This window comes from Peromyscus maniculatus, chromosome 19 (genome assembly GCF_049852395.1).
Source record: "Peromyscus maniculatus bairdii isolate BWxNUB_F1_BW_parent chromosome 19, HU_Pman_BW_mat_3.1, whole genome shotgun sequence".
Lineage (NCBI taxonomy): Eukaryota > Metazoa > Chordata > Mammalia > Rodentia > Cricetidae > Peromyscus > Peromyscus maniculatus.
In genome coordinates this window covers 51,113,400-51,241,714 of record NC_134870.1, presented here as the reverse complement: position 1 = coordinate 51,241,714, position 128,315 = coordinate 51,113,400, and the positions used below count along the sequence as shown (strand labels likewise).

Here is a 128,315-nt window from a genome sequence, read left to right as displayed (position 1 = left end):
CAATTCTGAGGTGACTAGCTGAGATAATCCAGTCTCAAAGACTACTTGAATAAGGACTTGAGATAAACTCTGAACTTTGGCATTATACACAGACTGGATAATAATGAAGGATATAGTTACCTTTCCTAGAATTTGACAATTAACCTAAAATTTTTCTTTCAGAATAAAGATAACTTGCCCATACCCAGCAGGAAGCAATTTTAAGAATACAACACCCACATTCCCAAAGAGGTGGTGTGGGGCGGGTGGTTTTTTGGTCTTTTTAATGGATTTTGGATCTGGGATAATTTTCATTGATTAGGGGCGTTGGTTAAAAGTTGTTGCCAAGGGTTAGGAAAAAGGCTAAGCAAAGGAGATTAGATGTAAGGTTCTTGTTTAAAAAAAAAGAGAAAGAAAGAAAGAAAAGAAAAAGACAATTACTAGTTTTAAATACTATAGATGTAACCAACAGTCTTATTAAATAAGAAACACAGAAACAATGCAAAAGAGAAAGCCGAGAGGTCAGAGCTCAGAGCTAAAATCTCACCCTTCCGCCTGCGGTGTCCCAGCTTCCCGAAAGAGAGCTACTTCCTGTCTGTTCGTTTTTTTTTTTTTCAGTATGTTGTTCTGCCTTCTCATTGGTTGTAAACCTAAACACGTGACTGCCTCGTCACTGTCTGAATGTACAGCCCCCTAGGTCTTAAAGGTATATGTCTCTAATGCTGGCTGTATCCCTGAACACACAGAGATCTATGGGATTAAAGGCATGTGCCACCACCGCCACACTCTTGCTATGGCTCTAATAGCTCTGACCCCCGGACAACTTTATTTATTAACATACAATCAAAATCACATTTCAGTACAATTAGATTACCACTACATTTCCCCTTTTCTATTTTAATAAAAAGAAAAAAGCAAAAGGTTATAATTAACAAAAGAAAAACTATATACAAAAGTACAATAACTATATACAATATATTAATTTTTTGTAGCTCTATTTTATATCCTAAATAATTAATAGAATCTCCTCTTTGTATCTTTTCAGGAGCAATTTGTAATCCCCAGCAAGGCAAAATTTTCTTTACTTCTTCAAATATTATTTCTAAAGTATCTGCATTTGAGTCAGCTAGTAAAATATCGTCCATATAATGATAAATTATAGATTTAGGAAATTTTTTACATATCACTTCCAATGGCTGTTGTACAAAATATTGGCACAGAGTTGGGCTATTCAACATTCCCTGAGGGAGGACCCTCCATTGAAATCTTTTAACCGGTTGAGAATTATTATAAGTAGGCACTGTAAAAGCAAATCTTTCTTTGTCTTTTTCTTGTAAGGGTATTGAAAAGAAACAGTCTTTTAAATCAATAACTATGAGAGGCCATCCTTTTGGTAACAGAGTAGGCAAAGGCATCCCAGATTGTAGAGAGCCCATTGGCTGAATTACTTTGTTAATTGCTCTAAGGTCTGTCACCATTCTCCATTTACCAGATTTATTTTTAACAACAAATACAGGAGAATTCCAAGGGCTACTTGATTCTTCAATATGCTGAGCATTTAACTGTTCTTCTACCAGGTCTTCTAAAGTCTGGAGTTTCTCTGTTGTTAAAGGCCATTGTTGGACCCATACAGGCTTGTCTGTTAACCATTTTAAAGGTAGAGCTATTGGTGTCTTTGGAAGATCATCAGTTATTGTGCCCTGTTCTTGTATAATATGGATGGCTGGTGACCACTCATTAGAATAATATCTTCTAATATTTCTCTCAGTAACATGTGTTAGGTTATGATTTGTTTCTGAGATTGGAGGGATGTTAATCTGAGTATCCCATTGTTGCAACAAGTCTCGACCCCACAGGTTCATAGTTATGTTAGCCACATATGGTTTTAATTTTCCTCTCTGTCCTTCTGGACCTATACATTCGAGCCATCTTGCACTCTGTTTCACCTGAGATAATGTCCCATTTCCTAACAGTTGAACGTTTACCTCCTGAAGAGGCCAAGTTGGATGCCAAAATTCTGGTGCAATTATGGTAACGTCCGCACCTGTGTCTACCAGACCAGACAACAAAACACCATTTATTTTTATCGTTAATTTTGGTCTTTGTTCATTAATAGAAGTTTGCCAAAAATTTTTCTTTATGTTTTCTCCTGAATTTTCTATTCTCTCTGTTTCATCAACCTGACCAGCATGATTTATTCCAATAGGCATTTGGTTATTTAATCGCTCTCCAGAGCAGGGATTTCCTCTATGGCTGCAGGAAAGGTTTGAACTGGATTTGTACTGGGGGCCTGCGCGAGGCCCCTCTGGGAGTTTCCAGAAGACTGAGGCAAAGGATTACCCTGTCTGTCCTTTGTTGATCTACATTCATTGGTCCAGTGTTTTCCCTTACCACACCTTCTGCATACTCCAGAAGGAAGGGGCATTCTGTTGCCATTGTTCCTTGAAGAAACATTGTTTCTGGGAATGACCTGTCTACAGTCCCTTTTCAAATGTCCTTGCTTTCCACATCCAAAACATCTAACACTCCTCAAACCTTTTGAAATTACTTCTCCTACCCATGTATCATCATGCTCATCAGCTTCAACATTGTTTCTCTAATCCAATCTTCCATAGGTGCAGATCTTGCCCTTAATGGCCTGATTATTCTTTTGCATGCTGCATTCGCATTCTCAAAGGCCAAAGATTCAATTATTGCCTTACTAGCTTCTGAATCCGAGACCATTCTCTTTACTGCTGAAGCCAGTCTTTGTAAAAAATCTGTAAAAGACTCTTTTGGGCCTTGCCTCACCTTTGTAAATGACTCAGATTTTTTTCCTGGTTCCTCAACTCTGTCCCATGCATTCAAGGCTGCCGTTCGACATAAAATTAGGGTTTGGACATCATATAAACATTGTGTTTGTGCTGAAGCATATTGGCCTTCTCCAATAAGCTGATCCTGGCAAACTTGTATTCCTTCATCCCTCCATTGTTTTTCTATGTTTTTAGCCTCCTCCTTAAACCAAGTCAGAAATTGAAGTCTCTGGCTGGGTTCCAGAACACCTTGTGCAAGGTCCCGCCAGTCCTGTGGTACTATCCTATTATATGTTGACCAAGAGTTTAACATTTGCTTTACATATGGGGAATGCATGCCATAAGATACTATTGCCTCCTTAAACCTTTTTAAATCCAACATTTCAATTGGAGCCCAAATATTTTGTGTAGCCATTTGATCAGGCATCTGCTGTACAGTTACAGGATAAAATAAGGGTGACTGTGTGAAAACAGGCTTTCTTTCTACAACCTTATGATCCCGACTTGAAACAACTTCACTGTTAATTTCTTCTGTCTGAATTTTTACAGGTTTAACAAGTTCTTCTAAAGCTGTTATCCTGGCACTTAAATTGACTATCTTTTTAAATATTAAAATGTGGATTAGCATAATGATAAGGTGCATAATTCCACCAATACTAATATTATATAGTTGTTCCATTGTCAGACTGCCTAAAATTTCGAACAAAAACCAATTTTCTTCCAATGTACACATAAAACCCATTTGTTTTTAAATGTGGAAAAAATTCTCTTTTAGATAGTTTCCTTTAAAATATCTGATATGTTATGACTTACCAAATCTGCATAGAACAGTAGAAATCCGAGGGGATTTTCAAAACAGCCACCTAGTGTCCCAGGTGTAAATCCAAAGAGAAAAGAGAGAGAGAGAGAGAGAGAGAGAGAGAGAGAGAGAGAGAGAGAGAGAACAAGAAAGCGTAGCTGGCTAAAGTTTAAATGCAGCCACGTGTTCCCTCTTGTGCCGAGTCAAGGCTTGGGTCTGGCTTCCTTAAGCTCTGACCACATGCGTTGGCTTTACAGGCAGGGCCCTGTTCGGCAGGGCAGGTCTGAGTTGTTTGTAGCACCGGCTTTAAGCAAGCTGCTCACAGACCTAGGCCTGGGCTAGAAGCTGCCGCTCGGACTAGGAAGCCGGCAGCTTGGACTAGGAAGCCGGCCCCTTCCTGCCACCGCCTGCCGCCGCCTGCCGCCCTTGCGGGAAAGCGGACCTGCTGTCAAGCCAAGCGGTTTTTAATGGATTCTTGTCACGTTGGGCACCAGATATAGATGTAACCAACCATCTTATTAAATAAGAAACATAGAAACAATGCAAAAGAGAAAGCCGAGAGGTCAGAGCTCAGAGCTAAAATCTCACCCTTCCGCCTGCGGTGTCCCAGCTTCCCGAAAGAGAGCTACTTCCTGTCTGTTCATTGTTTTTTTTTTTAGTATGTTGTTCTGCCTTCTCATTGGTTGTAAACCTAAACACGTGACTGCCTCGTCACTGTCTGAATGTACAGCCCCCTAGGTCTTAAAGGTATATGTCTCCAATGCTGGCTGTATCCCTGAACACACAGAGATCTATGGGATTAAAGGCGTGTGCCACCACCGCCACACTCTTGCTATGGCTCTAATAGCTCTGACCCCCGGACAACTTTATTTATTAACATACAATCAAAATCACATTTCAGTACAATTAGATTACCACTACAAAATACTTTACATTGGATTGGATTGTTTTATATTGTATACAAATTTGAAATTTGATATTGTTAGAAAATGCTATATGTATATTTCTAATTGTATTTATACCATTCATTTAACAATGTAATGCAATTTTCTGATCCTTGAATGTTATTATTACCAACTATTAGGATATAAAGAAATGAAAGTTAGTAGTTAGACATTACAATAGAACTTGTAGTCATATTAGATATGTTTTAAAAATTGAGCAGATATATTTTAGATAGACAAGTCATCTTCAAACCCTTCAGAGATCTACAGAATATGTCATTTAAAATGTTTTAATAACTTAGAAATTTTTTCTTTTTTGAGACATGTCGGCTCCTGGAAGTACCAATCTACTTCAGAGAAAATATGGGCATTGAAGAAACTGCATATGGAGTTAACTTTCATTGTGGCAAAAGTTAGCCACTGGACAACAAAGTATCCTCAAATCAACAGGACAAAATGGACAGACAGAACATGAAACAAAGGACTACTGATTTTTGCCAAACAAGTGTGGATATGGCTTTATCAAAAGGCATCTTCTGAGGCCAGGACAATATGGCACCATCCCTGAAGTGGCCTTCGAAATCTGGAAAAGGAACAGTGCCCTTTTCTTTGTAGGCAGCTGAACAGGCAGTGGGCTGATGGCTTCTGACAGGCAATGGAACAGCAGCTGAAACAGATATTCTTGAAGAGTAACTAAGCTCACTCCTCTCAATAGTAGACTGGCATTTAATAGAGGGATGTAGAGAAGAAAAGGATGCTGAGATGAAGCCATATATACACAGCCAAGAAGAATGGACAGCTGAATTAAAAAAAAAAATCAACAATTTCCAGAATTTAAAATCCTAAATCATGACATGACACTAGTGGAATTCAGGTGTTTCTGGTACATAGACTGCTCTCACCCAATGTGAGGTTGAACTGTTGACCTTGTGTACATCCTACTTCACAAATGAGTCTGTCAGATACGCTAAGCCTATAGGCTGAAGATGATTCCCCAACACTGCGGAGAAACCTCAGGTGACTGTCCAGGCAGCTGGCTGTTTCTTTCAACTCACAAATTTTTTGGAAGTTGCATGCATGCACTTCCTGTTTTTATTTTTGTTAGCTAATATTATTTCCTTCTTGGGTCTTTGGGGGAGTTGAAGATTAGTTAGTTATAGTTGAAGGTTAGTTAGTTATAGTTGAAGATTAATTAGGATAGAAAGGGAATTAGATACATTTTGGACTTACCAAAATAGGGTAGATAATGAAATTATTTTCTCTGAATTTGTCAAATACAAATGGACTAGACATTGTTTAGGTATTTATTACTTGTATATATTGTATATAGTTATTGTACTTTTGTATATAGTTTTTCTTTTGTTAGTTATTACCTTTTGCTTTTTTTCTTTTTACTAAAATAGAAAAGGGGAAATATGGTGGTATTTTATTTGTACTGAAATGTGATTTTAATTGTATGTTAATAAATAAAGTTGCCCGGGGGTCAGCGCTATTAGAGCCATAGCAAGAGTGTGGCGGTGGTGGTGTTTGCTTATAATCCCAGCACTTGGTAGGCAGAGCTAGGTAATCTCTGTGTGTTCAGGGATACAACCAGCATTGGAGACATATGCCTTTAAGACATGGAGGGCTGTACTTACAGGCAGTGATGAGGTAGTCACATGTTTGGGTTAACAACCAATGAGAAGGCAGAACAGAAAGACTATCTAAAGACAAACACACAGGAAGTAGGTCTTTTTCGGAGAGGTAGGACCACCGCAGGAGGAAGGGTAAGGTTTTTGCTCTGAGCTCTGACCTCTTGGCTTTCTCTTTTACATTGGTTCTGTGTTTCTTATTTAATAAGACAGTTGGTTACATCTACACCAGTGTCTTACCAATTGGGCAGGAGAATTAATCCAGAAAATAATTTCCCCAAAATATATTGGGTATTATGTTAGAGGCAACATAGGCTTTGATTTTGTTTGGATACCTATGGTGTCTCCACAAATTACAACTGATGACTCTGAGGACTTAATGAGTGTAGTAACAAAGTCAGATACCCTAATCTGAACAAAGTCACACAGATGATAGCATTCTAATAGCCAAAGAGGTACATATAATTTGGGGTACAATGATTGAGACATTCAAGCAGCATTTGAGTGTGTGCCATACATGGAAGTTGGGGTGAAGTGTGGATAGATTTGGTCTAAAAATGGCACCATGCACCGACAGCTGACATAGGGGAGGGAGCTATGTAAATAGAGGTACCCATGTGGGAGTGTGTGTACTCATTATAACTCCTTATGGAGCTCATAACCATTGATGGCTACAGTATTTCCTTACAGAAAAATCCATGCCTCTGTGGTGCTGATATGGACAACTCAGGCTCTACTCTGTTCATTTTTTGAACTGTAGGAAGATTTATCACATGCAAATAAGCCCAGGCTGGGAATCAAGAACACTCTATGCAAGGTGTGCTGTTATCTTCTTGACCTGACTATCTGAAGCCTCCATTCTTCATAACTCTCTTTCATGTTACAGCATGCTCCAAACATTCTCAGCAAACATCATCTGCTTGTTCTTTAATTTTATTTCTTCAGTGGAGAAGGGGTTGTCTGGTGTCTCCAGTTATCTTTTTGGTAAGTCTGCATCTCAATTTATGGTAAAAAAAAATACTTTGGAGTAGTTTCCATTAAGAAAGCAACCCAAGTTTATGCATAACTTGCATAACCTTTTATAGACTGATTATTCTTCCCTCCTGAAATCTTATGTTAATAGCCCAACACCTCAGTGGGATCATGTGAGGAGGAAAGGCTCTGGGAGGCATCTATGGTTAGACTAGGTCATGGAAATGGAGTCCAAATGATAGGATTGTGAGAAAAAGGGACAAGAGAAACATCCTCTGCACACAGAGAGCATGGAAGGCCATGTGAGGCATTACCAGGAAGAGTGCTTTCACTGAATGTCTGCCCACACTGGCATCTGAATGTCAGACATCAGTCACTAGAAGTGTAAGAACAAAATTCTATTGTTAACCCACATAGTCTATAGGATTATAGCAGCCCAAACTTTAAGAATCCACTCCTCACCATGAATAACATTTCCCTTTCCTCTGTGTCTCTCTTTCAGTCTTAGTAACAAATGTACTGTTTATTTGTATTTTATTTCATGGAAGATAAAGTGTCAGCCAGGGAATGGGCAATGAGATAATCATCCAAAAATAGTAATACTAGGACAGTCGTTGTGGAGCTATTATGGGTTCGTGGGAATATCAAGTAACAACAAATGTCTATATTTTTACAAAAGAATTTATTAAATGGTTTTTATTGATATGGAGTAAATCAGTATTTTAGTAATCACAGCATTTAAAATCTATAAAGTAGATGAATCTATTCATCTTCACTGGTTCTGGCACATAATTAGAGAGCCTCTTTAACATTTTCTCAAGCATTCTGATTAAATAGAATATTTAGTAATCTTAGGTATTATTAAGACTATTGAAATGTCTATGGTTATTGTTTCTCTTGTGCACATGTTAGCTCTTTATTTAAACATATATATTTAAATATTTTTCTTTAATTACTTTTATTTTATGAATGTTTTCCTTGCATGTATATATTTTAACACATCTGTGACTGGTCCCTGTTTGGGTTAGGAGAAGGTATCAGATCCCCTGGAACAGGAGATATAGTCTACTGTAGCTACTATGTGGGTCCTATTATGTGGGAATTGAACCTGGGTCCTCTGCAGGAACAGCCAATGTTCTTAACCTCGGAGCTATCTCTCTACCTTCCTTTTACCCATTTTCAGGAGGGCTAGGGATTGAACCTGAGGTCTCATGCATGTGAGAAAATTACTATACCATTGAGCAACTGCCCCAAAACTTCCTTCTTCTTCTTCTTCTAAAGAGTAAACATTTTGTTTGTGTGCATTTGCACGTGTGATTGCAGGCATGAACATGACATGGCATGTGTGCAGAGGTCAAAGGACAACCTTGGTCTTTGCATTTACCTTCCACTTCCTTGTGTCAGGGTCTCTTATTCACTGCTGCATGTGGAAGTTTTGCTAGCCTCAGGGCTTCCAGGATCCTCTGTCTCTGCCTCCTATCTCACCACAGAACTGTGTGGATTACAGATGTTTAGCTGACTCTATCTGGGCTCTAGGGTTCTGAACAGAGGTCTTCAGACTTGCAAGGTAAGTTCTTTATCTACTGAACCATGTCTTCAGCCCAGTTATGTTTTCTCTTTGGGTATCTCTATCAAGAGAGGACACAAGTATCAAATGCAAGGTTACAGAGGCCATCATTACCAAGAAGTCACAGGAGCAGCTGAAGGCGGCTAGTGCCACTCCACCCACAGGGAAAAAATAGAGAACAACGAATGAATGTAAGCATGTTACTGATTAGCACCTCTCTCCACATAAACATTCAGAGATACACACTAGGTAGGGAATGATGCTGCCCACAGCAGGCAGGGCTTCCCACCTCAATTAACATAAGCAAAATCGTTCCCCAAATCAAGCCCAGAGGTTCATCTCCCATGTGATCTACAGTCTGTCCAAAACTATAACCATCACAATATAAAACTTAAAAATGGATACTGCTTTATAGTAAACTAATTCAAATAAATGTGCAATTACTACATCTGAGGGTTTATTCAAAGTGAGTAGATAGTTTTTAGTTTTCAGCTTATTTACATACATCTGATTGATCCCCTTGCTACAGCTAATGTGGATATATGATCACTAAGTATGGATAAAACCTGGATAACATGAATAAACTCATTATGCTGTTTTGCAACATCAGTGTCCTATGTTTCTGTCATTGATTCTGATTTTTGACAGCTACAGGATTTCAACCTACTCAGAAATCAAGTTGTTTCTTGAACATATCTCTTTGAGAAGAGCATTAGCATCATCTGTCACCATGTCAACAAAATATAATTTTAGGTAATATAATTCCTTAACATAAACATTCTTATTAAACAAATGCCCATTAGCCAAACAGTACTCCTCATAATATCTTGAAAGCCTTTCTTGTAATGTTTCTTTCTTTGTAGTTTCAAACACATTAGGAGATTTCATCTTTGCCTTGAGCTGATCCACTGACATTCCCCAGTCCTTAGCCAAACTCTGCAAGGATGCATCATCCACTCCAAACACAGTTCGATAGAATTTCAGGCTTTTCTCAAGATTCTCCACATCACTGTCCATGAAGTGGGTCAGTGAAGGGATGATACTCAGGAGGTCACTTGCAAAGGCTTCTAGCCAAATCCACTGCTTCAGGGATTGTTGCTTCCTTTCAATGACTGCATCTGTAATATTAGGCAAGGAGAGCATGAAATTGTATCGTTTGTATACAGGGAGAACACTCATAACCTTGTCCATCAGGATTGGGAAATCATAATCAGACAAATTTCTGTTAGAGATCAAGAAGATTGGTGGTTCTTTAATGTTATTCTCCTGAAATGTTTCCACACAGCTGTTGAGGATATGCTGCAGGACCTCTTCTCTGTTAAAGGTGCGTGGTTTGAATTCCTTTTCATTGTTTAAGTCAGAGTCCACCTTGGTTCTCACAAAGTAGAAATCCTTCTTCATCATGGTGATTGCTTTGGCGAGGTCTATATCATTTTTCTTAAAGCGTGTGGCAGAAACAATAATAAAGAAGTCATACTTATGGAATTTCATTCTCTCCAGATAATCTTTTGGTGGGAAATTTGTGGTTCCAATCCCAGGCAGGTCCCAAAAACTCACATTGGGAATATTGGGGTGTTTGTATTCATGTCTCTTCTTGGTGGTTTCCACCACTCCAATTTTAGCTGCATCTTCCTCTTCATGCCCAACCCCTCTCAGGGCATTGATGAGGGTAGATTTCCCTGCTCCAGACTCCCCGGTCACAGCAACATTAAGTGGGGTACTGTCAATTTTTTTTAATGCATCAGTGATTGAAGAGTTTGCCCCCTGAATGTTTCCTTGTGTTAGGCTTTGTAGCAGTAGCGCCTGCGTTACCACCAACCGTTCACCATGTCTGAGCGAAGGGCTGCGGATTAAAAAATAGAGACAAGAGACAGCGAGTCATTCGTACGTTTGGATGTCGAATGCCGTTTATTGAAAGAGGGAGGAAACCTTAAATACAGGCTTACAACACAAATGGAGGATCCCCTGAGGGCAGAAGTTCGCTACCAATGGTCTACATTCTAGACCCAAAGTTCTGCATTCTTGCATCTAAGTTGTTTACACCAAATACAGGATGCACCTAAGTTGTTTACATCACAAGCAGGATGTAGGAACAAAGAACCTCCGGTAAGCTCTCCGATGATCCTAAGCCGAGAAGGACACCGGCAGGGAATCTGAATAGGAAGGACACCTGGTCAGGCAAGCAAGGCAGCAGCCACTCACAGTCGGGGGTCAGGGCCCATGGCGCCCACAGGTCCCCCCTTTTTATTAAATGAGCTTCTGACTTAGGTTGCGTGGGACCAGCAGACCACCTTACCCGTCATAGAGACACTTGCCCAGGCCACACAAGTGCTCTGTCTTAGGTTGGAGGCAGCGGCCCAAGCATTACCCGTCTCTGAATACTCATTATCATACAGACTCAACCATGTGAGCTGTAGAGTGACTGCCGCCAAAGATCTCAAAGTGGCACTGGGCTTGCAATCTGTGCGACACAGAAAAGACCAGCAGGAGTCCTAACCCACCCATAGCCAGAGGGCTACAGGCAATTGAACCATTCCCTATTTAAACGAGCCTTACCGCAAATAGGAGTCCTGTAAGGTGGTATCCTGAGCAAATGGAACTTGAGTTTTAAATAATTTACAACTTACAAAGCCAATTATAATGTATAAAAGTGGAATTAAATTTATCATGCCCAATAAGAAGAAAGATTAACTAACTGTGGTAGCTACTTTTGCTGCCAGGGTCTCCATTGTGCTAGCTGTAGTAACCAATTATGAAATAGCAATCCCAGAAACAATAGCAGCAGTGGCAACAGCGATGTCAGTGTCTCTTCTGGAGCGTGTGAGCATCATCTGTGTCTAGCTGCCACGGTCCACTGGCATGGACACGGCTCCAGGAACACGAACCACCAAGGCCCATTTTTCTTGATCCCAGCACTACTTAGGCTGGCAGGTCTGCAAGAGAACAACTGAGAGACATAAAGAAAACAGAAAACAAAAACAGCAAACAAGGAGCAGAACTAATGGCCTCAGTAATGGCTACATTCAGGCTCACAAATTTTGAGGTATCTTCAGAAAGGCTAGATGAATTTCAGGAGGCAAATAAATGTTGCACAGAGCCATTCCTGAAAAGTAGGTACTACACCAGCTTGAGGGGGGTTGCAAAATGCGAAAAGCTTAGCTGGCATGCTACTGTTAGCAAATGAAGTTCATTGACCTTCAGAGTTATCCTTGATCTCCAAGGTGTGATACATTCTCAATGTTTTTTGAAAAAAGTTACCATACATTACCTTCTGAAGAATCCAACCACATGGCTACAGTTCCTAGGCTTACAATAATGTTTGCCAAGGCTGGCCATATTGGGCTCTCAATCCCCATTGGCATCAGAAGGGGAGAGTTTTTTACGAAGGCCCAATAGGTCTCTGCCATGTTGGGATTCAGCAGCAGCCACAGAGCGTACACAGCGTTCAGGAACCCACAGAGGAATTTCATTGTCCTGCGGAAAGACACAAACAGATCCCCGGGCCCACACCAACACTGGATCGGGTCCCCTCCAAGTGCCAGTAGAAAGATCTTTCCATCGCACCAGAGGATGATTTGCAACAGGAGCCCTCCAGTGCTTATCTGCAGCAGATACTCCAGCAGAATCCACCGATAAAAAATTTAAAATATATAAAACAAGGGAAAGAATAGAATGTGGAGAGGAGAGATGAGCCCCTAACTCCCCCCTTTTTACTTTAGCAATATAAGTTTTTAAGGTACGATGGCAGCGTTCTACTATAGCCTGCCCTTGAGGATTATAAGGAATACCAGTCTTATTAACAATAGAAAAATCTTGGCAGAATTTTGAAAATCCCGTACTACTGTAGGCAGGACCATTATCAGTCTTTATGCATTTTGGCACTCCCATGTAAGCAAAAGCATGAAGACAATGATTCTTTACATCCTTAACCTTTTCCCCTGAATGGACAGAAGCAAAAATTAGAGAAGAATATGTATCAATAGACACATGGACATGTTGTAATTTTCCAAAGGAAGGCACGTGTGTGACGTCCATCTGCCACACATGATTAGGTAAAAGTCCTCGAGGATTAACTCCCAAATGAGGAACAGGTAAAAATTCCACACAAGTAGGGCATGATTTAACTATCTGGATGGCTTGTTCCCGGGTTATGCCTGTATGATAACGGAGAGATCCAGCATTAAGATGATAACGCTGATGCAACTGAGTAGCCTTATCAAAGGCAGAACAGACTAATGTGACAGCCATACGAGTAATGGCGTCAGCCCTCTGATTACCTTCACTTAGAGGTCCAGGCAATTGAGTATGAGCTCTGATGTGGCCCACATAAAGGTTATGAGAGCGAGACCATATAAGTCCTTGCACTTGCAATAAGTATTCATGAATGGAAGAAATGGATGGTATGTAGGCTGTTGTTTCCAAAGGCATAATGGCATGTGCCACATATTGACTATCGGTATAAATATTTACACTCTCATTAGAAAACATCTGTAAAGCAAGCAACAGCGCCTGTACCTCTGCCACCTGGGCAGAAGTGCCCTGGACTTTTATTCTCTTTACTATGTTACCAGAAACCACCACAGCAAAACCACGTGAAGTGCCATCAGTAAATACCACACGGGCCTGAGGAATAGGAGTCATTTGTACTATCTTGGGAAATATAACAGGATGCAATTTAAAAAATTGACACACATCATTGGAGGGGTAGTGAGTATCAAACTGACCCTGCATGGAGCATGTCAATATGGCCCAATCATTATCATTAGCTTGCAACCATGCTACTTGAGACTGGGTGTATGGGGTCACCACAATATCTGGCTCCTTACCAAAAGTTTGAACACTGATCTTGATTCCCTTAAATATAATCTGAGCAACAGCTTGTGGATAAGGAGTGATGATTTTTGCTGGAGAAGCTGGGGAATGTACCCATAAAATAGGACCTGTTTGCCAAAACACTCCAGTAGGTGAATGAGTAAAACAAAATATCAAATACAATAAGGGAGAATTAAGATCTATATACTGTACGTGAGCCTGTTCCAGGGCCTCTTGCACACGTTGTAGGGCTACACGTCCTTCAGCTGTTAATTTACGGGGAGATGAAGGGTCAGGGTCGCCCTTTAAGACATCATACAAGGGGCGAAGCTGACCTGTTGGAATTTTTAAAGTGGGCCGAAGCCATTGAATATCTCCCAGAAAGGTTTGGAAATCATTAAGTGTGCGTAGCTGATCCATACGCAGAGTAATCTTTTGTGGGCGTATGCCCGTGCGTAACAATTCATGACCTAAATAATGATAGGGAAAAGATACCTGTACCTTTTCTGGGGCTATCTGTAAATTAGCCAAGCTAAGAACCTCTTGTAAATAAGAAAAGGCATCAAAAACAAGTTTTTTATCTTTAGCAGCCATTAATATATCATCCATATAGTGAATTATATAAACACCTGGAAAAGCTTTTCGAACTGGAGCTAGGGCCAAAGACACATAAATTTGACATATAGTAGGACTATTGGCCATTCCTTGAGGCAATACCACCCACTGATATCTCTGATAAGGTTCCTTAAGATTCTCTGAAGGAACACTGAAAGCAAAGCGAGGACTGTCCTCGGGATGCAAAGGAATGGTGAAGAAACAATCCCTCAAGTCAACCACAATTAACTGCCAATGCTTAGGAATTGCCACAGGGGCAGGCAGGCCAGGCTGTGTTGCCCCCATGAGAAGCATGGTTTTATTTACAGCTCTAAGATCCTGTAACAGCCTCCATTTTCCTGATTTCTTTTTAATAACAAATATAGGTGAGTTCCAAGGTGAAGTGGAAGGAATGATATGTCCAGCATCTAACTGCTCCTTAACCAATGCATACGCAGCCTCCAATTTTTCCTTAGCAAGGGGCCACTGCTCCACCCATACAGGGTCATCACTCTTCCAAGTGATTTTTATCGGTTGTATTATTGAAGGCTGCTGTGCAGTGACCCCTACGGAAAAGATCCTAATCCTCTAGTATCGCCAGGACCCCTAGTGACACAGTTTTTGTCTGCCGCAGGGAGCGGGTCTCCTTGCAACATTTTCCCTAAGCCTTTGCCCGGGCAGTAGCCCTGACTCTTCAGCATCTGTTGTACAGGCTGTGTAGTAAGCACCGCTCCCATGCCATCCAACACATCCCGTCCCCACAAGTTCACTGGAATGTCAGGTAGCACAAAGGGTTGAAAAGTTCCTGCATGACCTTCCTCATCCTTCCAATTTAAAAGTAGCTTGCTCTGTAATGGCGACTGAGCTGTGCCGATACCTTGTAGGTGAGAGGTAGAATCTTTAAGGGGCCAAGCTTCGGGCCAATGTTTTAAAGAAATAACTGAAGTGTCAGCGCCAGTATCTAAAAGACCCTGAAAATTGTGATCATTAACTTTTAAATTTAGCATGGGTCTTTGTTCTAAGGTGGAAACCCAGCACGCTAGAGGGCCCGTAGAGCCAAATCCGCCCTCACCTCTGTGTGGTTTAAGAAAAGGATTATTAGTATGAAAGCGGGGCATCAAAAGCAGTTGTGCTATGCGAGCACCCTGGGGAATAATAGTCACCCCTTTACCAGCCTCAACCATGATTCTAATTTCCCCTTCAGAGTCTTCATCTATCACTCCTGGAATTACTCTAATACCTTGCATAAGAGCGCTACTCCTGCCCAGAATCAGTCCTAAAGACCCTGCAGGTAGTGGACCCATAACTCCAGTACCGAGAGCCTGGGGACCCATCTGAGGTGTTAATACTGTTCTGGTGGAGGAGCAGAGGTCCAATCCTGCGCTTCCAGGGGTGCCTCTGATAAGGTCTTGGACAAAAAGGGGTTCCTTCGAGGAACAAACTGGATGGGATGGTGGGAAACTGGGGATGGGACAGGTGTATCCAGGGCTCCGTACACCTGGCTTTGGGGGGTCCGGAGCGGACCCCGCTGCCCGTTTCCCGACGGCGGTAACCTATTTCCCTGAGCATCAGCCTTAGATCGGCACTCATTACTCCAGTGATGCCCCTTTTTACATCGCGGGCAAAGTCCCGGTGTCTTTGCCGTTGCTTGGGCTCCAGGACAATTTTTCTTAACATGACCTTGCTGGCCGCATCCAAAACAGGTTTTTGGGCGGTTTCCTCCAGAATTAATCCCCCTCATGGCTGAGGCCATTACCTGTCCCATGATGTGATGCCCATCTATATCTCTACATAGTTTAAGATAATCATTTAAGCTCTTATTTTTATGAGGCCTAATGGCCTCCTTGCAATATTTATTGGCATTTTCAAAGGCCAGTTGCTTTACTATGGGCATGGCTTGATCAACATCCCCAAACACTCTCCCTGCTAGTTGAAGCAGGCGATCTACAAATTCTGCAAATGGTTCTGACGGCCCTTGAATGACTTTAGATAGTTGTTCACCAGCAGCTTTATTAGGTAGCCCTTTCCACGCTCTGGTAGCGGCCACACTAATCTGTGCATAAACTGCAGGATCATACAAAATCTGTGCTTGTAAAGTGGCATACTGCCCTGAACCCGTGAGCATCTCAAGATTACGAGCCGGGAAGCCTGCAGCAGCATTTCTATTAGCTGTAGTTTGACAATGTTCTTGAAACTCACTCCTCCAAATTAAATAATCCCCCCCAGAGAGAGCGGCGCGACACAGCTGCATCCAATCGCTAGGGGTGCAATTTGAGGCAGAAAAAGATTCAAGTATAGCGATGGTAAAAGGAGCATGGGGCCCATATGACATCACAGCTTCCTTGAGCTGTTTGATGCTTTTAAAATCTAGAGGATTGTGCTCCCTTTGTCTCTGCCCTTGAGCATTTTGAGTCTCTATAACCGGGTAAGCAACTCCCCCCGTCAATCCCTCCATGGGTGCGGAAGGAAGGACCTCCGTGTTGCAAAAGTCAGGATTATAGGTTGGAGGTCTATCCTTGCGAGAAATCTGTGATTTCCCTCTTAGGCATCTAGCATCCTTTTCTGATCTGACTTCTACATCATCACCCTCTAAAGATGACTCTGCAGAATCGGAAGACGACTCTGCCGAATCAGAAACATCAGAAGTTTGAAGGGTTCTGAGAGCCTCCTCTATCTGAGACTCCTCCAACACAGTTTTAGCTTCATTTAAATGTTCTTGGACTTCAATATCATCACTAAGCAATGCATCCTTAACCAAGCGCCACAAAGAAAAAGTAGCTAAGGATACGGAATCCGGTCCTTCTTTATGCAAATATTTCTGTAAGTCAACCTTGACCTGTTCCCAATCTGGTATATTAAATCCTCCGGAGACCAGAAACCAAGGACTAGCATTCTGGAGGATTTGAACAAAATCTTTAGCCGTCTTGCTCTTAATGATAGTGCCTTGCCGCCTCAACAGTCCAATTAATTGTTCCTCGAGGAGCGACTGTGAGCTAGTAGCACCCATTCCAATCCACTCTTACCGTAAAATGCCGGCCGGCCTTCCAAGAGTGTCCGTCAGCTGGTCCTTTCTTTCTCAGATCTCGGTAGGAACCTCCATTTGTAGCAGTAGCGCCTGCGTTACCACCAACCGTTCACCATGTCTGAGCGAAGGGCTGCGGATTAAAAAATAGAGACAAGAGACAGCGAGTCATTCGTACGTTTGGATGTCGAATGCCGTTTATTGAAAGAGGGAGGAAACCTTAAATACAGGCTTACAACACAAATGGAGGATCCCCTGAGGGCAGAAGTTCGCTACCAATGGTCTACATTCTAGACCCAAAGTTCTGCATTCTTGCATCTAAGTTGTTTACACCAAATACAGGATGCACCTAAGTTGTTTACATCACAAGCAGGATGTAGGAACAAAGAACCTCCGGTAAGCTCTCCGATGATCCTAAGCCGAGAAGGACACCGGCAGGGAATCTGAATAGGAAGGACACCTGGTCAGGCAAGCAAGGCAGCAGCCACTCACAGTCGGGGGTCAGGGCCCATGGCGCCCACAAGGCTTAACTTAATTGAATCTATGGTTTCCTGAGGAATGATTTTGATTTCTGCCTTAAACTTCTTAAAATAATTGGTAAAGGTGGAGGCCAAATCTTTGTGGCGTTCATCATTAGACGAAGAGAACAGCTGACCCATGACTGTGAGCAAATAAAGACCCTGAAAGAAAGAAGGAAAAGTCAGGAGGATGTGTATCAAATTGAAAATTTACATTTTAGTAAATTTCAAGTATATTGCTACCTACCCTCCTTAATAGTTGTAATTATACATTACATCTCCCACTATGTTCCATTTACATAATTGGGATTTTGTGTCCTTTGACTAACATCATTCTATTTCCCCCTCCCCACAGCTCTTCTCAGCACCCTGTTTTCTACCTCTTTGAATCTGGCTACTCTAGATTTCACCTGTAAGTGACACAATAGGGCCATTCTTTCTGCAGGTAGCTGAGACCTTTGCTCAAGTTTTTAATGGTTTAATCTGCATTGTCTCTTCACAGATCATCTCATCTTTTCAGCCTGCTCTGTGCCTCCCTGCTATGTAGACTACATGAGCAGAGGTCCCTCACCTTCTAGCTTCTAGTATTGTTCAGCTCTATGTGATCATGGCCTCAGTTTTGCCCTGCTTGGGCTGCATGTCTGACTGTGCCTGCACCCATCATTCTTTGTAATCAATACTGTTTGGCCTCTCTGAACTGTTTAGTACTCCAGGTATTTTGAAGGAAAGTATTTTCTTCTTATTATTCTATCTGCTTAGATCTGGTAATGGCCCCTTACACTCTCTGGTCTCAGGTTGTCATACAGTCCCCTATTTATCTGCTTGGCATATCCAAATTACTGAATTTGTTCTTTTACTGAAGTTTCTTCATTTGAGTATGTATTGGTGACTCCTTCCTGATGTGTACTATATAACACTTTTGCAATTGAGAGTTGGTTTCAAGGCCAATGTCCAAGCCTCTTTCTAAGGTGAAAAGGAACCAAACTTTGCAAAGTATAATGCATATTTATATGGGGTATAGTGTCTGCCAGTCCAGTCACCAGTGCCACACAGATATGTCTTAGACGACTTTCCTTTAAAGACACTTAGTGTCCCTGAACAACTAAATCAACAGCCAAGCCAGATAAAGTACTATTAGGACATCACCCATCCCAGTTGATGCTTGCTACATGGATGGTCCAAGCAGGGCACCTGCAGCATTTCCAATGAACACAGACAACATGTGCAGGAGACAGGAGGAAGAGTCGTCAGTAGGCTCAGTTGATATAGATAATAGTAATATGGATTTGACAATCTGTATTGATACTTCTGTTATAAACATGGGCTTTATATAGGTCATAAGTATGCTAATATATGTTTTTAGAAATGTTGAAGGAAAATTATTTGTAAATTAGTTTTGTTTTAAGATAGAGGATGGCTGTAGAGTTAAAAAAAGTAAATGTGTATCTCTTAGTTAGCTATATCTAAAGGTTATTAAAATTTCTAAGGTCAAAGTTCACTACACTGATACAGTTCTAAAATGTGGTGTTATTTATATCAAGGAGGTTCTCTTAAGATACTGATCAGCTTTGGTAACATTTACAAAAGTAGACTTTAAGTGAAATAACATTCATCAGAACCATAAAATGAAGGTTGTGCTAAGTTACAAAAAAAAAAGTACCCAACAGCAATTCATGACTGGTAGACATTACATTTTTATATAATGTTATGAGATTAGCTATTTTAATACCTAAATTGGTATGTACATTTTTTGTAAAATTTTCCAAACCTTATGTTTCCTTCAGTAAGTATTTCTGTTTCCTGCTGACAGCCTGACTGCTGACAGGGACAGGCCCTGGGTCCCAGCACTGCCAGCAACAAAACAGAAAACCAAGAATAGAGGCCACGAAACCCAAACCCTGCTCCCCATCCTCAGGGAAATGCTGACCCCAAAGAGTGTTGGGGGTTGGGCCCAGCTCCTTGCCTCCTGTCTAGGCAATTCCTACTAATGCCAGGGTCTCCTCTGAATTTTGTTATTCGTCTCCCAAGCTTGACAGACATCCAAGTTCAACTCTGTCAGCATCACATGAACCTAATACAGGAAGGGAGGTCAGACCTAAGCTTTTCTGATTGCTACTGAAATTCATTATTTAGTGATAAATTTGGCCAATTGCTAAAGCTTACTGGACCCTGATGAAAATGAAAATAGTGACATCTCTCAGGACAGCCATGAGCCTGGATCCACTGGATTTAGCCTGGTGAAAGTTATCAAGACTAAAGTTGCTGGGGATCTTTTCATAAAGCCTTCCATCCTTTGGTCCCCATCCCTTGTTCTAATTATACACATTGTAAAACTGTCTTCGGCCAGCAAAATACCTGATCAGGTAAGGCCACTTGTCACTCAGCCAGATGATCTGAGTTCTAGTCCCAAGACTCACATAGTGGTGGGAGAGAACTGACTTCCAGAACTTGTCTTTTGACCTCCACATGCATGTGCTAGCGAGTGGGCACCTAGCCCCAGTACATGAGTACAGAGAATGAATAAATAAATGTAATCAAAATACAAATAAAATGTGTTGTACAAATTCCCAAAGAACTACAAAAAACAAGAAAAAGGAAAATAAGGAACAACAAATTTTGTCTTATATGTCTTGCACTGAGTATGAAAAGACAAATGACAGTGATATGAAATACCAATCATTACAATGGGATGCACATCTTCATTAGAACTACAACTTTCCAATAAAAACCATGAAGTTAAAGAGGATTCCTAATTAAAAATGCCCCACAGAATCCACTACTAGTGTTTTGATAAATGGGCCAATTTCCTTCTCAGTACTTCTGATTATACCAGAGATTAGTGATACCTTACTCAGACAAGGGATTTGTTGGTGTTGATGTTGCTTATTTCCCATTTTTCTGTTTCTGCAGTGGGTAGGGTTTGAATGCACAGTCTCATAACTGGTCAAAGTGGTGAGAATATGTGATAGTTGAGTGCTCATTGCTAAAAATAACAGGGACATCTTTATCAACCCCCACCCTACCCAGGTTCAGGAAACATCCTGGAAGAGCCAGAGGAGGGGGGAGGGGCAGTGGCCTGAAATAATGACTTCTGAATATGACATGGCATTTGCATGTGTGAACTCATGGCAACTGGGGTTCCCTGCAGAGACTTCCACAGATCTAGCCTGTCCACATTTCAGCATGAAGGAAATCGAGGGCACATGAGAACCTAGCTGGGGAGATATGAGGATAAGTGACTGGTGGTCAGAGAGAGTCACTGTTCTTTAACGTGCGAGCACTAGAATGTTGCCCATGATCACCCCACAGCAGAACACAAAAGTGATCCTTAGGAAAATTAGTGGAGTATTTAAAAACATTAAGACAAGAAAACATAGGGGCAACCATTGGGAAGAGGAAGGATCCCAGAGAGAATAAGAGTGGGAAAAGAGAGAGGAATAGTGGGTGAAGACAATAAAAGTGCTACATAGATGTATGAAATTGTCATACAGTATATAAAAATATTTTTAAAACAAAACAAACCTATCCTAAAAGTGTTTCCCAGCACGTTATAGCAGAAGCATTCTACAGAGGGCATCTTTCACCATAGTCTAGCTTCCACTGGAGTTTAGAATAAGTATGCTGAGCTGGGTAAAAAGAGGCAAGAAAAGAGTACTAGGAAGTTACAAGACTGAGACACAACAATTTGCATATATTCTATAGTGATATTTCACAACATATATCCTAAAAGGCTCATTTTTCATCAGTTCTAGGGATTAAATGTCCTCTAAACAAACAAACAAACAAAAAATCCCAAACCAGAATAACTGCATAAATTTTAAACAATAATTTGGTCTTTTACTTTAGGTCTATCTAAACTTGAATGACTACCTAAGAACATCGATAAATAAGTCTTGCCTTTCTCTAATCAAATTCCCTAGCTTCCAAACTGAGGATCCCAGCTCTGAGGATATGTCTCTAAATGTCTTTTTATGCACAGGCTCCCTAGGAAAGAGACAGTGAGGGTGAGAAGTCAGGTCTGAATGCCCAGTTACCAGAAAATTCTGTGTCCAGGAGATTCTCTCAATGCTCGGGACAGAGGAATAGCTCTTGGCTGTGCTCGAATTTCTTCACTGGAACTCCACCTCTGCTTCTTCAGCAGAAACTAGAACTTACCTGGTACTTATATACTCTATTGGCATCCCACCTTCAGAATGTGCTAGCCAATCACAAAAGAGAGTGGATCCAGTTCCATTCCAGAATCTCCTGCATTTACAGGAACAAGAAAGTAAAACTAAACTCAATTTTGTTTTTCTTCAGTGATTCCAGGATTCAAGGAAGTGGAAATTGCCTTTTCATAACATTTTAACTTAAGTCTTAGCAAGTGAGAGGAACTCCAAAAGCAACTTACTAACTAGATTAGAATATCATCCTGAGTGAGCTAAACCAGACTCAGAAGGACAAACATTATACGTACCCACTCATAAGTGGAAACTAGATGTAAAGCAAAGGATATTCAGACAACAAAACACAACTCTAGAGAAGCTAACTAATAAGTAAGACCCAAAGAGGGATGCATGGGTTGCCTTGGGAAGGGGAAATAGATGAAATCTCCATGAGTAAACTGGGAATGAGTGGTGGGCAATGGAGGGTAGGTGATAGGAGATGAGGACATAAGTGAATGGGATGGTTGAGCTGGAACAGGGATGGAGAGGGAAAGTAATGAAAGATGCTATGAAAAAGGGACATATCATGGGGATAGAGAGAAACCCAGTGGGAAGTTCCCAGGAATCCCCAAGGATGACCCCAACTTGGACTACTAGAAATAGGGGAGAGGGTGCCTGAACTGAACTGGCTTACCCCAGTGACCAGACAGGTGAATACCCAAACTGTCATCACAGAACTGTTCTCCAATGACTGATGGAAGCAGATGCACAGATCCACAGTCAAACACTAGGCTGAGCTCCAGGAGTCCATTCAGGGAAAGAGAAGAGGAATTCTATGAGTAAGTGCATCAGGATCATGATGGGGAAACCTGCAGAGATGACCAGACCAAACTAGTGGGAACTCATGAAAGTTGGATCAACAGCTGTAGAGCCTACATGGGACTGGACTAGGCCCCCTGCATGGCAACACAGTTGTGTAGCTTGATCTGCGTGGTGGGACCCCTGGTGCTAGGATCAGAATCCATCTCTGGTGCATGAGTGGGCTTGTTGGAGCCCACTACCTATGGTGGGACACTTTATGCAGCCTTGAGGCAAGGGGAAGGGCCTGGACTTGCCTCTACTGCATGTGCCTCCCCATGGGAGGCCTTGCCTTCTTGTGGGTGGCATTGGGGGGGGGGTAGATATGAGAGGAAGGGGGGAGGAGGGTAGGGGGGACATTTGATTGGTGTGTAAAATGAATGAAAAATTTTCTTAATAAAAAAAAGATATTCCATGACACATTAGAGTTCATTTTCTCTTGATTCTTGTGCTGAATAATTTTATGTCAGCTTGACACAAGCTATAATCATTGAGAGGAGGCAACCTCAATTAAGAAAATGCCCTCGCCGGGCGTTGGTGGCGCACGCCTTTAATCCCAGCACTCGGGAGGCAGAGCCAGGCGGATCTCTGTGAGTTCGAGGCCAGCCTGGGCTACCAAGTGAGCTCCAGGAAAGGCGCAAAGCTACACAGAGAAACCCTGTCTCGAAAAACAAAAAACAAACAAACAAAAAAAAAAAAACAAAACAAAAAAAAAAAAAGAAAATGCCCTCATAAGATTGAACTGCAGGCAAACCTGTAGGGCATTTTTTAAATTAGTGATTGATGGGGGAGGGCAAGGCCCCTTGTGGGTGATGCCTTCCTTTGGTTGGTGCTCTTGGGATAAAATGAAGCAGGTCTAGAAAGCCATGTGGCACCCAATCCATGGACACTAACTACATCAACAACTGCTCCAGGTTCCTACTTTATTTGAGTTCCAGTCCTGACTTCCTTTGATAATGAACAGTGATATGGAATTGTAAACCAAATAAACCCTTTCCTCCCCAGCTTCCTTTCTTGGTCATGGTGATTCATCACAGAAATAGAAAGTTAAAGACAATTTAGTAAAAGAATCATAGAGTATTGTGAAAGATCTGAACATGTTGTTTTGAGAAGGATCATAAAAGGACCTTGGAACTTTGGTCTAGAGAGCCATTAAGAGTTTAAAGCTTGATGACCTTTTCTGTGCCAGCTTGAAAGTTAACAATGTTAGCAGTAAAGCAGACAATGGAGGCCTGGCTTGTGAAGTTCCAGAGGGAAGTTTGAGAGTCACTTAAAGAATAAAGGTGAAAATCTGTGGTTATGGTTAGCTAGGGCTGAAGAATTAGCTGTATTTAACAAGAGAACAGAGCTACTGAAGTAAGTCTTTGCTTTACTGGGAAAATAGATGCTGGCCAACTGGAGCTAAGAAATTAGCAGTGATTAAGGAGAGACCAACATCACTGAGGCAAACTCTTTTGGGAAGTGTTTCCTCAGAGTCAGTCCCAGAAGCTGTGTTCCAGAGGCCACCAAGGTTTTATTTCTCCCTGGCAGCCATACTTGGTAATGTGCAAGAGTCTCTATTGTGGTAATGGTCTTGAAGGTGTGAAGGGGACATGGAGAGCAGCTGAGGCTTGGCACTGTGAGAGGCCAGGATAGGCCATTGGAGAAGGTTCAACCTCAGTATTAGTGGAAGCCCCAGGATTGAAGGGTTCATGGAGAGAAGTTGAAGCCTGGTTGGCACCATGAAGGGAGCCCAGGAGTGGCTATTCATTGAAGTCTGATTGCATCAAGGGACCCCATCATTTTTGGAGATTCCAGTATCATGGGATGTCCAGCAAGGACAGCAGCTGTGAGGTGGAACAGTGGTAACCCTTAACGGTAAAATTATTTTCATTGCTACTTCACAACTGTAATTTTGCTACTGTTATGAATTGTAATATATATATATATATCTGTGATTTCTAATGTTCTTAGGTATCCCCTACTAGGGTCACAACCCTCGGGTTGAGAATCACTGCAATAAACATTTCTTTGAGTAGAGCCAGATGCATCCTTTTAGAAGGAAAGGCTTTAGGATGCATCTATGGTTAGAGTAGGTCATGGAAATGGAGTCCAAATGATAGAATCATGAGAAGAAGCAACGGGGAATCATTCTCTGCACACATACACCATGGGAGGCCAATTGAGGCATTACCAGGAAGAATGCTTTCAATGAGGCACCTGGATCTCAGACATCAGTCACTAGAAGTGTGAGAACAAAATTCTATTGTTTACTCCACATAATCTATAGGATTCTAGCAGCCTAAACTTTAAGAAACCACTCCTAACCTTGAAAAAATTTCCCCTTTCCTCTGGGTCTCTCTTTCAGTCTTTCTAACTAACCCATGTACTATTTGTTTTTATTTCAATTCAAGGAAGATAAAATGTAGGCCAGGGAATGAGCAATGAGATAATTATCTAATAATAGCAATACTAAGCACAGTCACTGTGAAGTTATTGTGTGTTCTTGGGCATGTCAAGAAGCAACAAATGTCTTTTTTATTTCAGAAAGAATGTATTAAATGGCTTTTGGTATTAATATTGAGTAAATCAGTCATTTAGCAATCACAACATTCAAAAACCTATAAAGTAGAGAAGTCTGTTTATCTTCACTGGTTCTGGCACAGAATTAGAGGCTTCTTTAGTATTTTCTCAAGGATTCTGACTAGGATTTGCAGGAATTTCTTAGTTATTATTAAGGCTATTGTGATCTCTATGGTTATTGTTTCTCTCTCTCTTGCTCTTGATTAAACATTTATATTTTGAATGTTTGCCTTACATGTATATCTGTTCACCACATGTGTGCCTGGTTCCTGTGGAGGTCAGTAGAGTGTATCAGATCCTCTGGAACAGGAGTTATAGGCTACTGTAGCTATTATGAGGGTTCTATTATGTGGGAATTGAACTGGGGTCCTCTACAAGATCAGACAGTGTTCTTAACCTCAGAGCTATCTCTCCACCCCCCTTTTATCCATTTTCAGGAGTGCTAGGGATTGAACCTGAGGTCTCATGCATGTGAGGCAAGTATTATACCACTGAGCAACTGCCCCGAACCTTCCTTCTTCTTCTAAAGAATAAACGTTTTGTTTGTGTGCATTTGCACGTGTGATTGCAGGCATGAACAGGACATGGCATGTGTGCAGAGGTCAAAGGACAACCTTGGTGTTGGCTTTTACCTTCCACTTCCTTGTGTCAGGGTCTCTTATTCACTGCTGCATGTGGCAGGTGAGCTGACCTCAGGACTTCCAGGATTCTCTATCTCTTATCTCACCACAGGAGTGTGATTACAGATGCTTAGCTGGCTCTACATGAGCTCTAGGGATCTGAATAGAGGTCTTCTGACTTGCAAGGTAAGTTTTTTTTTTAATCTACCGAGCCATGTCTCCAGCCCAGTTATGGTTTCTCCCTGGGTACTGCTATCAAGAGAAGACACAAGTATCAAATTCAAGGTTACAGAGGTCATCATTACCAAGAAATCACAGCAGGAGCTGGAGGTGGCTAGTGCCACTCTACCCACAGTGAAAATGCAGAGAGCAATGGATGAATGAAAGCATGCTGCTGATTAGCCCCTCTCTTCACATAACACTCAAAGATACACACTAGCCAGGGAATGATGCTACCCACAGCAGGCAGGGCTTCCCACCTCAACTCACATAAACAAAATCGTTCCCCAAATCAAGCTCAGAGGTTCACCTCCCATGTGATCTAGGGTCTGTCTAAAACAACAACCATCCCAATGTTAAACCTAAAAATGGATGCTGTTTTAGAGTAAACTAATTCAAATACATGTGCAATTACTCCATCTGAGGTTTTATTCAAAGTGAGTAGATCATTTTTAGATCTCAGCTCATTTACATACATCCGATTGATCCCCTTGCTACAGCTAATGTGGATATCTAAGATCACTAAGTATGGATAAAGCCTGGATGGCATGAATAAACTCAGTATATTGTTTTGCAATATCAGTGTTCTATGTTTCTGTCATTGATTCTGATTTTTGACAGCTACAGGATTTCAGCCTAATCAGAAATCAAGTTGTTTCTTGAACATTTCTCTTTGAGAAGAGCATTAGCATCATCTGTCACCATGTCAACAAAATATAATTTTAGGTAATATAATTCCTTAACATAAATATTCTTCTTAAACAAATGCCCATGAGCCAAACAGAACTCCTCATAATATCTTGAAAGCCTTTCTTGTACTGTTTCTTTCTTTGTAGTTTCGAACACATTTGGAGATTTCATCTTTGCCTTGAGTTGATCCACTGACATTCCCCAGTCCTTAGCCAAACTCTGCAAGGATGCATCATCCACTCCAAACACAGTTCGACAGAAGTTCAGGCTTTTCTCAGGATTCTCCACATCACTGCCCACGAAGAGTCAGAGAATGGATGATACTCCGGAGTTCAGTTGTAAAGGCTTCTAGCAAAATCCTCTGTACCAGGAATTGTTGCTTACTTTCAATGGCTGCACCTTTAATACTAGTCAAGGAGAGCATGAAATTGTATCGTTTGTATACAGGGAGAACACTCATAACCTTGTCCATCAGGATTGGGAAATCATAATCAGACAAATTTCTGTTAGAGATCAAGAAGACTGGTGGTTCATCAATGTTATTCTCCTGAAATGTTTTCACACAGCTGGTGCGGATATGCTGCAGGACCTCTTCTCTGTTAAAGGTGCGTGGTTTGAATTCCTTTTCAATGTTTAAGTCAGAGTCCACTTTGGTTCTCACGAAGTAGAAATCCTTCTTCATCATGCTGATTGCTTTGGCGAGGTCTATATCATTTTTCTTAAAGCATGTGGCAGAAACAATAATGAAGAAGTCATACTCATGGAATTTCATTTTCTCCAGGTAATCTTTTGGTGGGAAATTTGTGGTTCCAATCCCAGGCAGGTCCCAAATAACCACATTGGGAATATTGGGGTGTTTGTATGGATGTCTCTCCATGGTGGTTTCCACCACTCCAATTTCAGCTGCATCTTCCTCTTCATGTCCAACCCCTCTCAGGGCATTGATGAGGGTAGATTTCCCTGCTCCAGACTCCCCAGTCACAGCAACATTATGTGGGGTACTATCAATTTCTTTTAATGCATAAATGATCAAAGACTTTGCCCCCTGAATGTTTCCTTGTGTTAGGCTTAACTCAATTGAAGCTATGGTTTCCTGAGGAATGGTTTTGTTTTCTGTTTTAATCTTCTTAAAATATTCGGTAAAGCTGGTGGCCAAATCTTGGTAGTGTTCATCCTTAGATGAAGAGAACAGCTGACCCATGACTGTGAGCAAATAAAGGCCCTGAAAGAAAGAAGGAAAAGTCAGGAGGGTGTGCATCAAATTGAAAATCTATATTTTAACAACTTTTAAGTGTATTGCCACATTCCATCCTTAAAGGTTGTCATTATGCATGGGATCTCCCATTTTGTTTATTTTACACAATGGGCATTTTGTGTCCTTTAACTAATATCACCCTATTTCCTTCACAACACAGCTTTGCCCACCACCCTGCTTTCTACCTCTATGAATCTGGCAACCTAGATTTCACCTGTAAGTGACACCCTAGGGCCATTCTTTCTGCAGTAGAAACTGAGCACAGCCCCTGGCCAGAATGGCTGCCACAGGTTGGTTTTTGTTTATCAAGGTCAATAAATGCTTTGAGTTAAAACCTTGCTTTCTTCTAATTTAAAAGCACTCATGTTTTGTGTTTTGTTCCTGGGGTATGGTACAAGCTGAGTAGCTTCTGGTTTAAGGTATCTGGGTGTTCTGTGGTCTGTCCCCTTTCAGAGCAGTTACTTCTATAATGGGGGACATAGCCTCATTTTTACGTGTTTTGACAAATTGTTCTGACTGTGCTTATGACTCTATGATAAAGCAATCAGTTCATATCCCTCCCAGTTCATCAGGGCTACAAAAACTTTTTCTACCTAAAAGTTGCTCATTTATATCATGCCTCACAATATCAAAAAATTAAAAAAGGATCCATTAAGTAGGAGAAAAATGTTTAAAAGTTTATAAGAATGCTGATATGTGTTTTTGGAAATGTTGAAGGAAAAAGGACTTTTAAATTGATTTTGTTCTAAGAGGATAGTTATAGAGTAATAAAAAAGTATATGGGTATAACTGAGTTAGCTACAGATAAAGGTTATTGAAATTTCTAATGTCAAAGTTCACTATACTGATATAAATCTAAAATCCAACCTTATTTATACCAAGGTGGTTTTCTTAAAATATTGATCTACTTTTGGGAATATTACAAAAAGTAGATTTTACTTAAAACAACATTCATCAGAACCATAAGATGAAGGTTGTGCTAAGTTACAATAAACCATATCCAACACCAATTCATGGCTAGTAGACATTACATATTTATATAATATTATGGGAATAGATATCTTAATATCTAATTTGGTATGTACATTTTTTTTGGGTAAAATTTTCTAAACGTTATGTTTCCTTCAGATAACTATTTCCATTTCCTGCTGACAGCCTGACTGCTGACAGGGACAGGCCCTGGGTCCCAGCACTGCCAGCAACAAAACAGAGAACCAAGAACAGAGGCCACAAAGCCCAAACCCTGCTCCCCATCCTCAGGAAAATGCTGACCTCACAGGGTGTTGGGGGTGCCGCTCAGCTCCTGGCCTCCTGTCTAGGCAATTCCTACTAAAATACCAGGGTCCCTTTTGAATTTTGTTACTTGTGTCCCAAGCTGGACAGACATCCAGTTTCAATTCTGTCAACCTCACATGAACCTAATACAGGAAGGGAGGCCAGACCTAAGCTTTTCTGATAGTTGCTGAACTTAATTGTTTAATGATAAATTTGGCCTATCACAAAAGCTGATTGGATCTGATGAAAATGAAAGCAGTTATGTCTATCAGGGCAACCATGAGCCTGGATCCACTGGATTTAGCCTGGTGAAAGTTATCAAGACAAAAGTTCATGGAACCTTTTTACAAAGCCTCCCATCCTTTGGTTCCCATCCCTTGTTCTAATTATACACGCTCTAAAACTGTATTGGGCCAGCAAGATGCCTGATCAGGTAAGGCCACTTGTCACTAAGCCAGATGATCTAAGTTCTAGTCCCAATAGTTGGTGAGAGAGAACTGACTTCCAGAACTTTTTTTTTTTTTACCTCCACATGACACTCATGCATGTAGGCACCTAGCCCCAGTACATAAGTACACAGAGAATGAATAAATAAATATAATCAAAAATACAAATAAAACTCATTGTACAAAATTCTCAAAGAACTACTAAAAACAAGAAAAAATAAGCAACAACAAAACTTTGTCTTAAATGTCTTGCACTGAGTATGAACACAATAAACTATAGTGATATAAAATATCAATCATTACAAATAGATACATTTCTTCATTAGAACTACAACTTTCCAATAAAAACCATAAAGCTAAAGAGGATTCCCTAATTTAAAATGCCCACAGTTTCTACTACTGATATTTTGATAAATGGTCATGCTAGGCAATTTCCTTCTTAATACTTCTGATTACACTAGAGATTAGTGATACCTTGCTCAGACAAGGGATTTGTTGGTGGTGTTGCTGCTTAGTTCCCATTTGTTCTGTTTCTGCAGTGGGTAGGGTTTGAATGCACAGTCTCATAACTGGTCAAAGTGGTGAGAATACGTGACGGTTGAATGACATCTTTATCAACCCCCAACCCTATCCAGGTTCAGGAAACATCATGGAAGAGCCAGAGGATGGGCAGGGGCAGTGGCCTGAAATGATGTCTTCTGAATATGACATGGCATTTACATGTGTGAACTCATGGCAACTGGGGTTCCGTGCAGAGACTTCCACAGATCTAGCCTGTCCACATTTCAGCATGAAGGAAATCAGGGGCACATGAGGACCTAGCTGAGGGGATATTAGGATTAGTGACTGTTGGGGGAGAGAGAGTCACTGTTCTTTTAACATGTCTGTCTGCATGCCACCCTGCTTCCTACCATGACAATAATGGACTAAACTCTGAATAGTAAGCCAGCCTCAATTAAAATTTCCTTATAAGAGTTGCCGTCATAGAAATTATAGCTAACACAAGATTAATTTGTGATATTGGAAATGAACAAGAAAGGAAAGGCTATGGCTTAACAGTGATGTGTTCGTGTGTCGAGTTCACAAGGTGTCATTAGTTTTACATCAATTTGACACAAGATAAAGTCATTTGAAAGGAAGGAACCTCAATTAAGAAAATACCTACATAATATTGGGCTTCAAGCAAGCCTGTAGGATATTTTTAAATTAGTGATTGTTGGGGAGGGCCCATACCATTGTGGGTGGTACCATGCTTGAGTTGGTGGTCCTGGTGTGTATAAAAAAGCAGGCTGAGCAAGCCAATAACCAATAATCTCCATGATATCTCCATCAGATTCTGCCTCCTGATAACCTGCCCTGTTTGAGTATCTGTCCTGGCTTCCTTTGATGATGAACAATGATGTGGAAATATAAGCCAAGCAAACCCTTTTTTTCCAAATTACTGTTGGTCATGGTATTTCATCATAACAATAGCAACTTTAACTAAGACAGCCTCTGATTCCACAAAGCACATCTTCAGTTGAAGTCACACAGCATAATTCCTGTGTGACTGCCAGTTCCAGTATGACCTTAACACCTCCCATTTTGATCCTCTGACACTAATCCTGTTTCCTCAACTTTATGGCATAGTCATTTTCTTTAGTCCTTATCCCCACTGTAGCAGACTGATGGGAGAACTGGAAATGGGCTGTAGGTGTTTGGGGTGAGAGGAAAATCAGAGTGGAAAAGTCCATGATAAATCCCATTTATTCAATACAGTGCTTCAGGGTCCTCAAGTCATCTTTGAGAGTCACTGTTTTCTTTTAAGTATTTTATTTTATAAAAGAATTCTAACTGTGCACTGGAGAACGGGGTAGAGAACTTTCCCAGCATGAATAAGGCCTCAGTTCAATCCCCAGCATCTCATCAAATACTGGAGTTTGCAGCTCTCTGATTTTCTGATACTCAGGGAGTAGAGGTAAGAGGATCAGCACTTCCAGGTCATCCTTGGTACATAGTGAGTTAGAGGCTAGCCTGGGCTACTTGACACCCTGTCTCAAAAAAAAAAATGAATATCAAGTTCAGCAAGATGGCTCAGCAGGTAAATACACTTGCTGCCAGACCTAAGGACCTGGGTTTGATTCTTGGGTAATTACCTCAAATCTCATATTGTTGCCCTTTATTCTCCACAAATGTGAACAAGATCTCCTGTGGCAGCACAATGGACGTCACCGTCAGTTAAGGAAACAGTAAACACCCCTTGTCACCCTGGAGCCTCCTCTTCCTGTCTCACTCATGTCAACTCAATTCACAGACTTAATCTCTGTTTCCAAATCCAATCACCCTTGACCATTCCTCCTACAATATCTTCTTCAAGGCTTTCTCAATTCCAGCTTTGATTATGTCATTGACATCACTGTATTTCCTCTGAGTATTCTTGCAACCACATGGATGATAAAATGGCCCAGAGTTATCCTAAGGACACTGAAATCATGTCAAGTCAACTCTGAGATGCACCATAAGGATTCCTTTCCCCTCGGGGAAAGTTCGTTAGGTATGCAGTGCACATGCGATGTACAACATAACTGTGAATATAATTATTACTTCTGGGGGCTCTGGGGTCTGAATCCCAGTCACCCTGCTATCTTAGGCTGTCTTCTCATCTCAGGATTTTGTATTTAGTGACTGAATCCTGGTAGCAATAATCTGAAAATGTCTTATTAATAAAAACACAGGAGCCTGATATTTGGGTAAATGCTGAAAGCTCAGAGAGACAGAACAGGCTACAGCGAATCTAACTCACCAGTTCCTCAGCCGATACTATTACCTCAGACTGGAAGCCTCTGAGTCCTCATCTGGAATGAATCTCAGCTGAACTGCTGCTCAAAAGCCTAAAAGCTTAACCAGGCTCTAGTTCCTGGTCCTCACATCTTATATATCTTTCTGCTTCCTGCCATCACTTCCTGGGATTAAAGGCGTAAGTCACCATGCCTGGCTGTTTCCAGTGTGGCTTTGAACTCACAGAGATCCAGATCAAACTCTGCTTTTGGAAAGCTAAGATGAAAGGTGTGAGTGCCACCATTTTCTGGCCTCTATATCTAGTGGCTGTTCTGTTCTCTGCCCCCAGATAAGTGTATTAGAATGTACAATATATTGGGGAACACATTATCACCACAGAATCCTTTCCTTGTTGCTCTCCCCCAGCAGCCACACAGATTTTAACTTAATTGCCTTTCTCTAGGTTGTGCTTCAACTAGGCAGGCTTTAGCACTGATACCCAAAATGGGAGATAAGAATGTACCCGACTTTATCATTCACCATGTTTTCATTATGTTTCAGTTTCTTCACAGCACTTGCCTCCACATAACGTGTATCTGTCTGGGTTCATTCGCTGTCAGCCTCCCATAGTATAATGAAACTCAGGTAGCATAATGTGCCTTTGTCTTGCTCAGTTCTTCTTCATGAACACATTAGAATATGGTGGTTTATTATCAGGGAGTGAACAGGAAATATGAGGAATGCACCTGGACTTTATTACGAACATTTGTGACGATTCTGTAGTTCTAACTGGTGTGTATGAAGTTGAAGTCCTACTAAATTGATAGGCAGTTGGGGTCAAGAGTCTGAAGAGAGCACAAAAACAGTCTAATACAAACCAGATATCTTAGAATCATATTGTGTATGAACACAAACATACATACATGGACTCACTGCACAGGCAGCCCCTGTCCAATCCACAGGAAACATGGGGAATGCTGTGCAGGAAACCAGAGCTGCAGAACTTTGTTCAAACCGACTGCACTCATGATCTTGGAAGAGATGAGTAAAGAGGATGTCCAAAGGGGCATGCTAAGCCTGGTTAAATAAACACCACAGCCAGATTTCCTGTTGAAGGGGACAGTCACCCACAGAGCACAGAAAGAATGTCCCTGAAGTACCCAGGCTGTTCTGTCTTTTCAGTTTTTCCCTCTCATTCTTTCAGTTCTACCTCCTGGATTTGTGATGCAGACTCCAGTGTGACAGTTTCCTGCAAGGTCTGTCCACTGAATGTGAACACAGGGAATGAGAAGGCTGTGACACAGCAAACATTACAAAAAGAAGCCTGCCTAAGTGGCAGCTGTCACCACATCCTGACACAGCTCATGTACCCTACAAAATAAGAAAACATCCTTACATCTTTACAATAAAGAAAAGCACAGTGAAGAAGATTCTTCAGGCACAGATTTCCACAGCCAGCTATAGCAGAAGCAGCATGCAGAGAGACCTCTTCTCCACAGACCAGAGGCCTTAGGATGAAGTAATTAAATGACTGACCTTGAACTAGACAACAAGATGAGAGTGAGATACAACAACCTCATGCACACTGCAGAGATATTCCATTACCTGAAGCCTCCATTGACAGCCATTATAGGGAGAGTAATAAGAGGCAAGTCACAACAATTGGATACATTTACCAAAAACAATACCCATATAATTTCCTTCAGGTCTATCTCAGCTTGAAGGATTGGCAAAGACCATCCACAGCTTGCCCAATCCAGAAACTATCAAAGCATCCTAGCTTTGAAACTGAGGACCCCCACTCTCAGGCATGGTCCTAAATATCTTGTTATCTATGTGTTCCTTAGAGAAAAGATGATGAGTCTCAGAAGTTAAATATGAATGCTCCTGTCCACTTACCAGAAAATCCCCTGTCCAGTGTATGGACTTACTGTAGGTCAGCTACAGGAACCACTGTCCACTGTGCTCCAGGCTCTTTACATGAACCCACCCCTGGTCCCTCTGTGGAAAGCAGCAGGTTTATGTTAGTTTGGAAGAATTTCTACACTCTTCTGACTCCTGTCTCAGTGTGTGTTGGCCAGTCACAGAGCAGCATTGATCTAGTTGCTTTTCAGAATCCCCTTCATTTCCAAGAAAAGGAAAGTGAATATAAAACAAAGTGCTGTTTTTTCAATCTATAAACACTTCATTTCCTGGCAGAAAAATTTGGACAGTCCCCAAATAAAAAACAAGGCATTCTAGAGCTTGCAAGCTGAGGTAGAATGTGCAGAAGGATTTTAATAAGTAGGCTAGAACAAACTGTTGAAAAATAATATTCATGATTTCTGACTCTACAAATATAGCCTAAACTGAAGTGGTACAGCACATTGTCTGGGATCCTGTGCAGATGCCAATTTTAGTCTTGCCCAAGACATAAACCGTTTGACCCCTTCTGACTTCAACCTTATTTCTTCACAATTGTGGATTCATGTCCTTAATTCTTGTCCTTCTCAACTCTCCTGTCAATACAGAGATTTCCTCTGGTTGTGCTTGACAAGCCTCATACATGATGATACAACCATGGCCAGTTTATCGGTATAACTGCCTTGCAGTGTCCAGAAGACACTCTTTCCTTGTAGTCATCCACAAATCTGACTCCTACAGTCTTTTCATCCTTTTTCCATAACTATTCCTATTCCTTAGGAAGTAAAAATATGTATATCCCATTAACTCTGAATATTTACCAATGTCTTATTCTATACATCTGGGCCAGCTATGGATATCTATATTGATTATAACCTCCTACAAATATGAGCTTCCATGAGAAGGATTAAGCAATGCCTTAATCAATGGCCATAACAGAAAATCATTAGGACATGCTTTAATATTATGTCCCTTTAGCATAACAGTAGTAGTAGGTTCTGACTAGGGTGTATGTCCAGTATAGCCTTAGGTTATTGTCCAAATATGGTACCAAGTATGGGTTTCATATTGTGGAGTAATATTAAATCCAATCAGGATGTAGTTCATTACTACCATGACACTCTACTCACTATAACATTGGTGGTTATATCTTATCTGACCAGTCATTATTGTAGCTCACAGAATTCACACCTGGATATGATCAATGTTTCATTTTCTACTCTCCTGGTGTGGCTAGAACCTTCCAGCACTCTGAAAGATAACCACTATGGATGGATCTTCTGTGACAGTATTGGCTTATTTTCCCCATGTTCTATAAGTCAGGAATGTGGTGTTTTCACTAACAGGATCTTGCCATCAAGTTCTGGAAGGTAACCAGGAGCACTGACAGTGTCCTGTAATGACCAGGGTCATCCCCAGCCAACAAGTCCAAAAAAGCTAAGTAATTCCTTCATCTAGGCTTTTTTTTTTTTTTTTTTTTTTTTTTTTTGGTTTTTCGAGACAGGGTTTCTCTGTGTAGCTTTGCACCTTTCCTGGAGCTCACTTGGTAGCCCAGGCTGGCCTCGAACTCACAGAGATCCGCCTGGCTCTGCCTCCCAAGTGCTGGGATTAAAGGCGTGCGCCACCAACGCCCGGCCTTCATCTAGGCTTTTTATTGTTACCCTGTAGTGGGGCCCAGGGACGTTGTTGCCCAATAGAGGGAAACTCCATCTTCTTCGTTCTTTGTGTATAGATATGTTTTAGGAAGCCTCTACATTTGGAGGTCACATGACACGTTGAAAACCCTTTAGTGTTATTTATGCCTTCTACTTGCACTCCCCTCCCCTATTCTCACCTCCCAGCCCAATTTAACACTTCTTTATCCATATTTCTCTTTTAAATCCCATCTTCCCTCTGTTGCACTTCATGGCACCATAGTGTTTCAAAACCCCTGTTGGTATTCCAAATTGAACACACATATCTTAAGAGTGGAAGATAAGTCTACACATAAGAGGGATTAAATGGTGTTTAATCTTTCTGAGCCTCAATTACCTAACTGAGAATGATTGTATCCATCTCAATCCAATTTCCCATGAATTTCATAGTTTCCATTTTGCTTAACAGATGAACAATATTCCTTTCTGTAAAGTTGCACATTTTCTTTATCCATTCATCAGTAGATGGGCATCCAGATTGTTTCCATTTCTTGGCTATTGTGGATAGAGCAGGAATGAAGTAAAAGGACCAAGCAGATGCCATAACATGCTGCCCAGGCTTCTCTTAGAGATCAGGCCTCAATTTCAGTTTCCTGAGACTGAGCAAGCAGTCTCTGGAGGGCCATGAACAAAAGACATAGTCCTTGCAGTAGCTCCCTTTCTGCATGTACTCTGACTGCTCAAATTCAGCCAGATGTTTACTGTCTGGGACCCCTCACCAACTTAGAATTATGTGCATGATTCAAGGACAGAGCCTAGACCACTGAGCCACCTCCCACAGTCAGTACATGCTAGGCCAGCCAGCCCCCATGGCGGCTCAAGGACAAAGCCTGGGACTTGTGCTGGACTGCCCTCAAAATGATAATTGTAACCCCCAACCAGTAAATTCAAAGGTTACACACCCTCACCCAATTAAAAGAGAACAGAGATAAAAATAAACCAATTTGAGTTGCACTCATGCAAACCCCACTCCCCCCTACTGCCCGGAAGGGCTTGTGGTTTTTGCCTTTAAAAATCTAGCCTTACAAAGAAAGAGTAACTCCTCCTTGCCTCACTGTATCGGGTGTAGGAATGAGTTCCCTATCTAGACTTGTATCTACAGAATAAACCTTGCTGTTGTATTCTGGACATCCAAGGTCTTCAGTGGTCGCTTTGGGGTCACAATCTGGGCATAACATTTGGTTCCCTGACTGGGAACCCTAGAGACCCTACTGGGACCTTCAAGGTTCCAAAGGTTTATTATCTACTGGTAAGAGAGCTCTCTGTCTTGTCTGTCTCCGTCTTGTCTCGTTAGGTTTTGCGCCGGTTTACCGAATTGTACTTTGCAGAATTTGTACTTTGCAGGCTCTCACTGGGACAGACGTATCTGGACAGAGATCCTGGGAGGGAAAGAGAGATGTCTCGTTCCCTGATTTGGGCAAGGGACCCCCTGGTCCCGACCCATTTGGGGCCACCTCAGAGGTGACCATTTGGTTTCAGGAGTCTCCTCCAGGGAGTGCTCAGGAGAAGAGCATCTTTGGGTACCTTCCCCCATCGTGGGAGGAAGTGCCACTTTGTATTTTGTCCTGGGAAATTGTCAGAGCCATTTTGTGTGTGTGTGTGTGTGTGTGTGTGTGTGTGTGTGTGTGTGTGTGTGTGTTTTTAATGTTTTATTGTGATCATTGTTACTTTATGCTCTCCTTCTCTTCCAAGAAAAAAGGTGCATGTCTGACTGACAGGGTTGTGGAAGCCCCCGATGTCTGTTTGATCAAGGACAGAGATCCAGAGTCTGGATTGTTTTTGGTGTGATTGAGCCTGGAGGGTCACTCCCCCCAGAGCACATCAAGCTGTCATTGTTCTTGGAGCTTTGTTGGTTGTCTCATTGGGGCAAAGTTTTTTCGTGTGCCCTTGGTCTTGTGTGTAGTGTGTTAACTGTTCTCATTGTTGACTTGACTGTGACGGACGCTATGGGACAGTCCCCTTCTTCCCCACTAGACCTTTGCCTAGCCCACTGGAAGGATGTGTGAGCCACAATAGAGGGGCTTGCTAGCTGTGAATGAGGCTGTCATTTCAGTGCTGATATGCCGGTACTTGGATTGTCTGTGTAAATGTTATCTGTTTCTGCTACTCACCTCCCTTATTTTCCTGGAAGAGGAGGAGAGAGAGGCACAGTGAGGGCCACCTCCCTCCCTCCCTAGCTCTCTGGCTATCAGGACTGCAGCCAGCTGGCTGCTCACACGAGGGTGGGGGTACGTGCTCTTGGTACAGGCTGGCAAAGATGGGAGCTCTGGACAGGGCAATGGGGACTGTCTGCAACTGACAAAACTGTGTGAACACTGAACAGAGAATCTGACTTTAGTCAGAGGAGTTAACAAACTTTTTTTTCAGGAACACTGGCAGCCAAGGACACACTCTATGCCCACTGCTCCCCCTCCCTTCCTTTACTGTGATAACTTCAAGGTCTCTTCTGCTGGCCAGCAACTTCTATTGTTAACCCTTCTCTGTCCTGATATTGCTTAAAAAAGAAATGTTAAATTACCAGGTCAAGATACTGGGAAAGTTATGCTTTTGTTACCACAGGAAAAATAAAAATCTACATGGGTTTTGGTAACTTGAGTTCAATGGGTTACAAATACTTGCCATCATTTAAGAGAATTGGTTTCAAATTATTGTTGGTTAAGAAAAAAGTTTAAATAAATGATTTTTAGTTTGAGGAAGCAGTTTAAGATGTAAAAATTTAAAGGCTCAAGCATGAGGGTTTAAATATATGATATTTTGGGTCTAAATAAGTAGTTTAAGATATAAAAATATGAAACTTTAAAGTTTAACTTTAAAGTTTAAGTAATATAAGGTTTAAATAAAGTTTATATAGAGACTAAGATGTAAAGGTTTTAGATATGGGAATATAAAAATGTTTTTAAAAATATATAAAATACAAGTTATTAAAATATATAAAAGCAAGTTATAAAGGTCTGAGGATAAAAAGGCTTAAATAATGATTTAAAAAAATGACTTGAGATATATAAAAAAATGAAATATGTTTCAGATTTCTTTCTCTTGCTATTCTGCTGTTACATTGAGACTCCAAAGGGTCATAGTTTTAAAAATGTTTGTCTACTCTGCAGGTATGAGTGAAAATGTGGCCACATGTATGTTTGGTTTTGGATATCTGAGTTTGCATGTATGTCCTTTTATGTTAAGGAACACAAGTTAATACTAGTCATCCAGCTATCCAGATACTAGTTTAAAGCATAAACTATTCTATTTAAATAAAAAAAACCTGAGAGGTATATTTGACTAATATATCTATAGGAGAACAAATTAGCCTGGTTATTGTTACCAAACTTAGAGATATTTTCAAGATTAGGCCTAGATTTGTTTGGCTCAGATACATTTAATAGATAATGGTCCTCAAACCTGTCAAAGATCTGATGAATATGGCATTTAAATTATTTGATTAAAAGCTTACTATAACAAACAGAGACTCCCAGCTCCTAGCAAAGACTCCCAAGATCTCCAAAGAAGATATGGAATGACAAGAAGACACCACCTGAATTGCGGGAGACACCGACCACTGGGCAAGATGCCCCGACTCAACACCTGCTGCCAGGGATCTGGCCCAGAATGGACAAATGAGAAACTGACAAGATAAGGTCAGTCTTTACCAAGTTGCTCCTCCACAGGGAGAATTTCATGTTATGGGCCCAGCAGCCAAGACTGATGCTGTCCTGACACCTGTCCTGCCAACACTATGAAGACTACAGGAGCCTGGGGTGATGGCGGTCTGGGTAATGGATAGTCTCTGTTGTTTTTAAATAGATTTGGAAGTCTGCACTCAGGTAAAATGTATCCTTCTCAGATCTTTGATGACATTGATGACTGGACTAGCTATAGCTCTGTCAGCTTGGTAATTGATTGATCAATGAATGAATTAATTAAAGCTAATATGTCTCTTAAAAAAGATAAACAGGTTCTGAATATAGACTTACAGATGCTTTTCATTGGGCCAAAGACATTTCAGTCCAATCTATAACTGGCTCTCTAGATAGAAAAGACATTATGAATTTCAGGGCAAATTGATAATACTACAATTACTGAAAACTATGGGTCTAAAAGTTCCAAATAAGTTCAAAAGTTTTAACTCCTTTTCCTAGTTTATATCTGTCTCAACAGGTTTCCACTTAGCTGACTTGATACATCCAAGCATCATTTGCTGGTGACAATCTACTACAACTGACTGTGATCCCTGAACTTGCTGAAAGCTGATTTGGACCAATTCAGCCGATATACATACCATCCCTTCAGCTGATCAATAAAACATTCCCTCTTGTCTTTGACTAACATTCTGGCTTTCCAGGGCCCTGACAACAACGTCCCAATGTCAGCAGGAAGTAATTACAGAAAAGAAAACATCGTCCTTGTTTTTCCCCCTGGAATGTTAGATCAAAAGGGAATTTCTTGTCATAGGGAACCTGAGATAAATTAATAACTGTTCTCCATTCTCATTTCCAAGTTCCTTCAGGATAAGGAACTGTCAGCCATCATAGGGCTTTTGGCCCTTGTGCTTCTGCTAATTGCTGTTGGCTCTTATATCACTGATGTCTTAACTAAATGGTGATTCGTGTCTGGGTACCACTAAGCTGAGGATGCTAGAATTCCAATATCCACCTCTGAACCCATGACACACTTGCAGATGGCAAAAACTGAATAAGGGGAAGCACACTTTGCCATTGATAATGGGAAAACTCTTATGTTCTGGTCCAATTAGTCTCTGATACGATCTACTACCCTGGTGATAAAGTCTTTTACCAAAAACAAACATCTCCAAGATTAGAGATGATACACAACTCAAGGGGGTAATGAAAGGACCAAGCAGATGCCATAACAGGCTGCTCAGTCTTCTCTCAGAGATCAGGCCTCAATTTCAGTTTCCTGAGACTGAGCAAGCAGTCTCTGGGAGGGCCGTGAACAAAAGACATAGTCCTTGCAGTAGCTCCCTTTCTGTATGTACTCTGACTGCTCAAAGTTCAGCCAGATGTTTACTGTCTGGGATCCCTCACCAACTTAGAGTTATGTGCATGATTCAAGGACAGAGCCTAGACCACTGAGCCACCCCCCATAGTCAGTACATGCTAGGGCAGCCAGCTCCCATGGAGGCTCAAGGACAAAAGCCTGGGACTTGTGCTGGACTGCCCCCAAAGTGATAATTGTAACCACCAACCAGTAAATTCAAAGGTTACATACCCTCACCTAATTAAAAGAGAACAGAGATAAAAATAAACCAATCCAAGTTGCACCCATGCAAAACCCCCAACTCCCCCCCAACCCCCCTGAAGGGCTTGTGGGTTTTGCCTTTAAAAAGCTAGCCACACAAAGAAAGAGCAACTCCTCCCTGCCTCGCTGTATTGGGTGTAGGAATGAGTTCCCTGTCTAGACTTGTATCTACAGAATAAACTTTGCTGTTGCATTCTGGACATCCAAGGTCTTCAGTGGTCTCTTTGGGGTCACAATCTGGGCATAACATGAAGGATGCACAAGTAGATGAACAATAGGAGATGAAGCCATTTGGGAATATTTTCAGGAATAATGCAGCTGGATCATGTAGTAAAGCTATGTTCCTTTTTTGTGGAGCTCCCACAAAATTACCCTAGTTCCCACAAAATTACCCCAGTAACTGAAGGGTCCAGGGATGTAGGAATAAGATAGAAATATGGGAATAAGATAGGAATATAGGAATAAATATTTTTAAGATGAAGAGATGGAAGCTGACAGCCATCAGCTTTGCCAGGAAATGGGTATTAACCTTTCACTCGGCCCTTCTTTATTTTACGATAGGCAGCTCTGTCAGCAGCCTAAATGTTAGTGTTTTACTAAAGATTGCTCTCTGCAAACCCCTGCCACTCACTATCAAAAGCCAAAATTAACTTTTAATGAGTTCTATGTGACAACCTGCTTTGCATTGTTTCATATTCCTCCTTCTATGGGAACTCAGCTATGTCAGAAAGAGTTGCAGATTTGGGGCAAACATCAATTTTTTGGAATAGACAATAGGAAAGACTTCGGGGAAATACAAAAATCAATCAGCTGAAACTCTCAAAACCTTGTAAATGGAAAACGGTAAATCCTTAAAAAGCAATTTGTCTTTAAAAGTTTAAATTAGGAATTGTAAAATTTTTTTTCTTTTATTTATTTTATTTTACAATACTATTCAGTTCTACATAACAGCCACAGATTCCCTTGTTTTCCCCCTTCCTGCCCCCCTCCCCTTCCCCCCAGGACACCGCCCATTCCCACCACCTCCAGATCAAGGCCACCCCCGAGGACTGAGATCGATCTGATAGACTCAGTCCAGGCAGGTCCGGTCCCCTCCTCCCAGATTGAGCCAAGTGTCCCTGTATAAGTCCCAGGTTTCAAACAGCTATCTCATGCAGCGAGCCCAGGACCTGGTACCACTGCCTAGATGCCTCCCAAACAGATCAAGCCTATTCAGAGGGTCTGATCCAGTTGGGGGCCCTTCAGCCTTTGGAATTGTAAAAATTTTTTTGTCCATGCCTGATGCTTTCTCCTTGCTATAAGAAGGGGATCATAACCCGCCCCCAACTGCCATAGTTACAGAATTCCAAACCCTGGCTGTGGTATCAGCTAGCTCATTAGCTTTTTTTTGCCCCACGGTGATTTTTTTGGAATAAAGTTTTTTCTTCTGGTTTTAGACTGTGTTTGACCCCATTGTTTTGTGCATAATTGAGCAAGTTGGCACTAACATGAGTGGGGAGTGAGTGTTCTCCTTTCCCCACATCTACAGCAGCATTTGCTGCTATTTGTATTTTTGTTTCTAGCTATGCTGACTGAGGTGAGGTGAAATATCAAAGTAGTTTTGACTTGTGTTTCCCTAATGGACAAGAATGTTGAGCATTAAAAAACATATATATTTCTCAGACATTTGCACAACATTTTTAAAAAACTCTCTGTTTAGTTTATACTCCGTTTTTAGATTGGTTACTTGTTTTCTTGATGTTTGAGATTTCTTTACAGATTCTAGATGCTAACCCCCTATGTACATGGTAAAGAGATTTCCCATTCTGTCAGAATTATTTTGAGACAACGTCTTCCTTTGTCCAGTGTAGATCTAGAATCCCTCTAGGACTATCAAGTCCAGACTGACCTTAAGCTCCTGGTGATTCTCCTGCCTCAGCCTCCTGACTGCTGAGATCACAGCTGTGAATCACTGTGCCTTGATTGACTCAGGAATATACTTCTTGATTTTGTGAGCCAAATCCACAGATTATGGCCTTTGTGTGTACATTAAACAGCCCTCTGTGGGTGAGATTGAAAGGGTATAGTGTCCAGCCTAACTAATTTCAATTTCTTTGAGTTCTCATGAGAAATAATACAGAGCTCCGCTATAGCAGCTATTATTGGGAACTCAAGTTCATTCTAAGCATCTCTGCTTGGTGAACATTCAGTAGTGCAATGGGCTGAAAGAATATATTATAGAGATTTACTGTATATAATAAGCTATACCTTGACTGACCAAGGTGTCCTCCAGAGGAAGTCATTTATCAAGGAATACTTGGTGTTATTTAACTTATTAATATATATCAGCTGTCTTCTGCTTTGAAATTCTTGTGTGCTCATATACTACTAGGCCATATGGCAGTTAAGCTTCTTAGATCTACTGCTTGCTGATCCCCTAGGTGACACCCCTGCAGGGCCTAGGAGACAGGTGTGCTATAGACCTGTAGATGCATAGCTTTGTTTCTTGTGCAAATAAAGCTCTGACCTCCTTTCCCCCGACAGGGAAAACAGCATTGCAAAGCAATTGACTCAGAACAAAGGACATTTTTGCATACCCAGGTGAAGTAAAGGATGAGGTAGGATTCCTGGCCATAGTAGAATCATGTGGCCAGGAAAGAAAGGATAAGGCAGTTTCTGTAGATGGTAGACAGAGCTACATAGATGGAGAGAAGAGAAGAAAGCAGAGTTTCTCAGAGTCAGGGGTAAGGAGCAAGGAAGGAAAGATGGAAGATGAAGGAACAGAGGATGAAGATGAGGTCAAGAGCATAGGAGCTTTGGTTAGTACTATGAGAGGACAGGATGAGTAGGTACAGGGAGGAGCTGAATGTGAGGACTGAGCTGTATTTTATCATAGAGACATAAACAGATGAAATAGCAAGATGTACATAGATTCTTTTCCCTCAGATAACCCCATGCCAGATATAGCATCTTCCCCAGGACCCTGGGAGGGATTTTCTCAGGGCAGTTCCTTGGGAAAATCCATTAGAGCAGCATCTGGTCACAAGTGGCAGAGATCAGCCAACACCAATGAGGACACCTGGCATGGTCAATGTCATCTGAGGCAGGGGGGCTCATTTCCAGAATTGTAATTTAGTTAGGTGTTGATGATGTTGTTTTCCCTCAGGCTGGGTCAGGCCCTGGAGCATTGTCTGCTCACAGTTCTTAGAGAAAAGTGAGAGCTGTTCTGACCTTGGAAGGAATGCAGGACTCCCAGTGGACTCTTTGTTAAAATAACAAGGATTGCTGTATTTCCAGTCATTGCCGGGAATTCGAAACTGAAACTCCTTCTCTATGCTGCTTTCTGGTCAGAAATGGTGCACACAGGGAATATGGGAAGAAGTGGAAGCAAGAGAGGGGAAGCTGTGGTTGAGCTTCCTTGCTTCATGTAGACTTCTGACTGTTCCTTCTCCCTGCCTTTCCCTTCTCCTTTCCTTTCCCTTTCTCACCAACCCACCATCCTTCAACCTCACCACAATACACTCACCACCATGTTTTTGTATTTTTCAACACATTTTTATGCAGCCAGGCTGGCCTTGTTTTGCATTGGAACAGTTGATGAGCTTGAATTTCTCTTTGTTTCATCTCTAGCTCCCCAGGGCTGCCATCACAGGTGTAATTGGGGATGAGGGATAAATTCAGGGCTTTTTGAACTCCTCAAACTGAACTACATCCCCAGTCTTACCCTTCATATTTTTTTCAAAACATTTTAAAAATAATATATATTTATTTATATAAATAGACATGGTGGGATTACAGGCATGTGGTACTTTGTAGGACCATTTATCTTTAAAAGTGAATTATTGAGGGTTGGAGTGTTGGCTCAGTGGTAAAGCACTTGATGACTCAGTGGTAAAGCATGAGGACCTCACTTTGGATTGTCACACCCATAAAAGCCAAGTGTGATGAAGTGGGATCACTGTGCAGTCTTCTACCCAGCAATGGTTACTAGGTTCAATAAAGATTCTGTCTTAAAAAATAAGGTGGAGCATGATAGGAGTAGACACCATACATTGAAACCTCCCTGCCTTCACATGTACATGCATGGTTGAATGTATACATAGACACACACACACACACACACACACACACACACACACACACACACACACAAATATACACTACACAAACAAAGGTCAAATTTGAATTTCTAAAAACGCTAAAAAGTTTTTGTAAAATGTATTCAGAAGTAAAAAGCCATTCCTAGCCAATAACATGATCAGAAAATGATTCCCATCTTCTAAGTCTGATTAGAGCCTTGCTTCACTGATAGAAAATAATGATGCATATACTCTATACACTAATCTCATTTTATTGCTTACTACAGATGTCAGTTACTTGAAATCCTCTTATCTGTAGGACAAATTCAGTGTTGCATGTTTACAGAAAGAGCTGGAAACAGAGCCAGTTACAAACTCTGTAGGACTGTAATGTACTCAAACGAGAACTAACTGCCTTACATGGGCTTAGCAGTTTCAGAATGACATACTTGCTTAGTTTCTTCATCACCTTTTTGAGGGGTTTAAATGTCATCAGTTGATTATAAAAGAGTGTCTAGCCTCAGGACACACAATCAATCACTTCATTAGCTATTTGATCTTGCAATTCTAATCATGTATAGAGAGCAATGCTGTTGTACCTAGAGTTCCTCCAAAACCACCAAGAGACTGATCTGAATGCAAAAGCAAAGAGTCTTTGTTTCTTTCATTTTCCTTTATTAAGAATTTTATACATACTATCCACAGATCCCCCCTCCTCCCTGCTCCTACCTCCCCCCCACCCTCTTTCCCAAGCCACTCCACATCCCCACATCCCCCAAATTGAGGTCTTCCATGGGGAGTCAACAGAGCCCAGCACACTGAGCCTAGGCAGGTCCAAGCCCCTTCTCACTGCACCAAGGCTGTGCAAGATGTCACACCATAGGAACCAGGTTCCATAAGCCTGTCCATAGACCAAGGACAGATCCTGATCCCCCTGCCTGGGTGCCCTCCAAACAGTTCAAGCCAAACGACTGTCTTCCGTATCCAGAGGGCCTAGTCCAGTCCCATGGGACCTCCACAGCCACCAGTCCACAGTTCATGGGCTTCCACTAATGTGGCCAGTCATCTCTGCACGTCTTCCCATCATGATCTCAACATCCCTCGCCTGCAGTATCTCTCCTTTCTCTCATCAATTGGATTCTTGGAGCTTAGCCTGGTGCCTGGCTGTGGATCTCTGTATCTACCTCCATCAGTCACTGGACAAAGGCTCTATGATTACATCTAGGTTATTTGCTAGGCTAGTCACTAGAGTAGACCAGATTCCTGAGAGCCTCCCCAGCACCCTGCCTCTTCCTACTCCCATGATGTCCTCATCTGTCATGATATCTTTCTCCCTGCCCTCCCACTCTGTCCCTGTTCCAGCTTGACCCTCCCATTTCCCTATATTCTCATCCCCCACTCCTTGCCCTCTGCCACCCCCCCACACCCAGTCCACTCATGTAGATCTCATCCACTTCTTCACAGGGTCATCCATGTGTCCCTCCTAGGATCTTTCCCTGTTAGCAAACCTCTCTGGAGTTGTGTGCTGCAGTAAGGCCATCCCTTCCCTCACATTTAGTGTCCACTTATGAGCGAGTACATACTACGTTTGTCCTTCTGAGTCTGGGTTACCTCACTCAAGATGATATTTTCTAGTTCCATCCATTCGCCTGCAAATTTCATGATATCATTGTTTTTTACTGCTGAGTAGTACTCCATTGTGTATATGGACCATATTTTCCTTATTGATTCTTCAGTTGAAGGGCATCTAGGTTGTTTCCAGGTTCTTGCTATTATGAATAATGCTTCTATGAACATAGTTGAGCAAGGGTCCTTGTGGTAAGATTGAGCATTCATTGGGTATATGGCCAAGAGTGGTATAACTGGGTCTTGAGGAAGATTTATTCCCAATTTTCTGAGTGGTTGTACAAGTTTGCATTCCCACCAACAGTAGAGGAGTGTTCCCCTTGCTCCACATCCTCTCCAACATAAGTCATCTTCAGTGTTTTTGATCTTAGCCATTCTGAGAGGTGTAAGAAGGTATCTCAGAGTTGTTTTGATTTGCATTTCCCTGATAACTAAGGATGTTGAGCAATTCCTTAAATGCCTTTCAGCCATTTGAGATTCTTCTGTTGAGAATTCTCTGTTAAGCTCTGTATCCATTTTTAAATTGTATTGCTCTGTATTTTGATGTCTAGCTTTTTGAGTTCTTTATATATTTTAGAGATCAGCCATCTGTCAGATTGGGGTTGGCGAGGATCTTTTCCCATTCTGTAGGCTGTCATTTGGTCTTCTTGACTGTGCCCTTTGCTCTACAAAAGCTTCTCAGTTTCAGGAGGTCCCATTTATTAGTTGTTGCTCTCAGTGTCTTTGCTACTGGTGTTATATTTAGGAAGTGGCCCCCCTGCCAATTCATTCCAAACTACTTCCTACTTTCTCTTCTAATAAGTTCACTGTAACTGGATTTATGTTGAGGTCTTTGATCTACTTGGACTTGAGTTTTGTGCCTGGCAACAGATACGGATCTGTTTGCAATCTTTTGTATGTTGACATCCAGTTATGCCAGCACCATTTGTTGAAGATGCTTTCTTTTTTCCATGGTACAGTTTTGGCTTCTTTGTTGAAAATCATATGTTCACAGGTGTGTGGATTAATGTCCACACATGTGGACATTATTCAATTCGATTCCAGTGGTCCACATGTCAGTTTTTATGCCAATACCAAGCTGTTTTTACTACTATAGCTCTGTAATAGAGCTTGAGGTCAGGGTTCATGATGCCTCCAGAGGTTGCATTATTATACAGGATTCTTTTAGCTATCCTAGGTTTTTTGTTTTTCCATATAAAGTTAAGTATTGTTCTTTCCAAGTCTGTGAAGAATTGCATTGGGATTTTGATGGGGATTGCATTGAATCTATATATTGCTTTTGGTAAGATTGCCATTCTTACTCTGTTGATTCTACCTATCCATGAGCATGGGAGTTTTTTCAATTTTCTGATATCTTCTTCAATTTCTTTCTTCAGAGACTTAAAGTTCTTTTTTTTTTTTTTTTTTTTTTTTTTTTTTGGTTTTTCGAGACAGGGTTTCTCTGTGTAGTTTTGCGCCTTTCCTGGAGCTCACTTGGTAGCCCAGGCTGGCCTCGAACTCACAGCGATCCGCCTGGCTCTGCCTCCCGAGTGCTGAGACTAAAGGCGTGCGCCACCACCGCCCGGCACGAGACTTAAAGTTCTTATCATACAGGTCTTTTATTTGCTTAGTTAGAATTACCCCAGGTATTTTAAATTATTTGTGGCTATTGTAAAGGGTGATGTTTCTCTGATTTTTTTCTCAGCCCCTTTTTCATTTGTATATAGGAGGGCTACTGATTTTTTTGAGTTAATCTTGTATCCTGCCACCTTACCGAAGGACTTTATCAGATGTAGGAGTTCCCTGGTAGAATTTTTGGGGTCATTTATGTATACTATCATATCATCTGCAAATAGTGAAAGTTTGGCTTCTTTCTTTCCAATTTGGATCCCCTTGATCTCCTTATGCTGTCTTAATGCTCTAGCAAGAACTTCAAGTACTATATTGAATAAGTATGGGGAAAGTGGACAGCCTTGTCTTGTTCCTGATTTTAGTGGAATCATTTTGAGTTTCTCTCCATTTAATTTGATGTTGGCTGTAAATTGCCTTTATTATGTTTAGGTATGTTCCTTGTATTCCTGATCTCTCTAGAACTTTTATCATGAAGGGGTGTTGGATTTTGTCAAAGGCTTTTTCAGCATGCAATGACATGATCATGTGTTTTTTTTCTTTCAGTTTGCTTATATGGTGTATTACATTGATAGATTTTCGTATGTTGAACTATCCTTGCATCCCTGGGATGAAGCCTACTTGGTCATGGTGGATAATTTTTTGAAGTGTTCCTGGATTTAGTTAGCCAGTATTTTATTTAGTATTTTTGCATCAATGTTCATGAGGGAGATTGGTCTATAATTCTCTTTCTTTGTTGCATCTTTGTGTGGTTTGGGTATTAGGGTAACTGTAGCCTTATAAAAAGAATTTGGTAATGTTCCTTCTGTTTCTATGGTGTGGAACAATTTGAAGAGTATTGGAATTAGCTCTTCTTTGAAAATCTGGTAGAATTCTGTGCTGAAACCATCTGGTCCTGGGCTTTTTTTTTTTTTTTTTTTTGGTTGGGTGATTTTTTGGTGACCATTTCTATTTCCTTAGGGGTTATTGGTCTATTTATATAGTTTATCTGGTCTTGATTTAACTTCTGTATGGGATGCCTATCCAGAAAATTGTCCATTTCTTTCAGATTTTCCAATTTTGTGGAGTATAAGTTTTTGAAGTATGACCTGTTGATTCTCTGGATTTCCTCATTGTCTGTTGTTATGTCTCTCTTTTCATTTCTGATTTTGTTAATTTGGATGCTCTTTCTCTGCTTTATGGTTAATTTGGATAAGGGCTTATCTATCTTGTTGATTTTCTCAAAGAACCAAATCTTTGTTTCATTGATTTTTTGTATTGTTCTCTTTGTTTCTATTCTATTGATTTCAGCCCTCAGTTTGATTATTTCCTGGTGTCTGTTTCTCCTGGGTGAGTTTGCTTCTTCTTACTCTAGAGCTTTCAGTTGTGCTATTAAGTCACTAGTGTGAGATTTCTCCAACTGCTGTCTGTGGGCATTTAGAGCTATGAATTTTCCTCTTAGCACTGTTTTCATGGTGTCCCATAAGTTTGGGTATGTTGTACATTCGTTTTCATTGAATTTTAGGAAATCTTTAATTTTTTTTCTTTATTTCTTCCTTGACCCATTGGTGATTCAGTTGGGCATTATTCAGTTTCCATGAGATTGTAGACTTTTTGTAATTTTTTGTTGTTGTTGAAATCTAACTTTAAGCCATGGTGGTCTGATAAGACACAGGAGGTTATTTCAATTTTTTTGTATCTGTTGAGATTTGCTTTGTGACCAAGCATGTGGTCAATTTTGGAGAAGGTTCCATGGGGTGCAGAAAAGAAGGTATATTCTTTTGTGTTAGGGTGGAATATTCTGTAGATATCTATTAAGTTTATTTGAGTCATAATGTCTGTTAGTTCCCTTATTTCTCTGTTAAGTTTCTGTCTGGTAGACATGTTCATTGGTTCGAGTGGGGTGTTGAAGTTTCCCACTACTAGTGTATGGGGTTTGATGTCCAATTTAAGCTTTAGTAATGTTTCTTTTACGAATGTTGGTGCCCTTGTATTTGGGGCATAAATATTCAGAATTGAGACTTCTTCTTGTCAGATTTTCCCTGTGATAAATATGTAGTGTCTTTCCCGATCTCTTTCAATTGATTTTAGTTTGAAGTCTATTTTATTAGATATTAGGATAGCTACACCAGCTTGCTTCTTAAATCCATTTGATTGGAAAGTCTTTTCCCAGCCTTTTATTCTGAGCTGATGTCTGTCTTTGAAGTTGAGGTGTGTTTCTTATATGCAACAAATGGATAGATCTTGTTTTCATATCCATTCTATTAGCCTGTGTCTTTTTATAGGTGAATTGAGACCATTGATATTAATGGATATTAATGACCAGTTATTGTTAATTCCTGTTATTTTTTGGTGATAGTGTTGTATGTTTCCCTTCTTTGATATTTGTTGGTATGGGACTATCTATTGCCTTTGTTTTCATGGGTATATCTAACTTCCTTAGGTTGGATTTTTCCTTCAAGTGCTCTATGTAGGGCTGGATTTGTGGAGAGATATTGTTTAAATCTGGTTTTATCATGGAATATTTTGTTTACTCCATCTATGTCGATTGAGAGTTTTGCTGGGTATTATAGTCGGGGTTGGCATCCATAGTCTCTTAGTATCTGCATAACATCTGTCCAGGACCTTCTAGCTTTTAGAGTCTCCATTGAGAAGTCAGGTGTTATTCTTATGAGTCTGCCTTTATATGTTACTTGGCCTTTTTCCTCTGCAGCTCTTAATATTTTTTCTTTATTCTGTATGTTTAGTGGTTTGATTATTATGTGGCTAGGGGACTTTATTTTGGATCCAATCTATTTGGTGTTCTGTAACCCTCCTGTATTTTTATTGGCATTTCCTTCTTTAGGTTGGGAAAGTTTTCTTCTATGATTTTGTTGAATATATTTTCTGTGCCCTTGAGTTGGTATTCTTCTTCTTCTATCCCTATTATTCTTAGGTTTGGTCTTTTCATTGTGTCTCAAGTTTCCTGGACATTTTGGGTCATGACTTTGTTGGATTTAGTGTTTGCTTTCACTGATGAATCTATTTCTTCTACCGTATCTTCAATGCCAGAAATCTGCTCTTCCATCTCTTGCATTCTGTTGGTTATACTTGCATCTGTAGTTCCTGTTCGTTTACTCAGATTTTCCACTTCCAGCATTACCTCAGTTTGTGTCTTTTTTTTTTTTTTTTTTTTGGTTTTTTCGAGACAGGGTTTCTCTGCGTAGCTTTGCGCCTTTCCTGGAGCTCACTTGGGAGCCCAGGCTGGCCTCGAACTCACAGAGATCCGCCTGGCTCTGCCTCCCGAGTGCTGGGACTAAAGGCGTGCGCCACCACTGCCCGGCAGTTTGTGTCTTCTTTATTGACATCATTTCAGTTTTGAAATCTTGAACTGTTTTCCTCACTTGTTTAATTGCTTTCTCTTGGCTTTCAAGGGATTTACTGATTTCTTCCCATTTTTTTGTTTGACTTTTCCTCGATTTCTTTAAGGGAATTTTTCATTTCCTCTTTTAAGACGTCTAATATCTTCTTAAAGTCATTTTTATGGTAGATAACTTCTGTTTATTCTGTGTTGGGATGTTCAGGTCTTGTTGATATAGGTTCTGATGGAGCCATATTGGCTTCTATGTTGTTGACTGTATTTTTGCACTGGCGTCTACCCATCTCTTTCTCCACTTGGTGAAAGTGGTGTCTATGTCTGAGGGAGCCTCTCTTGGTCTCATTGATACTCTTGATCAAGTGGGAGCTCTTGGTCTAGTCGATGCTGTTGGACTTTTTGTCTTAGGGAGCAACTCTTAGTCCAACTGGTGCTAGTGGGCTCTTTCTCAGGGAGTAGCTGCAGTCTTAGCGTGTGGTAGGTTGGTGGTGGTCTGATCTAACTGCAGGAGGTCTGCCTGCCAACTGGCCTCTTAGTCCAGTCGGGTGCTGGCAGGCTCTGTCTCAGGGAACAGTTGCAGTCTATAAGGGTGGGTGGGATTTGGGGCAGGTGGGGCTTGGGTTACAGGGTCTGATGGGGGATAGTGGTAGTCTGACCTATGTGCAGGAGGTCTGCCTGCCAACTGACCTGAAACTGGAACTGCAATGGGTGGGGGTGTAGGGTCACAGGGTTTTGCCCCTGGGCCAAAAGCCTAGGAGCTGGGATGTTCGGGTATGAGGATAAAGGCTCACCTCTTAGTCAAGTCTGGTGAATTCAGCAGTTTCTTACTGTCAAGACAGAGGGGATTAAGAGAAAGTAGCTGTGGCAAGGACCTTGGTCCACAGTGAAAAAGTTGGCTCAGGAAGGAAGGGAGAGGAGTGCTGAATCTACCAGGGCAGCATATGGGCAGAGTGCCAGCCTGGCAGTCAGTATCCTGCAAAAAAGAGGGTCAGCTTCCCTGGCCTCAATAATTAACCCCAGGTTCTTGGTCTGGTGTTTGAAGTCCTGTCCCAGTCTGTCTACCACTTACAAGCTGCCCCAGCCCCAGGCCCCATCTACAGTGTCACAACAGGGCCTCAGCAGCTTAGCAACCACAGGAAGTTTCTCTTTGCTGGCCCTCCCTGGGAGTGTATGCTGTTGGTCTGAAGCCTGGTCCCTGGCATACCATGCCTTATTGAGCATCCAACCACCCCCCCTTCCAGAAAATGAGCCCCAAGTTACCGGCTTGGGCCTGAAAAGCCTTGAATTGGTTCAATAAAATATTCAGGGGGACATGGTGGTGGTGGTGGTGGTGGTGGTGGTGGTGGTGGTGGTGGAAGCCATTTGCCTCATCCCTTCTAGGAGAACAAGAGTAGTGTTAGGACAAAAACACAAGAGGGCAACAGAGCACACTGTACCAGTAAGGCACATTAAACAGAAACCAGGAATGGGCTTACAGCTTGTCTCACTGGGGGTGGAGTAGGGATGGGGTGGGAGGGCAAGTTCTATTTTTGTAACAGGAGCAACCTGGGTTTCCATTCAACCAAAGGAATCCTCTGTCCCAGTTTGACCAAATGGACACAGTCCCTTCCAGGTAGGTCTGAGACATCTCTGAACCCATGTGGTGTGAGTGCTAATAGTGCAACCAGGTAGCACTCAGGCCTCCAGATTCAGTTAGCTCAAGCTTCCGAGAAACGTCAACAAATAGAACAGAACAATGACCAACCAAGACAAAGAGTGCTCAATTATCAGCTTGGTTCAAATGCTCAACATGTCAGGAGTCTTGCGGGGACTTATTGGCCAATGTACCATATGTTCAGGTCCATGAGAAGTCCCATAAAAGGCCACCAGTCACGTATGTAATCAACAGGAGCATTTATTAAAATTACCAACATATTGATGTCTAATCATCTGCAAAAATGGCATTGTCACCTGGAGAGAAGCTTGAAGTCTCCTTTTAAGCAGAGTTAGATAACTTCCAGAGAGGAGAGATTAGTCTGGGGGCTGATTGGCAGGTTTAAACAAAAAGTTTATAGGATTGGTAGATATCTCTAGTGGTTAGGGAATTTTCCAGAGGTGGGGTAGGAAAAGCTATATTTTTCAAGCAGAAGGCTGTGGAGCACCTGCTGATTAGTTGCAGATGAGTTGTGCTTTTCCTGAGAACTACTTGTTAAGCTCTAGCCAGCTCCTCTAAACTGAAGCTAAGGGCTGGTCCCTGGCAGGGCTGTTAGGAGATCCTGTCATGGCCCTTGTCTGGCTCCCTGGCTGCTCATACAAAATATATGCAATTGTTGTATCTCAATCCTGTGACTTCCTAGTACTCTTTTCTTGCCTTTCTACCAGCTCAGCATATTTGTTCTAAACTCCAGGGGAAGCTAGATTGGGGTGAATGACGCCCCCTGTAGGATGCTACTGCGACAACCTGCTGGGGAACAATTTTAGGATTGGTTTGTTTGGTTTTAAAACATTTTTATTTACTGTATGATAATTTTCATACTTCTATGTTGCATTTATACCCTCTTCACCCACTATTCCTCTCTCTTTTCCCACTCTTACTCTCTCTGGGATCCTTCCCCTTCCCAATGGTTGCCCCTATGATTTCTTGTCTTTATGTTTTTAAATAGTCCACTAATTTTCCTAAGGATCACTTTTGTGTTCTGGTGTGGGGTTATTTACTTGATCATGGGTGACTTTCTAGTAGTCACATGTTAAAGAACAGTGACTCTCTCTTCCCCAACAGTCACTAATCCTAATATCTCCTCAGCTAAGTCCTCATGTGCCCCCAATTTCATTCCTGCTGAAATGTGGACAGGCTAGATCTTATGGAAGTCTCTGCAGGGAACCCCAGTTGCCATGAGTTCACACATGCAAATGCCATGTCATATTCAGAAGACATTATTTCAGGCCACTGCCCCAGCCCCATCCTCTGGCTCTTCCAGGATGTTTCCTAAACCTGGTTGTGGTGGGGGATTCATAAAGATGTCCCTGTTATATTTAGCAATGAGCACTCAACTATCACTTATTCTCACCACTTTGACTAGTTATGAGACTGTGCATTCAGACACTACCCACTGCAGAAACAGAACAAATGGGAACTAAGCAGCAACAACATCAACAAATCCCTTGTCTGAGCAAGGTATCACTAATCTCTAGTGTAATCTGAAGTATTGAGAAGGAAATTGGCCAGCATGGCTATTTATCAAAATAATAGTAGTAGATGCTATGAGCACTTTAAATTAGGGAATCCTCTTCAGCTTCATGGTTTTTATTAGAAAGTTGGAGTTCTAATGAAGAAATGTATCTATATGTAATGATTAATATTTCATATCACTATAGTTTGTTGTGTTCATACTCAGTGCAAGATATTAAAGAAAAATTTTTGTTGTCTTTTTTTCTTGTTTTTAGTGGTTCTTTGAGAATTTTGTACAATGAGTTTTATTTGTATTTTGATTATATTTATTTATTCATTCTCTGTGTACTCATGTACTGGGGCTAGGTACCCACATGGTAGAGTGTGCATGTGGAGGTCAAAAGAGAAGTTCTGGAAGTCAGTTCTTTCTCATCACTATGTGAGTCTTGGAACTAGAACTTAGATCATCTGGCTTAGTGACAAGTGGCCTTACCTGATCAGGCATCTTGCTGGCCCAAGACAGTTATAGAGTGTGTATAATTAGAACAAGGGATGGGGACCAAAGGATGGGAGGCTTTGTAAAAAGATCCCAGCAACTTTTGTCTTGATAACTTTCACCAGGCTAAATCCAGTGGATCCAGGCTCATGGTTGCCCTGAGAGATGTCACTGTTTTCATTTTCATCAGGGTCCAGTCAGCTTTTGCAATTGGCCAAATTTATCACTAAATAGTTAATTTCAGTAGCTATCAGAAAAGCTTAGGTCTGACCGCCCATCTCTGTTAGGTTTATGTGAGGCTCCACAGAGTTGAACCCAGATGTCTGTCCAGCATGGGAGAAGAGTAACAAAATTCAGAGGGGACCCTGGTATTTTAGTAGGAATTTCCTAACCAGGAGGCCAGGAACTGAGCTGCACCCCCAACACCCTGCGGGGGTGGGGGGTGTCAGCATTTTCTTGAGGATGGGGAGCAGGGTTTGGGCTTTGTGGCCTTTGTTCTTGGTTCTCTGTTTTGTTGCTGGCAGTGCTGGGACCCAGGGCCTGTCCCTGTCAGCAGTCAGGCTGTCAGCAGGAAACAGAAATACTTACTGAAGGAAACATAAGGTTTGGAAAATTTTACCAAAAAAATGTACATACCAATTTAGGTATTAAAATAGCTAATCTCATAACATTATATACAAATGTAATGTCTACTAGCCATGGATTGGTGTGGATACAGTTTTTTTGTAACTTAGCACAACATTCATCTTATGGTTCTGATGAATGCTGTTTTCATTACAGTCTAGTTTTGTAAATGTTATCAAAAACAGATCAGTATTTTAAGAGAACCTCCTTGATATAAATTAAGACCAGATTTTAGATTTATATCAGTGTGGTGAACTTTGACCTTCGGAATTTTAATATCCTTTAACTGTAACTAACTCAGTCATACCCATATAATTTTTTTTTTACTCTACTGCTGTCCTCTATCTTAGAACAAAACCAATTTAAAAGTCCTTTTCCTTCATCATTTCCAAAACACATATCAGTTTACTTATAACCTTTTATACTTTTTTCTCTCACTTATTGGAATCTTTCTTACTTTTTCTAATAGTGTGAGACATGATATAAACGAGCAACTTTTATGTAGAAAAAGTGTTTTATGCCTTGACGAACTGGGAGGGATATGAACTGATTCCTTTATCATAGAGTCATGAGCATAGTCAGAACAATTTGTCAAAACAAACCCTAGGAGCTGTTACCAAAAGAGAGGCTATGTCCTCCATTACAGCAGTCAGAGCTCTGAAAGGGGACAGACAACTGAACACACAGATACATTAAACCAGAGGCTACTCAGCTGGTACTGTACCCCAGGAACAAAACACAATACGTGTGTGCTTTTAAATTAGAAGGCAGCAAAGTTTTAACTAAAAGCATTTATTCACCCTAAGAAATGAAAACCAACCTGTGGCAGCCGTTCAGGCATTGTGCTCAGTTTCTAGTGCTGGTTAGGAGAGCAAAGTTTATCTACTTAGGAAAGCAAAGAACATTGTAATATTTATCAGACAATTATTAACCAAGACCAGGAGCCTGGGAGGAATACACATTAACAATTCTAGAGGTAAACTCACCTTTCACCAGAAAAATCTAAGTTATTTGTCAAAGCTTTATTTACCGTATGTGAACTAAAAGGAAGTTGGACAAATCTAACAGTTTTAATTTAGCTTAAGGCAGTATACAAGGCATTTTGGTGCCATGGAAGCCGTATATGAGCATATGCATACATGTAGACATAATACAATATATCCATGCACATAAACATATATCAACTATATTTAAGAAAGCCAAAAGAATTTTTTAAAATTTATCCTGTCAGATTATTTTTAAATTCTTCTATTCTGATTATTTTTCCATATTTCTAAGTGAGATTCAATCTTAAATCAGTTCTTTAAAATTTTTAATTTTTACTTGAAGCAAATTAGAAAACTTATATTTCAGTATGTAGTACTTGAACAGGATGACTAAACTGAATGAGGATGAAGCTGAAAAAAAAGATTAGTCAACATGAAAACTATTTTCTTTACTCGTTTCAAATTTTGATTTGCTGTTTACAGGACTAAGTTGCAAAATGACACATGTGTATACTCTGGAACATGAAAAGCAAATCATCCAATCAATAAAACAAACACAGACTCAACTTTCCCCATGCGATACCGTTATGCTGATCTATAGGATGAGAAACTCCATCTCCACACCATTAGGAAAGATCCCAGGTCTGGGGTTCAAGAAGGACACTGGGGCAGATTGTTATTTGAGTAAGAGATTTTTTTTTTTTTTTAAAAAAAAAGGTTTGTAAATGCCAATGATGGACAGACAGACAAGAGCATGGCAGAGGCTCTGATATTGGACCCACATGGCAGAGTGGGGAGTCCCTTCTTATGAGTATCAGAGAGAGGACATTCTGTTGTGCCATGTGATTGGTGAGAAGCCCATAGAGTGTGCTTGCAGTCCAGCAGTCTATAGGTGGGGGGCAGGGAGCAAGAATCTAGGGGTTAAATTGATTCTAGTCGTGGAATCCAAATCACTACCATTGCTGAAATGATCACAGTCTAACCAAAGTGAGATTGCATTACAAAATAAGGGAGCTCTGGCTAACACTTTAGATTGCTAGAAATTAGGCCCAGGATTTCTTTCAATCTCCTGAGGCCTCTTTTGAAGAGCTGGCTCAAGGGTCCTACAATACTGGCCAGACTGGAAAAACTTCTGAAGATTCAGGGAGGCCACAAAGCTTTCTCAGGACCACCTGGCTATAGAAGAGCTGAAATCCAGGGCCCTGAAATATGTTCATTCCCTGCTTTATCTGTAGCAGTGGAGATGGCTCCTTCGTGAGACAGGGCCCTTTAGTTAACCAGCAATAAAATCCCAAATGCACTGATTTCACATCTTAGTGAACTCAAAGACAAAATAAACAAGCCAAACATAACACAGTGGAGAAATACTGATTACCTCAGCCAGGCAAATCTGGCACAGGAGTTATTTCTAAAGTGATGCTCTAACTCATTCCCCCAAAAGGAAGAATACCAATTTTATTCATGGGGTCCATACATGTTCATATAGGGGTAGTCCAATATTCAAACATGCTCATTTTAGGATTACATTCCCTGAGCATGCTCATTTTAAAGTGATGGACAGAAATACCTCTGGGAATCCCCAGCTTTCATAATTACATTTTAGCTGACAATAAGGAAAAGGATAGTTTGAAGGTATTGAATGAAGGAATCTGCCCATGAAGGTGCCAGCCTAAATTAGTCAATAATAGATTGATACATGTTCTTGTCCTAGCTGATCATCCATACACGGAGGCTGATCACACATGGCTGCACAGCATTCAGGGTACTAAATATTTTTATAGACATGCCTGTGGCTTTACCTGTTTTCCATCTTATGACAGCTTATTGTGTCCAGATTTTACATGAGCCCAAGGAATAGAATCTCGTGCCACCAGAACTTTGATAGCCCACTTTGCTCATGGCCTCTGTTCCTCCTTTCTAGGACTCCATGGGCTATGGAATGCTATATGAAAAAACTACCAGGGTTCTTGTTGCTGTAGAACTGAGTTATGCATGTCCATCTCCATTCATTGTCCCCATAGTCGTAGACTTAGTACTTCCGGTTCCCCCTTACCCACTGGGCTATCCATGAAGTCAAGCTTTTGGATATAACCCAAGAGTCAATACAGATTGTCAAATCCAAATTTCTGAAGTTACTATTAACTATATCAACTCAGCCTACTGACTACTCTTGCTCCTGTCTCCTGCACATGTTGTCTGTGTTCATTGGAAATGCTGCAGGTGCCCTGCTTGGACCTTCTGTGTAGCAAGCATTGACAGGAATGGGTGATGTCCTAACAGCACTTTATCTGGCTTGGCTGTTGATTCAGTTGTTCAGGGACACTAAGTGTCTTTAAAGGAAAGTGTTCTAGGACATATCTGTGTGGCACTGGTGACTGGACTGGCAGACATTACACCCATATAAATATGCATTATACTTTGCAAAGTTTGGTCCCTTTTCACCTTAGAAAGAGGCTTGGACATTGGCCTTAAATCCAACTCTATTGCAAAAGTGTTATATATTACACATCAGGAAGGAGTCACTAATAAATACTCAAATGAAGAAACTTCAGTAAAAGAACAAAATCAGAAAGTTGGATATGCTAAGCAGATAAATAGGGGACTGTATGACAACCAAAGTCCAGAGAGTGTGAGGGGCCATTAACAGATCTAACCAGAAGTAATATGAAGAAAATATTTTTCTTAAAAATACCAGGAGTACTGAACATTTCAGAAAGGCCAAATAATATAGATTACAAAGAATGATGGGTGCAGGCACAGTCAGACATGCAGCCCAAGCAGGGCAACAGGGAACCATGACCAGATTCAGCTGAATTTTTTCTGGAAGCTAGAAGGTGAGGGACCTCATGTAGTTTACATAGCATGGAGGCACAGAGCAGGCTCAAAAGGTGAGATGGATCTGTGAAGAACAATGGAGAATAAACCATTAAACTCTCCTGTGATGGTCTCAGCTACCTGGAGAAAAAATGGCCCTGTAGTGTCACTTACAGGTGAAATCTAGAGTAGCCAAACTCGTAGAGGTGGAAAGCAGAGTGGTGAGAAGAGCAGTGGGGAGAGGGAACTAGAGTGATGTTAGTCAAAGAACACAGAATCACAATTGTATAAAATGACCCCAGTGGGAGATCAAATGCATAACTATAACCATTAAGGATGGTGTCTGGCAATATAATTGAAATGTGAGATTTTAAATTTCATACACACTGTCTTTATTCTCCATTCTCTCTTTCAGGGCCTTTATTTATTCACAGTCATGGGTCAGCAGTCCTCTTCATCTAAGAATGAATGACACCAAGATTTGGCCTCCAGATTTACTGAATATTTTAAGAAGATTAAGATAGTAAACTAAAATCATTCCTCAGGAAACCGTAGCCTCAGTTGAGCTAAGCCTGATGTAAGGAAACATTCAGGGGGCAAACTCTTCAATCACTGATGCATTAAAAAAATTGATAGTACACCACTTAATATTGCTGTGATCGGGGAGTCTGGAGCAGGGAAATCTTCCCTCATCAATGAGAGGGGTTGGACATGAAGAGAAAGATGCAGCTGAAATTGGAGTGGTGGAAACGATCATGGAGAGACATCCATACAAACACCCCAATATTCCCAATGTGGTTATTTGGGATCTGCCTGGGATTGGAACCACAAATTTCCCACCAAAAGATTATCTGGAGAAAATGAAATTCCATGAGTATGACTTCTTCATTATTGTTTCTGCCACACGCTTTAAGAAAAATGATATAGACCTTGCCTAAGCAATCAGCATGATGAAGAAGGATTTCTACTTTGTGAGAACCAAGGTGGACTCTGACTTAAACATTGAAAAGGAATTCAATCCACACTCCCTTAACAGAGAAAATGTCCTGCAGCAGATCCGCAACAGCTGTGTGAAAACGCTTCAGGAGAATAACATTGATGAACCACCAATCTTCTTGATCTCTAACAGAAATTTGTCTGACTATGATTTCCCAGTCCTGATGGACAAGATGGTGAATGTCCTCTGTGTACACAAACGACATGTTTTTATGCTTTCCTTACTTAATAATACAGGTGCAATCATTGAAAGAAAGCAGGAATTCCTGAAGCAGAGAATTTGGCTAGAAGCCTTTGGGCTTGAGCTACTGAGTATCATTCCTTCACTGGTCCACCTCTCAATGGACTTTGATGTGGAAAATCTTAAGAAAAGCCTGAATTTCTATCGAACTGTGTTTGGAGTGGATGATGCATCCTTGCAGAGTTTGGGTAAGGACTGGCGAATGTCAGTGGATCAGCTCAAGAAAAGATGAAATCTCCTAATGTGTTCAAGACTACAAAGGAAGAAACAATACAAGAAAGGCTTTTTAAGATGTTATGAGGAGTTCTGCTTGGCTAATGAGCATTTGGTTAATAAGAATGTTTATGTTAAAGAATTATATTACCTGAAATTATATTTCCTTGATGTGGTGACAGATGATGCTAATGCTCTTCTCGGAGAGATATATTCAAGAAAGAGCTTGATTTCTGATTAGACTGAAACCCTGTAGCTGTCAAAATCAGAATCAATGACAGAAAAGTAGGACTCTGATATTGATAACATACTGGATTTATTCATGCCATCCATGCTTTATCCACACGTAGTGATCATATATCCACATTAGCTGTAGTAAGGGGATCACATATGTGTAAATAAGCTGAAAGCTAAAAACTATCTACTCACTTTGAATAAACCCTCAGATGGAGTAATTGCACATTTATTTGAAGTAGTTTAATATAAAGTTGCTTCCATATTTTTGCTTAACATTGTGATGGCTAGTGTTGTGGACAGACTCTAGAATCACATGGGAGGTAAACCTCTGGCCTTGATTTGGGGAATAATTTTGCTTAAGTTAATTGAGGTGGGAAGCCCTGCCCACTGTGAGTGGAAACATTCCCTAGCTGGTGATCTCTGACTGTGTATGAGGAGAGAGGGGCTAATTAGCAGCATGCTTTCATTCATCCATTTTTCTCTCTGCATTTTTACTGTGGGTACAGTGGCACTAGCCACCTCCAGCTCCTGCTGTGACTTCTTGGTAACGATGACCTCTATAACTTTGAATTTGATACTTGTGCCCTCTCTTGATAGCAGTACCCAGGGAGAAACCATAACTGGGCTGGAGACATGGCTCTGTAGATAAAGAACTTACCTTGCAAGTCTGAAGACCTCTGTTCAGATCTCTAGAGCTCATGTAGAGCCAGCAAAGCATCTGTAATCACACCCCTGTGGTGAGATAGGAGGCAGAGACAGAGAATCCTGGAAGTCCTGAGGCCAGCTATCCTGCCACATGCAGCAGTGAATAAGAGACCCTGGCACAAGGAAGTGGAAGGTAAAAGACAACATCAAGGTTGTCCTTTGACCTCTGCACACATGCCATGTCCTGTTCATGCCTGCAATCACACATGTAAATGCACACAAACAAAACGTTTATTCTTTAGAAGAAGAAGGAAGGTTCGGGGCAGTAGCTCAGTGGTATAATACTTGCATCACATGCATGAGACCTTGGGTTCAATCCCTAGCACTCTGCAGAAAGGAAAAAGGGGATGGAGAGAAGGGTCAGAGGTTAAGAACACTGGCTGCTCTTACAGAAGATCCAGGTTCAAATCCTGCATACTAGAACCCACATTGTAGCTATAGTGGCCTATGACTCCTGTTCCAGGGGATCTGATACCCTCTCCTGACCTCCACAGGACCCAGGCACACGTGTGGTGAACAGATATACATGTGACGCAAACGTTCAAAATATTTACGTTCAAATGAAAAGAAAGAGAGAAACAATGACCATAGAGACCACAATAGCTTTTTTTTTATATTTTATTTTTTTTATTTTACAATACTATTCAGTTCTACATAATAGCCACAGATTCCCTTGTTCTCTCCCTTCCTGTCCCCCTCCCCTTCCCCCCAGCCCATCCCCCATTCCCACCTCCTCCAGATCAAGGTCTCCCCCAAGGACTGGGATCGACCTGATAGACTCAGTCCAGGCAGGTCCAGTCCCCTCCTCCCAGATTGAGCCAAGCATCCCTGCATAAGTCCCAGGTTTCAAACAACTAACTCATGTAATGAGCCCAGGACCTGGTACCACTGCCTAGATGCCTCCCAAACAGATCAAGCCAATCGACTGTCTCACCTATTCAGAGGGCCTGATCCAGTTGGGGGCCCCTCAGCCTTTGGTTCATAGTTCATGTGTTTCCATTCATTTGGTTATTTGTCCCTGTCCTTTATCCAACCTTGGTTTCAGCAATTCTCGCTCATATAAACCCTCCTCTTTCTCACTAATTAGACTCCCAGCACTCCACCCGGGGCCTAGCCGTGGATGTCTGCATCCAGATTCCTCAGTCCTTGGATGGGGTTTCTGGCACAACTATTAGGGTGTTTGGCCATCCCATCACCAGAGTAGGTCAGTCCTGGCTGTCTCTCGACCATTGCCAGCAGTCTTTTGTGGGGGTATCTTTGTGGATTTCTGTGGGCCTCTTTAGCTCTTTGTTTCTTCCTTTTCTCATGTGGTCTTCATTTACCATGGTCTCCTATTCCTTGTTCTCCCTCTCTTTTCTTGATCCAGCTAGGATCTCCTGCTCTCTTTCCCTCGACCCTCGCCCTTCATTGCTCCCACTCATGTCCAGGCTGTTCATGTAGATCTCATCCATTTCTCTGTGTCTTTCTTGGGGTCCCGTTATCCAGGTAGCCTTACTGGTGATGGAGACTACAATAGCTTTAATAATAACTAAAAAATTCTACAAATTCTAGTCAGCATCCTCCAGAAAATACTAAAGAAGCTCTCTAATTCTGGACAGAACCAAGGAAGATGAATAGATTTCTCTAGTTTGTAGGTTTTTGAATGCTGTGCTGTGGAGGTTAAATGACTGATTTATTCAATATCAATATCAAAAGCCATTTAATAAATTTTGTGAAATAAAAAAAAAACATTTTTTGCTGCTTGACATTCCCAAGAACCCATAATAGCTTCACAGTGACTGTCCTTAGAATTGCTATTATTGGATGATTATCTCATTGCCCATTCTACGGCCAACATTTTATCTTTCTTGAAATAAAATACAAATAAATAGCCAGGCGGTGGTGGTGCACACCTTTAATCCCAGCACGTGGGAGGCAGAGCCAGGTGGATCTCTGTGAGTTCGAAGCCAGCCTGGTCAACAGAGTGAGATCTAGGACAGGCACCAAAACTACACAGAGAAACCCTGTCTTGAAAAACCAAAACAAAAAATATATAAAAAAAAAAGTACATGTGCTATTAGGAATGTGTTATTAGGAATGAAAGTGAGACCCAGAGAAAAGGGAAGTATTGTTCATGGTGAGGAGTGGTTTCTTAAAATTTGGGCTGTTAGACTCCTATAGACTATGTGGATTAAACAATAGAATTTGTTTCTCACACTTCTAGTGACTGATGTCTGAGATCAGTGGCCAAACCCTCAGTAAAAGCGTTCTTCCTGGTAATGCCTCACATGGCCCTCCTTGGTGTATGTGTGCAGAGAATGATTCCCTTGTCCCTTCTCATGATACTACCATTCAGACTCTGTTTCCATGATGTAGAGTCTAACCATAGATGCCTCCCAAAGCCTTTCCTCCTAAGATGATGCATCTGGCTCTGCTTAAAGAAATGTTTATTGCAGTGATTCTCAACCTGTGTGTCATAACCCCCCTAGAATTCACCTACGAACATTAGAAATCACAGATATTTACATTACAATCCATAAAAGTAGCAAAATTACAGTTATAAAGTAGAAGTGAAAATAATTTTATGGGTAAGAGTTACCACTGTTCTACCTCACTGCTACTGCTTTCCTTGCTGGTCATTCCATGATACTGGAATCTCCAAAAATGATGTGGTCCCTTGATGCAATCAGGCTACCACCAATAGCCACTCCTGGGCTCTCTTCATGGTGCCAACCAGGCTTCAACTTCTCTCCACGAACCCTTCAATCTGGGGCTTCCACTAATACTGAGGCTGAACCTTCTCCAATGGCCTATCCTTGCCTCTCACAGTGCCAAGCCTCAGCTGCTCTCCATGTCCCCTTCATACCTTCAAAACTAGTACCACTGAGAGACTCTTGCACATTACCAAGTATGGCTGCCAGGGAGAAATAAAACCTTGGTGGCCTCTGGAACACAGCTTCTGTGAACTGACTCTGAGGAAACACTTCCCAAAAGATTTTGCCTCAGTGATGTTGGTCTCTCCTTAATCATTGCTAATTTCTTAGCTCCAGTTGGCCAGTATCTATTTTCCCAGTAAAGCAAAGACTTACTTCAGTAGCTCTGTTCACTTGTTAAATACAGCTAATTCTTCAGCCCCAGCTAACCATAACCGCAGACTTTCACCTTTAGTCTTTAAGTGACTCTCAAACTTCCCTCTGGAACTTCACAAGCCAGGCCTCCATTGTCTGCTTTACTGCTAACATTGTTAACTTTCAAGCTCGCACAGAAAAGGTCACCAAGCTTTAAACTCTTAATGGCTCTCTAGACCCAAGTTCCAAGGTCCTTTCACAATCCTTCTCAAAACATCCTGTTCAGATCTTTCACAATACTCGATGATTCTGTTACTAAATTGTCTTTAGCTTTCTATTTCTGTGATGAATCACCATGACCAAAAAAGGAAGCTGGCGAGGAAAGGGTTTATTTGGTTTACAGTTCCATATCACTGTTCATTATCAAAGGAAGTCAGGACTGGAACTCAAATAAAGTAGGAACCTGGAGCAGTTGTTGATGTAGTTAGTGTCCATGGATTGGGTGCCACATGACTTTCTAGACCTGCTTCATTTTATCCCAAGAGCACCAACCAAAGGAAGGCATCACCCACAAGGGGCCTTGCCCTCCCCCATCAATCACTAATTTAAAAAATGCCCTATAGGTTTGCCTGCAGTTCAGTCTTATAAGGGCATTTTCTTAATTGAGGTTCCCTCTTCTCAATGATTATAGCTTGTGTCAAGTTGACATAAAATTATTCAGCACAAGAATCAAGAGAAAATGAACTCTAATGTGTCATGGAACATCTTTTTTTATTAAGAAAATTTTTCGTTCATTTTACACACCTATCAAATATTCCCCCTCCCCTCCTCCCCCTCCAGCCTCTCCTATCAACCCCCCCCCAATGCCACCCACAAGAAGGCAAGGCCTCCCATGGGGAGGCACATGCAGTAGAGGCAAGTCCAGGCCCTTCCCCCTGCCTCAAGGCTGCATAAAATGTCCCACCATAGGTAGTGGGCTCCAACAAGCCCACTCATGCACCAGAGATGGATTCTGATCCTACCACCAGGGGGCCCACCAAGCAGATCAAGCTACACAACTGTGTTGCCATGCAGGGGGCCTAGTCCAGTCCCATATAGGCTCCACAGCCGTTGATCTAACTTTCATGAGTTCCCACTAGTTTGGTTTGGTCATCTGTGCAGGTTTCCCCATCATGATCCTGATGCACTTACTCATAGAATTCCTCTTCTCTTTCCCTGACTGGACTCCTGGAGCTCAGCCTAGTGTTTGACTGTGGATCTTTGCATCTGCTTCCATCAGCCATTGGAGAACAGTTCTGTGATGACAGTTTGGGTATTCACCTGTCTGATCACTGGGGTAAGCCAGTTCAGTTCAGGCACCCTCTGCACTATTTCTAGTAGTCCAAGTTGGGGTCATCCTTGGGGATTCCTGGGTACTTCCCTAGCACTGGGTTTCTCTCTATCCCCATGATATGTCCCTTTTTCATAGCATCTTTCATTACTTTCCCACTCCATCCCTGTTCCAGCTCAACCATCCCATTCACTTATGTCCTCATCTCCTATCACCTACCCTCCATGGCCCACCCCTCATTCCCAGTTTACTCATGGAGATTTCATCTATTTCCTCTTCCCAAGGCAACCCATGCATCCCTCTTTGGGTCTTACTTACTAGCTAGCTTCTCTAGCGTTGTGTTTTGTTGTCTGAATATCCTTTGCTTTACATCTAGTTTCCACTTATGAGTGGGTACATACCATGTTTGTCCTTCTGAGTCTGGTTTAGCTCACTCAGGATGATATTCTAATCTAGTTAGTAAGTTGCTTTTGGAGCTCCTCTCTCTCACTTGCTAAGACTTAGGTTAAAATGTTATGACAGGGCAATTTCCATTTCCTTGAATCCTGGAATCACTGAAGAAAAACAAAATTGAGTTTAGTTTTACTTTCCTGTTCCTGCAAATGCAGGAGATTCTGGAATGAAACTGGATCCACTCTCCTTCGTGATTGGCTAGCACATTCTGAAGGTGGGATGCCAATAGAGTATACAAGTACCAGCTAAGTTCTAGTTTCTGCTGAAGAAGCAGAGGTGGAGTTCCAGTGAAGAAATTTGAGCACAACCAGGAGCTATTCCTCTGTCCCGAGCATTGAGAGAATCCCCTGGACACAGGATATTCTGGTAACTGGGCATTCAGTTTCATCTCTCACCCTCACTGTCTCTTTCCTAAGGAGCCTGTGCATAAAAAGACATTTAGAGACATATCCTCAGAGCTGGGATCCTCAGTTTGGAAGCTAGAGAATTTGATTAGAGAAAGGCAAGACTTATTTATCGATGTTCTTAGGTAGTCATTCAAGTTTAGATAGACCTAAAGTAAAAGACCAAATTATTGTTTAAAATTTATGCAGTTATTCTGGTTTGGGATTTTTTTGTTTGTTTGTTTATAGGACATTTAATCCCTAGAACTGATGAAAAATGAGCCTTTTAGGATATGTGTTGTGAAATATCACTATAGAATATATGCAAATTTTTGTGTCTCAGTCTTGTAACTTCCTAGTACTCTTTTCTTGCCTCTTTTTACCCAGCTCAGCATGTTTATTCTAAACTCCAGGAGAAGCTACACAATGGTGAAAGATGCCCTCTGTAGAATGCTTCTGCTATAAAGTGCTGGGAAACACTTTTAGGATAGGTTTGTTTTGTTTTAAGAATATTTTCATATACTGTATGACAATTTCATACATCTATGTAGCACTTTTATCCTCTTCACCCACTATTCCTCTCTCTTTTCCCACTCTTATTCTCTCTGGGATTCTTCCTCTTCCCAATGGTTGCCCCTATGTTTTCTTGTCTTTATGTTTTTAAATAGTCCACTAATTTTCCTAAGGATCACTTTTGTGTTCTGGTGTGGGGTGATCATGGGCAACTTTCTAGTGCTCACATGTTAAAGAACAGTGACTCTCTCTGACCACCAGTCACTTATCCTAATATCTCCCCAGCTAGGTCCTCATGTGCCCTCTATTTCCTTCATGCTGAAATGTGGACAGGCTAGATCTTTGGAAGTCTCTGCAGGGAACCCCAGGTTCTATGAGTTCACACATGCATATGCCATGTCATATTCAGAAGTCATTATTTCAGGCCCCTGCCCCTGCTCCCTCCTCTGGCTCTTCCAGGATGTTTCCTGAACCTGGGTAGGGTTGGGGGTTGATAAAGATGTCCCTGTTATATTTAGAAATGAGCACTCAACTGTCACTTATTCTCACCACTTTGACCAGTTATGAGACTGGGCATTCAAACCCTACCCACTGGAGAAACAGAAAAATGGGTTATAAGCAACATCAACACCAACAAATCCCTTGTCTGAGTAAGGTATCACTAATCTCTGGTATAATCAGAAGTATTGAGAAGGAAATTGGCCCATTTATCAAAACAGTAGTAGTGGATTATGTGGGGCATTTTTAATTAGGAATCCTCTTTAATTTCATGGTTTTTATTGGAAAGTTGTAGTTCTAATGAAGATGTGTATCCCATTGTAATGATTGATATTTCATATCACTATAGTTTGTTGTGTTCATACTCAGTGCAAGACATTTATGATGAAGTTTTATTATTGCTTATTTTTTTTCTTGTTTTTAGTAGTTCTTTGAGAATTTTCTACAATGTATTTTGTTTGTATTTTGATTATATTTATTCATTCATTCTCTGTGTACTCATGTACTGGGGCTAGCACATGTATGTAGAGGTCAAAAGACAAGTTCTGAAAGTCAGTTCTCTCCCACGACTATGTGAGTCTTCGGACTAGAACTCAGATCCTCTGGCTGAGTGACAAGTGGCCTTACCTGATCAGGCATCTTGCTGGCCGAAGACAGTTTTACAATGTGTATAATTAGAACAAGGAATGGGGACCAAAGGATGGAAGGCTTTATGAAAAGATCCCCAGCAACGTTTTAGTCTTGATAACTTTCACCAGGCTAAATCCAATGGATCCAGGCTCATGGTTGCCCTGATAGACATAACTGCTTTCATTTTCATCAAATCCAATCAGCTTTTGCAGTTAGCCAAATTTATCACTAAATAATGAATTTCAGTAGCTATCAGAAAAGCTTAGGTCTGACCTCCCTTCCTGTAATTAGGTTCATGTGATGCTGACAGAGTTGAACTTGGATGTCTGTCCAGCTTGGGAGACGAGTAACAAAATTCAAAGGGGACCCTGGTATTTCAGTAGGAATTGCCTAGACAGGAGGCCAGGAGCTGAGCCGAACCCCCAACACTCTTTGGGGTCAGCATTTCCCTGAGGATGGGGAGCAGGGTTTGGGTTTCGTGGCCTCTGTTCTTGGTTTTCTGTTTTGTTGCTGGCAGTGCTGGGACCCAGGGCCTGTCCCTGTCAGCAGTCAGGCTGTCAGCAGGAAATAGAAATACTTACCTGAAGGAAACATAAGGTTTGGAAAATTTTACAAAAAAAGGTACATACCAATTTAGGTATTATAAAAGCTAATCTCATAACATTATATACAAATGTAATGTCTACCAGCCATGAATTGCTGTTCGGTACGTTTTTTTGTTTTGTAACTTAGCGCAACCTTCATCTTATGGTTCTCATGAATGTTATTTCACTTAAAGTCTACTTTTGTAAATGTTACTAAAGCTGATCAGTATCTTAAGAGAATCTCCTTGATGTAAATAATACCAGATTTTAGAACTGTATCAGTGTAGTGAACTTTGACCTTAGAAATTTTAATAACATTTAGATATAGCTAACTCAGAGATACACATATACTTTTTTTTTTACTCTACAGCCATCCTCTATCTTAAAACAAAACTAATTTACAAATAATTTTCCTTCAACATTTCTAAAAACATACATTAGCATACTTATGACCTATATCAAGCCCATGGATATAACAGAAGTATCAATACAGATTGTCAAACCCACATTACTATTATCTATATCAACTCAGCCTACTGACTACTCTTTCTCCTGTCTCCTGCACATGTTGTCTGTGTTCATTTGAAATGCTGCAGGTGCCCTGCTTGGACCATCCATGTAGCAAGCATTGACTGGGATGGGTGATGTCCTAACAGTACTTTATCTGGCTTGGCTGTTGATTCAGTTGTTCAGGAACACTAAGTGTCTTTAAAGGAAAGTGGTCTAGGACATATCTGTGTGGCACTGGTGAATGAACTGGCAGACACTACACCCCATATAAATATGCATTATACTTTGCAAAGTTTGGTCCCTTTTCACCTTAGAAAGAGGCTTGGACATTGGCCTGGAATCTAACTCTCTATTGCAAAAGTGTTATATAGTACACATCAGGAAGGAGTCACCAATACATACTCAATGAAGAAACTCCAGTAAAAGAACAAATTCAGAAAGTTGGATATGCCAAGCAGATAAATAGGGGACTGCATGACAACCCGAGACCAGAGAGTGTAAGGGGCCATTACCAGATCTAAGCAGATGGAAAAGTAAGAAGAAAATGTTTTCCTTCAAAATAACAGGAGTACTGAACAGTTCAGAGAGGCCAAACAGTATTGATTACAAAGAATGATGGGTGCAGGCACAGTCAGACATGCAGTCCAAGCAGGGCAAAAGCGAGGCCATGATCTCATACAGCTGAATGATACTGGAAGCTAGAAGGTGAGGGACCTCTGCTCATGTAGTCTACATAGCAGGGAGGCACAAGGCAGGCTGAAAAGATGAGATGATCTGTGAAGAGACAATGCAGAATAAACCATTAAAATCTCGTGCAAAGATCTCAGCTACCTGCAGAAAGAATGGCGCTATTGTGTCACAGGTGAAATCTAGAGTAGCCAGATTCAAAGAGGTAGAAAACAGGGTGCTGAGAAGAGCTGTGGGTAGGGGGAAATAGAATGTTAGTCAAAGGACACATAATCCCAATTGTGTAAAATGGAACATAGTGGGAGATGTAATGTATAATTACAACCATTAAGGAGGGTATGCAGCAATATACTTGAAATTTACTAAAATGTAAATTTTCAATTTGATACACACCCTCCTGACTTTTCCTTCTTTCTTTCAGGGCCTTTATTTGTTCACAGTCATGGGTCAGCTGTTCTCTTCATCTACGGATGAACACCACAAAGATTTGGCCTTCACCTTTACTGATTATTTTAAGAAGTTTAAGGCAGAAACAAAAATCATTCCTCAGGAAACCATAGATTCAATTAAGTTAAGCCTAACACAAGGAAACATTCAGGGGGCAAACTCTTCAATCACTGATGCATTAAAAAAAATTGACAGTACCCCACTCAATGTTGCTGTGACTGGGGAGTCTGGAGCAGGGAAATCTGCCTTCATCAATTCCCTGAGAGGGGTTGGACATGAAGACGAAGATGCAGCTGAAGTTGGAGTGGTGGAAACGACCATGAAGAGACATAAATACAAACATGCAAATATTCCCAATGTGAGTTTTTGGGACTTGCCTGGGATTGGAACCACAAATTTCCCACCAAAAGATTATCTGGAGGAAATGAAATTCCATGAGTATGACTTCTTCATTATTGTTTCTGCCACACGCTTTAAGAAAAATGATATAGACCTCGCCAAAGCAATCAGCATGATGAAGAAGGATTTCTACTTTGTGAGAACCAAGGTGGACTCTGACTTAAACAATGAAAAGAAATTCAAACCACGCACATTTAACAGAGAAAATCTCCTGCAGCAGATCCGCACCAAATGTGTGAAAACATTTCAGGACAATCACATTGAAGAACCACCAATCTTTTTGATCTCTAACAGATATTTGTCTGATTATGATTTCCCAATCCTGATGGACAAGGTCATGAATGCTCTCCCTGTACACAAACGACATGTTTTTATGCTCTCCTTGCCTAATCTTACAGGTACAGCCATTGAAAGGAAGCAACAATCCCTGAAGCAGAGGATTTGGCTAGAAGCCTTTGCAAGTGACCTCCTGAGTATCATCCCTTCACTGACCCTCTTCATGGACAGTGATGTGGAGAATCTTGAGAAAAGCCTGAACTTCTATCGAACTGTGTTTGGAGTGGATGATGCATCCTTGCAGAGTTTGGCTAAGGACTGGGGAATGTCAGTGGATCAGCTCAAGGCAAAGATGAAATCTCCCAATGTGTTCGAAACTACAAAGAAAGAAATAGTACAAGAAAGGCTTTCAAGATATTATGAGGAGTTCTGTTTGGCTAATGGGCATTTGTTTAATAAGAATGTTTATGTTAAGGAATTATATTACCTAAAATTATATTTTGTTGACATGGTGACAGATGATGCTAATGCTCTTCTCGGAGAGATATGTTCAAGAAACAATTTGATTTCTGATTAGGTTGAAATCCTGTAGCTGTCAAAAATCAGAATCAATGACAGAAACATAGGACACTGATGTTGCAAAACAACATAATAAGTTTATTCATGTTATTCAGGTTTTATCCATACTTAGTGATCATATATCCACATTAGCTGTAGCAAGGGGATCGATCAGATGTATGTAAATAAGCTGAAAGCTAAAAAATATCTACTCACTTTGAATAAACCCTCAGATGGAGTAATTGCACATTTATTTGAATTAGTTTACTATAAAGCAGCATCCATTTTTAAGTTTTGTATTGTGATGGTTATAGTTTTGGACAGACTGTAGATCACATGGGAGATACACCTCTGGGCTTGATTTGGGGAACGATTTTGCTTGTGTTAATTGAAGTGGGAAGCCCTAGTGGGTAGCATCATTCCCTAACTAGTGTGTATCTTTGAGTGTTTATGTGGAGAGAGGTGCTAATCAGTAGCATGCTTACATGCATTCATTGTTCTCTATTTTTCCACTGTGGGTGGAGTGGCACTAGCGGCCTCCAACTTCTCCTGTGACTTCTTGGTAATGATGGCCTCTGTAACCTTGCATTTGATACTTGTGTCCTCTCTTAATAAAGATACCCAGAGAGAAAACATAACTGGGCTGAAGACATGGCTCAGTAGATAAAGATCTTACCTTGCAAGTCTGAAGACCTCTGTTCAGATCCCTAGAGCCCATATAGAGCCAGCTAAACATCTGTAATCCACACAGTCCTGTGGTGAGGAGGCAGAGACAGAGAATCCTGGAAGTCCTGCGGCCAGCTAACCTGCCACATGCAGCAGTGAATAAGAGACCCTGACACAAGGAAGTGAAAGTAAAAGCCAACACCAAGGTTGTCCTTTGACCTCTGCACACATGCCATGTCATGTTCATGCCTGCAATCACACATGCAAATGCACACAAACAAAACATTTATTCTTTAGAAGAAGGAAGGTTCGGGGCAGTTGCTCAGTGGTATAGTAATTTTCTCACATGCATGAGACCTCAGGTTCAATCCCTAGCACTACTGAAAATGGGTAAAAGGAAGGTGGAGAGATAGCTCCGAGGTTAAGAACATTGGCTGTTCCTGCAGAGGACCCAGGTTCAATTCCCACATAATAGGACCCACATAGTAGCTACAGTAGACTATATCTCTTGTTTCAGGGGATCTGATACCTTCTCCTAAACCAAACAGGGACCAGTCACAGATGTGACTTAATATGATACAACATATTAAGTATTAGATTCAGGTTCTTTAGGATAGGACACCTTTTGGAATGATCTTTATAACATGCCATTTATCTATGCTCTATACTTCTCTGGATTTTAGTATGTGTTTCTTGCTTGATATTGTTTGCATTGGTTGTAGTTCCATCTTATCTAGGTCATTATCCCTCATTATTCCTGGACAATATTTGATAACCATTCCTTTGTATATAGTCTTGTACTAGTTTAGAACCTTCTTATTTAGACAAAAAGGGGGAGATGTAGTTGGTAGCTATTCCAGCTTGGATCTGGAAGTTCCAACCCCCATTGAGACTCTGGCAACTGTCACGCCTACGAGGCGGGGCCAAGGGAGGCATCTGGAGACCCGAGACCTGGATGGGCAAGGCTCTTTCAGTTCCTGGACCCTGGACGGTGGAGGTTGACTGAGCAGAGCTCCAGAGAACACTGTTGGACTGCGATACACCTTCCCCAGACCCCCGCAACCTATCTATTCCTTCATTTGTAAGTCATCCACTAAATAAATCTTCCTTTTAACTACGTGGAGTGGCCTATATAATTTCCCCAATACAGGACCCTTCCATAATCCGAGCAGGGATCTTTCCATTTCACTTGAGCGAAAGTTGCTTGGGTGCTACTGTGCCAAAATCTATCTGTGGCAGACTGTTCATAGACATCCATATTCAAAAAGTTCAAAACAAAAAGCATGATTTAATGCATTATGTGGCAAATTGAGGGTAAATTTCTTCCTTTTACAGTGTATAAACTGCTTTCCCTTGTTTTAAGGATTTTAAAGTGGCTTGTTTGCTCTTATAGGTAGCTTTTTGTTATCCAACTACCATAAAAACTTTGCACAGCTATTAGGGTAAAAAAGGCATTTTACCCTAAACCCAAACCACGAAGCACCTAGTTCCGTATCCTTTCAGTTTTTCATTGGAACTGACACTTAAACTTAGACGATTTTCCTCCTTTTTCTTTTAAAAGCTGTATTTTAATTTTACCATGACCGTATTTTCGAGCTGACAAGTGTTTCAGGGCAATTCTGCCATCTTTAGCGTAAAAACTACCTTTCCCAGAATGCATTTCCCTTCTATCAGTCCATAATAATATCAGTCCCTTATATCAGTCCCATATATCATTTTCCTTATATCAGTCATTTCCCATAGTTCTTTTCGGGCCTGAGAGCCAACAGGTTCTCTTTTACCAGACTTGCTTACAAATTCTTGCCCGTGAGGCTTGAACAAAGATTTTGCTTTTGCAACGGGAGATTTGAACAAGCATTTTACATTTTCAGCTATGGCATATTGGGAGATTCCTATTCTCTCAGCTGGCTTCAACAGGTGTCTCTTCTTCATCAGACACTGGCCCCCAAATCAGAACTGCACCTGCCTCATTAGCCAGCACTGAGGCTGGCATTTCTGATAGCAACTTTCCTCGAGGCTTGTGTTTGTTTTAGCCAGTCAGTGAAAAACAAGATCATTTACAACAGCTTTTCCATAGCACTTTCAGAGAGACTTTCTCCCACTGATCTTATTCTCATTTTGCTTGTTCCTTCCCCCCCAGATGCAGAGCTTCGGGTATCTGTCTGTGGCTCTGTACCTCTGCTAGCTGCCTTTGGAGGTAGGGGCTTTTTTTTTTCTCCCCCCAATCTGCCTCAAACTCTAGCAGCTTTGTCAGGTCATGCATTTTCTGGGGAGGAATCTGTCCCCTCTGTTTCTTCAGAGACTTTCTCCCTGACAGTATCCAGTTTGGTCTCAGTTTATCCCCTCTACCCCAGAAACAGTTTCCGACACTACAGTGGTGGCTTTTCCTGATACTGAAGGTAGGGGCTTTTTGTCTGTTTGTTTTCGGGGTCTGTGTGGTTTGCGTACAGACTGAAAATCTAACGAGGGAGATTTTTGCCATCTCTAAACTCCCATTAGGACAGGTGTTTTGCCTCATCAGGCCTTTACCTGGCCCAGTCCCCCAGTGGGTTGCATTTACTTGTCTGGGTGCTCAAGGACAGAGCTTATGCCAGAGGCAATCACCCCTCAGGGCTACACTCCCTCATCTCATAGGGAGTCAGTTGAAACAAAGCTTTTCTCAAAGAGATGCTTTCTCTGACAGAAAAGAAAGATTTACTCCTGGACAGTTTTGTTCTGCCCTGGCTGGGCTCTTTTCCCAGACAGCGTTCTGACTCAGCAGCACAACTGCTTCAGACACAGTTCAGCTTTACTGTTTTCCCAGAAAGATCCTTTCTCTGATAGGAAAGCTTTTCTCAGATTTCTTTTTGCAGCTGTGGACCTATCAACCCGGGACTTGTAGGAAAGCAGATAACTGTGCCTTTCCCACCGGCTTTAGTTTTGTTTATTAGCAATTTTCCCCTGGGTGCTGCACCTTCCTGCCTCAGCTCTGTGCTCCAGGAAGTCCACAACTGCAGGAACCCTAGTATCCCCGAAATGCACTCCAACTCAGAGACCTGGCCAGTCACCTCTGGGTTTTTGGTCAGAAGCTAGGGTACAATGCTAACAGTTTGCATTGCTTCAGGGAATTCTTTGCATTAGGATGATTAGGAGCACCTTTTCATTCTGAAACACTCAGAAACAAAACCCTTGATGTCTCAGCTCAGCTGTAACTGAAAAGCTTGGTTTTTCTGCTTTTCCAAAGCAAAGTTTCCTGCCCTTTTGGGCTCTCTGTAGCTCTTCACCCACACTCTCCCAAGCATTTCCCTCAGGGTACTCTGACAGGGTACCACTGTCTTTTACTAGCTTGAAGAGACAGAGCTTAGAAGAGGTTTTTAGGAACTTGTCCCTGCCTCCTGCATTGCAGGGAGGATTGTTAAAGCTTGAAAGAACTTAGGTTTTGCTGTCTTAAGAGGTTTGTTGTTTTCCCTTAGAGCTAATCACAGGTGGTCCCCATACTAATATCTTCAGGTGATTCTAATTTTTGTCCTTCTGAGAGAGTTCTGAAAGGCTTTAGTTTTTAAGAGATTTTGAGAAAGATTAAGGCTTTAGAGAGATTTTTCCCCAAAATTTTCTAAGAAAAGCTTTAGAGTTTAAGAGAAAGATTTTTCCCCCCCCAGGAGAAAGAAAGACCAACTTTTCCCAAAACTTCAACTTTAAACTTTGACTTCTTATACACCCCTTTTTGCCTCAGGGAGAAAACACTTTCTCCTGCTGCTTGGATTTAGCATTTCAGCTGTCCCCAGGACAAAAGCTTCCATAGGAAACTTTTTCTTCCCCATAAGCTCAAAGAGGAGCATTTTTACTATCCGAAAAGGCCAAAGAAAGATTTTTTTCCCCCAGTTTGCGTTCATAGCCCCAAAGTTAGAAAATTGAAGAGTTTTTCTGTCTAGTTGTCTTACTTATTTTTTTCCTACATGATCTTACACTTCTAAGTTTTTCCTACACTATATTACTACCCTATACCTTATACTTATTTTTCACAGATAGAAAATGAGAAAGGGATAGAAGATAGAAAATTTTGACAGAAGAGAATTTCGCTGCAGCATTGGGCATCCTTCCAGTCCGCTTTCCTTTTTCTCTCAAGGATAAAATCCCTGCCTCTCAAAAATATATATAAAAAATATATATTTTCCATAACACCGGCATGCCTTTCTACTGGCAGGGCTGACTCAGCACTTTCACCAAAAACTCTGTAATAAAACTATTATTTTCCTTTATCTTTAGTCCCTATTACTTTGTCTTTAGTCCTTGTTCATTTGTCTTTAGTCTCCCTTTTTTTTACTCCCCCCTTTTTTTCTTTAGTCCCTTTTTTTCTTTTTTCTTTAGTCCCTGTTCAGGCGCCATTCTGTGGGGCGTTTACCCACCAACCCCACAGCTTCCCAGAGCTTTCTTGAGTGCAAGCAGCAGGAAATATTAGATAGAAGGATTTATTGCGGAGAATATTGTGGAGATAAACAGATAGAAAATAAAGGATAGCCTCGAGAGGGCCTGGAACCTATTCCAAAGGGACCTGACTGTCTCTGGCCCAGGGTTTTTATAGAGACACCAAGGGGTGGAGCAAAAGACCTCCTCCCCCAGCACAGCAAAGTGCAGACCATCTCAGACACCTGCACTCAGGCCCGTGGTCCTGATCATCCTCTATTCGGACCTGCTGGGTAAAGCCACGAGGAACCCGAGAACGGGCTCCCACACCTGTTCAGCTGCCTTCAAAGAAAAGGGCACTGTACCTTTTCCAGATTGCAAAGGCCACTTCAGGGATGGGGCCATATTGTCCTGGCCTCAGAAGATGCCTTTTGATAAAGCCATATCCACACTTGTTTGGCAAGAATCAGTAGTCCTTTGTTTCATGTTCTGTCTGTCCATTTTGTCCTGTTGATTCGAGGATACTTTGTTGTCCAGTGGTTAACTTTTGCCATAATGAAAGTTAACTCCATATACAGTTTCTTCAATGCCCATATTTTCTCTGAAGTAGATTGGTACTGCCAGGAGCCGACATGTCTCAAAAAAGAAAAATTTCTAAGTTATTAAAACATTTTAAATGCCATATTCTGTAGATCTCTGAAGGGTTTGAAGATGACCTGTCTATCTAAAATATATCTGCTCAATTTTTAAAACATATCTAATATGACTACAAGTTCTATTGTAGTGTTTAACTACTAACTTTCATTCTTTATATCCTAATAGTTGGTAATAATAACATTCAAGGATCAGAAAATTGCATTACATTTTTAAATGAATGGTATAAATACAATTAGAAATATACATATAGCATTTTCTAACAATATCAGTTTCAAATTTGTATACAATATAAAACAATCCAATCCAATGTAAAGTATTTAAAACTAGTAATTGTCTTTTTCTTTTCTTTCTTTCTTTCTTTCTTTCTTTCTTTCTTTCTTTCTTTCTTTCTTTCTTTCTTTCTTTCTTTCTTTCTTTCGTTCTTTCTCTTTTTTTAAACAAGAACCTTAAATCTAATCTCCTTTGCTTAGCCTTTTTCCTAACCCTTGACAACAACTTGTAACCAACCCCCTAATCAATGAAAATTATCCCAGACCCAAAACCCATTAAAAAGACCAAAAAAACCACCCGCCCCACACCACCTCTTTGGGAATGTAGGCGTCGTATTCTTAAAATTGCTTCCTGCTGGGTATGGGCGAAGTTATCTTTATTCTGAAAGAAAAATTTTAGGTTAATTGTCAAATTCTAGGAAAGGTAACTATATCCTTCATTATTATCCAGTCTCTGTATAATGCCAAAGTTCAGAGTTTATCTCAAGTCCTTATTCAAGTAGTCTTTGAGACTGGATCATCTCAGCTAGTCATCTCAAAATTGCTCTGAGCACCTTGTAGTTCAAAGCTGATCTGTAGATGCTGTTTGTCAGCTTAATGATATTATTATTGTCCACATGGAATTGTTATTGTTGTGGGGCCCCATCTTCTTCCTGGAGACTTCAGTTGATGTTAGGCCTGGCTGTGATTTCCTGCAGAAAACTAATAAGAGACTCGAACACAAAGACATATATATGCAGCTAATTGAAGCCTTTTTTCTAGAATTAGTTAGTACTCTATATGACCATTCATATATTAACAAAGTTTAATATATATATATATATATATATATATATATATATATATATATATATATACTAATCATGTAAATTTTGATATAAAATTCATACTTTAAGAAAAGTTTAAAGAATCAGAATAGAATCAAAGAGTTGAGATTAGTAATAATCAATTTGGCTTTTGTCCTGTCCCATAGCAGAAGATGGCTCTTTTATTCTGACATGATACAGGGAGTTTGCATTTTCCTTTTAACAACATGCATGAGTTTAAAGAAGGAGAGAGCCATTCTCTAACTCCAAAGTCAGCTTTAAATTTTAATTGAACTGGAACTATTAGAAGACCAATAGTGTTAAATCTTTAGAGAAAAGCAGAAACAAACATTTAGGAAGACATAAAATTTTTTAGATAAAATATACCCATACACCGTTTCACTCTGTTTCCTGGGATAGACGGTTTATCCCTTTTCTTCAGTTGTCTCATTTGTCTTGTGTTCTTCAGATTCCTTAACCTTCATTCTCCTAAAAGACAAAAACAAAAACCTTTCCCCAAGACTAATTTTGGGGATGTTCCTTTTTGGCAAGTTATTATCTGATTAAATGAAAAGGCATGTGTTACTGGTACAAGTTAGTTTAAATTGGATGTTCATGCTGGTTGATGAACTATCACCTCCTCTAATTAAGAGGTCTCTCTTGTTCAAATCAAACCTTTATCAATTTTGATGGTACCCACAGCTTATCTTCTCCTGTAGAAACAAAAGCAAAACCTTGTCCCCAACGTAATACAAACCCTGGTTTCCATTCTGAGGTCAGCACATCTTTAAAGTATATAGGCTGATTTAATTCTGTAGTTTTTTCTATTATCCAATGTCTCTCTGCAGCTGTTGTTCCTTTCTCATTGGCACTGAGAAAATTCAAAGTTAGAAAAGCATTATGCAGTCTATTTCTGGGGGTTTTTGTTACCCCTTTCTCTTTATTTAGCATATCCTTTAGAGTTCTGTTTGATCTTTCTATACCTGCTTGACCTGTAGGATTATGTGGTGTACCTGTAATATGCTTTATATTATAATAAGCAAAAAACTGTTTCATTTTAACAGAGACATATGATGGAGCATTGTCAGTTTTGATTTGTGCAGGTATACCCATGATGGCCATAACTTCTAGCAAATGAGTGATTACAGAATCAGCTTTTTCAGAACTCAAAGCAGTTGCCCATTGAAATCCTGAATAAGTATCGATGGTGTGGTGTACATATTTCAATTTTCCAAATTCTGCAAAGTGAAACACGTCCATCTGCCAGATTTCATTCCTCTGAGTACCCGTTGGGTTACATCCTGCTGGTAATGGTGTTTGATTGTAGAAGGAACAAGTAGGACATTTCTTTACTATTTCTTTGGCTTGTTGCCAGGTTATGGAAAAATCCTTTTTTAAACCTTTACTATTGACGTGATGTTTTTTATGAAATTCTGAGGCCTCCAGCACATTTCCTATCAATAATTTATCAATCTCATCATTGCCTTGTGCTAGAGGGCCTGCCAGACCAGTATGGGATCGAATGTGAGTTATATATAAAGGATGACTCCTTTTCCTGATTGTATCTTGTAACTGAGTAAATAGTGAAGTTAATTCTGAAGCATCAGGGATAAATTCTGCAGTCTCAATATGTAATACCACTCTTTCAGCATACTGAGAGTCAGTTACTATGTTGAGAGGTTCTGAAAAATCCATTAATACCAACAGAATAGCATACAATTCTGATTTTTTTAGCCTCAAAACAGAATTCTTTTATTTTGTCCAAAACAGTACAGCAAAAACATCCCCAACAATACATAAACCTATATATAAAATATAGAATATCTTCAATATTTTTCTTTTATATGGCAGCACAATAGTATATGCAAGTGAAAGTACTGTTGATGGGACAAGAGGACACTTAATCTGGGCAATGTCCTGGTTAGTCAGGTATCAGCATTCAAAGGCCAGGTAAACATTTATTCTAGTAAGAAAAACAGTATTAAAACAATTCCTATAAAGCTGGGGTATACATACCTCATTCTGTACCCTGGCTACTCCATGCACAGCCTGACTCCTCTTAGTCACACCTCTTAGCCTTTGGAGTGGTACTATAAGGGTACAGGAAATGCCTACCTGATACCATTTTTTCACCATGAAAATTCATAATGACTTAAAAAAAAAGAATATGCTGGATTTCAAAAGTTATTTTATTGATGTAACCAACCGTCTTATTAAATAAGAAACACAGAAACAATGCAAAAGAAAAAGCCGAGAGGTCAGAGCTCAGAGCCAAAATCTCACCCTTCTGCCTGCGGTGTCCCAGCTTCCTGAAAGAGGGCTCTATTTCCTGTCTGTTCGTCTATTTAAAGTATTTTGTTCTGCCTTCTCATTGGTTGTAAACCCAAACATGTGACTGCCTCGTCACTGTCTGAATGTACAGCCCCCTTGGTCTTAAAGGCATATGTCTCCAATGCTGGCTCTATCCCTGAACACACAGATATCTATGGGATTAAAGGCATGTGCCACCACCGCCACACTCCTGCTATGGCTCCAATAGCTCTGACCCCCGGGCAACTTTATTTATTAACATACAATCAAAAGCACATTTCAGTACAATTAGATTAACACCACATTATTTACCTTCATTTGAAAAAAAAAAAAGACCATAAATACTTCCAAAACTACAGGGTTTATAACACCCTGCATCTAGGAGTAAACATTTACTTAGGCATTGTCAAATTCTGTTTAGAAACTTCCAGTGAGCCCTCTCATCTCAGAAAGGTCAACAACAACCTGCTTTCTTCTGTATCTGCTGCTGCCCACGTTTAACAATGGGAGGAAGAACTGCCACGTTTGAAATTAGCTGCTTTTCCTTAAGTCTTAGAGTTTATGTTCTGTTTCAATGTTACCTTATTGTATTCATACAGAAGCAATCTCTCAGCTATGAAAAAATCAAAACAAAGCAACCCTCCAATTTCAGGGCTTACAAAGGGAACTCGTCTTTGTTTGAAAAATTAAATTTAAACATATAAGACCAAGCACAGGCACTTTCCAAAAACCAAAACCGAGGAGGCCAAATCACAGAATTACTCGACAGTTATAGAAGCCAGCTCTGACTTAGGGGGGTCTTCTCTGGGAGCCTCAGCATTGCTCTTGCACTTCCTCCTCCTTTTCTGCAAGCCCACCAAGAGACCCCAAGGGGAAAGAGCTTTCACAATTCTGGGTTGAGGAGACCTGTGAAATCACAGGCATTTGAACAGAAGAGTTGCTTTCAAAAGTGTGTTCTCCAAGATCATATTGAACAAGAGTCTCCTCTTGCTCCTGCTTTAAGTAGTCCGGCACTAAGAAGTCACTTCATGCTTTAGGCGATGCATCTTTAGCGAGTAAGCCCTGGTGAACTTTTTTCCACAGCGGTCACACTGAAATGGTTTAATTCCTGAGTGAATAAGCATGTGCTGTTTTAGGTTCTGAATGGGGGTGAATGGAACCCCACAGGTCGGACACTGGAAAGGTCTGTCTGGACCATTTGGACTTGGTCGCTCTGTACTGCTGGTAGAAGGAGCAATGTAGAGCTGGTAGGGATACTGAACATTTTCCAATCTGTCATCGTCATCTGCATGAGCATTGGTGCTAGACGTACTCTGAAGTGTAGGCAACCCCTCTGTAACTCCTTCATCTACTGAGCCTGCCATGGTCCAGAGGCCTGCTCCTGCAGAGGCCTGCTCCTGCTCTTCCTCCTCTTCCTCCTCCCCGCATGGCTTGAGGCATCGAGGTGGCGGTGGCTGTGGTGGCGCCGGCAAACGGGGGTGGGGGTGGGGGGGGAGGCTCAGGGGACCCTATCTCTGGCCGCTGCGCCTAGGCCAGTGTGCAGCCTGAGACTGGGCTCTGGCGGCCATTGGGGGCGGTTGCCGAGGGCGGGCGGGGTGGGGAAGGGGGAAAGGGACTGAGGGGAGAGGAGGGGAGGCTGGGAGGGAGCCACCATAGCCGCTCCACAATTCTGATTTTTGAACTGAATTATAAGGACTTTGAACCACTTTACTTAAATTTTCTGATTTGTAACCTGCCTTTCCTTGTTTGTTGGCATCTGTATAAAATGTACGAACTTCAGATATGGTTCCCCGCGCCCCCCCCCCCCCCTTACAATTCCAGGCAAGATCCAATCTTTATAAGATCAATTCTATCGCTTTTGGGATATTTGCTGTTAATTTCTCCCAAAAATTTACTACAAGCTCTTTGCCAAGGTTTACTTTCTGTCCATAATTTTTGCACTTTTAACCTAGACCTTTTCAAGTGGGAAGACACATTTTTAATCTGGGCCACACCTCCTGCTGCCAGCTAATATAAAGGACATGGAAGAAGAAAATGTCTGCTCTTTGTCTGCTTGCTCTCACCTCTCTGTCAAGTTCATTCCTTTTGTGCCATTAAGACCTACTTCTTTGGGATTCCAGTGTATACTCAAGACCAGCTGAGACATATAACTGGATTCTGGGACCCTCCATTGGTAGACAGCTATTGCTGGACTACCTGGACCACACCTGTAAGATATTCTAATAATCTTATATATCATCCATGTTTGGAGAAGGCTATCAAAGGACAAGTGATCTGGATATTGATGTAATCCAAAGGTATGAGTCTTGCAAGCCAAGCTAGCTTTGATTGACAGCACCCACTATGTCAGTTAATCCTGAACCTGAACTTAAGGGGGGGGGGTGGACAAGAAAGGGGTTGTGGGAAAAAATTGGAAAAACATAAATAAATATTAATAGCATTAGTTAAGAGATACTCATTCTCCACCTGCATGTTGAGAAATGGCATAGTGTGGCAGCTTATCCATAGAAATACTATCACTTGCCCCAGTAGCAATACAAAATGACAGTATTTCTAAGAGGAAGTGGCAATACCTCAGAGGAGTGAGCATCATTTCCACGTTGAGCCAATGAATGTTGTTTTTGAAGAGTCTTCTACAGAAACACCAGGAAAAATGGAAAAATATATACCTGTGTGGAGTGGGTTTGATATTCAACTATCTTTTAAAGATTCACATTGTTTTAAATCATGCATATGTATTGTGGGGACTAATGTATGCTCATGAAAGTGCAGGGGCAGTCAGAGGCATTGGAAATTCCTGGGGCTAGAATTAGAGGCAGTGGAGCCTCCTGACATGGGTGCCAGTTACAAATTCCAGTCTTCTTTCAGAGCAGTGTATGCCTTTAACCACTGAGTCATCTGTCCAGCACAGGGATATAATGTTGAGAAAGCAACTATGCCTATGTCCAAGTCAGATTTTTCCATAGAAGACTTGATAGACAGGTGCATCTGTTTATGACAGACAGAGAGGTCAATCTCTGCATCTGTCTATATCTACTGTGGAATGGCACTAAATTTTCTAGTGTATCATCTCACCATGTGTAAGATGTGATGGTCCTGGATAATACATTATAGTTAATTACAATTTTCTCCTTGGATTAAAATATCTACCACACAAACCACAGATGCTTTCCCATTAAAAAAAAACACGAAGGGTAAGACTGTGGATGTAGTTCAGCTGGGAGACTTCAGAAAGCACTGGATTTAGCCCTCAACACCAATTACACCTGTGATGCCTGAAAGACTCTAGCCCTTCAGGCTTACACCCCCAAGCCTCAGGAAAAGAGAAACTTCAAGCACCAGGAAATGAGAAACTAAAAATGTAGTTTCAAGAGCAGGCTGACTTAGCCATTGTTCAATCTGCCCTGCAACCATATAACAATGTAAAGAGATTTCTGTTAAGAGATGTGCTCAACTGTGACTGGGATAGTTGCAGGTGTTCCAGGAAAAACGACAGTGACCTTTGCGTAAACTCCACTCCCGCCCTGATACCCCCCTTGAGGTTTCAGGAAGAATGTACCTGTTGATGTAACTGTACCCCCTCTGTGATCAGACCATGATCTTGTGAAACGAAATAGTATGGGAATTGTAATCTTGTGGGTTTTGTGGGTTTTACCTTTAAAAGCCCTCATGGGGCTACAGTAAGATGTGGCTCTTGCTCTTAAGAGCAGAGTTTGCCCTTCTATATAGAAGCTTAATAAATACTCCTGCTGTTGCATCAACTAGACTGGAGTCTGGGTTCTTGGGGCGCACACTTGAGACCCTAAATTTTGGGGTCCAACAATGCCAGCCCTGGGGAGCTAGAGATGAAACAAACAGAAATTCAAGCTCATCAACTGTTCGAATGCCAAACAAGGTCAGCCTGGCTGCTTAAAAACGTGTTGAAAAATACAAAGACATGGTGGTGAGTGTACTGTGGTGAGGCTGAAGGATGGTGTGTTGGTGAGAAAGGGAAGGGCAGGGGGAAGGGAAGGGCAGGGGAAAGGGAAAAGCAGGGAAAGGAAGTGTGAAGGGTCTCCATGGAGTAGGGAAGCTCAATCACAGCTTCCCCTTTCTGGCTTCCACTTCTTCCCACATTCCCTGTGTGCACCATTTCTGACCAGCAAGCAGCATAGAGAAATAGTTTCAGTTTCAAATTCCTGGCAATGACTGGAAATGCAGCAATCCTTGTTATTTTAACAAAAAGTCCACTGGGAGTCCTGCATTCCTTCCAAGGTCAGAATAGCTCTCACTTTTCTCTAAGAACTGTGAGCAGACAATGCTCTAGGGCCTGACCCAGCCTGAAGGAAAACAACATCATCAATACCCAACTAAATTACAATCCTGGAAATGAGGTCCAGTGCTTGATGACATTGACCATGCCAGGTGTCCTCATTGGTGTTGGCTGATCTCTGCCACTTGTGACCAGGTGCTGCTCTAATGGATTTTCCTAAAGACCTGCCCTGAGAAAATCCCTCCCAGGGTCCTGGGGAAGATGCTATGTCTGGCATGGTGTTATCTGAGGGAAAAGAATCTATGTACACCATGCTCTTTCATCTGTTTATGTCTCTATGATAAAATACAGCTCAGTCCTCACATTCAGCTCCTCCCTGTACCTACTCATCCTGTCCTCTCATAGTACTAACCAAAGCTCCTATGCTTTTGACCTCATCTTCATCCTCTGTTCCTTCATCTTCCATCTTTCCTTCCTTGCTCCTTACCCCTGGCTCTGAGAAACTCAGCCTTCTCTTCTCTCCATCTATGCACATCTACCATCTCTAGAAACTACCTTATCCTTTCTTTTTGGCCACATGACTCTGCTCTGACCAAGAATCCTGCCTCATCCTTTACTTCACCTGGGTATGCAAAAACCTCCTTTGTTCTGAGTCAATTGCTCTGCAATGCTGTTTTCCCTGTCAGGAGAAGGGAGGTCTGAGCTTCATTTGCAGGAGAAACAAAGCTATGCATCTACAGCACACTTGTCTCCTAGGCCCTGGAGGGGGGTCACCTAGTGTATCATCAGTAGGTCTGAGAAGCTTAACTGTTTGCCATATGGCCTAGTAGTATATGGGCACACAAGAATTTCATAGCAGAAGAGAGCTGATATATATTAATAAGTTAAATAACACCAAGTATTTCTTGATAAATGACTTCCTCTGGAGGACACCTTGGTCAGTCAAGGTATAGCTTATTATATACAGCTGAATCTCTATAATATATTCTTGCAGCTGGTGTACTACTCAATGTTCACCCAGCAGAGATGCTTAGGATGAACTTGAGTTCCTAAACACAGCTCCTATAGCTGAGCTCTGTATTATTTATCATGAGAACTCAATGAAATTGAAATGAGTTAGACTGGACAGTATACATCTTTTCAATGTCACCCACAGAGGGCTGTTTAATATACATACAATGCCCATAATCTGTGCATTTGGTTCACAAAATCAAGAAGTATGTTCCTGAGTCAATCAAGGCACAGTGATTCACAGCAGTGATTTCAGCAGTCAGGAGGCTGAGTAAGGACAATCACTAGCAGCTTAAAGTCAGTCTGGACTTCATAGTCCTACAGGGATTCTAGATCTACACAGGATCCAAAGGAAGACTCAAAATATTTTTAAAAGACACCATCAGTTGAGTGATGAAGCATCATACAGAATGGGAAATCTCTTTACCAGCTATGTACATAGGGGGTTAGTATCTAGAAAAACAAGTAACCCAATCTAAAAATGGAGTATAAGCTACAGAAAGAGTTCTTAAAAAATGTTGTACAAATGCCTGAGAAATATATATATAAAGCTCAACATTATTATCCACCAGGGAAACACAAGTCAAAACTACTTTGAGATTTCACCTCACCTCAGTCAGCATAGCTAGAAACAAAAATACAAATAGCAGCAAATGCTGCTGTGGGTGTGGGGAAAGGAGAACACTCACTCCCCACTTCTGTTAGTGCCAATTTGTGCAATCAAGCACTAAACAATGTGGTCAAACACAGTCTAAAACCAGAAGAAAAAACTTTATTCCCCCCCAAAAAATCACCGTGGGGCACAAAAAGCTAATGAGCTAGCTGATACCATAGCCAGAGTTTGGGATTCTGTAACTATGGCAATTGGAGGGGGTTGGGTTATGATCCCCTTCCTAAAGCAAGGAGAAAGCATCAGGCATGGACAAAATTTTTTTTACAATTTCTAATTTAAACATTTGAAGACAGATTGCTTTTTAAGGATTTACCATATTCTGTTAACAAGGTTTTAGAGAGTTTCAGCTGATTGATTTTTGTATATCCCCGAAGTCTTTCCTGACACAGCTAATTGATATTTGCCCCAAATCTGCAACTCTTTCTGACATAGCTGGGTTCCCATAGAAGGAGGAATATGAAACAATGCAAAGCAGGTTGTCATATAGAAATCATTAAAAGGTAGCCTTGGCTTTTGATAGTGAGTGGCAGGGCTTTGCAGAGAGCAATCTTAAGTAAAACACTAACATTTGGGTTTCTGACAGAGCTGCCTATCATAAAACAAGCAAGGGCCCAATGAAAGGTTAATCCCCATTTGCTGGCAAAGCTGATGGCTGTCGGCTTCCATCTCTTCATCTTACAAGTATTTATTCCTATATTCCTATCTTATTCCCATATTTCTGTCTTATTCCTACATCCCTGGACCCTTCAGTTACTGGGGTAATTTTGTGGAAGCTCCACAAAAAAGGAACATAGCTTTACTACATGATCCAGCTGCATTACTCCTGGAAATATTCCCAAATGGCTTCATCTCCTACTGTTCAGCTACTTGCACATCCTTCATTCCTGCTCTATCCACAATAGCCAAGAAATGGAAACAATCTGGATGCCCATCCACTGGTGAATGGATAAAGAAAATGTGCAACTTTACAGAATGGAATATTATTCATCTATTAGGCAAAATGGAAACTATGAAATTTATGGGGCATTGGATGGAGATGGATTTCAATCATTCTCAGTAAGGTAAGAGAGGCCTAGAAAGACAAACATCATTTAATCCCACTTATGTGTAGTCTTATCTTCCACCTTTCAGATATGTGTGTTCTATTTGGGATACCCACAGGGATTTGAAACACTACGATGCCATGAAGTGAGACTTACAAGATAGGAAGATGGGATTTAAAAGAGAAATATGGATAAAGAAGGGTTAAATTGGGCTGGGAGGTGAGAATAGGGGAGGGGAGTGAAAGTAGAAGGGCATAAATAACACTAAAGGGTTTCCAGAATGTCATGTGACCTCCAAATGTAGAGGCTTTCTAAAACATATCTATACACACATAACGAAGAAGATGGAGTTTACCTCTATTGGGCAACAATGTCCCTGGGCCCCACTACAGGGTAAGAATAAAAAGCCTAGATGCAGGAATTACTTAGCTTTTTTGGACTTGTTGGCCAGTGATGACCCTGGTCATTAAGGACACTGTCAGTGCTCCTGGTTACCTTCCAGAACTTGATGGCAAGATCCTGTTAGTGAAAACACCACATTCCTGAGTTATAGAACATGGAGAAAATAAGCTGATACTGACCCAGAAGATCCTTCCCTACTGGTTATCTTTCATAGTGCTGGAAGGTTCTAGCCATACCAGGAGAGTAGAAAATGAAACATTGATCATATCCAGGTGTGAATTCTGTGAGCTACAATAATGTCTGGTCAGATAAGATATAACCACCAATGTTATAGTGAGAAGAATGTCATGGTAGTAATGAACTACATCCTGATTGGATTTAATATTACTCCACAATATGAAACCCATATTTGGTACCATATCTGGACAATAACCTAAGGCTGTACTGGACATACACCCTAGTCAGAAACTACTACTACTATTATACTAAAGGGATATAATATTAAAGCATGTCCTATTGATTTTCCATTATGGTAATAGATTAAGGCATTCCTTAATCCTTCTCATGGAAGCTCATATTTTAGGAGATTATAATCATTAAAGATATGACCAGCTGGCCCAGATGTATAGAATAAGACATTGTAAATGTTCAGAACTAAAAGGAATATACATATTTTTACTTCCAAAGGAATAGGAATAGTTATGGAAAAAATGGTGAAAAGACTGTAGGTGTCAGATTTGTGGATAATTACAAGGAAACAGTATCTTCTGGACACTGCAGGGCAGTTCTACATATAAACTGGCCATGGTTTTACCATCATGTATAAGGCTTGTCAACACAAGTCAGAAGAAATCTCTGCATTGACACGGGAGTTGAGAAGGATAAGAATGAAGGGAAATGAATCCACAATTGTGAAGAAATAAGGTTGTAGTCAGAGGGGGACAAATGGTTTGTCTCTTGGGCGAGACTAAAATTGACATCTGCACAGGACCCCAGACAATGAGCTGTACCACTTCAGTTTAGGCTATATTTGTAGAGTTAGGAATCACAAAAATTATTTCTCAACAGTTTGTTCTACCCTACTTATTAAAACCCTTCTTCATGTTCTCCCTCACCTTGTAAGCTCTACACTGCCTTGATTTTTTATTTGGGGACTGTCCAAGTTTCCGTCAGGAAATGAAGTGTTTATAGATTGAAAAAACAACTCTTTGTTTTATTTTCACTTTCCTTTTCTTGGAAATGAAGGGGATTCTGAAAAGCCACTTGATCAATGCTCCTCCTTGATTGGCCAAAATAAACTGAGACAGGAGGAGCAGAGGCACAAGAGTTTAGAAGTTCTCCCAAACTAACATAAACTTGCTGCTTTCCATAGAGGGACCAGGGGTGGGTTCATGTGAAGAGCCTGGAGCACAGTGGACAGTGGTTCCTGTACCTGACCTACAGTAAGTCCATACACTGGACACAGGATTTTCTGGTAAGTGTACAGGAGCATTCATATTTAACTTCTGAGACTCATCTTCTTTTCTCTAAGGAACACAAAGATAACAAGATATTTTGGACCAAGACTGAGAGTGGGGGTCCTCAGTTTCAAAGCTAGGATGCTTTGATAGTTTCTGGATTGGGCAGGCTGTGGATGGTCTTTGCCAATCCTTCAAGCTGAGATAAACTAAAGAATGATATGGGTATTGTTTTTGGTAAACGTATCCAATTGTTGTGTGTTGCCTCTTAATTAGTCTCCCTATAATGGCTGCCAATGGAGGCTTCAGGTAACGGAATATGCTGCAGTGTGCATGAGGTTGTTGTATCTCACTCTCATCTTGCTGTCTAGTTCAGGATCAGTTATTTAATTCCTGCCTCCCGAGGCCTCTGGACTGTGGAGAAGAGGTCTCTCTGCATGCTGCTTCTGCTGTAGCTGGCTGTGGAAATCTGTGGCTGATGATTCTTGTTCACTGTGTTTTTCTTTATTGTAAAGCAGGAGTGCTAAGGATGATGTGTTCTTATTCTGTAGGGTACATGAGCTGTGTCAGGATGTGGTGACAGCTGTCACTTAGGCGGGCTTCCTTTTGTAAGGTTTGCTGTATCACAGCCTTCTCATTCCCTGTGTTCACATTCAGTGGATAGACCTTGCAGACAACTATCACACTGGAGTCTGCATCAAAAATCCAGCAGGTAAAACTGAAAGAATGAGAGGGAAAAACTGGAAAGATAGAACAGTCTGGGTGCTTCAGGGACATTCTGTGCCCTGTGGGTGACCGTCCCCTTCAACAGGAAATCTGGCTGTGGTGTTTATTTAACCAGGCTTAGCATCCCCCTTTGGACATCCTCTTTACTCATCTCTTCCTGGCTCATGTGTAGTCGGTTTGAACAAAGTTCTGCAGCTCTGGTTTCCTGCACAGCTGTCCCCATGTTTCCTGTGGATTGGACAGGGGCTGCCTGTGCAGTGAGTCTGTATATGTATGTTTGTGCTCATACACAATATGATTCTAAGATATCTGTTTGTATTAGACTGTTTTTGTGCTCTCTTCAGACTCTTGACACCAACTGCCTATCAATTTAGTAGGACATCAGCTTCATACACACCAGTTAGAACTACAGAATAGTCACAAATGTTCGTGATAAAGTCCAGGTGCATTCCTCATATTTCCCAATAACTCCCTGATGATAAACCACCATATTCCAGTGTGGTCATGAAGAAGAACCAAGCAAGACAAAGGCACATTATGCTACCTGAGTTTCATTATAATATGGGAGGCTGACAGGGAATGACACTAGACAAATACACATTATGTGGAGGCAAGTGCTGTGAAGAAACTGAAACATAATGAAAGGATGGTGAATGATAAAGCCGGGTACAATTTTATATCCCAATGGGGGTGTCAGTGCTAAAGCCTGCCTAATCAAAGCACAACCTAGAGAAAGGAGATTAAGTTAACACCTGCGTGGCTGCTGGGAGAGAGGAACAAAAAAAGTATTCAGTCACTAAGTACAAATTCCTGAGATGAGAAGACAGCCTGAGATAGCAGGGTGACTGGGATTCAGACCCCAGAGACCCCAGAAGTAATAATTATATTCAAAGTTATGTTGTACATCGCATGTGCACTGCATACCTAATGAACTTTCCCCGAGGGGAAAGGAATCCTTATGGTGCATCTCAGAGTTGACTTGACATGATTTCAGTGTCCTTAGGATAACTCTGGCCATTTTATCATCCATGTGGTTGCAAGAATACTCATAGGACATGCAGTGATGTCAATGACATAATCAAAGGTGAAATTGAGAAAGCCTTGAAGAAGATATTGTAGGAGGAATGGTCAATGGTGATTGGATTTGGAAACAGAGATTAAGTCTGTGAAATGAGTTGACATGAGTGAGACAAGAAGAGGAGGCTCCAGGGTGAGAGTGGGTGTTTGCTGTTTCCTTAACTGACGGTGATATCCATTGTGCTGCCACAGGAGATCTTGTTCACATTTGTGGAGAATAAAGGGCAACAATATGAGATCTGAGGTAAACAATTACCCAAGAATCAAACCCAGGTCCTTAGGTCTGGCAGCAAGTGTATTTACCTGCTGAGCCATCTTGCTGAACATGATATTTATTTTTTTTTGAGACAGAGTGTCAAGTAGCCCAGGCTAGCCTGTAACTCACTATGTATCAAAGATGACCTGATCCTCTTACCTCTACTCCCTGAGTACATGAATTTCAGAAAGCCACAAACTCCTGCATTTGAGGAGATGCTGGGGATTGAACTGAGGCCTTATTCATGCTGGGAACATTCTCTACCCCCTTCTCCAGTGCACAGTTAGAATTCCTTTATAAAATAAAATATTTAAAAGAAAACAGTGATTCTCAAAGATAACTTGAGGACACTGAAGCACTGTATTGAATAAATGGGATTTATCATGGACTTTTCCACTCTGATTTTCCTCTCATCCCAAACACCTACAGCCCATTTCCAGTTCTCCCATCAGTCTGCTACAGTGGGGATAAGGACTAAAGAAAATGACCATGCCATAAAGTTGAGGAAACAGGATTAGAGTCAGAGGACCAAAAGGGGAGGTGTTAAGGTGACACTGGAACTGGCAGTCACACAGGAATTATGCTGTGTGACTTCAACTGAAGATGTGCTTTGTGGAGTCAGAGGCTGTCTTAGTTAAAGTTGCTGTTGTTATGATGAAATACTATGACCAACAGTAATTTGGAAAGAAAAGGGTTTGCTTGGCTTATACTTCCACATCACTGTTCATCATCAAAGTAGTCAGGACAGCTACTCAAACAGGGCAGGTATCAGAAGGCAGAAGCTGATGTAGATATCATAGAGAGATATTGCTTATTGGATTGCTAGCCTGCTTCCTCATATTGACCCTAGGACCACCAACCCAAGCATGGCACCACCCACAATGGAGTGGCTTCTCCCCATCAATCATTAATTATCCTATAGGCTTGCTTGAAGCCCAATATTGTGTAGGTATATTCTTAACTGAGGTTCCTTCCTTCAAATGACTTTATCTTGTGTCAAACTGACAAAAAACTATATAGTACAGTTGACCCCTTGTCAACCTGACACACAAACACATCACTGTTAAGCCATAGTCTTTCCTTTCTTATTCATCTCCAATATCACAAATTAATATTGTGTTCGTTATGATTTCTATTGCTTTGAAGAGACACCATGACCACAGCAACTCTTATAAGGAGACATTTAATTGGGGCTGGCTTACAATTCAGAGGTTTAGTTCATTGTTGTCATGGCAGGAAGTCGGGTGGCATGCATACAGACATGGCCTTGAAGAGGTAGCTGAGAGTTCTACACCTGCATCCATAGGCAGAAGGAAGAGAAAGTAAGCCACAGGGCCTGTCCTGAGAATCTTAGATCCCAAAGCCCACATCCTGTGACACATTTCCTCTAACCAGGCCACACCTCCTAAGAGTGCCATTCCCTTAGGGCCCATGGGGGTCATTTTTATTTAAACCACTATAAATATCAGTATCACAATATAAAACATTTTACAACTCTTAAGGTCATACCTCTTTACAAATTCAAACACTTTAAAGTTCAGCCTCATTAAAAAAAACCCCTCAATGTCTCTTTTTAAATCCAAATTCTTTTACTTCACAGTCCCTCACCTGTGGTCTCCTGTAAAATCAAAAATAATTTAAAATACTTTTTATTTCAAGAGGGAAGAGCCAGGGCACTGTCACAATCATATCAAAGCAAAAATAAATTCAAACTGTGTAAAGAATTCACTATCCAATGTCTGGGATCCACTCGAAATCTTCAGGTTTCCTCAAAGGAATTGGGACACTTCTCTTGCTCTGACCTCTGCAGCAGTGATTTGAACTGTTTCCACTCTACTGCTGCAGTTGTCCTTGATGGTCATTCCATGGCACTGGCGTCTCCAAAAATGATAAAGTCCCTTGATGCAATGAGGCTGCCACCAATAGCTATTCTTTGGCTCTATTCATGGTCCAACCAAGCCTCATTTTCTAACCTTGAAACCTTTTTTGAACCCTTCAATCCTGGGCTTCCACTAATACTGAGGCTGAACCTTCTCTAATGGCCTAAATCCTGGCCTCTCACAGTGCCAAGCCTCAGCTTCTTTCCATCACTCCTTCCTGTCTTCAAATCCACCTGAGAGACTCTTGTACAATACCAAGTATGGCTGCCAGGGAGAACAAAAACCTTTGTGGCCTCTGGAACACAGCTTCATATGCACTGATGCTGAGGAAACACTTCCCAAAAGAGTTTGCCTCAGGGATGTTGGTCTCTTCTTAATCACTGCTAATTTCTTACCTCCAGTTGGCCAGCATCTGTTTTCCCTGTAAAGCAAAGTCTTACATCAGTAGCTCTGTTCTCTTGTTAATTACAACTAATTCTTCAGCCCCAGCTAACCATCACCATAGATTTTCATTTTTATTCTTTAAATGACTCTCAAACTTCCCTCTGGAACTTCACAAGGCTGTCCTCCATTGATTGGTTTACTCTCAACATTCTTATCTTCCAAGCTTCCACAGAAAAGGTCATCAAGTTTTGAACTCTTACTGTGTTTCTAGACCAAAGTTTCAAGGTCCTTTCACAATCCTTCTCAAAACAACATGGTGAGATCTCTCACAATACCTCATAATTCTGTTATCAACTTGTCTTAAGGTTTCTATTTCTGTGATGAAACTCCATGACAAACAAGCAAGTGAACAAACAAACAAAACAAGCTGGGAAGGAAGTCAGGACTGGAACTCAACAGGGCAGGAACCTGGAAGCAGTTCCTGATGTAGAGGCCATGGATGGGGTGCTACTGACTGGCTTGCTTGAACTGCCTCCTTTTAGACCCCAAGACCACCATCCCAAGGATGGCATCACCTACAAGGGTCTGGGCCCTCTCCCATCAATCAATAATTGCACCTGAATGACCACAAACCACATACTTTTTTCCTGTGGAATCAGAGGCATACTTTCCTCCAAACATAGTATTTTATAGGCTGGTTCAATTCAGCAGTTTCTTACTGTCAGGACATGAAGGGATTAAGAGAAAGTAGCTGTGGCAAGGACCTTGGTCCACAGTGAAGAAGTTGGCCTAGGAAGGAAGGGAGGGGAGTGCTGTATCTACAAGGGCAGCTTGTGGGCAAAGTGCCTGCCTGGCAGTCAGTATCCGGCAAAAAAGAGGGTCAGCTTCCCTGGCCTCAATAAATAACCCCAGGTTCTTGGTCTGGTGTTTGAAGTCCTGTCCCAGTCTGTCTACCACTTACAAGCTGCCCCAGCCCCAGGCCCCATCTACAGTGTCACAACAGGGTCCCAGCAGCTTAGCAACTACAGGAAGTTTCTTTTTGCCTGTTCTCCTTGGGAGTGTATCCTATTGGTCTGAAGCCTGGTCCCTGGCATACCATGCCTTATTGAGCACCCCTTTTCAATAAATGATCCCCAAGTCACCGGCTTGGGCCTGAAAGTCCTTGAAATGGTCCAAGAAAATGCTCTGGGGGCATGGTGGTGTAGGTAGGTGTTTATGGTGTTGGTGGTGGTAGAAGCCATTTGTCTCATCCCTTCTGGGAGAACAAGAGTAGCGTTCAGACAAAAACACAAGAGGGCAACAGAGCACACTTGTACCAGTAGGGCCCATTAAACCGAAACCAGGAATGGGCTTACAGCTTGTCTCACTGGGGGTGGAGTAGGGGTGGGGTGGGAGGGCAAGTTCTGTTTTTGTAACAGGACAACCTGGGTTTCGATTCAACCAAAGGAATCCTCTGTCCCAGTTTGACCAAAGGGACACAGTATCTTCCAGGTAGGTCAGAGACATCTCTGGACTCATGTGGTGTGAGTGTTAATAGTGCTAGCAGGTAGCACTCAGTCCAGATTCAGTTAGCTCAAGTTTCCCAGAAACATCAACAAATGGAACAAAACAATGAAAGCCGGAGCAATGACCAACCAAGACAAAGAGTGCTCAATGAGCAGCTTGGTTCAAATGCTCAACATGTCAGGAGTCTTGGCGGGAATTCCTGTATGTTCAGGTCCATGAGAAGTCCCATAAAAGACCACCAGTCACATATGCAATCAACAAGAGCAATTATTAAAATTACCAACATATTTTTGTCTAATTATCTGCAAAATTCCAAATTGTGACCTGGAGAGAAGCTTGATGGCTCCTTTTAAGCAGGGTTAAATAACTTCCAGAGAGGAGAGGTTAGTCTGGGGGCTGATTGGTAGGTTTAAACAAAAAGTTTATAAGATTGGTAGGTATCTCTAGTGGTTAAAGACTTTCCAGAGGTGGGGTAAGGAAAGCTATATTTTTCAAGCAGAAGGCTGTGGAGCACCTGCTGATTAGTTGTAGATGAGTTGTGCTTTTCCTGCGAACTACATGCTAAGCTCTAGCCAGTTCCTCTAAAATGAAGCTAAGTGCTGGTCCCTGGCAGGGCTATTAGAAGAACCTGTCATGGCCCTTGTCTGGCTCTCGGGCTGCTCATACAAAATATATGAAAATTGTTGTGTCTCAATCCTGTGACGTACTAGTACTCTTTTCTTGCCTTTCTACCAGCTCAGCATATTTACTCTAAACTCCAGGGAAAGCTAGACTCAGGTGAATGACACCCTTTGTAGGATGCTTCTGCTACAACCTGCTGGGGAACAATTTTAGGATTGGTTTGTTTGGTTTTAAAAACATTTTTATTTACTGTATGATAATTTTCATTCTTCTATGTTGCATTTATATCCTCTTCACCCACTATTCCTCTCTGTTTTCCCACTCATATTCTCTAAGGGATCCTTCCTCTTCCCAATGGTTGCCCCTATGTTTTCTTGTCTTTATGTTTTCAAATACTCCACTAATTTTCCTAAGGGTCACTTTGTGTTCTGGTGTGGGGTTATTTACTTGATCATTGGCGACTTTCTAGTGGTCACATGTTAAAGAACAGTAACTCTCTCTCCCTCACCAATCACTTATCTCCTCAACTAAGCCCTCATGTGCCCCCGATTTCCTTCATGCTGAAATGTGGACAGGCTAGATCTGTGGAAGTCTCTGCAGGGAACCCCAGGTGCTATGAGTTCACACATGCAAATGCCATGTCATATTCAGAATTCATTATTTCAGGCCACTGCCCCTGCCCATCCTCTGGCTCTTCCAGGATGTTTCCTGAATCTGGGTAGGGTGGGGGGTTGATTAATATGTCCCTGTTATATTTAGGAATGAGCACTCAACTGTCACATATTCTCACCACTTTGACCAGTTATGAGACTGGGCATTCAGACACTACCCACTGCAGAAACAGAACAAATGGAAACTAAGCAGCAACACCACCAACAAATCCCTTGTCTGAGTAAGGTGTCACTAATCTCTGGTGTAATCAGAAGTATTGAGAAGGAAATTGGCCAACATGGCCATTTATCAAACAGCAATAGTAGAAGCTATGGGCATTTTTAATTAGGGAATCCTCTTTAGCTTCATGATTTTTATTGGAAAGTTGTAGTTCTAATGAATAAATATATCTATTTGTAATGATTGATATTTCATATCACTATAGTTTGTTGTGTTCATACTCAGTGCAAGACATTTACCATGAAGTTTTATTGTTGCTTATTTTTTTTCTTGTTTTTAGCAGTTCTTTGAGAATTTTTTACGTGTTTTGTTTGTATTTTGATTATATTTATTTACTCATTCTCTGTGTACTCATGTACTGGGGCTAGCACATGTATGTAGAGGTTAAAAGACAAGTTCTGGAAGTCAGTTTTCTCCCACCACTATGTGAGTCTTGGGCCTAGAACTCAGATCCTCTGGCTGAGTGACAAGTGGCCTCACCTGCTCAGGCATCTTGCTGGCACAAGACAGTTTTACATTGTGCATTATTAGAACAAGGGATGGGGACCAAAGGATGGGAGGCTTTGTAAAAAGATTCCATGAACTTTTGTCTTGATAACTTTCACCAGGCTAAACCCAGTGGACCCAGGCCCATGTTTGCCCTGATAGACATAACAACTTTCATTTTTATCGTGCTCCATCAGCTTTTGTGATTGGCCAAATTTATTACCAAATAATTAATTTCAGTAGCTATCAGAAAAGCTTAGTTCTGGCCTCTCCTCCTCTGTTAGGTTTGTGTGAGGCTGACAGAGATGAACTTGGATGTCTGTCCAGCTTGGGAGAAGAGTACCAAGATTCAGAGGGGACCCTGGTATTTTAGTAGGAATTGCCTAGACAGGAGGCCAGGAGCTGAGCGGAACCCCCAACTCCCTGCGGGGCCAGCATTTTCCTGAGGATGGGGAGCAGGGTTTGAGTTTCATGGCCTCTGTTCTTGGTTTTCTGTTTTGTTGCTGGCAGTGCTGGGACCCAGGGCCTGTCCCTCTCAGCAGTCAGGCTGTCAGCAGGAAACAGAAATACTTACCTGAAGGAAACATAAGGTTTAGAAAATTTTACAAAAAAATGTACATACCAATTTAGGTATTAAAATATCTATTCCCATAACATTATATACAAATGTGATGCCCACTAGCCATGAATTGCTGTTGGATATGTTTTTTTGTAACTTAGCACAACCTTCATCTTATGGTTCTGATGAATGTTACTTTCATTACAGTCTAGTTTTGTAAATGTTACCAAAGCAGATGAGTATCTTAAGAGAACCTCCTTGATATAAATAACACCATATTTTAGAACTGTATCAGTGTAGTGAATTTGACCTTAAAAATTTTAATAACCTTTAGATATAGCTAACTCAGAGAGACACATATACTTTTTTTACTCTACAGCCATCCTCTATCTTAAAACAAAACTAACTTACAAATAATTTTCCTTCAACATTTCTAAAAACATATTTTAGCATAAATATCAAGCCCATAGATATAACAGACGTATCAATACAGATTGTCAAATCCACATTACTATTAACTATATCAACTCAGCCTACTGACTACTCTTCTCCTGTCTCTTGCACATGTTGTCTGTGTTCATTTGAAATGCTGCAGGTGCCCTGCTTGGACCTTCTGTGTAGGAAGCATTGACAGGAATGGGTGATGTCCTAACAGTACTTTATCTGGCTTGGCTGTTGATTCAGTTGTTCAGGGACATGAATTGTCTTTAAAGGAATGTAGTCTAGGACATATCTGTGTGGCACTGGTGACTGGACTGGCAGACACTACACCCCATATAAATATGCATTATACTTTGCAAAGATGGTCTCTTTTCACCTTAGAAAGAGGCTTGGACATTGGCCTTGAATCCAACTATTGCAAAAGTGTTATATAGTACACATCAGGAAGGAGTCACCAATAAACACTTAAATAAAGAAACTTCAGTGAAAGAGCAAATTCAGAAAGTTGGATATGCCAAGCAGATAAATAGGGAACTGTTCGACAACCCGAGACCAGAGAGTGTGAGGGGCCATTACCAGATCTAAGCAGATAAAATAATAAGAAGAAATACTTTCCTTCAAAATACCAGGAGTACTGAACATTTCAGAAAGGCCAAATAATATAGATTACAAAGAATGATGGGTGCAGGCACAGTCAGACATGCAGCCCAAGCAGGGCAAAAGCGAGGCCAAGATCTCATACAGCTGAATGATACTGGAAGCTAGAAAGTGAGGGATCTCTGCTCATGTAGTCTACATAGCATTGGGTCACAGAGCAGCCTGAAAAGGTGAGATGGATCTGTGAAGAGACAATGGAGAATAAACCATTAAAATCTCATGTGAAGGTCTCATTTACCTGCAGAAAGAATGGCCCTATTGTGTCACTTACAGGTGAAATCTAGAATAGCCAGATTCATAGAGGTAGAAAACAGGGTGCTGAGAACTGTGGGGAGAGGGAAACCGAGTGATGTTAGTCAAAGGACACAAAATCCCAATTGTGTATATGAATACAGTAGGAGATGTAATGTAAAATTTCAACCATTAAGGATGGGATGTAGCAATATACTTGAAATTTACTAAAATGTAAACTTTCAATATGATACACACCCTCCTGACGTTTCCTTCTTTCTTTCAGGGCCTTTATTTGCTCACAGTCATGGGTCAGCTGTTCTCTTCATCTAAGGATGAACACCACAAAGATTTGGACTCCACCTTTACCGAATATTTTAAGAAGTTTAAAACAGAAAACAAAATCATTCCTCAGGAAACCATAGCTTCAATTGAGTTAAGCCTGAAAAACAGAAACATTCAGGGGGCCAACTCTTCAATCACTGATGCATTAAAAGAAATTGACAGTACCCCACTTAATGTTGCTGTGACCGGGGAGTCTGGAGCAGGGAAATCTACCCTCATCAATGCCCTGAGAGGGGTTGGGCATGAAGAGAAAAATGCAGCTGAAATTGGAGTGGTAGAAACCACCATGAAGAGACATCCATACAAACACCCCAATATTCCCAATGTGGTTATTTGGGACCTGCCTGGGATTGGAACCACAAATTTCCCACCAAAAGATTATCTGGAGAAAATGAAATTCCATGAGTATGACTTCTTCATTATTGTTTCTGCCACACGCTTTAAGAAAAATGACGTAGACCTTGCCAAAGCAATCAGCATGATGAAGAAGGATTTCTACTTTGTGAGAACCAAGGTGGACTCTGACTTAAACAATGAAAAGGAATTCAAACCACGCACATTTAACAGAGAAACGGTCCTGCAGCAGATCCGCACCAGTTGTGTGAAAACATTTCAGGAAAATAACATTGATGAACCACCAATCTTCTTGATCTCTAACAGATATTTGTCTGATTATGATTTCCCAATCCTGATGGACAAGGTTATGAGTGTTCTCCCTGTATACAAAAGACACATTTTTATGCTCTCCTTGCCTAATATTACAGGTGCAGCCATTGAAAGGAAGCGACAATTTCTGATGCAGAGGATTTGGCTAGAAGCCTTTACAACTGACCTCCTGAGTACCATTCCTTCACTAGCCCACCTCTTAATGGACAGTGATGTGGAGAATCTTGAGAAAAGCCTGAACTTCTGTCGAACTGTGTTTGGAGTGGATGATGCATCCTTGCAGAGTTTGGCTAAGGACTGGGGAATGTCAGTGGATCAGCTCAAGGCAAAGATGAAATCTCCAAATGTGTTCGAAACTACAAAGAAAGAAACAATACAAGAACGGCTTTCAAGATACTATGAGGAGTTTTGTTTGGCTCATGGGCATTTGTTTAATAAGAATGTTTATGTTAAGAAATTATATTACCTAAAATTATGTTTCGTTGACATGGTGACAGATGATGCTAATGCTCTTCTCAAAGAGATATGTTCAAGAAACAACTTGGTTTCTGATTAGGCTGAAATCCTGTATCTGAAACATAGGACACTGATATTGCAAAACAACATACTGAGTTTATTCACGCCATCCAGTCTTTATCCACATTAGTGATCATATATCTACATTAGCTGTAGCAAGGGGATCAGATATGTTAAATAAGCTGAATGCTTAAATCTATCTACTCACTTTGAATAAACCCTCAGATGGAGCAATTGCACTTTTATCTGAATTATTTTAATATAAAGCAGCATCCATTCTTAGGTTTAACATTGTAATGGTTAGTGTTGTGGACCAACTCTAGAAGCACATGGGAGATGAAGCCCTGCCTATTGTGAGTGGCACCATTCCTAGCTGTTAATCTCTGACTGTGGATGAGGAGAGAGGGGATAAGCAGCAGCATGCTTTCATTCATCCATTGCTCTCTGCTTTTTCACTGTGGATGGAGTGGCACTAGCTGCCTCCAGCTGCTGCTGTGACTTCTTAGTAATGATGGCCTCTGTAACCTTGAATTTGATACTTGTGTCCTCTCTTGATAGCAGTCCCCAAGGAGAAACCATAACTGGGCTGGAGAGGGAGAGATGGCTCAGTAGATAAAACATTTGCCTTGCAAGCCTGAGGACCTGAGTTCAGAACCCTAGAGCCCCCATAGAGCTCTACATCTGTAGTCCACACACTCCTGTGTGAGATACGAGGCAGAGATAGAGAATCCTAGAAGCTCTGGGGCCAGCTCAAACTTCTACAGATAGCAGTGAATAGGAGACACCGACACAAGGAAGTAGAAAGTAAAAGTCAACACTCAGGGTTGTCCTTTGACCTCTGCATACACACCATGTCATGTTCATGCCTATAATCACCTATATAAATGCACAAAACCAAAAAGCTTGTTCGTTGAAAAAGTAGGAAGGTTTGGGGCAGTAGCAAAATGGTATAGTAATTGTCTCACATGCATGAGACCTCAGGTTCAATCTCTGGCATTCCTGAGAAAGGGTAAAAACAGGAGTGGAGAGATGGCTCCGAGGTTAAGAACACTGGCTGTTCTTGCAGAGGACCCAGGTTCAATTCCCACATAATAGGACCCACATAGTAGCTATAGTAGACTATATGTCCTGTTCCAGGGTATCTGATACCCTAACCTAAACAGGGACCAGTCACAGATGTGTTAAAAGATATACATGTAAGTCAAACTTTCATAAAATAAAAGTAAGTAAAGAAAAAAATTGAATATATATGTTTAACTAAAGAGCTAACATATGGGCAGGAGAAATAATAACCATAGAGATTGCAATAGCTTTAATAATACCTAAGATTACTAAAAATCCTATTTAATCAGAATGCTTGAGAAAATGTTAATGTTAAAGAAGCTCTCTAATTATGTGTCAGAATCAGTGAAGATGAATAGATTCATGTATTTTATAGATTTTAAATGCTGTGATTACTAAATTACTAAATTATGATTTACTCCATATCGATAAATCCATTTAATAAATTCTAAAAAGAGAGAGAATTCAGCCAACACTTGACGTTAGAGACACTTGAGTCAGACTTCTATGTCCAGAACTGCTGAGAAATGAGCTTGCATTGTTTAATTCAATGCATTTATGATAAGTGAAAACTAATAAACATTAATTCTTCAACATAATGGAATTCATTGTGATTTTCACACATATCAATCGTGATACATTATACTTTCTCTATACCTGCAGTGGTATCTTTTTACATTTTTATTTGTTATATTTGTGTGGTATTTTTGTTCTATATTTACTTTAGCCTGATCTACACTTGTATTTACAGTGGTTCTGTTGTAGACTGGGAATAGAACAATTTTGATTTTTTTTCTTTAATACATTTCAACAAAGTTGACATTTTAATTGGACTTCTTAAAGCATTTACATTTTACATATGTACTGATATAGTTATACTTATATCTGCCAATTTGTTGTTTTCTATTTTCTTGCTTGTTCTTTTTTGGGGGTGTTCTCCTTTCCTAGCATATTTTTAATTAAATGAGTATATACTATTTTCCATTTCTGGCTTATTATCTCTCAGTTACACGTTTACAAAATAGTCCTCGGGTTCACAATGCACACTCATCACTAACATTGTTTGCAGACAAAAAGAATGCAGACCAAGTTGGGTCTCTTCTTCCACCATGTGGCTTCTGGGCTATGGCTCAAGACATCAGGCATAGAGGCAGGTGTCTTAATCCTGAGCCTTCTGGTGACTTTCCTACCACAACTGCACCTCATCTCACTTCCCGTTTGCCTCCCTCTCATCATTTTGTCACTGTTCAAAACACTCCTATTTTTGAGGTAATAATCACACTTTTTTATGACCCTCAGAAATCTCAGAAACTGGGCTGGAGAGATGGATCAGTGTGTTAGAGTGTCTGCCACAAAACTATGGCCCTGGACTTCCCCTCTGGACCAGAGGTTCTGGCCACTGGACAGGTTCCCTTCTAGTCCCACCAGGATGGATCCCCTTCTCCAAGACCTCCGGAAGACCCTGCAATCTCCACGTCCTGCCCCCACACCCATCCACCCTAGATCCCAGCCACTTCCTGAGACTTAGCCCCCAGCTCCCATCCTTCCCCTGACTTCCCTTCTGGACCAGAGAGAGCTCCCATTCTGCCCCAGTCTTCCCTTTTGGACAAGAGCTCCCATCCCTCTCCGGACTTCCCTTCTGGACAAGAGCTCCCATCCTGCCCCGGACTTCCCATTTGGACAAGAGAGCTCCCATCTAGACAAGAGAGAGAGAGAGAGAGACTTCCTGAATCTGTCAGCTCTGTCTGAACCAAGTGCACTGATAAGACCAAGAATGAACCACAAGGAGATGGCCAGACGTCAAGGCAGAAGTACATACAACAAAATGAAGAGCAATAGAGCATCACCAGAACATAGCCCACCTCCAATATCTAGACCTGAACATCAAAAATTGGAAGAAGCAGAAGAAAACAGCCTTATAAATAACATCATGAAGAAGGTAGAGGCTTGTGTAGAGGAAAAGACAAAAAAATGGGAAGAACACTATAAACAACTAGAGGAAAGGGCAAACAAATTAGAAGAAAACAATAAATCCTGGAAGAAAACAATAAAGTACTGAAAGAAAAATCATGAAAAAGCAATGAAACAAATGAAAGAAACAGTCCAAGACCTGAAAAGGGAAATAGAAAAAATGAAGAAGACACAGAGGGAATGCTGGAAATAGAAAATCTGAGTAAATGAACAGGAACTACATATGCAAGTATAACCAACAGAACACAAGATATGGAAGAGAGGATCTCTGGCATTGAAGATACAGTAGAAGAAATAGATTCATCAGTCAAAGAAAACACTAAAGCCAACAAAATCATGAACCAAAATGTCCAAGAAATTTGGGACACCATGAAAAGACCAAACCTACGAATAATAGGGATAGAAGAAGGAGAAGAATACCAACTCAAAGGCACAGAAAATATATTCAACAAGATCATAGAAGAAAACTTTCCTAACTTAAAGAAGGAAATGCCTATGAAGATATAAGAAGCCTATAGAACACCAAACAGACTAGACCCCCACCAAAATCCCCTCACCATATAATAATTAAATAACTAAATGTACAGAATAAAGAAAGAATATTAAGAGCAGCAAAAGAAAAAGGCCAAGTGACCTATAAAGACAAACCCATCAGAATAACACCCGATTTCTCAATGGAGACTTTGAAAAACAAAAGGACCTGGACAGATGTAATGCAGACACTAAGAGACCATGGATACCAGCCCAGACTAATATACCCAGCAAAATTTTCATTCATCATAGACAGAATGAACAAGACATTCCAAGACAAAGCCAGATTTAAACAATACTTATCCACAAACCCAGCCATACAGAAAGCACTAGAAGGAAAATTCCAACCTAAGGAAGTCAGATACACCCTCAAAAACACAGGCAATAGATAAAGCCACACAGTAGTAAACCCCAAAGAAGAGAAGTACAAACACACTACCACCAAAAAATAACAGGGATGAACAATTACTGGTCATTAATATCCCTTAATATCAATGGACTTAGTTCACCTATAAAAAGACATAGGCTTACAGAATGGATACGAAAGCAGAACCCATCTTTCTGCTGCATACAAGAAACACATCTCAAATTCAAAGACAGATACTACCTAAGAATACAAGGCTGGGAAAAGACTTTCCAATCAAACTGTCTTAAGCAACAAGTGAGTGTAGCCATCCTGATATCCAGCAAAATAGACTTCAAACTAAATTTAATCAAAAGATATCAAGAAGGGCATTACATACTCATCACAGGAAAGATCCACCAAGATGAAGTTTCAATTCTGAACATTTATGCCCCAAACACAAGGGCACCCACATATAAAAAAGAAACATTACTAAAGCTTAAACCACATATAAAACCCCACATATTAATAGTGGGAGATCTCAACACCCCCACTTTCACCACTGGACAGATCTCCCAAATTGAAACTTAACAGAGAAATAAAGGACTTAACTGATGTCATGACCCAAATGGACCTAATAGATATCTACAGAACATTCCATCCTACCAAAAAAGAATATACCTTCTTCTCAGCACCCCATGGGACCTTCTCTAAAATCGACCACATACTTGGCCACAAAGCAAATCTCAACAGATACAAAACAATTGGAATAACTTCCTGTGTTCTGTCAGACCACCATGGTTTAAAGTTAGATTTCAACAACAACAAAAACTACAGAAAACCTACAATCTCATGGAAACTGAATAATGCTCAACTGAATCACCAATATGTTAAGGAAGAAATAAAGAAAGAAATTGAAGACTTCCTAGAGTTCAACGAAAACGAAGACACCACATACCCAAACTAATAGGACACTATGAAAGCAGTGCTAAGAGGGAAATTCATAGCACTAAATGCCCACATAAAGAAATTGGAGAAATCTCACACTAGTGACTTAACAGCACACCTGAAAGCTCTAGAACAAGAAGAAGCAAAGTCTCCTAGGAAGAATAGACGCCAGGAAATTATCAAAGTGTGAGGTGAAATCAATAAAATAGAAACAAAGAGAACAATACAAAAAATTAATAAAACAAAGAGTTGGTTCTTTGAGAAAATCAACAAGATAGACAAACTCTTATCCAAACTAACCAAAAGACAGAGAAAGAGAATCCAAATCAACAAAATCAGAAATGAAAAGGGGGTCATAACAACAGACATTGAAGAAATCCAGAGAATTATAAGGTCATATTTCAAAAATCTCTACTCAACAAATCTGGAAAACCTAAAAGAAAGGGACAATTTTCTGGATAGGTACCACATACCTAAGTTAAATCAAGACCAGATAAACTATTTAAATAGTCCAATAACCACTAAGGAAATAGAAACAGTCATTAAAAGTCTCCCAACCAGAAAAAGCCCAGGACCCAACAGTTTCAGCCCAGAATTCTACCAGATCTTCAAAGAAGAGTTAATACCAATACTCTCTAAATTGTTCCACACAATAGAAACTGAAGGAACATTACCAAACTCCTTCTATGAGGCTACAATTACCCTGATTCCTAAACCAAACAAGGATGCAACAAAGAAAGAGAACTACAGACCGATCTCCCTCATGAACATTGATGCAAAAATACTCAATAAAATACTGGCAAACGGACTCCAAGAACACATCAAAACAATTATCCACCATGATCAAGTAGGCTTCATCCCAGGGATGCAAGGGTGGTTCAACATACGAAAGTCCGTCGTAATACACCATATAATCAAACTCAAAGAAAAACACCACATGATCATCTCACTAGATGCAGAAAAGGCATTTGACAAAATCCAACACCCCTTCATGATAAAAGTCTTGGAGCGATCAGGAATACAGGGAACATACCTAAACATAATAAAGGTAATTTACAGCAAACCAACAGCCAACATCAAATTAAATGGAGAGAAACTCAAAGCAATTCCACTAAAATCAGGAATGAGACAAGGCTGTCCACTCTCTCCATACTTATTCAATATAGAACTTGAAGTGCTAGCCAGAGCAATAAGACAACATAAGGAGATTAAGGGGATACAAATTGGAAAGGAAGAAGTCAAGCTTTCCCTATTTGCAGATGACATGTTAGTATACTTGAGTGACCCCAAAAATTCCACCAAGGAACTGATACAGTTTATAAACACCTTCAGCAACATAGCAGGATACAAGATCAACTAAAAAAAAAAAAATCAGTAGCCCTCCTATATACAATGGACAAAGAAGCTGAGAAGGAAATCAGAGATACATCATCCTTTACAATAGCCACAAATAACATAAAATACCTTGGGGTAACACTAACCAAGCAAGTGAAGGACCTATATGACAAGAACTTTAAGTCCCTGAAAAAAGAAATTGAAGAAGATGTCAGAAAATGGAAAGATCTCCCATGCTCATGGATCGGCAGGACCAACATAGTAAAAATGGCAATTTTACCAAAAGCAATCTACAGATTCAATGCAATCCCCATCAAAATACCCACACAATTCTTCACAGACCTGGAAAGAATAATACTCAACTTCATATGGAAAAACAAAAAACCCAGGATAGCCAAAAGAATCCTGTACAATAAAACAACCTCTGGAGGCATTATGATCCCTGACCAAGCTCTACTATAGAGCTACAGTAATAAAAACAGCTTGGTATTGGCATAAAAACCAACATGTGGAATAAAATTGAAGACCCTGACATTAATCCGCACACCTATGAACACCTAATTTTTGACAAAGAAGCCAAAAGTGTACAATGGAAAAAAGAAAGCATCTTCAACAAATGGTGCTGGCATAACTGGATATCAGCATGTAGAAGGCTGCAAATAGATCCATATCTGTCACTGTGCACAAAATTTAAGTCCAAGTGGATCAAGGACCTCAACATAAATCCGGCCACTCTGAACCTGCTAGAAGAGAAAGTAGGAAGCAGTCTTGAACGCATTGGCATAGGAGATCACTTCCTAAGTATAACACCAGTAGCACAGACACTGAGAGAAACAATCAATCAATGGGACCTCTTGAAACTGAGAAGCTTTTGTAGAGCAAAGGATACGGTCAACAAGGCAAAGCGACAGCCTACAGAATGGGAAAAGATCTTCACCAACCCCACATGTGACAGAGGACTGATATCCAGAATATATAAGGATCTCAAGAAATTAGACATCAAAACAACCAACAGTCCAATTAAGAAATGGGCTATAGAACTAAATAGAGAATTCTCAACAGAGGAAACTCAAATGGCTGAAAGACTTTTAAGACATTTAAGAAATTGCTCAACATTCTTAATCATCATGGAAATGCAAATCAAAACAACTCTGAGATACTACCTTATGCCTGTCAGAATGGCTAAGATAAAAAACACCGAATACACCTTATGCTGGAGAGGATGTGGAACTAGGGAAACTCTCCTCCACTGCTGGTGGGAATGCAAGCTTGTACAACCACTTTGGAAATCAATATGGCATTTTCTTAGAAAATTGGGAATCAATCTCCCCCACGATCCAGCTATATAACTCTTGGGCATATACCCAAGGAATTCTCAATCATACCACAAGAACACTTGCTCAGCTATGTTCATATTAGCATTGTTTGTAGTAGCCAAAACCTGGAAACAACCTAGATACCCTTCAAATGAAGAATGGATAAATAAAATGTGGCACATATACACAATGGAATACTACTCAGCAGAGAAAAACATTGACATCATGAGTTTTTCAGGCAAATGGATGGATCTAGAGAAAAATCATCCCGAGTGAGGTAACCCAGATTCAGAAAGACAAATATGGTATGTACTAACTCATAGGAGGATACTAGAGGTGGAATAAGGATGACTGGACTGCTAGTCACATCACCAGGGAGGCTACCTGGAAAACAGGACCCCAAGAAAGACACGGGGATCGCCCAATGACAGAGAAATGGCTGAGATCTACATGAACACCCTGGACATGAGTGTGAGTAATGAAGGGCGAGGGTCGAGGGAAAGAGAGCCTGTGGGAGTGGGAGATCCCAGCTGGATCAAGAACAGAGAGGGAGAACAAGTCCCTGGTAAATGAAGACCACATGAAAAAAGGAAGAAACAAAGTGCTAGAGAGGCCCACAGAAATCCACAAAGATACCCCCACAATAGATTGCTGGCAATGGTTGAGAGACAGCCCGAACTGAACTACTCTGGTGATGGGATGGCCAAACACCCTAATAGTCATGCCATAAACCTCATCCAAGGACTAAGGAATCTGGATGCAGAGATCCTTAGCTAGGCCCAATGTGGAGCTCCGGGAGTCTAATTAGTGAGAAAGACGAGGGTTTATATGAGCGAGAATTGTTGAAACCAAGGTTGGATAAAGCACAGGGACACATAGCCAAACGAATGGAAACACATGAACTATGAACCAAAGGCTGATGGGCCCCCAACTGGATCAGGCCCTCTGAATAGGTGAAACAATTGATTGACTTGATCTGTTTGGGAGGCATCTAGGCAGTGGTACCAGGTCCTGTGCTCATTGCATGAGTTGGCTGTTTGAAACCTGGGACTTATGCAGGGATGCTTGGCTCAATCTGGGAGGAGGGGACTGGACCTCCCTGGACTGAGTCTACCAGGTGGATCTCAGTCCCCGGGGGAGTCTTTGCCCTGGAGGAGGTGGGAATGGGGAGTGGCCTGGGGGGAAGGGGAGGGGGGCAGGAGGGGGGAGAACAAGGGAATCTGTGGCTGATATGTAGAACTGAATAATATTGTAAAATAAAATAAAATGGAGAAAAAGAATAAAGTTCCCACCTTTCAGATAAAAAAAAATAAATAAAAAGACTAACTACAAGGAGGTGAAAGGCCAGCAGGGCCACACTGTGGAAGGGGTAAAGACAGGAGGTGCCAAGGTGTTCTGGCCACAATCATAGCTCCAGATTCAGTGAGAGACTCTCCGCCAAATGAGTAAGGCATAGTATGAAATAGTAAGATACCTGACATCTTCCTTTGGCTTCTATACATGAACAGGCACACCCATACTTACACACACACACACACACACACACACACACACACACACACACACACACACACACCTTTTCACATATGCCATATGCAATACACCTCACTCATACAACATACACACATACAGACACACAGGCACACACACCACACACAAGAAATCTCAAGGACTATTTCAAACTTACTTGTAAAATATGGCTGAAAAATTAAGGTCTAGAAATTACTGTTTCATAGATTTATATGTACTTTTCAACTAATATGGGGAATATCTATTTCTAATTAGAGCATCATGGCTCACTGCTTGATTTCTAGTGCACATTTGTACAATTCTAGCCAATATTTCTATAATTTATATTTGTTTCACCAAGTCTTTAAAATTCTCCATCTTTGTATATATTTTAACTTTGTAGCAGGCTCCCAGACTGATGCCATGGCAGAAGTACCTTGCAGACCACAGAACTTAGCACATAAGCAGCACAACCAATTTCATGCCAAAATGAAAACAAGGGCCTGATTTACCAAAATTCATAATGCTAGGAACGTCCTTACATATATTAACCTTGCTTTATTTTTTCTGTGGTTCCACTTCTGGCTAATTGTTCTTGTTAACTAAGTATGTCAACCCAGGATGTTGGTTTTGTGGTTTAAAAAACAAAACAAAACAAAAAAACCAAAAACAAAAAACCTCTGAGAAAGGCTTGGGACTACATTGGGATACTGAACACACAGTGTAGTGATCGGCCAACAAATGAAGACTTTCTATTGACTTAAACCCATGTCTGAATTGTCATCTGTGGTGAACGCCCCACAACAACATGGATTTCATCTATTTTTTAAAACATTTCTAAGTTGATATGATAACAGTAGCCTTTCTTGGAGCCTTGGAGTTCCACCCTAGCCTACCTCCAATCTAGAAACTCTTTGACAATGGCAGACTTTTCTATGCTTTTGGTAATCTTTGGTTATCAAGGCAAGTTTGAGGGAATACTATATGGGTGCCAGACTGCTTTATCAAGTGAAGTCTTCCTTCCAACTCCTCTGTTTCTACGGATGAACCTCTAACTCCAGAACCACTGAAGCCTGGGTGACGCATTGAGTTACAAATGGAGTTTTCAGGCTCAGTTTTCTCTCCTTGTCTCTTCTCCAGGGAACAATATTTACACCACATTTCTCTGATATTCTGGGTGTTGTGTTTACAGCAAGTGGCTTTCACAGTCTAAAGAGGGCCAAGGTCAGGGCTGCCAGAGGTTCTCTTCCTGTTCAGAACAAGAAATGCTAGCATTAGAATTTTTTTTTCCTGAAAGATATTGAAATTTGCAGACACTTGTGCTCTCTGGCTTCTGAGTCAGGTTATAACTTTTCTGATGTGTGAGGTTTGTGGGGTGAGTTCTCAGAAGTAACATCGGGAATGTGCAAAAGTCTTTATTTACCTACAACATCAGAGATACAGGATATGCTAACCTGGGGTCACGCTGCCTTTCTGTTTCCCTTCCTTCAAATGACTATATTTGTAGGAGACTGGCCATCAGTGGTGGCTATTATTGGTTGACAAGTTGGTTAAATAAAACCCAAGTTGCTGGTATACCAGTGATGGATTTCTTTTATTAATTAAATTATTTGAAGTATAAAGATCCACTTTTAATCTACACCTTCTGAAGTGAGAAATTACATGTTTAATATGGGTCATACCTCCTGCTAATATAAAGGACAGGGAAGAAGGAAATTACTGCTCTTTGCCTGCTTGCTCTCATCTCACTGGCAAGTCTGTTCCTTTTCTGGCATTAAAGCCTAATTCTTTGGGATTCCCATGTATACTGGGGACCAGCCGAGACATTCAACTAGATTCCATTCTTGGAACGTCCATTGGTAGACAGCCATTGTTGGACTAGCTGGGCCACAGCTTGCAAGCCATTCTAATAATCCTATATAGACATCCATGTTTGGAGAAGGCCTTCAAAAGGACAAATGCTCTGGATAGGGATGTAATCCAAAGGTTGGTAGTTTGAAGCCAAGACACTATGATAGAACCCACTATGTCAGTTTATCCTGAACCTGAATTTAAGTGGGGAGGGATCGAGAAGAAAAGGGTGGTGGGAAAAAATTGGAAAAACATAAATGCGCACATTAATGGCATTAGTTAAAAGATACTCATTCTCCAACTGAATGCTGAGAAATGGCATAGTGTGACAGCTTATCCATAGAAATACGGTCACCTGCTTCAATGGTAATACAAAATGACAGTGTTCCTAAGGGGAGTGGCAATACCTGAGAGGAGTGAGCACCATCTCAACTTTGAGCCACTGAATGGTGTTTTGAAGAGTCTTCTAAAGAAACACATGGGAAAATAGAAAAATATATACTGGTGGGCAGTGGGTTTGACATTCAACAGTATAAGCTTTTTAAAGATTCACTTTATTTTTAATCATGTATATGTACTATGAAGATCAAAGTATGTGCATGTGGGTGCAGGGTCAGTCAGAGGCACTGGAAATCTCTGGAGCTAGAATTAGAGGCAGTTGTGAGTCCCTCTGACATGGGTGCTAGTAACAAACTCTGGTCCTCTTTCAGAGCAGTGCATGCTCTTAACCACTGAGCAATCTGTCCAGCACAGGCATATAACGTTGAGAAAGCAGTTACTCCCATGTTCAAGTCAGAATTCTCCATAGAAGAATTGATAGACAGGTGCACCTGTTTATAACAGTTAGAGATATTCATCTCTGCATCAGTCTATGCCTACTGTGGAATGTCACTAAACTGTGGCATCTCATCATGTGTAAGATGTGATGGACCTGGACAATATAGTTAATTAATTATGATTCCTTTCCTTGGTTTAAAATATCTATGCCAGAAACCACAGGTGCTTTCCCATTAAGCACTACATCTCCACAATGTATTTCCATAATATGCTAATATACACTAACATTGTACAGCTTTATAAGTCATTCACTAAAATCACTTATGCCTAGAATCAGGAGATTCAGCTTTGTTTCCTACTGACCATTGAGGTGCAGGGCAGTGTGTCTCTTTTGAAACTCTTCATGGCCTTTCAGTCTACCCCAATGGATGCTAGTTGGGAGATCTGTGTGGCCATTGCATTTCTCTGTATACATGATTAGTACTACAGTGTCAAAAAGCTAGTGAAGCTTTTATGTATCCTGAGGCCAGATTGTAGATGAATTTCTAAACAGTCTTATTAAATAAGAAACACAGAGCAAAATACAGGGTTGAACGCTATAGAGATCAGAGAAATAGGAATAGCCACCAGCTAACCTTAGCTCACCACGCTGCTGTAGCTTCCCAAGCAAACAAGCTTCTTCCTGTGTAACCTGCACCTTTATTGCCTTGCTGTTCTGCCTTCTCATTGACTCTTAGCCCAGCCGCCTCACTTCCTCGTCACTACCTGTCTGTACAGACCTCCAGGTCTCTATGGTTGGTACTGGGATTAAAGGCTTGTGTCATCATGCTTGGCTGTGTCCTTGAATGCACAGAGACTCTGCCTGCCATGTCATCTGATTAAGAGTGTGTGCTACCATTGCCTTGATAGACCCCAGACCCAGGGTACTACCTTCTTGAGTGGGCACCCCAAGAACCCAGACTCCAGTCCAGTTGATGCAATAGCAAGAGGCTTATTGGCAACTGTACAGAAGGGCAAACTCTGCTCCAAAGAGCAAGAGCCACATCTTACTGCAGCCCCATGGGGGCTTTTAAAGGAAAAACCCACAAAAGCCATAAGATTACAATTCCCATACAGTTTCATTTCACAAGATCATGGTCTGGTTACAGAGTGATCACAGAGGGGGTACAGTTATGTCAACAGGTACATTCTTCCTGAAACCTCAAGGGGGGTATCAGGGTGGGAGTGGAGTTTACACAAAGGTCGCAGTGGTCCTTTCTGGAACACCTGCAACTATCCCAGTCACAGTTGAGCACATCTCTTAACAGAAATATTTTTACATTGTTACATTGAGGGGGTGGTTGAATGATGGCTGAGTCAGGTGGCCCTTGGAACTAGTTTTTTAGTTTCTCATTTCCTGGTGCTTGAAGTTTCTCTTTTCCTGAGGCTTGGGGGTGTAAGCCTAAAGGGCTAGGGTCTTTCAGCCTGACTTTTGTTTATGGCTGGCTTTCTATGTTCTCTGATCTCTAGGCAAGCTTTATTTATTAACATACAAATAAAATATCATCACATTACAGCCCAAATAAAATATCACCACACCAGATGCCCTTTTATAATCAACTGATGACATTTAAACCCCTCAAGAAGTCTAATGAGGCAACTAAACAAGTAGGCCTTTCTGAAACAACTCCTAAGCCAATGTAAGGCAGTTAGTTCTCTTTTGAGGACACTACAGCCCCACCGAGGTTGTCACTGCTTCCGTTTCCAATTCTCACTGATAAACACGCAACACTGAAGTTATCCTACAAATAAGATCATTTCAAGTAACTGACATCTGTAGCAAGCAGTAAAAGGAGATTAGTGTAAAGAGTATATGCATCATTATTTTCCATCAGTTAGGCAAGGCTGAAATCAGACTCAGAAGATGGGAATCATTTTCTGATCATGTCATTGGCTAGAAATGGCTTTTTACTTCTCAATACATTACGAAAACTTTTTAGCATTTTTGGAAATTCAAATTTGATTTTTGTGCATGTGGTGTATATTGTGTGTTTGTGATGTATATTCATGTGTGTATGTGTGTGTGTGTGTGTGTGTGTGTATACATGTGTGCACTCAACCATGCATGTACATATGGAAGCTGGGGATCAATGTATGGTGTGTTTCTCTTCACTTTCCAACTTATTTTTTAAGACAGGGTCTCTCATTGACCCTAATTATCATTGTTGGGTAGAAGACTGCACAGTGATCCCACTTCATCATACATGGCTTTTGTGGGTGTCCTCAAAAGTGAGGTCCTCATGCTTTACCACTGAGCCAACACTCCAACCCTAAATATTTCACTTTTAGAGATAAGTGGTCCTACAAAGTAGCAAAGGTCTGTATAATCACCATATCTAAATAAATAAATAAATAAATAAATAAATAAATAAACATTATTTAAATTTTTTTTTGAAAAGAAGCAAGGGTAAGCCGGGCGGTGGTGGCGCACGCCTTTAATCCCAGCACTCGGGAGGCAGAGCCAGGAGGATCTCTGTGAGTTCAAGGCCAGCCTGGGCTACCAAGTGAGTTACAGGAAAGGCGCAAAACTACACAGAGAAACCCTGTCTCGAAAAACCAAACAAACAAACAAACAAAGAAGCAAAGGGAAAGACTAGGGGTGTAGTTCAGTTGGTAGAGTTCAGAAACCCTGGATTACCAAATCACACCAGTGATGCCAGCACTGGGGAGCTGGAGATAAAACAAACAGAAATTTAAGGTCATCAACTGTTCCACTGAAATACAAGGCCAGTCTGCCTTCATAAGAACATGTTGAAAAATACAAAACATGGGGGTGAATGTACCGTGGTGGGGCTGAAGGACGGTGTGCCGGTGAGAAAGGGACAGACAGGGAGAAGGAAGAGTGAAGGGTCTCCATGGAGAGGGGAGGCTCAACCACAGCGTCCCCTCTCTTGCTTCCATTTCTTCCCACATTCCCTGTGTGCACCATTTCTGACCAGCAAGCAGCATAGAGAAGGAGTTTCAGTTTCGAATTCCCGGCAATGACTGGGAATGTAGCTATCCTTGTCCACTGGGAGTCCTGCATTCCTTCCAAGGTCAGAACAGCTCTCACTTTTCTCTAAGAACTGTGAGCAGACAGCGCCCCAGGTTCTGACCCAGCCCAGGGGAAAAGAAGAACATCATCAACACCTAATCAAATTACAACTCTGGAAATGAGCTCTAGTGGCTCAGATGACAAAATTGACCATGGCAGTGATAGACCCCAAACCCAGGGTACTACCTTCTCGGGTGGGTGCCCCAAGAACCCAGACTCCGGTCCAGTTGATGCAAACAGCAAGAGGCTTATTGATGTGGCTGTACAGTCGGGATACTCCTGTCCTGAGAGCAAGAGTCGCATCCTACTGCAGCCACATAAGTGCTTTTAAAGGAAAAACCCACAAAAAGCCACAGGATCATACAATTCCCATACAATTTCGTTTTGATTGATTTATGTCTAGAGGCTAATTTCACAAGATCATGGCCTGATCACAGGGTGGGTACAGTCACATCCGCATGCACATTCTTCTGGAAACCTCAAGGGGGGTATCAGGGTGGGAGTGAAAGTTACACAAAGGTTACAGTGGTCTTTCCTGGAACACTTGCAATTATCCCAGTCACAGTTGACTGCATCTCTTAATAGAAATCTCTTAACATTGTTACATTGTGGCTGAGTCAGTCTGCCATTGGAACTAGCTTTTTAGTTCAAGCCTGGAGGGTTAGGGTCTTTCAGCAGGTGTCTTCATTGATGTTGGCTGATCTCTGCCACTCGTGACCAGATTCTACTCAATGTCCACCCAGCAGATATGCTTAGAATGAACCAGAGTTCCTAAAAACAGCTGCTATAGGTGAGCTGTGTATGATTTCTCATGGGAACTCAAAGAAATTGAAATTAGACTAGATACTACACCCTTCAATCTAACCCACAGAGGGCTGTTTAATGTACACACAATGCCAATAAGCTGTATATTGGCTCACAAGATCAAAAAGTATGTTTCTGAGTCAGTCAAGGCATGGTGATTCACAGCTGTAATCTCAGCAGCCAGGAGGCTGAGGCAGGAGAATCACCTGGAGCTCAAGGCCAGTGTGGACTATATAGTACTATAGGGATGCTGGACCTACATGAGATACAAAGGAAGATGCTGTCTCATAATATTTTTAAAAGACACTATCACTTGAGTGAGGAGGAAATCTTATAGAATGGGAAAAATGTTTACCAGCTATGTTCTGGACAGGGGCTTAGTATTTGGAATCTGTAAATAAATATTAAACATCAAGAAAACAAACAACACAATCTAAAAATGGAGCATAATCTAAACAGAAAGTTCTGAAAAGATGACATGCAAATGCCTAAAAAATAAACATTCTTTTTTTTTTTTTTTTGAGACAAGGTTTCTCTGTGTAACAGTTTTGGTACTCCTGGAACTTGCTTTGTAGATCAGGCTGGCCTCAAACTCACAGAGATCTACCTGCATCTGCCTGGCAAGTGCTGTGATTAAAGAGAGTTCCATCACTGCCCTGAAATGTTCAACATTTTTACCCATCAAGGACACACAAGTCAAAACTACTTTAAGATTTCACCTCACCCTAGTCAGAATGGCTAGAAACAAAAGTACAAATAGTAGCAAATGCTGCTGTGGGTGTGGGGAGAGGAGAACACTCAGTCCCTGATGGTGGGAGTGCAAACTGGGGCAGTTACTATGATAAATTGTATGGAAGCTCTACAAAGAGGGAACATAGATTTACTACATGATCCACCTGTAATACTCTTGGGAATATTCTCAAATGCCTTTATTCCTGCTTTTGAGCTACTTGCTCCTCAATCATTCCTGCTGTATTCACAATGGCCAAGAAATGGAAAACAATCTTAGATGCCCATCAACTGATGAATGGATGAGGAAAATGTGCAGCTTTACAGAATGGAATATTACTCATCTGTTAAGCAAAATGGGAACTATGAAATTTATGGGGAATTGGCTGGAGATGAATACAATCATTCTGAGTGAGGTAAGAAAGACTCAGAAAGACAAACATCATTTAATCCCTCTCATGTGTAGAACTTAGCTTCAACCCTTCAGATATGTGTGTTCCATTTGTGATACCCACAGAGGGTTGGAAGTTACTATGGTGCCATGGAGTGAGACTTGCAAGAGAAGGAAAATGAGGTTTAAAAGAGAAATGTGGACAAAGAAGGGTTAAATTGAGCTGGGAGGTGAGAATAGGGGAGGGGAGTGAAAGTAGAAGGGATAAATAACACTAAAGGGTTTTCAAAATACCATATGTAACCTCCAAATGTAGAGGCTTCCTAATTATATCTATACACATATAAAAAAGAAGATGGAGTTGCCCTCTCCTGGGGCAACAGTGTCCCTGCTAGGCACCACAAGGTAACAAATCAAGAGCCCAGACTTGTGGGAGGCCTGCTCCCACCTTTTTAAAGAGTTCCTGTGAGGAAGAGAGAGGAATAAGGAACCTGTAGATAGAATGATAGGCCTAGCAAAGAAGAAGAGAGACAGAAACACAGGATAGCTTTGGGAGGATCTTGGTCAATATCCAATGGCCCAGAACTTGACTCAAAAGGGCTTTTTATAACAATGCCAAGGGATAAGGTGAAAAACCTCCCCTTTGCTAGATACAACCAAGTATATACCTTTCCAAACACCTGGTACCCAGGCCCATGGTCCAATCATCCTCTTATGCAGCTCTGTTGGTAAAGCAAGCTCAGATCTCACTAGGAAACCTCTGCAGGCTCCCAGACAGACACAGGAATTACTTAGCTTTTTTGGACTTGTTGGCCAGTGATAACCCTGGTAATTACAGACCATTGTCAGTGCCCTTGGTTACCTTCCAGATATTGATAGTGGGATCCTGTTAGTGAAAACACCACATTCCTGAGTTATAGAACATGGAAAAAAATCAAACTAATACAGATGCAGAAGATCCATCCATAGTGGTTATCTTTCATAGTGCTGGAAGGTTCTAGCCACACTAGCAGAGGAGAAAATGAAACATTGATCATATCCAGGTGTGAATTCTGTGAGCTACAATAATGACTGGACAGATAAGATATAACCACCAATGTTATAGTGAGAAGAATGCCATGGTAGTAATGAACTACATCCTGATTGGTTTTATATTACTCCACAATATGAAACCCATATTTGGTACCATATCTAGACAATAGCCTGAGGCTATATGGGTCATATACCCTAGTGAGAACCTACTACTATTGTTATGCTAAATGGACATAATATTTAATGATTTTCCATTACACCCATAGGTTAGGCTATTGCTTAACCCCTATCATTGAAGCTCATATTTGCAGTAGATGGTAATCAATATCCACAACTGGCCAAGATGCATAGAATAAGACACTGATAAATATCCAGAACTAAATGGAATATACATATTTCTACTTCCAAAGGCACAGGGATGGCTGAGGAAGAAAGGGTGAAAAGACTGTAGGAGCCAGAGCTGGTGGTTGATCACAAGGAATCAGTGTCTTCTGGACACTGCAGGACAGCTCCACATAAACTCACAGTGGTCATGACAGCATGTGTAAGACCTGTCAATCCTAAGTCAGGCAAACCCCTGCATTAATAGGGGAGTTGAGAAGGACAAGAATTAGGGACCATGAACCCACAATTGTGAAGAAATAAGGTTGTATATAGAGGGGGTCAAATGGGTTGTGTCTTGGGTGAAATTAATTTGGCATCTGCACAGGACCCCATACAATGTGTTGTGTGACTTCAGTTCACGCTGCATTTGTGGAGTTGGGGACCAGGAAAGTTGTCTTTCAAGGGTTGTATTAGAGTCTAGCTAGTAATCTGCTTCTCTGTGTTCCCCTTCTTTTTCCAAGCCCTGTTCCACATTGTTATTTTAGGACCGCCCAGCTTTTTATGCCAAGAAAGGAAGTGTTGATAGAATGAAAAACAGCTGTTCATTTTATTTCACTTTCCTCTTCTTGGAAATGCAAGTGATTCTGCAAAGCAACTAGATGGTCTTCCATGATTGGCAAAAACACACTGAGAGGGGAGGGGGCAGAGCCCAGAAGAGTGTGTTAAGTTTTGCTGAACTGACATGAACCTGCTCATTTCCACAGAGGAAGCAGGGGTGGGTTCATGTGAAGAGCCTGGAGTGCAGTGGATAGCGGTTCCTGCAGCTGACCTGCAGTGAGTGCATACACTGGACACAGAATTTTCTGGTAAGCGGACAGGAGCATTCATATTTAACTTTTAACCCTCACCATCTCTTTTCTCTGAAGAGCTGATAGGTAACAAGTCACTTAGGAAGGTGCTCTGAGAGAGGGATCCTCAGCTTGGATGCTAGAGTGTTTTGATGGGAGCTGGATTGGGCAGGCTTAGGGATGGTCTTTGCCAGTCCTTCAAGCTGAGATAGACCTAAAGGAAATGATCTGAATATTGTTTTTAGTAAACGTATCCAATTGTTGTGGCTTGCCTCTTATGACTCTCCCTATAATGGCTGTCAACGGATGCTTCAGGTAATGGAATATCTCTGCAGTGTGCACGAGATTGCTGTATCTCACTCTCATCTTGCTGCCTAGTTCATGGTCAACTATTTAATTCCTTGCATCCCGAGGCCTCTGGCCTGTGGAGAAGAGGTCTCTCTGCAGGCTGCTTCTGTTGTAGCTGGCTGTGGAAATCTGTGCCTGAAGAGTCTTGTTCACTGTGCTTTTCTTTATTGTAAAGCAGGAGTGCTAAGCAACTTCTCTCCATCTGTGAGAACTTGAGCTGTGTCAGGATGTGGTGGCAGCTGTCACTTAGGCAGGCTTCCTTTTGTAACACTTGCTGTGTTACACCCTACTAATTTCCTGTTTGCATTCAGTGGACAGACCTTGCAAACAACTATCACACTGGAGTCTGCACCACAAATCCAGGTGCTAGAACTGAAAGAATGAGAGGGGAACTGAAAAGATAGAATAGCCTGTGTGCTGCAGGGACGTCTGTCTGTCTGTGCTCTGTGGGTGACTGTCCCTTCAGTCTGACTATGGTGTTTATTTAAGCAGGTCTAGCTTCCCTTTTAGGACATTCTCTTTAGCCACCCCTTCCTGGCCTGTGTCTGCAGTCAAGTTAAACAGTGTTCTGCAGCTCTGGTTTCCTGCACAGCTGTCCCCATTTGTCCTGTGGATTGGACAGGCGCTGCATGTTCTGTGCATGCTTGGGCTCATCACAGTATGATTCTAGGATATTTCTGTCTTGAATTAGACTGTTTTGTGCTCTTGTCTGACTCTGAGCATCAGCTATTAATTTAGTAGGATTTCAATTTCATACACACCAGTTACAACTACAGAGCAGGCTCAAATGTTCAGAAGAAACATCTGGTGTTTTCCTCATAGCCTTCATCCATTGCCTGATGATAACCCGCCGTACACCCGTGTGCTGGTGATGAAGAAGTGAGCAAGACAAGGGCACATTCTGCTGCCCGAGGTTCATTATACTGTGGGAGGCTGACAGCAAATGACCCTAGACAGATACACAGTATGTGGCAGCAAGTGCTGTGGAGAAACTGATGCATAATGAAAGAATGGTCAATGGTAGAGGCAGAAACAAATTTACATCCCAATGGGATTATAAATCCTGAATCCTGCCTACCTGAAGCAGAACCTAGAGAAAGGTGATTAAGTTAATTATGAATTGGCTGTTGGGGGGGGGGGGGAGTAACAAGGAAAGGAAGCAGTCACGAAGTACAAAGTCCTGAGATGAGAAGACAACCAGGGTGACTGGGATTCAGACACGAGAGAGCCCAGAAGTGAAAAAACTATATTCAAAGCTATGTTGTATGTAGCATGTACACTGTATATGTAATGAACTTTCTCTGAGAAAACTGGGGATCCTATTGGTGCCTCTCGGAGTTGACTTGACATGACAAGGCTTCAGTGTCAATAGGATAACTGTGGCTGATCATTCATTGCAGTCGAAAGTTTCCTCTGGTCCCATCTGGCCCCACAGTCCTGCGGCCACTTATAAAATAATTATTCAGAGGCTTAATACTATTTGCAAATTGTATGGCCTGTGGCAGGCTTCTTGCTAGCTGGCTCTTAAAACTTAAATTAACCCATAACTATTAATCTATGTATCGCCATATGTTCAGTGGCTTTATCTATGTCCCATTACATGTTGCTCCTTTGGCAGCTGGCTGGCATCTCTCCAGACTCTGCCTTTCTCTTTCCTGTCTCTCTCCTTGGATTTCCTGCCCGCCTCTAAGCTGCCTTGCCATAGGCCAAAGCAGCTTATTTATTAACCAATGGGAACAACACATATTCACAGCATACAGAAAGACATCCCTCAGCATTTCCCCTTTTTTATCTAATCAAAAGGAAAAGTTTTAGCTTAATATAGTAAAATTATACATAATAAACAGTTATCAAGTAAGAATTATAGTTACAATATTTAGTCTATTTTTATTTGGCAAAATTAAAGAAAATATTCTATCATCTATCCTATATTTGTGAGTCTAAAGTTTCATATCTAATTTTTTTTTATCATATAGCCCAAAGGAGGCAGTGCTTTCTGCCATTGTGTGTGACCTCTTATAAGGAGTTGGAGAAGGGTCACATGCCCCTTCTCCCTGTTCCTGCCTGCAAGGTGGATTCACTCCTGGTCAGATCAGAGGACAACTTCAGCTGTCTACTCCATTCTGTATTTGTGAGTGTATTTCCTCAATTTGTATCTTAATAAATTCTGTTACCCATTTTTTTTAAAGGGAAAGGCAGGAAGTACCACCTCCTTTGGGCCATATAGCCCAAGGTCATGGGCAGAGCAAATACCACTACAATTTATATTGTTGCAAGAACAATCATAGGAAATATAGTAATGTTGATGATGTAATCTAGGTTGCAATTGAGGAGGTCTTGAAAAAGATAATATATGAAGAATGATAATTGTGATTGGATTTGGAAACAGAGATTAAGTCTGTCAATTGATATGGGTGAGACAGAAAGAGGAAGCTCCAGAGTGACATTGGGGATTTGCTGTTGATATTCTTTTTTTTTTTTTTGAAACAGGGTCTCAAGTAGCCTAGGCTAGCCTCTAACGCACTATGTGCCAAGGATGACCTGGAAGTAATTGTCCCTCTTATCTCTACTCCCTGAAAACCAGAACTACAGGGACCCACAAGCACCTGCATGTGATGAGGTGTTGGGGATTGAACCTAAGACCTTATTCATGATGGTAAATCTCTCTCTGCCAATTGACCTACATCTCCAGTGCACAGTTAGATTGATTTCATAAAGTAAAAGATTTAAAAGAAAACAGTGAATCTAAATGATGACTTGTGGACACTGAGATATTGTAGTGAATCAATGGATTTTTAACACAGACTTTAAGAGTAAAAAGTTTTGGATTATTGCAAGTTCATATTCCTATGGAAATCAGTTCCAAGTAATAAAAAAGACAGAAGGAAAGTAAATTTAAGCAAATTAAGAATTATTTCAACCAAATACAATAGCTGGATTTACTGACATCTTTTGGAAACAAAAATAAATCAAAGGGTGGTGGTCGTCACATGCCTTTATTCCTAGCACTTGGCCTGGTCTACAAAATAAGTTCCAGGAGAGCTAGGACTGTTACACAGAGCAACTATGTCTTGAAGAACAAAGAAAAAAACAAAACCCACTAACTAACTAACTAACTAAATAAGTAAACAGACAAAAAAGATTTGTATAATCATTAGAGATTTGGTATTGATTAAACACTGATGTCAATTATCATTCATTATTATTTATTTTTCAGCTTGAGAAACTAGATATCTTGGATTTAATATAGAATATCAGTAAGGCTAGAAGCAACACAGTTGCTCATGTTCTTATAGTTGTTAATGCTGGCTAAAGGACTCAGGTAGATTTTTATATTATTTTCCCTTACTTAAGTTTTAATTTTTCCACAATTAAAAGTTTAATTGAGAGCTAGTAGAAATTTGTTCTAGTTTGCTCTCTATTGCTTTTATAAACACCATGACCAAAGGCTTTTTGAAAAGAAAACAGTTTTTTTGGGCTTACATATTGTGCTCAGAGTCCATCACTGAGGGAAGTCAGGGCAGAAACTCTACAGGAGTAAAGGTAGGAACAATGGGAGAATGCTGCTCACTGGCTTGCTCTCCATAGTTTGAGCATGTTTTCTTAACTACCCAGAACCAACTCCTACATCAATCCTCAATCAAGAAAATGTCCCATAAACATTTCCCAGTATAATCTGATGAGGGCAATTCCTCAACTGAGATTTTCTTCTCCAAAAGGACTCTAGTTCATTTCTTGTTGACCAAATGTAATCAGCAAAACACATTTGGGAACTAGTTAACATCAGAACATAACTGAGGCTGCAGCACAGAGCACACAGTGCTAAGCACAAAGGCCTCTTCAGTCTCATGCAACTCACTCTCCCTTCCTTCTTTCAGGGCCCCCTTTCAACAGAGCCATGGGTCAGTTATTCTCTAATACATCCAAGGATGAAGACAGTGGAGATTTGCTGTCCAGCTTCACTAAATATTTTAAGAAGATTAAGACAGAAAACAAAATTATTTCTCAGGAAACCATTCGTTTAATAGAATTTCATCTGAAAAGAGGAAACATTCGGGAGGCACAATCTGTAATCAGTGATGCATTAAAAAATATTGATAACACCCCAATCAACATTGCTGTGACAGGAGAGTCTGGAGGAGGGAAGTCCAGCTTCATCAATGCCCTGAGAGGGGTTAGAGATGATGAGAAAGGTTCAGCTAAAGTTGGGGTAACAGAGACAACCATGAAGAGAACTCCATACAAACACCCTAAAATTAAAACTTTGACTTTATGGGACCTGCCTGGCATTGGAACTATGAAATTTCCACCAAAAGATTATCTGGAGAAAGTGAAATTCCAAGAATATGACTTCTTCATTATTGTTTCTGCCACACGTTTTACAAAACTTGAACTAGACCTTGCCAAAGCAATCAGAATTATGAAAAAGAATTACTACTTTGTGAGAACCAAGGTGGACATTGATTTACAAAATGAAAAGAAATGTAAACCATGTGCCTTTGACAGAGAAAATATCCTGCAGCAGATCCGAAGCTCCTATGTGAATTCTTTTCGTGACAATAACATGGATGCACCACAGATTTTCTTGATTTCCAACCACAATTTATCTGACTATGATTTTCCAGTTCTGATGGGCACCCTGATTCAGGATCTTCCTGCTCAAAAGCGCCACAATTTTATACTTTCCTTGCCTAATATCACAGAGGCAGCCATTGACAGAAAGCACAAGTCTATGCAGCAGTTTATCTATTTACAAACCTCCTTACTTGAATTGTTCACTGTTCTTCATGTACCAGGCAAGGAGTGTGACAAGGAGAAGCTGGCAGCAAGTTTAAACCACTATCGAGTCCTCTTTGGAGTGGATGATACATCCTTGGAATCCATTGCTAAGGATTCCCAAGTGCCTGTTGAACAACTGAAAAAAATCATTAAATCTCCTTATTTGTTTGAAACTAAGAATAGGGAAACATTAGAAGAAAAGTTTGTCCAATATTTAGAGAAATTGTATAATGATAAGCTCCTTGTTATAGATCCTGACATTGAGAAAATCTTTTACTTTCAACGGGTTTTCCTCGACACAGTGACTGAAGATGCCAAAGTTCTCCTTAGAGAGACATTGAAAAAACTAGTTCAAACTCAACCTATCCACAGCCACTGACTGTGGCAATATGAAATGGTTATTACCAGGTAGTCATCAGATAAATTCTTCCTCTAATATATTTTCTTTACACTGGCCAATCCATTACCATCATGAGGAAACCTAAGCATAGGGTCATGTGTATTAATATGTCAGAACATGACTATCACCAATACCTCTTCAACTCTCTACTTTCTCCCATTCTTTCCTCTCTGTATTTCAACTTCACATGCACACTTGAATACACACACACAGAGAAACAGACACACATGTACACACACAAAAGATATGAATAGATGTTTTGTAGCTACTGCTTCCTAATCAAAACATTCTAACAAAGACTCTGAAAGCTGGGCGCTTTATGCTCAGTGCATAAAGCACTTGGCATGTACATTTGAGGACCAGAGCTCAATTTCCAGAACCCACATAAATGTTGAGTGGGTGTGGCAATTATCTTGTAATTCTACACTCAGAAGATAGAGATAATGGGACCATGGACCAAGCTGGCTAGCTAGAGTGTGTATACCTGCAAGTTTTAGGTTCAGTTGAGAGACCCTGCCTTAATGACAAAGGTAGAAAGCCAACGAGGAGGAGGCCCAACATAAGTCTGAAATACCCACACACAGGTAAACATGCATGCCACAAACAAGACACATTTTAAATATAAACTAAAATAAGACTCAGAAAGAAAATCACAGGTCTCAGAAATTCAAAGGGTTTATGAAGCTATCCTCAAGGTTATATAAGTAGTATGCATTTTGGGGAGTGGGTGGGGATGCAGTTCATACCAGCTGAGGTGCTTGCACATCCTGCAGGGGCCTCCATGGCTGCAGCTGAGGTGCTTGCATATCCTGCAGGGGCCTCCATGGCTGCAGCTGTGGTGAATCATTGCCATGCTGCAGTGGGCTTTTTCAGTGATGCAGCTGTCATTGGATCAATGCTCCTGTAAGCAACCTTCATCCTAATAACCTCACTTATTCATGAGCTAGACATGGAAGACATTGTTTCTTTGGTCTGTCATGGTTGTTCAGATGGGGTGAGTAGACATTTGTTTTTTATCTCCCCTCAAAATCATGTAACATAGTAGATGCTTTGAGTAGGGATCTGAAGAACCAAAAATGAGTTGAGGAAGACTGGTCTTGTCCTTACAATGGGTGCTGACATATGGAAGTGAGGCTGACCATGTGATCAGTCTCCTCAATCTTACACCAAGACATATCTAAATAGAAACTGGACGTAAAAGGGTAGATAATGGTGGGTTGTTGGAACAGAGAATCCTGTCCATTGTCTGTGGTGGGTGCACATGCAGCACAACTAGGGGTAGGTAATGTCCTAGGATGGTAGGTGCAGTCTTAAAATGGGGATTTGCATACATAATACCTGCAGGTGAAGTTCCTAGATTGCCCAGTGCACCATCAGAAGAGGAGTATATGTAAAACCCAAACCAAGAGGAGCCCAGGTTGCTAAGCTATCCTCATGTGCTTGTCTACTTAAGGGGAGGACAGAGGGCAATAGAAAGTTCTAATAAAACCCTAATAAACTCACTGACTCATTAAACCAGACATGGGTGGAATCTCTTCTTTAATTTGTCATTGGCTCCCTATCTGGGGTAAATAGACTTTTCTTCATCTTTTCCCAGGCAAAGTTATACAATAGCAGAGGTGTTTTAGCATAAGTAGCCATTGTCAAGATACTTAGTTTGGTGTCACAGGCCCTAAGGAGTAATTTGTACATTGTCTTAGTCTGTTTCTGTTTATGTGATTAAATGCTAACCAAATCAACCTGAGAGAGGAAAGGATTTAATTGGCTGGCAGGTTACAGTCCACCATCAAGGGAAGTGAAGGCAGGAATTAAAGTAGAGACTGCTTACTGACTTGCTCTCCAGGACTTGTTCCAATCTGCTTTCTCACACAACCCAGGACCACATTCCTAGGGATGACACTCACCACAGTGGGCTGGGTCCTCCTACATCATTTATCAATAAAATGCCCCATGCACATTTGAATAGGCCAATATGATGGAGGCAATTCTTCAGCTGAGAGTTCCTCTTCCATGTGAGGCAATGTGGTTCATGCCTCTCATCACAGTGCTCTGGTGATTCCTTATTC

At 41.1% G+C, this 128,315-nt stretch overlaps 4 protein-coding genes and 2 pseudogenes across 10 annotated transcripts; 4 read left to right on the top strand and 2 right to left on the bottom strand.

Annotated features, from left to right (window-relative positions):
• Positions 1–7,782: 7,782 nt before the first annotated feature.
• LOC102919177 (interferon-inducible GTPase 1-like) lies at positions 7,783–21,780 on the bottom strand. Its single transcript, XM_076555301.1, has 3 exons — positions 21,665–21,780; positions 17,637–17,792; positions 7,783–10,469 (listed from the first exon to the last, which is right to left on the bottom strand). The coding sequence occupies exons 2-3, from the start codon at positions 17,769–17,771 to the stop codon at positions 9,348–9,350; spliced, it is 1,257 nt and encodes a 418-aa protein (XP_076411416.1). The 5' UTR covers positions 17,772–17,792; positions 21,665–21,780; the 3' UTR covers positions 7,783–9,347.
• A 2,799-nt stretch (positions 21,781–24,579) lies between these two features.
• Positions 24,580–34,538, bottom strand: LOC102910823 (interferon-inducible GTPase 1-like; annotated as a pseudogene). Its single transcript, XR_013046120.1, has 2 exons — positions 34,357–34,538; positions 24,580–27,946 (listed from the first exon to the last, which is right to left on the bottom strand). The product of XR_013046120.1 is annotated as an interferon-inducible GTPase 1-like (transcript).
• A 25,898-nt stretch (positions 34,539–60,436) lies between these two features.
• On the top strand, positions 60,437–62,984 carry LOC102911143 (interferon-inducible GTPase 1-like; annotated as a pseudogene).
• Positions 62,985–67,456: 4,472 nt separating this feature from the next.
• Positions 67,457–74,490, top strand: LOC102911452 (interferon-inducible GTPase 1-like). Its single transcript, XM_006993013.4, has 2 exons — positions 67,457–67,588; positions 71,449–74,490. Exon 2 carries the CDS (start codon positions 71,470–71,472, stop codon positions 72,724–72,726), a length of 1,257 nt encoding a protein of 418 aa, XP_006993075.2. The 5' UTR covers positions 67,457–67,588; positions 71,449–71,469; the 3' UTR covers positions 72,727–74,490.
• A 15,924-nt stretch (positions 74,491–90,414) lies between these two features.
• LOC102911761 (interferon-inducible GTPase 1-like) lies at positions 90,415–103,539 on the top strand. The gene is made up of 2 exons (XM_006993014.4): positions 90,415–90,653; positions 100,638–103,539. Exon 2 carries the CDS (start codon positions 100,659–100,661, stop codon positions 101,916–101,918), a length of 1,260 nt encoding a protein of 419 aa, XP_006993076.3. The 5' UTR covers positions 90,415–90,653; positions 100,638–100,658; the 3' UTR covers positions 101,919–103,539.
• Positions 103,540–120,517: 16,978 nt separating this feature from the next.
• Positions 120,518–127,767, top strand: LOC102912084 (interferon-inducible GTPase 1-like). Of its 6 annotated transcripts, none has more exons than XR_013046119.1 (4): positions 120,518–120,740; positions 123,047–123,201; positions 124,949–127,003; positions 127,046–127,767. XR_013046119.1 is itself a non-coding variant. In XM_076555297.1 (4 exons), the coding sequence occupies exon 4, from the start codon at positions 124,969–124,971 to the stop codon at positions 126,226–126,228; it is 1,260 nt and encodes a 419-aa protein (XP_076411412.1). In that variant the 5' UTR covers positions 120,518–120,740; positions 123,047–123,201; positions 123,561–123,726; positions 124,949–124,968; the 3' UTR covers positions 126,229–127,767. The 6 variants fall into 6 exon arrangements, 5 of the variants coding, with proteins under 5 accessions (XP_076411412.1, XP_076411413.1, XP_076411411.1 ...); XM_076555297.1 differs by adding an exon at positions 123,561–123,726 and having other exon boundaries at positions 124,949–127,767; XM_076555298.1 differs by lacking the exon at positions 123,047–123,201 and adding an exon at positions 123,561–123,726 and having other exon boundaries at positions 124,949–127,767.
• Positions 127,768–128,315: the final 548 nt, after the last annotated feature.

Bases quoted from the DNA above. Each gene is read 5' to 3' on its own strand.
- LOC102911452 (XM_006993013.4), top strand. From the start codon at position 71,470: ATGGGTCAGCTGTTCTCTTCATCTACGGATGAACACCACAAAGATTTG.
- LOC102911761 (XM_006993014.4), top strand. From the start codon at position 100,659: ATGGGTCAGCTGTTCTCTTCATCTAAGGATGAACACCACAAAGATTTG.
- LOC102919177 (XM_076555301.1), bottom strand. From the start codon at position 17,771: ATGGGTCAGCTGTTCTCTTCGTCTAATGATGAACGCCACAAAGATTTG. The intron at 10,470-17,636 runs CTTGTGGGCGCC...CTGCTACAAAGC, and splicing joins TAGATTCAATTAAGTTAAGC to CTAACACAAGGAAACATTCA.
- LOC102912084 (XM_042264162.2), top strand. From the start codon at position 124,969: ATGGGTCAGTTATTCTCTAATACATCCAAGGATGAAGACAGTGGAGAT.